This window comes from Pseudochaenichthys georgianus, chromosome 19, assembly GCF_902827115.2.
Source record: "Pseudochaenichthys georgianus chromosome 19, fPseGeo1.2, whole genome shotgun sequence".
Lineage (NCBI taxonomy): Eukaryota > Metazoa > Chordata > Actinopteri > Perciformes > Channichthyidae > Pseudochaenichthys > Pseudochaenichthys georgianus.
In genome coordinates this window covers 23,121,515-23,265,693 of record NC_047521.1, presented here as the reverse complement: position 1 = coordinate 23,265,693, position 144,179 = coordinate 23,121,515, and the positions used below count along the sequence as shown (strand labels likewise).

Here is a 144,179-nt window from a genome sequence, read left to right as displayed (position 1 = left end):
CCACCACCACCACCCCCACCAGGATGCGATGCCCCGGCCTCAGATGATGTGAGTGGATTGTTATTGGTGTGGCGCGCGGGCATCACAATGAACTTCCTGGTTCTATATCGAGCCCCCCCCCCCCCCCCCTCCTCCTCTCAGAACTGGATTGTGTTTAAATGTGTGTTTTTAATAGATCTTGTTTATATTCTGTGTATTTCGTGTGCGTTTTGGAATTAAATTCAACACAGCAAAATTCGACCAGGTTTCAAATATATATATTTTTTAGGTTTGTTATAATATCGCTGCAACTTCTGCTGCAGAACTCTCTGAAATGTGGACTAAGTGTGCAGTTTAAAATGGGAATCTGGATAAAGACTTTCAAAGAAATATATTGTGTGGATTGGTCTACTTTTTGGCGTTCATCTGTGTGGTCCAACATGTGCCCGAGAGGGGTCTGCAGACAATATTTCTAAAGACGAATATAGATGTGATTGTATCGATCAAACAGTGAAAAATAAATATAAATGTGTGGCATCAAGACTTAGAATAAACGCGTATACATACAGCGAGACTGGCTTGCTGTAATGAGCAGAGTTTTCAAAACCACCCACAGTTTGGCTCGTGCTATAATCCATAGCTGTGACATCAGCTGTTTTTCGTCCATTAACACTCCTTACGCAATGGACGAACACTTAACATACTGCTTGGGTTTCGTAACGTGTTGTCAAAACACCTGCTGATTGATTCCTTCAAGGAATAACAACAAATATGGGTTGGTTAGATCCTCCCCAGTGTCAACATTTTTGGTCATGTTTTATTATCATTGCATGACATTTGAAAGGCTTTCATCGGCGAAAATATAGTTCCCATCGTGGTGAACCAAAGGGGATGTGGGGTGCCACCTTTACGCACAGTGGTTCGCTGTTTAACTTTTACGCACGGACAAATGACCACACGTGGTTTCCAACTGTTGTTTCTGCATGTTTATGTCTTTGCAACAACAAAACAGTTTGATATTTCAACACATTTTAAATATATAGTCTATAAATTATATCTTAAACAAACATGTTTAACATCTAAAGTGCGTATATTTTAAAAACAAATGTCCTTATCACCTTGGATAAGAACACACGAGAAAATACGTGCAAACCAGTATTTTAACGATCTTTTCCTCCACCCTCGTCTGGAGTGATCTCAAGCAGAAAACGCGCTGTTAAATGGTGAAAGCTATTTCTCCAATAAACGGCGCCTGATTTACAGTCGTTTGCGCTGATTCGCCCATTATCGCACTTGCACTGTTTAAACACGGAGAGTTATCTGTTTATATCTCTGCAAACACGGCATGAATCCTGTCTGGTGCCCCTGATTGAATGAGGAGCAGAGTTGTGATTAATGAAGTTGGATAGTGGATAAAGAAACATCCAGTGACTTATTTTTGTCTTCACCATTGATCACTCTGCCCTGTTAGCTGTCTGGCAGACATTAGGTGCAATCTGATGTCACCCACGTAGGGATTACAACAATAACCAACCAATCATGCACGCTGTTGCAGGGAGATATCCTTTCCTTGTATTACTTAAACTGTGAATCTGTTAAAATACAGAATATTTGTATTACACGTGTAGCTCTGTGTGAAGTCATTTAAAGGGTCATGACATCCAATCTGTAACAGTGTTTCTTACATGTTTAACCTCAATCAATTATCTCGTGCCTTGTACCCAGCCCTTCCGGTTCACAAGGCACCAAAAACATGTTTCCAGTGGTCAAAGATTTCAATTCATTGCAAAGTCACACGTTATTTTATTGCGTTGCGTTAAATAACTTGGTATTCCTTCCTCTCCCAAGCAAGAGGTAAACAAGGACAACTCCATAAAGCAAAAATGTACTTTTTATATAGTCATCCAGCAAAAACGAATCAACATAAATGAAGATAGTTTTACTGTAAAGTATTGTCTTGTCCTCATAGAAAGGACAGTGAAACTTACAGAGAATTGTGTTAGCTTTAATATAAAAACACACTGTTTGTACAGCAAATCCAATCTAAGTACACCTTCAAAGCAACATGCCAGACAAAGCGTCACACACGCACACACACGCACACACACACACACACACACACACACACACACACACACACACACACACACACACACACACACACACACACACACACACACACACACACACGGTCCTGTCTTACCTTAGAGAGGTGCAGCCTTGTTCAGGAGCTCCAACACCAGCTGTGTGTTTCTCTGAAGAACAAAAGCCACATCAGAGCCGCGTGTTTTCTCTCCTTGGAGCTGCTTTTCTCACATAACGGCAAGCATTGTGTTACATTAACATCTCCTTCTTTATATACACATACACCCTCGTGCCCTTTTCCCCCATTCCTGATCATTACGTGCCTTGTTAAACAAGCGCGCGGGCCGGGGGAAGAAGAGGCAAGTGACGGGGCATCAGGGGAAATTATAGGCAATTTCACATCTCCAGATTAGAATAATGGCTTGTGGAGTTGGACAGGCAGTAAGACCTTTCAAACAGGCCAATTATCACGCAGGCGGATTGAAGGGAAAGCGAAAAGGCTCCTGGTTTAATAGACAAGGCTGCGGGATAGGTGAAGGGTAATGATGAGGGCGGGTGTGATTGTATCAATGCAGCGGTCGGCGGGGTGATCAGATACGAGGTGTCTGATTTTAATTCCAGGATAGCAATAAGAGGGGAAATAGCTGGTAATTAAATCCCAGTTGCTTTGGATCGGCCAATGGCAGAGCAGGTCTCAGGGGTGATTATTGTTATTAACTCGAGTGATCCGACATCTTGGGTAATTGTGAGCAGCTCCCTTGTTAGAGAGGGTGAATGCATGATTTGGTTTCATCTGAAGGAAGGCTTGACTTAGTTTGAGGCATGATGGGGGGGGGGGGGGGGTGCAGTTTGGCAAGCAGAACGGCATGTTTGTGTGTATTTCAACAACATACTGACCTGATTTTGATGTTGTTGGAAAGGTGTAGCATGGTGCAAGGAAGAACCCACTGAAGTTTGGAGTGGATCTGAATCATGGTTTGGATACACAGATCATTTTTCACTCATGGAAGTCTTGGTTGAGGTCTTGGCTTCAGAGCGCCCTTCTTTTTGTTTATTATCTCAGCCATGGAGGAACTGTTTTCAGTTGGGTTTGTTTGCCTGTTTGTCAAGAGGATTTCAGACAAAACACTGGCCTGTAGCATGATCCCAGGTGAAACATACAAAGTTGGAGTATATCTGAGTCATGGTTTTGATACATGGATCATTTATCACTCATGGAACTGATTTCAGATTTCTGTAGCTTTGGTCAAGGTGACTGAACCCTAACTTTATCAGGATGAGTATCCGCACAGTGCGGCCATGGCCTCAGGTCAGCAAAGGTTCACGAGTCCACAGCTGTCAAGGATGCCATTCTCCCGTCATTTCATCCCAGTTTACATGGAAATGGAGAGAGTGAGTGATCCTAATGCAGCCGAGGCAGGGCCCGGGCTCGGACTAAGTGTTGGACAGCTGCTGCGAGTCTTTGTGTGGACGCATTTCAGCCCCCGACCTCCATCTCAACCCATATCGCTGCACCCCCAGAGACAAGTGCCGACACCACTCTGTTGACCGTTGCAGGGGAGAAGGACGAAGGGCCCGGGCCCCGGCTCTATTTAGGGAGCTGTGATGTTGTGCCACGCAGGATCGCATTCAAGTTCAACAGTTCAGCACCACCTCGATGGCTACTTACACTTGTTAATGTTCAGAGATGACATATATGGACACGCCTGACAAGCCCACACACACAAGTGCAGCCTGTAGCGAACACACGTTTGTCTTCGGCACAAATGTTTCCCCTGACAACCTCGGCTCATGGGCCACACACGCTGAGGGGCCCCCGAGGGGAGGTCACATGTACTCTTGATGAGATTTCATTGATATTAAAAGGCAATAGTACTCATGGTGCCTTTGTCAAATCAGCACAGTGCACTGAGATGGTGAGTGATGCTGTAGACAACTGGTGTTGAGTTCAGGGGAACAAAGTAAAGCAGGGACATTAGGGAATGGGAATTCTTTTCTGGTAAATGTTGAAAGAATGTGTGTGAGGTTTGGTAGAAAATGTGTACAGTGCTTTTTACAATAAATATGTCACAGATGTCAAAGGGACGCAGATATGCAATTAAATAAGAATATAAAATTATGAAGTTTAGTCTTCGTCCAAATGTATTAATCTTAAAATAAATTATGTATAAATAAAATATTATTTTATATCAATTAATATGGATTGTAGAGTGTTATAACTCTGATAACTGAACATCCTTAAAACGTGTTTTGGCTTGGTATTTTATTTCGTTTTTCAGTCATATGCTCATATGAAATAATTATACAAATAAAACGGCACAAGGCAGACTCAAGATTACAAAATATGTGCCTAAATTAATTATGTATACATTTAAATATATATCTTAATCATATATGATTTATTTCATGATGTAAGTCTACAAAAAATATGCAAATTCATTTAATTTTGACAAATATATCCCGAACTTTATTGGACCAAGATTTGATAATCATTCGAGTAGTAGGACTTTATCCATAATGTTTATTCCTTAAAAAGTCAACCCACAAATATCCTATTTGGGGGAAATAAAACGCAAGTCACACTCTAAACGTTGATGGCTTTATATGTGGATCTAACTCCACATTTTAATTGCTCTTATTGCAGTGACACAGTAACACCTCCAGTCACGAGCACATACCTTTGTAGTTACTAAAAGCAGTAGAAAAGGTCGGCCTATAAACCGCGGGCACATTTTCTCTCGGTGCGTAATGGCGCCTTGGTGGTCCATGTGGATAAGATCGCCATAAGCGGTTTTCTCCATCATGTAACTGTTAGTGCCGCATATTTAATAATGCAGACTTTGTGCGGTTATTGTCTACCGTCATTACGGTTGTGAAAACACGGAAAGGGAGGTTGTGATTTGTTTTAAAGAGACTGTGACTGTCTCATTATAGTTGTCCTGTTTATTCAACACCTCTCACTTCATTAATATCAGTGTATTCCCAAGGTGTCTCGTGTAATCTAATTAGGCGGTTTATCACCCTGGAGCACCTTTTGTTTAACCCTCTTCTTTTCAATGTTATTGTTTTTTAAACACTTTAAATATTGTAAACAAAATACGTCATGACATGAACGACCCTTGGCCCTGACCCCAATTGTATTTAAAAAAGAAACCTTCACTTTTTATGACTCTGCTTTGCCAAATCCAACAACATGAGACCTACTGTCTGAGGTGAAGCACTCAGAAAATGAAAGAGGGTTGTGGTGTCGATATTTGGCAGCGTTTCTATCCATCCTGCTGTGTGCGTGAGTGTGAGCGAGATCCCCTTCGGCAACCGTCTTGCTTATCCCCCGCCTTTACCCCCCCCCCCCCCCCTCTCTCTCTCTCTCTCTCTCTCTCTCTCTCTCTCTCTGTGATCTGGCAGCAGAATAGCAATAAAACAGAGTGACTCCAACATGTCTGCTGGTGTGTCGCCTCCTACTGCAGCGCTTTGCACGCAGCTCTCATGCTGCAACAATTGCAGAATAAAATATATGTATACAACATATACAGTAATAATAATCGCTTTTTTTTTCATGCAAGTGTTTGGTTTTTAGCATTAATTCTGTAAAACAACTTAAATTAATTATCGTTAAATCAGGATAAATCTTAATTAACGGCATTTATACAACATATTTAAACACTGCCACTATAATCTCCTGCCTATAAAATTGAACAAACATGTTATTTGTTCATCTGCATTATAATTAAATAGTTATTATACACGTTGTAAAAGTTTGTAAGTGTTTTTGATAATAAGCAACATTCTGAATAAACCCTTATTTTATTGCAAGCATCTTTTAAACTAAGTAATTCAAAGTTATAGATATACATATTCTTAAATATTTAAAATATATAAAAAGGAGAAATTACTTCACATTTTCTTGGCTGTCTTTGCATTGTTTAGAATAACTCGACATTTGATTATCTGTCCTGAATCTTTAAATCATCTGTTTATAAAGGGGCTCGACACACACCGTGCAATTAACATCTTTATTCAATTGACAAGAAGGCAACACGTGGACTAATTACATGAGCATGAGAATGGAGGCACCACAGTGCAGTCGTTCCGTTTCAAACAAATATCGTCATAGTGGTTTCTGCATATAAACACATATTTACAACCTTCGACGTTTTGTACAAATCCATATAAATATGACCTGAGTTCTCTTTGTACGCGCTCTTTACAAACACACATGACTTGAACGCAGCATGGATCACCTGCACGGTTTTGACAATATTCGCTTTGTGGTTATGCTAATTATTTAAAAAAATGCATATTCATTTATAAAAGGAGTGAAAGAAAATACAACAGAAGCGATAAATAATTTAATAATTAAAAAAACCACGCCAGATGTCCGTTAAATATGCTGCCACAAGTGATCAGAAATCCCTTATGTGCTTTGTGAATGTAAACCCAGTTCTGAAACATTTTTGATCATCCAAAAACAGTTTCTCTTCAGGCCTGCTCCCGGTCCAGTTCGCTCTGCAGAGTCTTTAGGAGAGAGTGCGGAGATAAATGTGCTCCTGAGTCTTTGTTAGTAAACGGCCCCCACGCTTTGCTGCGGGACGGGGTGGTGCACGGTGCCCGGATGTTGTAGGTGGGATCCCTGCTGGTACCAGTGGTTGTTATAATCCTCCAGGTATGGCGGAGACGAGCTGTGCGTCGGCGGCTGGACCTGAGGTCTGCTGATCGGGGTGCTCTGGGGGGTGCTGTTGTCCCACACTGCGGGGGACTGAGGGGAGTTACAGGCCATTGAGTCGCTGGCGTCGGGACTGTGGTCCAGGGGAACCTCGCCGTTCTTGTACAGCTTCTTGAACTTGGATCTCCTGTTCTGGAACCAGATCTTGACCTGGGAAAGTAAGAGGGGGAACATTAATTATAATGCAGCTGAACATTTAAATGAAAAAGGGGTTTAAAATGCAGGTGTACGCGGGGTAAAATAGAACAATAATTTGGTCAGACGTTCGATCCCAGCCCCTTCAGTTAACATGTCAAAATGTCATTGGGTAAAATAACTAACCCCGATTTACTACCAGGCATTTAGTATACGGTATTGAAGTGTACAATGTTGTGTAAAATAAGTATAATCATAGGTTTTTAAAATATATGGGAGCCTACCATGCATTTAAATAATAGTTTTGCAAAGAAAATTCAGATTTGAAGAAGATTTGATTGTTTGTATCCATAAAGTATTAAGCTCTGTATTCTGTGCGTAATTACGCAGCGATGGATAATTAGAGAACAAATTGGCCATATTTGGGAAGCCCTAACTCGCATGTATAACGAGTATTGATGAATTAGAAAAATATCAGGTGTTTCTGCTTACCTGAGTCTGAGTGAGGCCGAGCTGTGCCGCCAGCTCCGCGCGCTCGGGCAGCGCGAGGTACTGCGCCTTCTGGAAGCGCCTCTGCAGAGCCGCGAGCTGGTAGCTGGAGTAGATCGTCCTCGGCTTGCGGATCTTTTTCGGTTTTCCATTCACCATGCGGACCTCGGGCTCTGGCTCTTCTTTTACTAGAAATTACAGAAGAATATGTTGATTAAATAAACCATCAAAACAGACATAAAGTGTAAAACTCTAAGCATAACAAAATAAAAGCAAAACCATAACGGCAAAAATGTTTACAAGATATTTTTTTGAAATATTGTGTCAAAATGATATATGTATGGCAATTTATAAGTGCCACAGAACAACAATCCAAACTTAAATCAGACAAGATAATTGTATTATGATAAATTTCAATTTGTCAAGCCAATACAACTGAAGGAGTGAATATAATTAGCTTTATTCAAACCATCATTGTTTTATTGCAGTGATGTTATTGGGTGGCTTATTCACAGGCACATATTAACATAAGCTTGACTAAACAAATGTTAGTTTTGTACCTGCAAAAGATAATAAATTAAGGATATGTGGCAAGTGAACATGTCATGGGCCGTGAGATGTAGAATTGATGGGGACATGAAAGGCAAAGAAAATGTTGACTTGAGGCAGAACTGCATTTTTAATATTTCTACTTTACTATACATATTTTTCAGAACTAAAGGGACATTTTTAATTGATAATAGATTTTTCAACACTGCATTTTTTTTCCCAGTGTTGTTTCAGAGGCCTTCAGGGCTCTTTAATGATGACACCACGCACTTTGGAGGCAGACACCATCTCATTAAAACAGATAAAGCATGTCTCAATATTTACCTGAGCAGGGAGGTGATGCCTGCAGGTGATCTCTGTTGTAATGTCCGAACTGTCTGTAGCTGTTTGTGTAGGGGTATTCAGATTTGGTCGCGTACGCTCCAGCAGCTCCCATTCCGTTCAGGTTAAACTGATGGTGGTAAGAGTTCATTTGCTGTCCGTACGCTTGGCTCTGATAGTATTCGTGGTGGCTGGGCGCCGTCTGTCCGCTGTAGTAGCCCATGTCCGTCACCGAAGACTCGGGGAGAGTAGGAGAGTCCTTGGAGCTCGGGTGGCAGCTCATAGATCCGGGTAGATCGGTCAAAATACTCGCAATCTTCTTCTCATACGTCTGTCCGGCGCTCATGTTGAAAGTAGCCCCTCCAGCCCCTTTCAAACGAAAGTCCACTCGGGGATTTGTGTGTGTGCGTAAAGCAAGAAAAAAACAACGCAATAAAGAATTGGCTTTAGAGAGCTGATAGTCCAGTGAAACCTTCCCTGCTGAAGTAACTTAGTTGTGGCATCGCTCCTCTGCTGTGACACAGAGTTATAGAGAGCTGAGCTGGAAGCTGCCTTCCCATTGGCCCCACTACACCCCCCCCCCCACCCCCCCTTTCTCTTCTCTTGTGCTCCAGGCGAATTCGTGGTAAAACCAAGCCTTCAGCCAAGAGCGCCCATGCACGCATACCTCTGAGTTTTTTTCTCCTCTTTACATTTGCATTTACCTGTTCACTAGTTGAGCATGTTAGGCCTTCAGGGACTGTCTGTGAGAAACGCAACATGTCCATTAGTTCTCACAATCATGCTACAGGCTGGCAACACATTAGCCTCTCTAAAGCCTTAATCCCGCAGCCAGACCGTCTCCTTAATGTTTTATGCAATGTTTTCTTAACAGTGCCGAGAGATCACACTTTATTCAGCCCATTGAAAATCTGCCAGCCAGACTCCCACAAACTCGTATTGTCATTCAAAGGAGTTGGCGGACAGTGAACTGTACGTGAAAGAGATGGGAGAGATAGGTAAAGGAGTCGCTCATCTCACGGAGCCCTCGGGTGAATTCCTCCGCACTGTCCGTGTTGTGTGTGAAAATGCAAATTCAGAAATACACTGTTAGAACATGACACTGCACCTCTGAACAGCACGCGATATTGAAGGTTAAATCGTTGCACTATTGAGTTTCATGTTGTTGATGTCTTAGGATTTGTTTAGCTTGGGAAAAAAAGGTTAAGCTTGTAATTAAAACAGTGTTTAACTTTTTTTCTCCTGCAGTGTATTTGCTATCAACTGAACACACGGTGCACAGCGCCCCCTGCTGTATGCTTTCACAAATATAACTTTTGTTCTGTCTGCAAAATCAGAAATCCTTTATTTGTCTCACAGCAGGGAAATGTACAAGGCAGATCAAAGGAAAACATATATTAAAAAAATTGGGTGGACTAACATTAGAGGCATAACCCGTTTAAATATAAAAACAAGTACACATCCATGTTAAAACATTAGCAACATTATAAAAGTAGGTGAACATATAAAGGTATTAAAACAAGAGTCAGTAACATCTAGAGAAATTATGTGTGTATTGCACATGACAGATAAATGCAGCTTCACACACATTGATCTACAATCTGTGTGTTGCTGGCTACTGCCTCCCCTCAATATTACGTTTTTAAATTACATTTATGAGAGTAATGATAATTAACTTAAATAGCACACTTTAAAATTAGTGCTGTCAAAATTATCGCGTTAATGGCGGTAATTAATTTTTGAATGAATTGCGTTAAAATATTTAACGCATTTAACGCATGTGCAGAATGGCCCGCCCCATACGTGCCACCAATGGCAGCGCCAGGGTATGGCTGGGGTAGGCTACACCCATACCAAGAAATGGCTTAGCCCCACCATGAAAAATGATGTTAAAGTAAGCAAAATAAAGTCTGCCAACTCGCGCGGAGTAAATTGCACAGACAGCAGTTAGTAAGATTGATTTCAGCAGCCACGGTTTTGAAAACTTTTGTCACGTAGTGATCGTCTTCTCAATAGAACATCTTTGATAACGGCGTGGTGTTGTTGCAGGAAGTCCCGACGCAGAATACTTTTGCTGTAGTTCAGGGCAGAGCCATATAATAGTAATAATATGGCTCTGGTACAGGGGTGCACATAACTGGTACACAGGTTATGTGCGTAATCTGAAATGCGCACCGTCACTTGTGTCACAAAGTGCATTTGCGTACCGACGTACTTGTGAAGCTTTTCCAGAAGGCGGTTAGATCACCGGACGACAGAGTCGGTCTCCGTGTGCACAGACAGGGCTGCTGTTAACGTCGGTCTGTACAAGGGAACTGTGCCAACACTACGCCAACCGGCTGCGGAGAGAGACTCCCCCCATCACTGGAGAACTGCGCTAAAACAGCTGATCACAACGTTCACACTCTGTGGTCACGAAGTACTCCACTAGCCCCCCCCCCCCCTGTCGACTTTCCTGAAGTACTCCCCCGTTGGTAGTGAATTAAGACCCCACGGTTTGATGATTGATAGGTGTGTGGGCTGTCTTTCATTTTGACATGCAGAAAAATGTTATAATAAACATAGATACTGTATGTTAAATGGATATATCCACCTTCTTTCATTTATCTTTCCATTCCCAACAATATACATAAATAAATGGCACATTTTGGACATAGTTCGAATGGTGATTAATCATGATTAATTAATTTTTAAGCTGTGATTAATCTGATTAAAAAATTGTAATCGTTTGACAGCCCTATTTAAAATATATCATCATGAATCATGCCTCTCTCCTGTAGCCCCTCATGTCTGATGAACTGCTGCCCTCTTTTGGTACGTTTCTGTAGTGCTGGCATGAAGAGATAAACTAAGGAACAGTTCTCCCAAACCAAATGGAAGAATGAATAACAAATGAGCCACTTGTCTTTAAAGGAACTATAGCCACCAGATGATTGGACAACCTATTATGCCAACATCTGTATTTATAGAACCAATAAAAGGAAAAGAAAAATATTTTTCTAAGGTTTTAACATATTACCTACATTAATATACATATTTGTTAATTACATTTCATTCGAGATGTTTTGTATTAAACTGTACTGTTGTCTGCATCTCTTGTATTGTTAGTATTCAGTATTATAAGCTTCCCCACATCTGTTGAGTCACGTGATATCTGAAGATGGTGTAGTTCCCTCTGTGGCCTTTAGAGGCCGCCAATTTACAAAGTTGTAAATATATCAACACATAACCTGGACTTTAGGCGAGTTAGCCCTTTCCTGACCTTTCTGTTTTATCAGATGAAAAATACATTTCATTTTAAAGTTTGAAAGGCTAATCCATAAAGACCAAGAGAACTTCTAGCATTTAAATGCTTTTTGAGCCATTTGTTGTGGAGTTGGCACTTGTAGATTCCTACAGGAATTAGTCTTACAATCAACCACACATTACGGCTCAAGTAAACCATTTATTAAATGTTACATGTTATTCCAACCAGCTTTTTAACATGTTCATCCATAAAAGTGTTTTTTTCTAAAACTATTTTTGACAAATGCCTGAAGCCCGAACAACATATGTAAGCATGTCTGTGTATGTCTCAAGTCGTTCTTTTTTTTGCAGGCACTGCAAAACAGCAATGGAAGAATGGTGAAGTGAGTTGATAAATAAATGAGCTAAAACAACACACACTCAAAAATGTAAACTTGTTTATTCACGTAATTGTAAACTGTTGTGAAAGATTGGAGTACTTCATCCACTTCTGTAAACATGTGTATTAGAACACAAACATGTAATATATCAAAGTACTTGTACATGTTAAAACTAAATCTAGAAAGTCACAAAATAAACCAAAGTAACTTCAGTCCAGTCCTAATGAGTAGAGTGCTTTTTTATTGAGAAATGGTCATGATGTTGTAGTATCATAAAACCTCCACTAGATGGCGCATATGTCTTAGATTTCATGTGGTGGTGTCACTATTAAAAGACAGAAGCACACACACCCTGCCAATATAGAACCAAATGTGTGATTCTGTTTAAAACATTTAGAAAAGTAAACTAAATGTGAAGTTATATAACTTGTAAGTAAGTCATTAAAATACTAACCCTATTTTAACAGGTCAACTGTATCCTATTACATTTAAAAAGTAAACTCCCCATCACTGGTAGTTTTTAATAATGTAATAGTCTCCCCTTATAGACTTCCCCTCTTTTGTCGACAGATCAACTCTAAAATAGGCTAAATATAAGACTAGGAATTATAGTTGCAGTTTTTGCCGTCAAGTTAAACCCCTTAAAAGCATGAAATTGCAGAGACTATTTCCCTACTCTGCTAACTTGCTGTTTGTATATGATCCGCAGATATCTTCCCGACACCAGACAGTGAAATAATCCTCAATTGCAACCTGTTAGCATTAACCTGTAAACTCAGTGTTTTATAGTCTAGTGTAGTTGCTCCTTTGCAATGTATAAATATGTGTACACAAATCATTTGTATCCGTCAGAGAGTAATGCCAATCTATCCTGCACAGTCAGATGAGCTTTACAGATCTCAGTGAGCCAACCAATCACACGCTCACAACACGGTAACATGAGACAGCTTCAGGGTTTTGTACTTTTCAAATCAGCAGAACTAAGTAGAACAGCTGGCTCGGGTCCAACACAGGACAAAAGACTCCGACCTTGCCCAGAGAAACCCAGGCAATTACCGGCTAACCAGGGTTTGGTCTGATCGCTGTTGAGGGAAAAATCTACCTTTTGTACTGTACATTACAAATGAAGCATTTCCCCCCTCCGAGAAGTAATTGTATTCCCATTTATTAACTTCTCAAATCTTCCTGAGAGTCATCAGTGTGATTAAGGGAGCCTCTTTAGTCCCAAAAGAGCAACAGTAATGGTAGTGACCCTCAGACAGTCGAGCAGTTTTCTCCGGACCTTGATAGGATGAACGTGGTTGTAGTTATCAAAAGGTTTTCATTTCAAGTACAAGACGTACCTCTCTCTGTAGTTGTCCTTGCAGCTCTTCTTTTGTTCTCACAATTTTGAGATGCCGACTTCAGCATTCCAGTTTGTATTGGTTTCCCCTCAGACTGCACGCAGTGTTATGAAGGCCTCGAGACAAATGTTGAATGCTTTGTTTTCTGAGGTATGGAAACCATGAAGGAGGTCAGAGCAAATATATCTGGCGATCCATTTTCTAACTCTGGTCTATATAGTTGTTAATCTCCTGCGATTTCAGAACAGGTGAATTAAAAGGTTTGGAAATAAATCATGATTCCCTAAACAGCAGATTAGAGCTGAATATAATTACATTTCTAGCTGGAAGAAGGTCATGTCAAAAAACGATCACATATTTGTATGTATCTTGGGGGATGGAATAGGAGGGGGGAGACACATACTCTGAAGCAGTTGTTGAGTTTAGAGCAAGTCCCGAAAAGGTCTGTAAAGTCCAGTAAGAAAGAGGGCGATTACCATATGCTAGTGCAGTGGTTCTCAAACTTTTTCTGTCAGGCCCCCCCTTAGGAGAAAAAAAAAAGTCGGACCCCCAACACAAATAGTCAGGCTCAGTGGCGGCGCCAGAGATTTCTTTTGGGGGTGCTGTGGGGTAGCTTGACGTTTCATAGAGGGTGCTCAAACATTTAGGGTTTCCCATTAATGTACCGGTCGCCACAGTGGAATTTTCTACTGCAACAATCCCCACGCACATATACACAGTGTTCCCGCGACTGTTACAATGAAGGCTCGATAATCAGCTCACGGCATATAGGTGTAAGCAGGGGTCAAGTGCTATTTTTATAGGTGGTGTATGGACCTCACATAGGGGGGTCCGGGGGCAAGCTCCCCCGGGACGATTTATTTTTAAATGTTGAAGTTAAAAGCATCAATCTGGTGCACTTTGTGAGCAACATAAGAGATCTAGGGATACATCTCTCAACACCCATTTGAAACAGAACTGTAAACAGATTTACTTTTTCTTTATGGATATTTAACAAATCACCTTTTTATTTTTTTAATTATGATTTAAAAAATAAATAATTTATAACCATTTTTCCTCCTGGTCTCTCGCACCCCCCTGGCATGCCACTGCCACTTTTGGCCAAATATAGTATTACAACAACAAACAATGACAAAAAAATTACCTTCACAAATGAAGAAGTTATAGGATCAGACCATATACAGCCACTACTTATTAGCACTGTAAGGACTTCTGTAGAAACAATGTGTGCTTTTAAACCCTACCACTCAATCCCAATCAGTGAAGTATTGTGCACAAAGTTCAACAATCATACACACCTACACTGCAGAGGATGTTTAGACTTTAATTATGAGTGGGATAGTACAAAAACAAAGTCTGCTCGTGCTTCCTACACCCCCGCAAACCATCAACGCAATTTAATTTCCCTTTGAAAAGTTGAAGGCGGCAGCGTGGAGCTCCTTGAGATAATGAAGCGCCGGCGGCTAGTTTGTGCTGATCGGATTGAGCGGTCGGGTCAGGACACTCATGAGTGGGAGAACTGGAAGTATATTAACTGCTGACTCTCTCCTTTCTTTCTCAGTCCTGATTAGAGATAATAAAAGAAACGGCCATGAGTCAAGGACGTTGAACCATCTGCGTATGAATGTCCAGACGGAGAAAATCACCTGATGCTTATCCTCTTTATGGGTAAACTCTTGTCAGTTTTTCCTCCAAATGTTTGCAGATATCTATTCAATACAAGACCTGCAGAATGCATTATCCTAACACTGACTTGACATGTACAAGTATAATAGCACAGTCAAACCCATCGGAAAACTACAGTAATTGGTTTCCAGTGAAACAGCTCAGCGCTCCCATCCCTCGAACTAAAAATACTCCACTCGATCTGGGATTTCTCTGGAACAAATGATCGTTACAGCCTCCCAGCGGTGATGTAACTTGGCTCGGCTACATTTAACCTGTGTGTGTGTGTGTGTGTGTGTGTGTGTGTGTGTGTGTGTGTGTGTGTGTGTGTGTGTGTGTGTGTGTGTGTGTGTGTGTGTGTGTGTGTGTGTGTGTGTGTGTGTGTGTGTGTGTGTGTGTGTGTGTGTGTGTGTGTGTGTGTGTGTGTGTGTGTGTGTGTGTGTGTGTGTGTGTGTGTGTGTGTGTGTGTGTGTGTGTGTGTGTGTGTGTGTGTGTGTGTGTGTGTGTGTGTGTGTGTGGTTCCCTAAAAGAGCCCAGGTATACGGCCTTCGTAATGTGTTCCCAAGGGTCCCCAGCTGCCAAAGGAGGCAAAAAGCTAATAGAAGACACATGTGTCCAGATGTTAAAGGTCATGCCCTTTCCTCGAACATACACACACACATGCACAAACACAAATCCAAAACACCTTCTGAAGCTAAATGCCTCCCTGCAGGGCTGCTTCCACCCACTCTGGCTCTCCTGTGAGCTGAACGCAGCACTGCTATTGGCCATCCGCTGCTTTAATGGAGCAGTAATGACTCTTGTGTCTCTGCAGTCACGCTCAGTTAGCGCACTTCCTTAAACTAGCAACCTGTTACTGTATCATTGTGCATTTGTGTCATGACAACATGATCATGATGTCCTATGTACCAGGGTCAAATGTTCCCCAGCTCAACACTGAGACCTTTTAAAGATATTATGTTCACATCAAAGTGTCCCAATTTGTGGAAATCACCCACCTAATCCATCGCCTAGCATACATTTGTTATACTTGAAACCTGTGTCCTAACATTTTAAGCAAACATTAAAAAAGCTTTATTGACTTTCCACGTATGAACGCAACGGCTAAATGGCATTTGAAACATACATTTGTTATGCAGTACAAATATTTAATTTGGTAAATATATATAAAAAAAATACCCTATAGGAATTACCGCCATGCACACTAACGAGCAGAGAAGTGTAGCTACAAGTGACGTATAAATGGTTGAAATCACTGTAAATGTTAATTGTTAAAATGCTAAAAATTATGGATGACAGTTGAAAAAGTTAGCTCAAAGTGAAAAAGCTAAGCGTATGCTAATGGTAAATCAATTGATACTTAAATCATCAAATCACATCAGAAATGGATATTTTTAAACTGTGTCCTAATTGAAGTTATTGTACGACCTCCCACTGTGGCCACAAACTCTAACAAGTGTTCAGTCTGTATGTTTGAAAGCAGGATGTAAACAAACCCCCCCCCCCCCCCCCCTGCAGGGAGACAACAGGCCTTTCCCCCGCTCCGCATTCCATGTCAATCAGCTTTTGCAACAGTGCACTGCGCTAATTGAGAGGTCCGGTCCAACACGGCCGTGAGCAGAGCCAGACACAGCGAGGGGAACAATGGCCGCCTAACAGCCCATAACTGGGAGTGTGTGTCTGCTCTTTTACAAACAAAGAAAGACAACAGCTGATGCATCCCTTGTTAAAAGTTCCCTTCTTGTATGTCCCTTTGAGTAAATCGGAGTTGTAAGACATATTTTCCTCCCTTGATCTGACTCTATTTCAGCTGCCATGCATGCTCCTCACTCGGATCTACTTTTTCCCCCTCAGCTGGCACAAACACCAGCCGCTGTGCACACAGGCATCCGCACAAGTGTCCCGTCCTGGCAACCCCTGCCTCATCCACAAGAATGCATCTATTCTCCGGCTCCACTTGGCCCAGAGTGGATGAGTGAGAGCAGCCTGTAGAAACAGCTGTGCAGGGTAGTGATCAAAAGGAGGGGGACTTGTTTGATTACGGCCTCTTTGTTCAACCTCCACTCAAACTTACGTATTCACTGAGGCCGCTCTCTGAGTGGGCTGCCGGCCAGGGGAATGCTCCAGGCTTATACACTTAATGGAGTGAGAATATATTTGTGTCTGTTTCAATGTTAAAGCCAGCTGCTGCAGGAACATTCCCAAACATCTTTTCCCAATGGCAATACAATTTGCAAATGTCTCACAAGACTCTAAGTCCCTGTTGTCCCACGGTTTATCTTGACCCTTCACCCTTTTGTGACAATCTCTTTTTCGCTGGTGCTTAGTGAATATGTAGCCTTGGTTACAGCTACTCTCTCCTTGAATCTTCTGGGATGGGATGCCCTCTCCCAGGATTCTCACAGGAAGCCGCTCCACCCTGATCCAAGCATGTTTGTTTTGGCTCAGACTGAAACGCATTGAGGACTAGATTAAACTGCTGCCTTCTATCTGCTGATTATCTCCTCTAAATCTGCAGGCAGGATGACACCCGTTTTCATCTCCCAGTGTTTCAAGCAAAGTTTAAGCTCCACTTTGCTTTCTTTTAAGGCTACGGCAATTTAGCCTCATTAAAATGTTGTCAGGAGGGTCATAGTTGAGAGAAGTGTTTGATACACTTTATCAAAGAGTAGGATTAAGTGTACACTATAGAAAGCTGACTGGAAAAAGCCTGTTCAAGATCGCTGTATGAAGAGGCTTTTTTGGTTGTATTTATTTTACCGTGCCACTTTTTCATACTTCATGTAAAAGATAAACTGCCACCGGAGGCACACATCTGAATGAGAAAGCAACCCCTTTGTGTAAACAAAACTTAAATTCCCAGAATTCAAACTCAAATACCTTTTACTGGAAATATTTTGTAACTTGGAAAATCACAGAAGAGTCTTGTGTAAGACATCCACCTAGTTATTTGGTGGGCTTGTTAACACAGCGTAGAAAGCCGTAATTTATCTAGGCATGCCTGAGCACGGCAGATTTTGGGAGTTCCCGTTCTGCCCCCTTTTCCTCCTCAGCTTACACAGAAAGACTCCACCATGCTTTCTCATCTGCACCTCTTAAACTTCTAGTCATAAAGCCCTTAAATCAAAGGTGGCAAAGTGAGTCAGTCAGGTTGTTAAGTCAGGTTGAAACAAAGTGCGTCTTCAGCCACTCTCATACATCTGACCATGAGTACGTTTCCTTTTAAATATGTGGCCCCTGGACGTGAAGGCCCCTCCCTCCAACCTCCTCTGCCTTGTCTACAGTTGTTGGTTCTGGATCTGTTGTCCTCGGGGAAGTGATGATGACATGAAGTGTAGTCCAGGAAACAAGGTAATTCCCCAGCCACTGCCCGGCCCTGAGCAGTCATTTCCAGCCAGGATTACTTGCACCCAAAGGGGTACTGCTGCAGTTCCTTTGAGGAGAACGTGGACAGATTGTAGAGTAGCTGTTTCAATAAAAAAAAAAACTCATATTGAGTCATATGAGAACAACAGTTCACCAGATGTTGAGATTTCATGAAGAGTATAGGAAAGCCAACAGAAATGTACACAGTTAGCTAAATGAATTAGTGGTTAACATACTTACTGCCTGAAACGCCTCCATTGGACTCCTTTGTTTACTTATGTAACATAGTGACATCACTTTGTAACACTTCTATTGGCTTGTACGAATGCATTGTACTTGAGAGGCTAAAGGGCGGGACATTTCTAAGCGGTTGACCAATCACAACAGAGCCGGCCAGCTAACCAATCAGAGCAGACTGGGCTCTGGTTTCAGACAGAGGGTGAAAAGAGGTGCTGCAGTATGAGAAAAATAAAGATCTTTTTGAATATTAAAGCACGGAGACATGTCACAGGAGAGGCAACAAAAAATAGACACGAGATAGATTTACAGTTGAAATAGCTAAAGTTAGCTTAAAGTAATGGATAAACAGCTAAAATAGTTACGGTAAATTAATGGAGTGATGGGGAAAGGTTAGTTGGAACAGTTAATAGATAAAAATAGTCAAATAGTAAAAAAAAAATCTAAGATTAAACATTATGCCAACATTTGACAGTATAGAAAGCCCCATGTATCATTGGGTCGTTTAAGTTTGAGTTGTCTTGATAAGGATGTTGAAATTGGATATAGAGGCAAACATTTCTCCTTAAATAGCCTAAAAGATAATTGGTGAAAAAGCTACTGAATAGTAGTTGTTGAAATATATTAAATTCAGTAAATACAGTTGGTATATTATTAAAAGGAGATATTGTTCAGTCATTTACAGAAAAACTGTTGATGCCATGAAAGCATGGATTGTGTATGCTTACGAGCATCTTAGCTGCCTTTGAGCACTTCTCCATCTTTACAGCGGTGGGCTCAGGTGCTGTATTCGAAGGCTGCCACCCACAGTGTTGCAGTGTGAGGGACAGCCCCCCCTCGACCGGCCCCTCTGTGTTTGCCTTACTGCCGAGTCCCTGCCAGCTAATGAATGGACATTTAATGATCTGAGAGGGCCATTCAATTGAGTGGAAAATGTGCAGGTCCGTGGAGTACAGCTCCACTTGTCGTAGGAAACAAAGGGCTCGGCTTTGCATTCACACAGCGAGTGGATTCACACGCTGGCTCGAGAGGAGGCTGAACACACACGCTGCATGCAAGACACAACAAGGAAGAAAGCTGCTACTTTTCAAAGGCATTTCATAAGTGTTTCTAATGTGATTTATTGTACAGCAAACAGATTACAAATTGACCGTCTCCTACTTTTCATCAGAAAACACAGGCTTTTTTAAATGTACAATTTCATTGCTTTATTAACCTTACAGCAGTTTCACCACAAATCCAAACCATCTGGGAACCTCACAACAAACAAAAGGACGTGGATCACAGGTTTGCCTTTTTTAAAAAACAACACACATGTCTTCGATATAAATCCATCCTTTTATGTTCATTTTCAAGACATGCCGAGTCATAAACAAAATGGCCCCATGTGGTTACAGATCCACAGCCGATCAAAAGGCGACAGGAAAAGAAATCCTCGTAGTATTTACAGGAGGTCTGAGGGATGAACAGCGACGTTTGCATGGGGTCAGTGTCTATACGCTGCGGAGACAGGAAGCAGGCTTTATAAGGAGCATTGTAAATCATAGCAACTCACTTTACCACAGGAGGGAGGACGAGAGATGTGGGAGTGAGCTCGCGTCGTGTTTGCTGGTCAGATTTACTGCAGTTACCCTCCAGATTGTGTCATTATTCAATGGTCTGTCCACCATATTACATTAGGGCCTGGTCCCAGCGCATGCATCAGATTTACTGCCCTATATATTCACCTATTATCCAGGGTGAAGAATAGCAAGGCTGTTAATAAGTGGATTAAGTTCAAGTAGATTGGAATATTATTATCCAGTTTGTCAAATGGGACTTTCAGGGACAATTGTAAGGCGATATTCTCCGTCCTTTCATGCTATTCCGTCTCTGGAGATAAGTGTGCCGTGTTAAAGTGCGTCCACGTGTGTTTTCTCTGCCGTCGAACCGTAAAGATAATGGAACACTTTTCTGAAAGAGGGGATTGTTTAGGTCCCAGAGACAGATAACTCCTCCTTTGGTAAACATAGCAGAGAAGTGATAGTGCAGACTTCACAGGCTCGTTGAGTATCACGTTCTGAGTTAATGTGTCCCATGGGAGGAGGGGTAAATCTGGACTAAGGTGAAATTCTCTCCTGACCTTTTGGAGCACATGCGACAGCGAGTAACTAGTGTGGTCTGAGGGGAAAGCCCACTCTTGTTATGATTGAGTTCTGTCTAAAGGTCATGCCGGTGTGATTCTCCAGAGAGATAGCTCACTCGCCCTCTCCCTGAAAGACCTTCTCTGTAAAGCCGATGAATAATAGACGTAAAGTTTAAGGCATTTCTGTGCAGCTTATTCCTTTTCCATCTTTCAGACTGAGAGCTCCAAGATTATCGGTCCTTTGGGCTCCGAGCCAGATCAAACCCAGCCTCCCCTCAAACATTTCTTTCTGTACCTATGACTCCTCCGCACAGAATTGTTCATTTTGAACAAAAGTGTCTCCAAGGGCAGTGATAGGAATGCTCTGCGCGGTGACTCCCTTTCTAATGATTAAACATGAATCAGAGTGCACCATTGTACAGCAAGTGTTTTTATTTTCACTTTTAATAAATCATCAACTTTATATCTCGCATTCCCACCTTCCCCCCCCCCCCCCGGTTGAGAACCACTGGTATAGAAGATGTATTACATATACTTTACTATCTGTATGGTAAACCACAGCCAGCAGCCAGTTGGCCTAGTTTAGCATAAAGAAACAAAGGGTAGCCTGGTTGTCTAGATGGTGGCGATAATTTAGCTGAAAGCAGTCTCAACAACAAAAGATAAGAATAAGTAGAACTTAAACCAAAAACCAGACCTTTGTCTCCATTTCCTATCCTCTATTTTGCAACATGGACTAAGTCTGAACTGGGTGCACAAAATGATCCAATCCTGTCTGTTCTCCAGTTATGTAGCCACTGCATCATGATGTTGGGTTACTTTTCTTAAGCAATGCTTTAAACTGTTAGTGTTTCTGTGCCCGCCAATCCCCATTGGGCCCTAGCACCGCAGCCAAAAGGACTATCCACATTGAAATGAATGGGAAGACTGGCGTTTTACCCGCAATGGCCAAGGAATAGTCCGGCACATAACGCCTCATAAAATCTATTATGTTAGTTTGTGAGGTTAACAGGTACTTATGTGTTTTCTTACCTTAGACAGAGCCAGGTTTCCAGTATTTATGCTAACCAAGGCAACGTCTACATGGGTCTCACACGTCCATCTAACTCTCGGCGAGAAAGCAAATAAGCTTATTCCCAATGTCAAACTATTTCTTTAACAGAAATAAAGACAGACTGGTGGGTTCATTGTTATGGTGGGACAACATGGGTTTGTGTGACAGCTGTTTTGTTTCCATAACACAGCGACTATGCCCCGCTGTCTCCCATCGCTCTGTCTGCCTGAAAGCTAAGCTGAAAAACAGGTGCCAGTGGACAGTGGGAGAGGGTTCGAGCCACGCCTCTCTCCTCAGGCTATACATTCCTACACTTAGCACGAACTGGAGAGCGGAGGAACAGCGAGACCATGTGTCGGTCACAAACCCCTGCTGCATTTCCTTCCTGCCACACATTCACCAAACATTCAAAGAACACGCACATGTGGATGATGACAAGCAGCCCCCGCACTCAAATGAACAAATGTGAACATAGTCACACATCAGTGAATGAAGATTTAACAGGGACCTGGAGAAGTCATAAAACACAATGTTCACACACAGACATTGGATCAAGAGGTATCATGTAACATCAGACCAGTTGTCCCATAATAGATATAATATATATATATCCCTTCTCATCAAGTTGAATTCCAAGATTTGTTTAAAACATGCGTTTGTAACTCATGAAATACAAGAACTTGATACAATGTGGTATTTTGAATAATGATTGAAATAACACATTTTTGTTTTAGCATGTATCACCCTTTCATACTAAAACTGAGTGTTAGATAAGCTGGCGTCAGTTATGGTGTGGACATTTGGTAGCAAAGATATGGTGTATACGAGTGTCCCTTCACTTTGGACAGTCTTGTATTTATACAATACTCAAAGCCTCTTCTTTCCGTAGAACCAGAGGCTGAGAACTGACTGATTATTCATGCAAAAGCTGGGTTTAAGAAACAAAATGACATATTATTAGATTTTGCTCATGTATCATTTATAGTTTCCTCTAAAATTAGATTTGATTTGTGCCAGAGTTACATTTACAGCATAAAAATGTGGATTTCTTTGTGTTTTGTCTCCTAAAGTTCACCTAATGTTCTGCATTTTAGTAGGAGCAGCCAGTTAATGAATGTTAACACTCGTATCAACAGTGGGACAGAAAGCTTACACTGTTATATTATTTGTGTAGCTGTGCACATGTGTGGCAAACATCAGCATAAATGTGTATTTGTTTCTTTTGTAAATGACTGGTTGAATGGACAGGGGCGAGATGATCATGTTCTGTTCCTGTGAAAGGTCATCTGAGTCCAGTTAAAGTCCTGGCTGGACTTTAAACAGAGCGCACTGTCTTCTCCTGCAGACGCTACAACATACTGGCTTCATAGCAACTCCCTTCTCCATGGCAACGGCCGTCTCTGTCGTCGCCGTGCAGCGAGGACTCAGGGTGAGAGCGTGTTGTGTTTCATATTCAACCAATGTCCTGCTCGGTGTGTTATGTTCGCCCGTAATGTGGATTAATATTCATGGGAATTCAACACGAAGTTGACATTTAGTTATTTTGAGACAATTCTTTGCATTTTTATGTTCAGAAGGCTGTTTCTGTAATTCTCTGTCTGGTCTCTGCAGTCTATTCCAAGCCTGTTTTTAGAGGGAACCTATGATGCTTTTGGGGGTTTTCCATTTCCTGCCGTGTGTTATAGGTTGTTGTGCATGTTACTGGTCTGAAAGGCTTAAACACACTCTCTCCACACTTGTTTACTTCCATGATATAGGCTAGTGACATAACTAAGTAACACTTGTGATTCTATTGGCTGGCGCTTAGTTGCACGTGAGTTCCACTGCAGCGGGTAGCCCCCGTTTAAGCGTCCTTAATCGTCCTCAAGCGGCCAGGCCAGTTTTTGGTGGCCTTTCCATATAGCGTAGCACCGGCTAGCGGGTACTTTTTCCCTCTTTTTCCAGCCCCATAAAATCGTGGTTCTATCAGGTCAAGGCTGAACTAGTGACGTCAACACTCTCGACTGCTGATTGGTCAGAGAGAATCGTCACAAGATCGCGTGCGAGATCATCCCTAGCGTCGCATATATATTTAGAAGCAAGCTACACCAGGTCCTAAACTGTAATGGAAATGCGCCACGGCCTCGGACGGCCAGCGAGGCAGGCCTGAGCGAGGACGCTTAGGAACGCTTAAACGGGACTACCCCGCTGCAGTGGAAATGTACCATAAGTTGACCGATCCCAACAGAGCCGGCCAGCTAACCAATCAGAGCAGACTCTTTTCTGGTTTCAGACAGAGGGTGAAAAGAGGTGCTGCAGCACAGGCAGTGTGAGGACAATAAAGAGCTTTCTGAACATTAAAGCATGGAGACATGTCCCAGTAGAGGACGAAAATACAAATATGAACCTGACAATGAGCACAATAAGGCCCCTTTAAGGACTTTACACAATGCCTATTGAGTCGATACAGAGATAAGACTAATGGGACCATTATGGAGCATACTGATGCATTTACAGTCCATTTCTTTTATCACACATTCACATCAGGAGCTCCACATAGCATCGCACTCCCCCCCCGTCCCATCAGCCCTCAGCGCCGATTCAAAGGACGCCTTGAGAGGACTCTGTGGAGCCATTCGGGGTATACGTCAAAAGCACAAAGCAGCAGTAAAGTTGAGCGGGAAGATGTTATAAGTATGTAAGCTTAACCTCCTCAATTAGGTGGACATTATGAGGCAGAAAAAAAAACATAGGAAGAGGGAATAAGTAGGGAATTCCTTTTTTCTGGGAGGGTTTGGAAGGGGGGGGGGAAACAGGAAACTAGCAGATAAATTGCAAATTACATTCCATGTGTGCTGTGTGGGTTCAGCCTGTCGAGCAGAGGACTCTGGGGGCAGCAGCAGCAGCAACTGCATTGGGTTCTTTGTCCTCACCGTTCACAGAGGCCGGTGTAGGCTTACATCTGGGTCTGGGGAATACAAATGTCAAGGCAGGACGTTTGTTCCCTCTACTGTAACACAGAAGGGACTGAACGTGAGCTGTTGTGTGAGAAAGGTATCAGCTTTCAGTAGATTTTGAGTTTTAAATTGTGGACAGTCTACCGCCAATAGGGACTAACAATTGGCTGCAGACCTTAAACAACAGTGTGGTTGTTTCCTGCCTGTAAAGAAGGGCGCAGTTTGTCAGTATCAGCTGTCGCTTCTCCAGAGTGACACTTTTCACATGTCAAAGGGGGCCCAGAGGGGTGACATATCAGGTGCTCTCCAGTCCCAAGGAATGTATCACAGAGAGTAAAACAACCAGAAGTCAGATTTCTTGTACGTTGTTGTTTGCTTTAAATTCCTCTCTGCTAATATCTCTCTCAGGATGTTTGCGGGGTGTCGAGTCAGAGTGGTGAAGCTGTGTCTGGACCGCATGGATCTGCTCTGCGTCAGCGTGTTCCAGGTGGATGACCTGATAAGGCAACCACAGGATGTTGACACTGTATACACTGGCATGTTGTGCGCTCACCTTTGGGCTGGGAAAGGTGTGTTACCTGCTAGATGAAATGCAGAACAACTCCACAAAGTTTAAGCCTGGATTAAGTCTAAACTCATGTTTAACTGTAAAGGCCAGGGATTCTAAAAGTCACAGACGCTGATGTGACCACCATAGATATTGAGATTACAATCTGTAGAATACACTTCAACCTGTATGTGTGTTTCCTCTTTTGCTATCTACATACTTCTTGCTTCCTGGTATCAAAGAAGAAGTTGCATGCGTCTTAGAAGTGGGTTAGTTTTAGGGGGACACTGAAGCGCTGAAGGGTTTTAATGTATGTGTTCCCTTTATAAGATAAGATACTTTATTGATCCCAATTTGGGAAATAGTTTTTGTTGCAGCAGCAGACGGTTGATATTGAATCTTTGATCATTGAACATGTACAGTATACTTCTTGTTTTCTGTTAGCCAAAGGGAAGTTGCATGTGGTTTAGAAGTGACATTATATTGTCAGGGTGACACATCATTGGAAATGTCAATATAAATGCATATGTGAAAGACGACATGTCTCCCTTTCTCTTTGCATCGATGATATTAAATCTTTGATCATTGAACTTATCTATCGATCCAGATTGATGTAGTGTTACGCACAAAGGACATTCATGTGAACACCTAAACGGAATGTATTTAGAGTAAGGTTGTACACTTACTTACATCTTTTATCGAAATTGCAATATTCAAATCGCAAAAAGCTTATTTGTTAAAGGCTAAATATGTGTTAGAATTCAATTCAAAATGTTAGAAATAATGAGAATTAACATTAAAAAATGAGCAACCCCTCCAATATCATGAGGGGTATTCAGTCATATAATTGCAATTCGTTTTTTAAACCAATGTGTGCAGCCCACACCTCTTAACTCAGTCCGTGCTTCTTGTTGCACACGGGACGTTTTTTGCACTGGAATGTGTGCAGCGAACTTCATTCCCCGTGGAGCATTATTTCACCCGGTAACAGGGGAGAGATTACCTCTGGGTGAGAGAAACTCATGCAGCGAGAGGAGCTGCAGAGTGGGAGCTCGGCTCATCAATTAGAGGAGGTCAGCGGTGCCAGATGTAAGCCCGGAGTCAGCCAATAAAGCAGCCACGATGAAGGATCGCACATTGCTGTGAAGACACAAGCAAACAGGGAGGAGAGGGAGCTACAGCTGGTCTCTCAACACCAGGGGGTTCCTGAGAGAGTCGGACCAAAACAGGGGTGGGGGGGGGGGGGGAAGTCATGCTGGAGGAGAGGATGCTTTAAAGAACTCTGGCCTGTTCTGTGAACTCTCTAAGGGGATTAACGATTTAATGAATTGCTCATTGGAAGCCATGCGTCCGGGCGATAGGCAGTGGAGCGAGGCAGGGGGTGGCCGTCACAAGAGGGCTCATGTGAGGCCGTCTATTAGGGGGTTCTGACAGGAGGCCTGACTTTTATAACATAGTCCCTCCTTCACATTATATCCTGCACTAAGCACTCAATGGCTAACATGATTTATGTGTGTTTTCAAGTTTCAAATCAAATCAAGTTTTATTTATATAGCACATTTTTTTAAAACGATTTTTGGTCGAGCCAAAGTGCTGTACAGTAAGGACACTTTACAGCAAATATAACGGCACAGTTTGTGCAGAATATCAGTATGAGAAAACGACACCCTCTGTCCTTAGACCCTCACATCGTACAAGGAAAAACTTCCGGAGAGAACCCACAGTTTAAAGGGAACATGGGAGAAACCTCAGGGAGAGCAACAGAGGAGGGATCCCTCTCCCAGGACGGACAGACGTGCAATAGATGCCGTGTGTAGGAGATAATACATTTTACAGGTACCTACGTAACAGATTGTGCTATTTTTTGCAGGTGATAAGTTCAAAAGGTCAACTGACTTTATTTTTAGAAATGGGGATGACTTGAATACTTATGTTCATGTTCAACTAGTGGCTGTCTTTTCTGACTATAGGCTTCAATTGCTCTTTCTTCTTAAAAAGTGCGGACAAAGTAAAACAGACAATATGTTTATTTTCCTTTTTGAGAGCATTTTCTCTTACTTACAAGAAAATCTCCAATGTGCATTTTGAACTAATCCCCAGTCTTTTCTGGGGGGGGGGCACAATAATAAGCACATGCCATTGTTGAGTAGAATGTTATTCAATGAAGAAAGTTTAGTTGAATTCTAATGCATGTACCCTAATCGTTTTTGTTTTATAATGAAGGTATTGATGGAGGTATTAATGCAGCGATTGACTGTTTGTAAAAGGCAAGAATGAAACCCTAAGTTACATATTGCACAGACATTTTCAATAAGTTGTGAAAAGTCTCCAATGGCTGTTTTGTTTTAAAACGTGCTGTTGTATGAAGTTTACAAGCACAACAGGTGGAAAGCAAAAGATGTGTGTGAAAGAGAAACTGAGACAGGATGCGGGTGGGGAAGATGAGAGACAGATTTCCCCCTGCTAACCACACTGTGTGAATGAAGGGAGTGCACTTGTTTCTTCTGGGTGTGGAGGGCAGAGAAGAAGGAAGGGAGAGCAGGGGAGGGCAGCAGAGAGGCAGAGGGAGGCAGACACCGACACCTCAGCACTCACACAGAGGAGGGGGGGGCAGCAGCAGCCGGCTCTCGATGGGCAGGTCTCTGTGTGAAGCAGTCTACCTGTTGCAGCTCATTGCGGGAGACGTGTCGGACTCACGCTGATCGTGGATCTGCGGGGAACCCAGTGCACTTACGCGGCATGAAAAGCGCCACCATGTCCCCCACACTGTTCCTCTGCGCGGTGTTGGCTGTGTACCAAGGGACAAGAACCTGCAGTGGATTTAACATAGATGAGCGGTTTCCCGTGATCAAAGAGGGGAAAACCAAAGGCAGCTTTTTTGGATTCTCAGTCGCTCTGCACGAACAGCAGGGAGTCCCCAACAAGTACCTGTAAGTAATCCGCTGTGCATGTCTAACAACACTTCTTTCTCCTTTTTAAGGTTATAATACGCAGGCTACGCACCTGCTTTAGACCAGGTGGCGTAAGGAAAAAGAGCCATTTTATTCACTGCCTCAGAGAAGCTCATTGCGCCTACTTACTGCGCAAAACCCCCCGATGAAGGTTTGGAGTATATTGCGGTATAATACCTGTGACCCGACACACTTCTTGTACAATCATATACTTCCCTTTTTACTAGACAATAAAGTAGTTCCTCTCGAGCAAACCACCTGTTGAAAAGCAGCGATGCGTTTTTTTATTTATTTGTATCTGCATAGTGAATTGACGATATATAATATTATCTTTCTTAAAGTATAAGATTCATATGACTGTTCAGTTTGACTGTGCGGAAGTTTGGCTACTACCTTGTTCAGTACAAAATGTGTGTGAAACAGGAAATCTGAGGTGTACAAATATAGGCTCAATGTAAGTGTATTTTATTAACACACACATTCTCTATTTAATATGCTTTTCTGGCTGTCAATATAAAACCTTGAAACATACAATTATTGTAAGGTTCATTCTCCAACTTTGACTCAAATATGTTAGAAAAAGCATAATTGAATAATATAGAAATGTCATGATTCCTGTGATTTGAGAGGAACTTGCATTGTAGTTTCATGTAAAACTCTAAAACACAAACCCACAACTCTTCTGGGGCTTGCCTTTTCTGTGGAGTTCAAGACAGAATCTGAAGTGTATTTTAAGGTCACAGCATGTGGGAAATGAGGTTAATTGTTTTTTTAAAGCAGTTTCAGAGGGTTCAGGGTTCTTTGGTGTATGCATTTTGGAAAGCACAGAAAGCCTTTCCATAGCCCGCTCTACTTTCTTTCCACCTATCCTGAGGCTACATACAGCAGAGAAACAAGTTGGTTTGTGTTGCACAATAAAGGTGTTCATTGGCCTGTAACACGTATGGGTGCTTATCACCGAGACATGAACGCTCATGAGGAGCTCACAGTATTGGGGGGGATTTACATGAAAGAACATGCTTTTTGTTTTAGGAAGAGCTGATGTTCGAGGAAAAGAATGTGTGTTCCTGTGTGTAGCTTCCCTGATGAAGGCTCCTCAAACTGTATCATTGTTTAGTGTAGGATTTCCCTCTGCTAATTACAGTGCCCCCCCTTCCGCATCCATGATCACACGGCGTGTCCATAACTCGCTGTTATCTGTGTCCTCGTTCTGCTTTGAAGGCTAATGCAGGAAGAAAATAGCGTCTACGACCCACTTCCTGTGTGTTGTCACCAGGGAAGGGAGTCTGAATGTGAGGTTTATCGGCCTGAATCTCCGCAGAAATGTCCCCCAGTTTATAGAATGGATACTAGTGTCTAGCTGATATTTGATCAATGTGCCATCTTGGCCCCCTTTCCCCAGTGGGGTGGTCTCGCTATCCACAGACTGCAACCCAAGAAGGGGACCACATGGTTGGTAAAGAGGCTGGAGGCCTTTGGGGACAAGGAGACTGTTAAAAGTCTCATCAGTCCACTGCTAGCTAAGAGGTTAATTCATGCTCAGTTGATTGTAGCTTTTAATTTAGGAATTACAGATTATTGCCAGGAGTAAATTCTGAACACATGCCTTTAGATGTTTGATGTCTCTTTGTGGTAAATATGAATCTTCGGTCACTCAACAACTGGAAACAACAGGAACAGCTAGTTAGCGCCTCTTTCCAACGCAAACATCCTCACCAAAACAAACTACTGCAAGCAACATATCCACTCCATCCACGGCCCATATTTAGATTTGACATAACGAGGCGACCTCTCATTGACATCCATGCAGGAGGCCACGGTGTTGTATCCCGAAACCAAAATCCCATATTGACAACACAACTACGTTAGTACGTAAATGCACGTAACTATGTTAGTATGTTACACTTAGTTATACTGATCTTTTGCTAAACCTAGCCCAGTTTTCTTAATCTCAGAAATAATAAGACAGTTTCCCTTCAGGTAGAACTATGCTAGCTGTTTTGAGCTAAGCTACCCCAGACAGCTGTTGGGCGGTCGCTTAATATTTAGCATTTAGACATGAGACTGGTATCAATCATATTTTCTATTAGTCTCTGCAAGAAATTAAATATGTGTAAATCCCAAAAGGTTGAAAAAGTACTTACATTTCAGGAATAGTAAAGCAAAAAATAACACTTAGCTGCTAGATGTGCTTGTCTGGTGTGTTGTGGTGCCTTAAGTTAACAGTGCAGTTTATTTCTGAAGTGAGACAGGAACATATTACAAAGAAAATGTGACAACCCCATTCTTGATGTGACTGTAACCTGTGATTCAGATGGAGTGTCAACCTTCCTGCAACTTAAATGTCACTTTCACTTTTGAATTTCTCAAGAAAGATGGTTGAAGTATATTCATGTTTGACCATGTTACTGCGTCTCCTTTTCAAACAGACTATCTGTGGAGCCACCACTGTGAATAAAGACTTCCAGACGTAGTTGTGTACTCTGTGATTCTGTAAAGACACAACACAACTTGCTGATGGTGAGTCCCATGTTTGACTTGGGCTGGTGTTACAGTGCTGTCTGTTGTCTGGCTTTATTGTGGCCCTAGATCTGTCTCACCGCACCCCAGCGCTGTTTGTTAGATGTTTCCTCATTATCGCAGCTAGAGTGACTATTTGAAAAATGCAGGAACTCTGCGTATAAACCAGTCGTAACTTGTACAAAGTGGCCGTTCTTTGCGCATGCATGAGTCAAACAGAGTCCCCTACTGGGGTTTTTCTACTCCCACTGCTGCAATAAAGGGAGTGCAATAACGTTGTTCTTAACTTCTTAAGATGGGGCTATTATCTAATTAGTCTGAATCTAGCGGTGCATTTTGTCGCAGCTGAAGCAATTAAAAAAACATTTTTGAATTCAGAGGGGACCAATTTGTCGGCCAACATTGCTTTTTCTTGGGGAATGGCTCCACCTGAATTATCTCAAAGCTACCTGAGGCCAATTTGTACGGGGCATTCACTTCCCCACTCCCCCTTCTCTTTGAAACATCCATTAAGGTCTCTGAGAGATTTTCCTGAGAGGGCTGTTTTTGTTCTCCCTGGTAGCAGGGAGGAGGGACCGGGCAGTCAGCTGGCCACCTATTGGCTCTTCCAGTCCCCTGACCCCATGGTATGCTAGGAATGTATTACCCTGCTCTGCACAGTCACAACCTGCCAGGTTTTCAGGTTGAGACAAGACAGGAGTGAGTATGGGGACTATTTGGGAACACACACACAAATCACTCCGTTTCTCCCTCTTCCGACAAAGATCCCTTAATTGTATGGGTGGGAACCTCGGTGAAGAATTTAATTCCTCTGACTGATGAATGTTTAATCAGAGTTGAAGTGCTTTTGCTTTTTCAGCTCATCCCTGTCTGACTGCAGTGGCCCCAGGCTATGAAAGTCAGCCTTTTAATTTGACGGGGCTTTTCCCTGCGAGGTACAGATTAAACAGGGAGTGCTCAAAGACACACAGTATGACTTTTGGTTTGAACATGCACAAAAACATACAAATCACTTCAGCTTTGTTGATAAAACGCCTGATTTCTCGATCACATTTCTGTTTTGCAAAGTTGATTTGATGCAAAAAGTAGTATTAAAAAAGCAAAGAAGCTGCATAAGCATCCTCTATTATAATTGTGTAGGGCTGCACATAAGGATACATTTTTATTATTAATTAACCTGCGCTTATTTTCTAGATTAATCATTCTACAAAATGTAAAAAATGTCTGTCCCAGTTTCTAAACGTCTTTACATTTCTTGTTTAGTCAGTCCTAAACCCAAACATATCGTTTATAAGTTATTTTTGCATGAAAATGTACTTTTTCTAATCAATTGTTTATCAACATTTTTATCTGAGCTCATGTTCACTTGATTTCCAATGGCAACCTGTTGTGTTTGAGCAAGTACAGTATATCATATATGGAGAAACACACTAAGTGTAGTACTCGGAGGGTATCTTTTTGCACAGAGTATCACTTACACTGAAGGCCCAATGTGTTAAAGACATGCTGTAGCAAAGAGTGTAAATGGTGCAGGTGAGTATATCTGATTTGGCCGTGATCCAACATTCCCCCTCGTAGTAAAGCGTGGTCTTTGTTTGAAACATTTCCAAATAACAGTCCTGTGTTGTCCGTTAGACCCCGATACATGCATTACATTATCGGCACTACGACGTTGTCCCTGTGAAAAAGGGGTTATAGCATCTGAAATAATCTGTGCTATTACATAGAGACACGTAATTAAAAAATGTTTCCTTAAATGTACGGTTGCTATCTTGAGTTTGTAATTAACATGGTACTGCTTTCACTATATCCATGCGAGCTAAATAAACTGCTGTTACATTAACACAAAAACCATTTAACATCCTTTCAAACAGTAAATATTTTATCAGACTACTGGTATACATGAACAACTGCAGTAAATATACAAAGAATAGACACTGAACATGTATTGTGTGTGTCAGATGTGATCCATGGTGTTTGATCTGATCCGGATGGTTCCTAATTCCTTTTCTTTATGGCGGCAATTTTTGAGCGGGAACACCATGGGAGTTACAAAGTTGACTAAATCATCCAAAACTCAATGAAAGTGGTGATCAGCAATTTTATATGTTCAAATGTCTACTGTGAAGGATGTCATGAAGCCTTAATGCAATCGAATCTAAAACAAAAAGTTATGATTGATGAAAGTAGTAAATCGGTCAAATTTGACCCGAAGACAACAGGAGGGTTAATTAGTAAAAAACATTTATTGAAGACTTGTCATATTTTCAGCTACAGTGATACACTGTAGTAGTTTGCTAGAAAAAAGTGAGGAACCCTTCGGGATAAGACCTTCTTAAAAGTTGTTCCATGGCTTATTAAACATCAATAAATCTATAAGTTACCACTTGTTAGGCCAATATGAAGATTGTCTCATTTTAAAGTCGTACCTTATGATAAAAACCGAGAGAACCTGAAATGTAGAGTGTTGTGTGGAAGTTAAACGTGTTTGAAGTGCTTTCTAATTAGAGCCACTGCTGTACCAGACCTCTCCAAAGTTAAGTGCAAGTGTGTCCATAGTGACCGGCCCTAATCTTGTCGGTATTTATTGCCTGTATCCAATCAGTTGGTAATGGCGTGGGCTGCATTATGTTTAGCAGCAGAATGAATGACGGCTTCTAATAACATGTTGAAATGGATCCCAGCGGGACTTCGGGCCTCCCGCTAATCTTCACAGAGCAGATTCTCTATGGTGGTGCTTTCATTAGAAATACCTGCAGTGAAGACTGTTTCTATCTGAACTGAACTGTAAGAGAACCCCCTGCTCCGCCCCTGCTCCCCCCCTGCTCCGCCCCTGCTCCGCCCCTGCTCCCCCCCTGCTTGTACAAATGCCCTCAAACAGCATGAAGAAGAAGCTGGCCCTCCACACCCCGGGCTAATGGGGGCGACCTGCAGCTAGAACAACTATATGTTTCAAACCTTTCCCTCTTTGGTGACATGCTCCACCTTTGAAGGGAAGGGATCCTGAAGTATAGGTTTACACTTGGTTTGTGTGGAAGTTAGTGAATGGGGTAACTCGATATCTGTCCTTAACAATAAGGCTGCAACTAATGATTATTTTATTATCGATTGATCTCTCATATTTGTTCTCGATTAATCCTTTGGTTCATAAAATGTCCAATCAGTCCCCTCTAGACAAACAGTGATACATTTCCTGCTGCAAATATAACAATTGTGTTTTAAGTATAAAAGTAGCCGAACAGACCGGCCATTACAGGACCATTTCTATCATTTAATTATGAGATATAAATAAGCATGTTTTCCAGTAGTGATATTTAATCCTTCATTCCATTTTGCTTGGAAGGACTCTAAGGAAATCCTAAAGGCTCCAAGAAACACAAATAAGAAAAGTTACAATACAGCCATTTTGCATTTAGAGCTGCAACAAAGGATTATTTGTCTGATTATTATCTAGATTTATTGCTAAATCATTTAGTGTATAAAATGTCACAAAATAGTTTGCCATGCCAGTTTCTTAAAGTGCAAAGTGGTGTCTTTAAATACCCAAACAATGTTCAATTTAGTATAATATAAAACAAAGGAGAGCAGGATATCTCCATGTTTAATGAAAACAGCATTTTCTACAATTATTGCATTAAAAAAATACTTTTAACGATTAATCATTTATCAACAAATATGGGGATTATTTTTCTGTTTACTAAGGGTTGCCGTCCCACTTAACCATACTACATGTATGAAAACACATATTATAAAAGGCTTTCTATAATAAAGTGTATAAGACATTTAAAACATGTGATTAAACACATGATTAATAAAGGCAGTATGTGCTGCGTGTTGTGGATGCTTTTCAAGCCTCAGCAGGTGAGAGCAGATGTTTCATGCACACACCTGCACTGCGCTTGTTTAAGATGAGTAATATCTGAGTGAAGACTTGACTCCTTTCAGGCACGCTAACCGTGTTTCTGTCTGCCCCATTACAGCTGTGACGTAGTCCACCTTTAAACCCCCCACTATCCCCTCCCCCTTTACATACAGCTGGGGTCAAAATGTTAATGGGAATGTTGTCACTGATCGTCTCTGGTGAATACGGCTATGGCTGCATGATGTGCGGTCACTCAGAAACATGTGTCCAGGCTCAGTCCAGCTGTGTATCCATGTTTCCATGCATGTATTTCTCAGATGTGTGTTAATCGTGTGTATCATTGTTGTGTTGTCAGTAGGGACTCCAGACTGTGGGTGGGCACAGTTAGCAGACCAACCTACTACAGACATAAACCAAAATAACATTGTGCTCGTCAGACAGGGTTTTACTCGTCGCTAATGAAAAGTGAGTTAGTTTATTACCAGGGGATGACCTGCCATGTTTAATTTGTCACACTGGCTCTAAATGAGTTTGCTCTCGTGTTACTGTTCGACCAATGGCAGATGGTGGTCTTCAAACAGGATGTGTGTCCAGCTGAGATTAGACTCCTGTGTTTGTGTTGTGAGGACTACAGATGCATTTATTCAACAGTATTCAATTGTTCTACTGCTCGTTTGATTAATGCATTACACTGTTGTTCATATTATTTCCCCTTGTGACTCAATTCATATATCACATTGAAACCAGGTTTTCACTTCCTCTCTTTCTAATTCAAATGCATATTTTGCTTTTTTGTATAAAACATCCAACCTACGGGTGAGATGTGAGTATCAGAGATTGACAGAGATAGAAAGGGCTAACGCTTTGAATCCGGTGACATTGAGCTCAGAGAAGCATGAAAAGCAAACACGTTCAGGCTTTCGGAAACAAAAAGCAGAAGGGGATGAATCAGTATTCTGACTAGGTGACGCAGGTTCGGTGGAGTTACAGTTTAACACAACTGCCGGTGTGCTCATGGTTTACTAGGTGTGCCAACGGTTATTCATCACTGACTTTACTTCTACATGTTTGGTTAATCATTTACAACCATTGGCGGCTGTACTGAAAGATTGGTCTTAATATAAGACACTGTTAAAACAAGAATAGAAAACCTTTTTATGGTCAAATCTGGTTGTTGGGATTGAATAAATACTGTAGATATATTTTACTTGTACGGTTAAAGGATATATGTTTGGTTTGTAGAGTACCATATTCAACCATATATACACGTTTTTACCATATAACAAATGCTCTTCTGCCACATACTGTAATGGACAAGAAAATACATTCCCTATTTGACTGTATTTCAAAATGATAGATCATTTTGTGATATTGTTTATAAGCGTTCAGTATTTGGGGTTGTTGTTCGGGTCGGGTGATAGATCCATGTCAATGTTAACTATGTATTTTATTTATATGTATCATGTAGTCATTCACACATTTCTGGTGTCCAAGCTTGTCTTTCTGAGCATGCTATAGTTTTAAAAAGAATCTGTAAAACTAGTTAACAAACGTTGTGATTAACACATAGACTTTATCAATATTAGAACATCTTAAAGGAAAAACTGAAGAAAAGTGAAAGTCCTGAGACCCACCGGTGTGCTGCCACTTTTCATTTAGCAGCAGGTTGAGAGGACACACACACACACACACACACACACACACACACACACACACACACACACACACACACACACACACACACACACACACACACACACACACACACACACACACACACACACACACACTCAATATGTTGACACGGTGTGCTTCCTGTGAGTAGTCTGATAGCAATGTTCGTGCTCACTCTAACCGATTGCCCTGTGAGATTGTTTCCGGAAAGTACAAAGAACGGGGTTCATCTTAGTGCTATTGTAACAGAGTGAAACCAATCAAACACACACACACACACACACACACACGCACGCACACACACACACACACACACACACACACACACACACACACACACACACACACACACACACACACACACACACACACACACACACACACACACACACACACACACACACACTCACATGTACCACCCAGTAATTGTGGCCCACACTGTAACACACCATGTCTATCATATCAACCCTCCTCTCGTCTTTCACTGAAGTCATTGCATCACAACAAGAGTACAGTATAAAGAATATCTCCGCCCCGGTCTGCTCCTGCTTAATTCAATCTGCAAATTGAGTCGCTCCATTCAGTATTATCTCCATTTATTGCTCAGTGGCTCTAAGTGGCAATGTTTTTTGGTGGAATCGATATGAGTTGCGTGTACTGCAGTATCTTTATATCCTGAGAAATACTCAGGGTGCAGTAGGTGAGTGTGTTTGTGTATCTGTTAAATGGATTTAGGATTAAGGGAGTGGATTAATGGCTTTTTGTGCGCCTGTTCTTTGGTTGTACTTGTTTCGCAATCCGGTGACCTCGCCGTGTGCCACAGTGCAGCACGGGGAGTGTAAAAGCAATTCAGCTGTGCGCTGAGAGTGGGTGTTATTCGTGCTTTATCGGACCAGGTCCACCGCGCGTTAGGCCCACAGAAGTAGACCTGTTTGCTCATATTTTGGTTGTTTGTTTGTTGAACACTTTCATTCTAAAGCAAGTTGACATATCCAATTTTTACCAGACCCAAACAGAATTGCAATTTTCAGCAATGTTGCATTTCTTACCATGCCAGTAAAAGCCAATAAACTAAAGCTAACATTAATGTTGGCTGTCCTCCTTTTAGGCACTTAAAGGTGGGGTAGGTAAGTTTGAGAAACCGGCTCGAGATACACTTTTTGTTATATTCCATGGAATGCTCTTAACATCCCGATAGCAATGAATATCTTAAGTGCTTTGACAAAAAATCCATTAAAAGAAATGTCATCTGTGGAAGCCGTAGTACTGTAAAAAGCACGACCAATCATCTGAGCCACCCGGCTAAAGTAACTGGATGGCCTACCTGCCTGTCAGCCTTCCATCTGTGCACAAACTTATCTCGTGCCCTCATTGGTCATGTGCGCGTTGTGTGTGTTGGAGGAGGGGCTCTGTGAGGAAGTGGCAGATTTTTTCCGGCTGTTTATTTTCAAATTCTAGCGCACTCGAGCCGGTTTCTCCAAAATGACCTACCCCACCTTTAATCTGTTATTTGTGTTGACTTTCCCAACAGCTTTTGTCAACCCCACAGCTTGCACAAAGCTTTCCCTTTCAGAATATTTACTTTCTGTACATCCATTTGAAGGGTGCAGGTATATGTTTCATATTTAACATGAGTATCGTGAACATGCTGAAGTTCTACATGTTACCTGAACTAAATCCTACTAATCATGTTGCAAAAACAACAAACCAACTTTGGTTGTCTTTTGCACGAACAGATTTAGCTAAGTCGGCTTGATTAATGGAAGTGTTGACCTCCATATCGGGACTTATATTACTCTGTTCTCCTCACATCTCTGAACCTCCTCAGCTTTGTTAATCCTCCCACTGTATCCCCATGCAACAACACCTTGTTACCAGGGGCAACATCTGCGTGTGTCAGCTTGTTTCCAAAAGGCTTGATTTTAAATTCACCTTATACCAACTCAGATGAATTCATCCGTACAGTATTGTACAACAAGTAATAATACTCATTTTGACTTCTTACTTAATGTATGATCTATATATTTATCACTAGTTCTTAAAAGAGTTGCATATCTTTTTTTTTCTTTACCACGAGTGCTGCACCCTGTGACAAACTGGTTGCCCTAAGCCTTATCTGGAGGGGTGATCCATCACCTTTGTAAGGCTGACATACTCAAACACACTCGCCACAGCTATAATGCGTCTATGTGTCACACACTTTCTCCCATGTTTAAATATTTATACCGCTTGACTTGTAAAGGCAAGGGCCAGCGAGGTGAAAAGCAGCGTGCCAGTTTGAGACGTATATCATACGTTTCATCACACTCGTGTTCAGACTGGACCCATGAAGATGAATATCCTCAGATGAGACGTTTTTTTTTCTCTTCAAGCACATTGTCTATTCTTGTTGGATAGAAAATGTCATCCGAAATGGTTTAGTCATCTTTCTTGGTTCCTTGGTTTCAGCGCTGTTGATGTTATTCTGAGTCAGGTGGGGGGTTAGCTTTACACAGGCTTACTTTTAATTAACTAGAGAGCTACATGTGTTGCGTTGAGGGTCTTATGGACATATGTGTGTTTACCAAACTGACAAGGCCTTGTAGTTTTCTCCTCTTCTCTCCTGTGAGACAAAGAGCGATCAACCTTTTTGCCCCCCCCCTTCCATCACTCCCTAGGTTTTTCAACACCTCCTCCCCCAAAGTGTTTTTGCTGCTGTCAGGAGCTGTGGTGGGCAGCATTGATTAAGAGATAAGACGACCTCTGTTTGTTTAACTAAGCACCGTGCACTGATATGAATATCCAGTAGTTCATCTAACTCCCTTTTTCTGGGATTTGTTTTACCTCCAGATGTCAAGAATGCCGCTCTCACCTTGGCTGGGTGTGTTCGCCCACAGTAAATGTTTGGTTTAGCCAGCCCATCACTTGTGAGGCAGAGGGGGCGGATTTCAACATGTCCTCAGAGCTGGAATGCATCTGCAGGTTACCCCCCCCCCCCCCTCTCTGGGCCTTTGACAGCCTGTTTATGAGGAGGTGATGAGCAGGGAGGGAGGAGGGAGGAGAGCATGCAGGATGTGAGGTGCGTCGTCATGGCCGAGGCTTTGTTACACAAGTTTTAGAGATGTATACATGTGATTTCAGACAACCTCCGAATCCCCTTGCATTTAGTGACGAATGTAAAGTCATCACATTAAAAACTAGCTTTTTCAGTTGACATTTGGAAAGATGTATTTGCCACCTATAGAAAATGTTACACTTGTTCAAGTTTTTTTGGTTTTAATCAACAAAGGCACTGGAGGGTGGATCTTAGTTACCTTAAACTGACCCTAGCTAGCTGTTTCCAGTTATCATGCTAAATGTAAGCTAAGCTAACTTAATGTAGTTTCATATTTTCTCCACAGATATGAGAATGGTCAATCTGCGTGACACTTTAGCATGTTATGTTTGATTCCACTTCCTCCTCCCATTGAACGGTGTGAGTCCCTTTATGCAAGGAGATTAACTTTGCATAAAGTGACAAATGTAAGGTCATCACATTGAAAACTAGCTTTTTTGTTGACCTTTGAAACACGTTTTTTTCTCATACTAATTATATAAATGAAATGTTAAACTTGTTCAGTGTTTGTTTTTATTCAACAAAAGGAGCTGTATCTAAGTTACCTTGTTTAAACAGAGCAAAACTAGCCGGTCATTGTGCTAAGCTAAGCTAAGAATTGGCTGGCTGTAGTTTTATTTTAACAGCACAGATATGAGATCGATAACTCTGAGGGACACTTTAGAAGCTCCTTAAAAAAACAAAAGCTGTGTCTTCATGTACGTCAAACCTGCGGTGTCAATCAGCAGAGTTGAATTTCCACAACAAACACAGCTGACCCACGCGGCTCTGAGACAAGAGACAGTGAGACAACAGCCATGTTTATAATCTTAAAAGGTATTTTCCCCGATGCCAGCCAAGGTTACCCACGCTTCCTTAAAGAATTTGTGATTAGCGCTGTACTCTGTGCCCTCAATTTCTGTGTGCAAAGTTCAGACTTACTGGCCTCTAAGTGTTTTATAACAGTGTTGTCTACCCTCTTGGTTTTCCACTTTGCACTTTCTAAATGTTTTGGTTTTCACACAAGGACGGCTGACCCTTGTGTGTGTTTTGAGACACTGTGCCGTTAACAGCTGAAAACATTTCAAGTGGCCATGACTCCTGATTCAGACAGGCTTGTCATGTATGCAGAAAACACACACTTCTTGCTCATATGTCTGCACACACATACTGTAGATTACAGAAGGGGCCTCCACACTCACAGGGGGCTTTGTGACCCTGGTTCTCCTCATATCACTCATTTTCTCTCACTACTACAGACCTCTGTGGAATCGCAGATGCTGTCCACATTACTGAATGATTACCTGAACCTCCTCCTCCTCCCTCTCTACTGGAAGCTGCCGGCCTCAGAGGCCATGTTGATTCTGATTGTCATCACTGTGGCAAGATAATTGATTCATCGCTGATAATGCCCATCTGGTAGCAGAAGGAAGGGATAATTGAACTTTCTGATACAAATAATGGCAATGTCTGTGTTTCATTTCATGCATCAGTGAGAAATATTTAGTGTAGAGTATTGTGGTCACTTTCTTTTAGTTCTGGCCAATTTTCTTGTAATGAGATTTCATTAGAACGGCATAACTCTTTAACTAAGATTATAAAGGTTGGCATCGCCTGCTTATGTGGAATATATATTATATTTACAATTTAATATTGCTATTGCTGGCTGCTACTTCAATTATTTAGACTGTAACCACAGCGAAATACAATACTGTGCAATATATACTTTTCTACAATGCAATATTATTACTGGCTGCTACTTCACTTCATTATATCTTAAAGGTGGGGTAGGTAAGTTTCAGAAACCGGCTCGAGATCGCTAGAATTTGAAAATACACAACCGGAGAAAATCTGCCACTTCCTTACAGAGCCCCTCCTCCAACACACACGAACGCACACATGACCAATGAGGGCACGAGATCGTGCCCCGATGGGAGGCTGACAGGCCTACCCCACCTTTAACTTTGATAATGCTGCTACTTATTTAAATGTTTTACTTCTGACGTGTACATATTTGATTTATATTTTATTAATGTGTGCTTGCCTCCTTATTTAAAGAAGTCTATTTATTAAAAATGTTGCATTTGATCTGAAATATCCCATTCGCTGTTAGATTTCTGGTTGTGATTCTGATCTCCAAGATAGTAAAATGTGGAAGTACCAGATCTATAAGGGGGTAATTTGATATTAGTTAAGCGGAAACAAACTCACATGACTGATTTCCAAACGTTCTGAGTGGTGTCATGCTCAGGTGACACATCAGAGAGTGAATAACTGTGTCTGAGCTCTGGAGAGGTTCTCGTGATTAGATTGCAAGTCTGAATTTAAACCAAGGATAGGGTAATGAAGGGTTTAGTTGCAGATAGAAGCAAGGTTTTTCATGATTGGGATAATGGTGAATATCCTTACAAGTGACTTTAAAACAGAACCTCATCCTTCCGGCATGTTTTAACTGGCTGTAACAATGAAGAGCTGACTCATAAGAGACATTTTCGAATGACCTTACAGTAAAGGTCCACACAATATATGTATTTATTCTTGCTTATCAGTGGGGTTAGCTGCCCTTCAGTTGAAATGACTAACAGCTTGACTCACCTCTTTCCTCTGAAACCATCACTGGCAGCAGCATGTCAGCCTTAAACCAAGGATAGGGTAATAAAGGGTTTTGTTGCGGATAGAAGCAAGGTTTTACATGATTGGGATAATGGTGAATATCCTTACAAGTGACTTTAAAAAGCGTTCTAGCTTGCAATCATGGAGGAGAAGTACATAATAGAGCCTTGTTTTGATAACACAGGAATTATAACGTAAGAAAAAACCCACTTATGCAATATTGTTATTTGTATTCAGGATTTATGAGGACATTATATAAGATTGTTTGATTTTTACAAAAAAAGCTCTACAGAAAGACGAGTCGTATCTCTGATGAAATAAAAAACAATATTTGTTAAAGTGATTCCAGTATTTGTTAAAGTGATTCCAGTATTATCTTTTATCTCAAATTTAATGTTTTTAAGTATAGCTTTTTCGATTATTAAGAAATGATCGTCAATCACAATGATTTTGGCCGGGATAATGATGACATGAAATCTTCATATGGTCCACATTCAGAAAGTTTGAATGAAGACACACTTTGACTCTATTGTCTCCCACATTGTACAGCTGGCCATATGTCACAAGGACACACACACACACACACACACACACACACACACACACACACACACACACACACACACACACACACACACACACACACACACACACAGTAAACAAGATTGTCGGCACCTTCCTCCCACAAAGTGGAGCTAATAAATCCCTCGCTGACAGTAAACAGAGTGTCCCAGCGCAGAGCCGTGTAGACGAGTCAATCCCTCGTCTTCAAAGATCTGTGTGTGTTAGAAGGTGCTGATGTAGGGAGGATCGGTGGACAAAAACATCAGGTCCATCACCAAGAAGCTACTTTGTGTGTGTGCGTGTGTGCGTGTGTGCGTGTGTGTGTGTGTGTGTGTGTGTGTGTGTGTGTGTGTGTGTGTGTGTGTGTGTGTGTGTGTGTGTGTGTGTGTGTGTGTGTGTTGCCCAGACTCGTCACAGGTCATGCTCTGACTGCTCCACTCCTTCCACTATTAATCTACAAGTCACGTGAACTGGCTCTCGCTTTGTGTGTGTGTGTGTGTGTGTGTGTGTGTGTGTGTGTGTGTGTGTGTGTGTGTGTGTGTGTGTGTGTGTGTGTGTGTGTGTGTGTGTGTGTGTGTGTGTGTGTGTGTGTGTGTGTGTGTGTGTGTGTGTGTGTGTGTGTGTGTGTGTGTGTGTGTGTGTGTGTGTGTGTGTGTGTGTGTGTGTGTGTGTGTGTGTGTGTGTGTGTGTGTGTGTGTGTGTGTGTGTGAAAAGTTCCTAACCTTCTGTAACTAAAAGCCCACTTCTGATTGTTTAACAATGTCTGTTGACTTTATTCTGAAAAAACATGAGAAATTATCAAAGCACCAGGGGAAAAAACTAACTCGGCTGTTTTGTGTCTGCGTACACACTCAACACTGTCTGCCATTATGAATTATAATTCAATGTTTTCGGGGTCATATGTCCTCATTACACACTTAGGGTATTTTACTGGCACAGGGCTGTATCAGACATCCCTTTGTGTTAAAAAAACAAACATTCAACCAAAACATTGTTGGCTAATATCACAGATTCTATGCCCAATTAGTTGATGTTAACAAATGTGCTGCTCTTGTTAATGTCACCCAAAAATTATTGGATGGATGGATTATCGGACGAATTAATATATCTAAATTAAAGCAAGTGCAATTCTATAAGCATCTCCTCATGCCATTTATAATTTTGTCTGTAAAAAAACTATCATTTGTAACCTTGCACCAAAGTAACGTTTGCTATCTAATGGGAAAACACTTTTGTCTCTTTGTGATGTGTAGTAATGATATTCAAATATAAGTTGTCATTAAAATTATCCCTTTTTATTTATGCAAATTATTGAGTCCATTTATATATCAAAAACTAGCTTTCAAAATGACAAATCCTCTTAATTTACTCAAGTGTTTTGTTAGTATTTCCAGTGGCACAATGATTGAGAATAGATGTACTTCATCTTAGAACCTGTTCTTATTCCCTGTGTTGAGACCATACAGTCTATGGTTGAGACCAAGTATCTGTGAAATCATCCAGATTGTATTGTGTTGTCGAACAATATGGCAAAGCTGTGTTATTATCCAATAATCTTTATATCTCTTCCTGTCTTTGTTCTCGTTTTCTCTGTGTCTGTCTCCAGGCTTCTTACAGGAGCTCCAAAAGAGAAATCTAATAATTTAAAAGATGTCAACGAAACAGGTGCCGTCTACTCGTGTCCCATCACAACAGACGCCACAGACTGCTCCAGAATGGACCTGGTCAGCACAAGTAAGCATGAGAGGGGATTCTTCATCTCGACATTTAACTGGGGAGTGCAGTGTTAACAGAGATCCAGTTAGTGAGGGGGCCTGAGTCATACAGTGAAGGTAGTCGACTGCAGTCTGCACCTTATCAGACTCCAGCATGAGTCTACAGCCATGCATTGTGAGGCTGTACGGGTAATGATAACTGTGTTCGTTATTCTCGCGTCCATCAGAGAAGCTTTAAAAAGAAGACTAAATGGAGTCTCTGAGAAGTTTCAAATGGGTACTTTAATTAATAAAAAGGCGCGGTTATGTTACAAGCAGAAGATTGTTCAGTCAGAAAAACAGCTGTGTTCTGGCTCTCGTGAGCGAAGGGAAGAGAGCGAGCTCCACCTCTCCAGCTGGTATATCTCCTCTGCTGGCTCCTCCCTGTGTGCCGGTTGCCGCTGCTGGGGGCCGGCCCTCCACGTCTCCAATGTTCGTTGTTGCACATAACAGAGGATTCAGACATTGTACATTAAATATATAACTAAACACGCCTTTTCTCCTCCTTATCTCTTTCATGACTTTTCATTTAATACATTTTAAATGCTGTAATCAATACTCCAAAAATACAGGAAATACTTCACGGCTGGTTTCATTTCCGGTAGTTCCGGATGTTGTCTCATGCTACCCACGTCTGTAAACAAACGTATTCAAATAAACTGTACCTTCATTTAATATTCATCAATAATAATATGTCGACGTCTATAGTTGTAGTGTTGAAATCAGTAGGTTTCGGTGTGCAACACTCCGTATCATATCGCTACCAAAATCACCTCTATAGTAAATGGTATATTAGCCACATGCTAAATGCTAACCGGAGATGAAGGATTTTCAGAATAAAAACTTAACAACTGGTTGTGCACAACAACTTCTGGTTTTTCAGTATAAAACGGCATTTAAACTGACGGTATGTTTATGGTACTTTATGCCATCAAAACATTGATTTTAATTTCTAACAGTAATTATATATGTTCCCCTTTATTTAATAACAACAGAGCTTGCGTAGACCTATATCATTCACCATTATTTGCTGCACCTCCACCATGAGCTCCAGGCTATGAAACTCTGAAAGCGCATCTTTTCTTAATTGAAGGTTATTAACTTATAGACTTACCGCTCCACTACCTGGAGGTGAATAGGCCCGCCGGAGGCTACGAGTAAGAACCATAATAAAGAGATTCCTCATCACTTCTGATGTCGAGCGTGGCGTTGCTGCAGTCACAGCACATTTGTGTGGTTAATATTTGTCGGGGCATGATGCAGACTGCAGGTAGCTTCCCTTATTGGGTTGGTTTAGTTGACTGTATATTAGATTAGATGTACGTCATTGATGCAACAAAGGATTGTTTTGTCACAGCAGCAGAACATACATCCTGGTTTGTGAGTAAATATGACACTGGATTAACATTAGAAATCTTTTTAATAATCTGGATGTTTTATGCTTTATTTTCATTGTTTCTTTTTAAACAGTTTTAATCTAATTGCCACTTGTCCTCCGTAAACAGCAGATCCATCAGAGAGGGTGGAGGGCATGTGGCTGGGGGTGACGGTGGCCAGTCAGAGAGACCAGTTGAAGGGACGCGTGCTGGTGAGATGACACCCATTTTTGTTTCTGTTAGTCAGTGTCACAGGTGGTGTCTTTCATATATGGTAATATTTACTGTAGCTCTGAGTGGTAACACGCTAAAATAAAAATAATCTCTGTATCTCAGTGCCACAGTCTGCATGTAGCAATATGTACTGTGTCATAAAACAACCTGATGACACACACACACACACACACACGCACGCACGCACGCACGCGCGCGCGCACACACACACACACCCATGACAGAATGACACATATAGGTGGAAAAGCCACATAGAATTCTAATGTAGGATGTTTGCCTTTGATGATTGATAGAGGAAATTAGCTCATTTTGTAGGAGAAATACAATTGTGTTTACTTTTTCCACATCTATTAATATTGGTAAATAAACCATTAACCCTTTTCCAGATCGACATTTTTTTATTATAGTTTACCTCACAGTCCGCCTGTGCCTATTTCTATCAAATGCAATATTTTCTCATTTTAAACAAATTCCTAATTGAGTTTTTACAAAATGTGATCGAAGAAAAAATATATATGTATATTAAGAATATTCTATATAAACATTGTGCTGACATTTTATGTATTTCTCTGAAGAAAAGAAACATTTGTCATACAGCAACGGCAAAAACACTGCAGGACACATTACTTGCATTTAAACAGAAATTATTTATTTATTTGTTATCATTTTTATTTTATTTTTGTATGTGCAATACAACTGAACTAAGATGTAGGTTTTTGAATTAGTCTAGCTGTGATTCAGCCTCATTATTAGATACACTATCAGATGTGATACATTGTAAATCAGAGCAGTCCCTCACATCCCAGAATACTCACACTTCTCTGGTGTCCAGGCGTGCGGGCATCGCTATGTGAAGATCATCAAAGGCGGAGCAGAGGACCAGTTGAAGATGATAGGAAAGTGCTACGTCCGGAGCAACGACCTGACCTATAACACCAACGATGAATGGCAGACCAACACTTATCAGGTCTGCAACCCCAACAACGATATGGAGGTGGAGGGCTTGTGCAACATGGGCATCTCAGGGGGCTTCACCGAAAATGATGTCTTCATCGGATCTCCAGGCAGCTACGAATGGCAAGGTGGGCACTGAAGAGTTAACGTCAAAAAGAGGGTGTTTTGTTACTTATCACTGAAATAATGGGCTGGTTTCACAGACAAGGATTAAAGCCTGTGTGCTAGATTCTTGATGTAGTCTAGCCCTGGGATTATTCTCTGTCTGTGCAGCCCATTGTGCATGAGGCAGACATAACATTGTTTTCTAATTCTGCTTTGTTATAAAGGGAATGTTCATGTAACGACAACGTGGTGGATTCCTGAACCAGACAATTTCTGGGACACCAATACCAAAAACTTTGGTAACATCAAAAGACGACACAGTTATATAGGTAAATATCTCTCTATTCTCTAAACGTTCTCTCCATGCTTCTAAGGGCCTTTAACCCCTCCCATACTCAGATGACGGTTTGATCTCCAATGCTTGTTTCCGCAGGTTACTCCGTTCTTGAGGAGAAGAAGCTGCTGAGCCAGGGCGAATACACGGTGGTGACAGGGTCTCCCAGGGATGAGTCCAAGGGCTCTGTGATGTTCGGGGTAATTAGAGACAGCGACATCAAGCCGGGCCTCATCATCCTCGGAGAACAAGTGGGCTCGTACTTTGGGAGCAGCATAGCTGTCACCGACCTCAACAATGACAAGTGCGTCTCTGCACACCGCACTGAACATTTCAAATCTACACTTTCTTTAGATTCTTCTTTCTTGTATGGAGTTCAGTCAAGGCTGGGATCAAAATACATGTTTTTCTATTCATGAGGTCCTTGGTTTTAGAACATTTAAAAAAATTAAAATCAAAACCATGTCCTACATAAAGACTAGATCTAGTATAACGTTTCCTTTACATTTAAGACACAATCACTACAGGGAACTAACTGGAAGCCTTTTAGTTTAGAAACCTTTCAACCTAATACGATATTTTAATCATGAGCTGCTAATAATCTTAATTCACAGACTAAGAATAAGAAAAGTGTTATGTTTGCGTGTGAATGGATCGTCTGTAACTCTATCTTGTGCTTTTGAGCTGCCTCACGCTCCGGTGCTCTGTAGCTATGATCTGCCTTGTGATGCAGAGAAGGCATGACACTGATGTATGTATGAGATGAGAGAATCAAACCTGTCCTCTCAGCCGCGGAGATAAGGTGTTCGTAATGACATCATGGTGAAATCATGTGTCCCCCTCAATGCATAGCGAGATTTCAACAAATATCCGAGATCCAAGGAATATAGTTCTTCTTTCTAGGCATTTGCATTTTAAAGGTCCCCTATTATACTGTTTTTCATCAATATATTATAGGTCTCATGTCAAACATGTCTTTGAAGGGTTTGTCTGAAATACCAAACAGATAATTGTAGCATCCCATAATCCCCTCTGTTTCAGCCCTGTTTCCAAAGTGCTGATTCTCTGTCTGTTACTTTAGATGACAATAAGGAGCCCCTCCCCTCTGAGAGAGATTTGGTTAATATGGAGTCAGATTTGGGTCAATATTCTAGCGCGTAAAACAAGCTACTCACGAGCGGAAAATGTGCTTTTACACTCGCGTTAAAATGACCCTCGCGCGCAGATTAAACCCCCGCGAGCGGCTATGCGAGACAGCCCTCTTGCTCGCTCGCGGAGTCTGTCTACGTGCGCGTGAAAAATGTCTGACACTTTGGGGCGGAGCCACTGGACTTTGATTGACAGCTGCCAGGAAGCCGGAGTAGCCAGGTTTGATAAATGCCTGAACTACCAAGAGCCGAGGAGTGACAGCTGCATGATCAGTTGGACGAGATTGAATGGTAAAGTTGTCCATAAAAAACTATTATATTCGTAAAGTGTAATCTGCAGGCGAGGGTCATTTCATGCGCGTGTAAAAGCACATTTTCCGCTCGTGAGTAGCTTGTTTTGCGCGCTAGAATATTGACCCAAATCTGACTCCATAGTTAAAAAGAACACAATGGTGCTCGAGGAGGAGATTCAGGTGATAAGGTGGGGGGGGGGGGGTTACCTTGGTTGGTGATTGGCTAATGGTTACACAAGCCAAAACATCGTTATGACATCATAAAGTGGCCACAATCTGATCAGCTCATTTTCAGACAGGTTTTTATAGAAATGGATCAAAAAGAGAGCCAATCTTTTCCCCTGAAACGTTCAGAATCTCTTTCCACAGAGGGGACACATGTTGATGTAGAAGAGACATGAAGAAGAGGGGACACATGTTGATGGAGAAGAGACATGAAGAAGTGGATTTTGCATAATAGGCGACATTTAAAGTATATTCTTTTGACATCTTCTTTGCTTTTTACAGCTGGAATGATCTGATTGTGGGCGCACCGTTTTACTTTGACCGCATGAAGGATCAGGGAGGAGCAGTGTATATCTTCATGAATGAGAATGGATTGTTCCAAAAGAAAGCCAGCATGGTGCTGAAGGGTCCGGCTTCCTCTGCTTTCGGCTTTGCAGTGGCTGCCATTGGCGACATCAACCAAGACGGATTCCAAGGTATGACCCTGAACGCAACATTTGTTTTTACACTGACAGGATTGTGTAAATTAAAGCGAATACCTAATTCAAAAGTTGAAAACATGGCTAAGTACTTGCACCCAGATTCATTGATAAAAAAAACTACAGAATGATAGAAGTTAAATTCCGTTTTATGATGTGTTTTTATTATTTTGTTGTTGGTTGTGCATTTACAGTTCTCCTTGAAAAGTACAGTAAAAAGGAAGCAGTCAGTTTCTCATGTACGAATTATTTTGCGCTGTTGCTTTGATATTCTCTCAGCAGGGAAAAGTGATAATGCGTTGTGTTGTACTTTTGACTACTGCAATGAATAACACATTTGAAGTAGTGCAATGCTTCCACCTAGAGGCCCAATGTATTTGAGCAGACTGCTTTTGCATGTTTTCCCCCCCAATATGTCATCTCTTCTTTGTTTCTGTGTGCAGACTTTGCAGTGGGAGCTCCATTCCACGAAACAGGAAAGGTCTACATTTGGATGGGAAGTAAAAAGGGAATCTCAGAGGAGCCCAGTCAGGTAAATGTCAGATTTTGTCATGGATGCACTTCAGGCATTACAAAAAAGGCCCAGATTCATTGTGTTGACCTCACGTGTGTCATTGTCGCCCTCTGTAGGTCATTGAGGGTAAGTCAGTGGGGTCTGGAGGATTTAACACCTTTGGCTACTCCATCAACGGAGGTATCGACATGGATGGAAACAGCTATCCTGATATTTTAGTTGGCTCTCTGGACGACAAAGTGGCCCTGCTCAGGTAGAAATAAGTTATTATTGTTGAGTGAAAACTTGAAAAAAGCCTTAAACCTGCATGAAAAGACACTTTGGCAGAGCAAAGATATTACATTTCTCTTTCTGTTACTGTAATTTGGGCACTGTTTGATTCTCAATATCATATTTGTCTTCAGGGCTCGACCAGTCATCCACCTAACCAAGAATTTCACGGTGGAGCCATATCTTGTGGACCCAAATCAGTGTCTTGGAAGTACACCATGGTAGGATTTTTTCTCAGAATGTATAATTCTGAAACGGGATTATTTGATTTCAATGTATTAATTTGTGCTTTTTTATGTTACAGCATCACAGCGACACTGTGTTTGTCTTTCACTCTAAGCAATGGAAACAAAGACTTCAAGAAAGAAACCAGTAAGCAGTCTTTACTGAAATCGTGTAATTTGTCAATGATAAATCAGTGACGTGCTTTGACATTTTGAGATTCTCTTGTTCTAACCTAAAAAACAACAACTCTGTGTAATATAAATAGTAACCAACTCTGGAGAATCGAGCTTGCTTAAGGCTTTTCCTAAACTGCTGTAATAACTGTATAATGTACTGTGTGTTTCTTTGTAAAGCGGTGAATTACACAGTGGACGCTGATATAGAGAGGAGAAGCTCTCGTGTTCGCTTTGCAGCCAATAATCATGACAAATACTCCGGCACCCTCAGTCTGCCATCTTCCAAAAAGAAGTGTCTGACTCTGAAACTGAACGTAGTGGTAAAGCCTCAATTATCATATGTTATTTACTGCTATGGGGGTTAGGGTTAGCTGTTACCCATGCACATATATTGACCAATATAAATGCTTGGATGATTCTACAGTCACCTGTGAGGGACAAACTGGAGCCGGTGATCTTCTCCCTCAGCTTGGCCCTACAAGAACAAAAACCTAAAACCAGACGTGCCCTGCAGAACCTAGACTCATACCCAATAATCAGCCAGGAGCAGAAACTCACTCAAAGATCTGAGGTACAGAGAAGCCAACAATTGACATAGGTCAAATTGTAAATAACTATTGTAATGGTATGGCATGATATAATATTGTTTGTTGTTTTTCCTGCAGATTCATTTCCAGAAGGAGTGTGGTTCTGACAACAAATGCAGCAGTAACCTGCAGCTGACGGCCCAGTTTGGGGACAAAGAAAGAATACCTTTTCCCAGGTAAAATGAAATTCCCAGTGATGAAGCCTTGTTTTTCTTGACAAATGTCACTTCTTTTTGTTTAATGGGACATTTGGGGATATGTGTTTATTTACTTTCTTGCCACGACTGACTTAGATTAGAAGATTGAGACCGTTATTATGATTTAGGCTAGGCCTAAAGTTAGCATTAGCAGGCGATTAGCTTAGCTTAATTTCAAGGCAGAACAGAAGGATTTAACATGTTATACATAATTTATCCATACAATTACGTTTAGACAAAGACAGAATAGCTTCCTTTTACCTTTGTTTACAGTCTTTATGCTAAGCTACACTCCCATCCCCTTCATATTAAGCATTTAGACTTGTATTGAGCTTCCCATCTAATTCTCGGCAAGACAGAATACGTACCCTAAACGGTTCTATTAATGTTTATATGTAGTGTCTTTATTTCTCTTTATACACAGTCTTTGATGTGAAACAATCACAAATGTTTCTCTCAGTCTTTAGCATAACACAGGGTTGCCAACTTTGGGTACCTGGCTGGAGTGAGATTTTGATATCATGGGTTTAATTTCACATATGCGCACTAAATGACTGCTATCGTGTCAGTAGCGGGACCTTAGCATATATATAGGATATACAATATATACAAATACACAATATTGGACACAGACTATAAAGGGCACAAAGTTACATTCACTAATGAAAGTCAAATACATGTTTGTTTCCACTGTTTTATTGTGTGCATAGGCCAATTAATTGACTTATCGTACGATAAATAAAAATGAACTCGATAAATTGCCATTTACATGAGGATGTGACTAGCAGTTTGAAAATGTACTTGAATTATTATTATATATTATCATTATGTCAGTGGTCTAAAATGGTCATACAACGGTGCCGACAATATTATCGTTTATCGCAATAATTTCCGGGAAAATGTATCCAACAAAATTCATTTTAATTAATTATAGAGACCTATAGACTACATGCAACACACACACACACACACACACACACACACACACACACACACACACACACACACACACACACACACACACACACACACACACACACACACACACACACACACACACACACACACACACAAATACATCTACAGACTTACTCCAAACTGCCAAATATATTAATTAACACACTCTCACTCTCATATACTCGTTGACTGTATTTTGGCCTAGTAGAACAATAAGCAGCAGACTTTAACTTCTTTATCATTTCCACTGGATCTTAGATCTGCGCATGCGCAATACGGGTCGGGGATTGACCAACCGGCTCCCACTGCTCTGCTGTCTGTTAACGTTGTCAAAGGTCACATGTCATGCTTTTCCGGTTATTACCCGTCCCCTTGTGTGTTATGAAGGTTTTTATGCATGTAAACGGTCTGCAGAGTCAAAACCCTCAAAGTACTCCCTGTAGCGAGTACAACTCTAACACAGAGAAGAACTCTCCAAAACGCCTCGTTGGTGAAACGTCATCATCCATTTGATTTTTCCGGGTACGAGATTACGTAAACACGTACCCGGAACGAAATGGACCAATCCGTGGAGCCGTTACGTTACGTCCGCAGAACCGTTAGGTTAAGCCCCCACTGATTGGTTCAAATTGACCAATCCACGGACTTCCTCTCACACACACGCACACGCACGCACGCACGCACGCACACACACACAACACACACACACACACACACACACACACACACACACACACACAGTGTAGGCAGCTCTGCTGATTTCTCCTCCCTGGCTATAGGCTGATAACAGACGGTTGGGATCGCGGCGAAATCCTCTCTGCAGACCCATTCTCACAGCGTTTATCAACCTCTTTCTTTCTCAATATCAAGCCACACTTATTGTTTTTACTTCGCCTGTGACTTTGTGTGTGCTCAGGGTGAGTTTGGCTGTGTTTCGCTGTGTATCGCTAAACAAGGAAACGACACCTCCACGGAGCTTAGCGCGATTCACAACGTCCCGACCAATCAGAGCACACTGTGCTCACAGGGAGGGTGGGGGCTGGAGCTATTGGAGCTACAACGAGCCGTTAAAGGCAGAGAGTGAAATTCAGTGAATACACGTACTTTAGATGCTGTTTGAGAAACCAATGTGAGTTTGGAAAATTGCACAATATACAGTAAATCTATTCTAGTAGACCTCAACAATGGAATTATGATCAGTGGAAATGGCCATGACATGGGACCTTTAAGAGTGGTGGGGGCGGATCGACAGATTGAGCAGCTGTCAACTCAACATTGTAAATAACCAACCAAAAACGATCGCCGGTTCATCTTGTTTTTGGCGGGAGAATAGTTTGTGCAGCGTGAGAGCGTGAGATTGAGAGGGAAAGCGTGGGTCACACGCCAGATGCGTGAGAGTTGGCAACCCTGCATAACACTGTGGATTAGCTGTCACTGCTACTTGCTAACAGTCACAAGCAGAATGTGGTTAAAAATAGGAATGTATATGTATTAAAAAATACATATAAAAATCATTGTTAAAAAACAAGTGAAGACATAATTCATGTTGTTTATGTATCTCTGTCCAGGGATGGCAAATTCCAGAAGCTTCAGTTCAACAGCCATATGAAGACGATAATTCTGATGGTGAATGTGACCAACATTCATACTAAGGTGAAGCCAGGTGAAGACGCCCACCAAGCCATGCTCAACATCTCCATCCCTGACGCACTGAGTTACGCCGGCGTCAGGTCGGAGGTACGTCTACTGGAGGGCAGCAGACGACTGAGAAATGCCAATTTATAAGTCATTTAAACATGCCATGTGGTACATTACAATGTTACAGGCCTTTCTTTGTGTATGTTCCCCTATCTTATGCTACTCTTTTGTTCACTTTCTCAATATGTTTATTCAGGATCACGATGTGGAATGCCGTTTGGACAAGACAGTGATGTGTGAGCTGGGGAATCCACTTAAAGGCAATGAAAATGTATGTTTTGAAAATAATTTGATCTTATCAGTATTGATTAGTTTCCCGTGCTAAGCAGAGTTTGAAGCCTCTCGTTGTGTTTCTTCCATTATCAGGTGACACTTGCCATCATCTTTGAGACCTCAGGATTCAATTTGTACACACAAGAGATTATGTCTGAGCTGCTTCTGTCCACGTAAGTTTTCAAGAATGATGCACGATTATATTTGCTTAATCCATATTTTAGTATTATCTTTTTTTTGGTGCCAAATTCAAAGTTTTGCGCTTTTGGCGCAAGAGGCTTTAGCATAGGGACACTACAAATATTGCACGTGCACACAATGTTGTAATAAGGTTTGTTTTGATCTTAGTCTTAGTGAGCAGAATGACCTGACCCCTGTGCCTGTGGCCCTGCTGATCGAACACACCATTCTCCCCTCCTTTTCCATGTGAGTCGCATTACTTAACATGACATACAGTAAAGAGCACAGAAATTCCATGCACCCTGAAGTAGTAATTGTCCCATTACATTTTTTTCCACATCATTTTTTTCTTGGGTTTAATTATTTGTACCTCTCCATTGTCCAGAGCAAACCCTCTGGTGCAAACACAATTCAGTGGGACGGTGATGGGCGAGTCCGCCATGGCCAACACGAGTGACGTTGGCAGTCTGGTGGAGTTCACCTTCAATGTGAGTCACCTCCACCACTGAGACCATGTTAGACCTCCAGGACGTTATATTGCATCTATAATATGACTGCTTCCCACATTTCCCTCATCTCCACCCTGTCTTTGAAGCCAAAATGTTCATCCTTCAGAAGTTTAATATTGTGTGGGTTACGTAAGCCGTGGTTTGGGGTGTAAGCATGACCAGGGGTGGATACTATTTAGGGGTTGCAAAGTCACTGTAAAGCTCTGACTGTTATTTCATGCCATTTGTTTGATTTCTTCTGAAGTTACCTTTCTGTTGTTGCTGCTGCCACCAGGTGAACATGAATGGACAGCTTCTGGGAGACATGGGGACCCTGGCTGTGGAGTTTGAATGGCCCTTTGAGGTAGCCAACGGCAAGTGGCTCCTGTACCTGACCAAGATTGTGGTAAAAGGGGAATCGGAGGAGGAATGTAACCCTGTTGGAGAAGTGGTCAACCTGCTAAATCTAACTGTAAGGATCCTATCTTTTTGATTTTTAAAAGCCACAACATGCTCCTTTTCCCCAAGAACCATATGATTTGTTTATGACCGAAAATATGGACTAGCAATGAACCACATGAAAACAACCTTGGTTCATATTAAACCTTCGATACATGTCATGATTTTCCAGTGGCGAACCGTGTCTATCACAACTGGATCTTCTGTAGACACACACACCCCCCGCCGCCACGAGATCTGATTGGTTGCTTTCTTTTCTAACACAAAACCACTGAAATGCGTAGTGCATGGTCCGAGAAGGACAAACAAATCAACGTAACACTGTAATATTACAGATCAACAACACAGATACCATTCTCATTTATTCATTTTATATACATTTTATTTCTATGATTAAATCGATGTTTTGTTTGTTTTATCTGAGTGTTGCAGGGTATTCTCTAAATACCTTGAAGGCCCTGACGGTTCGCCACTGTGATTTTCTCATTTTATCTTTTCTATTTCGTCAACAGTACATATAAATAGCAAATTATTAGCTTTAGTAACAAGTGCGCAAGAACCAAAAACAAAACTGTATAAATCCATGCTATCAGCACTTTTAGCTAAATGCTAATGCCAGCTTAGATTAATGGCATAGCCTTTTGATATTTAGTATATCTGCATTGTCCTTTCTAAAATAAAATTTAGCAAGTTAGCATGCTAAACTCATTAGCTAAATGGAACAAAACACTAAGGTAAAAATGCTTGAGTTACTCAAGTATACTTTTTGTTGATATTACTGCTCAGATATCTTTGGTTATTGTAATAGTTAGAATTCTTATGAGATGGCTGATATTGAGTAAGTCTAAGTGTACTTTAACTTTCTTCCTATTGTGCTAAGAAGAGGCTTGTTACATGAGCTCTAAATGCTCCTGAGTTCAGTGTGAAGTAAAGCAGCTTGCCCTCTATGAATAAATGTCAGTGAGGGGTGTGAAAATGGACCAAACCACGGATGTTCAGAAATACATTTTGTTTAAAAAGAACACAACGTCTGTGTCGCCACTTAGGCTACAGCCCTCACCGAGCTACAAATAGAAAGTCATAACGCGTTCTGCCTGGATATAGATCGTAGAAATGACAGTGCTATTCTGAGAAGACTTTGGTAATGTCTTTATCAAAACCAGTAATTACCACCACAAGTACTCTGATGTCATGTCTCTGTCTCATCTGCTTCCTTCTTTAATGTTTCCTTCTCCCTCTGTCGTCCTCCAGTTGGCAGGAAGCAGACAAAAGCGTATTAAACGACAGATCGTGGTGGATGATGTTAATGCGGCAAGGCCATATATTATTGAGCCTCAGGCAGCGATCACGATACTCTCTCCTCGCAAAGAGACCTTCCTGTTGGTAAGAAATGGGTCTTATATGGAGTATATGTGCCATTCAACATAATAAAGGGCTCCTATGCATCATAGACACATTTTTAAATCCTTATTAAGATCGTGTACATACAGTATACTGTAGCTGTAGTTGCAATAGTGTGCCATAAAACATATCATAGTGTAGCATAAACCAGTGATACCAGTGTGACGTAATGTTTTTGTTTATAGTACAGTATGTAAAAAAATCCTAAAAAAGTGATTGTGAAATGTTGAAACAAAAAAATAATGGTAAAAATGTCATAACATTTTAAAAATAAAAGTTGCAGAAAATGTTGATGAATTAAGTGATTAAAAAAATCATATTATAATATGTTAATGAAAAAAAGTCATGTATGTTAAAAAAGTCATGTATGTTAAAAAAGTCATAGTCCAGTTAGGCATGTAAAAAAACCTCATAGTACTGTATGTCATGAATTCTTCTTATAAGTAATGTTAGTTTTGGTATAGTATGTAGTTACATAAAATATGTCATTGTTTGTTGTAGGAATGCTCGAAGGGGACGGCACGCTGCGTAACGTTTTCCTGTCCGCTGCGCAACATGACCAACTCAGCCAAGATTTATGTCCAGTCCCGGTTGTGGAACAGCACAATGCTAGAGGTTAGCACTGCAGCTAGTACACACATTATTAATAATGTAATACAATTGTGAAAGACTTCCTTTTTCGTTATATTTACACACCGAGTGTTTGTTGTGTTTCTCACGCAGGACTTTTCTCACGCTCTGAGAATTATAGTCAGAGGTCAAGCCACTCTGAAGCTCATTACAGATAAACCAACCATCAGGATGGACAGACAGCCCACCATGGTGCGTAATGTTAATGAAGATGATGCTGATGATGATGATGATGATGATTTTACTTAAATCGTTCCACCTTTCTTGTAGTTCACAGTAGAAATCCAGCCTCTGGAGGGGGTGGAGGTGCCCTATGAGCTCCCGCTGTGGATCATCATCTCTGCGGCTGTAGCAGGAATTCTACTACTGGGAATAATCATCCTTATACTCTGGAAGGTGAGACTACCGATCATTACTGAAGGGATTACACTGTTTAACATGATGTACATGCCCTAAATCTCAACACGTTTTTTCCCTTTTTGATAGCTGTTGACCCATTCATCTGATTTAAAGCCTCCATATCGTGCCTTTAGTCTAACATTTCATTTACCCCCCCCATGCACCATCTTCTTCCTCCTCCTCTTCCTCCTCCACCCTCAGTGTGGCTTCTTCCAGAGGGCCAGCAGGAGGGAGATGTATGAGGCCAAAGCCCAGAAGGCTGAGATGAAGATCCAGCCCTCTGAGACAGAGAAGCTGACCGAGGACTACTGAGGCCCCCCCATGGGTCCCCCAACAGCACACACCAGTGGGGCTTTTGGGTAACGACAACCCTACAAATGGATTTTCTCTGGATACTATTAATGAAGCTTGGGTTGTGATTCAACTCTCTTACCACTTAACTTTCTCTTTAACCTTTTGTCTGCTTTTTGTATGTACCTAACATCGCTTCTACTTCCCTTTCAGGCTATTAATGCGCTGCCGTTCACTTTAAAACAAGTTTGTCTTCCATACTTCATCTGTCTTCCCGTTCTTTCTAAGCGTGGGTTTATCTGTTGCTTAACTTGCTTTTCCTCCGACGAACCCTTCTCCACCTAACATTTTCAAAGCTCTTCTGCTTTCTATATGCTTTTAAATGTCACCTTCCCTCTTTTCTTCTCTCTTTTTCCCTTCAGCTTGGATTCTTCAAGCGAGCCATCTACTACCGGATAATGCCAAAGCACCAAGCGGTGAGAATTCGCAAGGCAGAACGGTATCAGTTCAATCTGGGATTTCAGTTTGAGGAGCCGCAGAAAAAGTATTGGATCACCAACTGGACAGAGATGCAGCATTACTACCACTGAGGCCTTTACTTTGGGCCCTGAAACTCTCCCAGTTATACAGGTTTGACACGGGCCAATCAAAGAACATTTAGCCCGTTCAAGCCACATTCATGGACCAATCGTGGATGGTGCATTCCATTTTTTTTTTTTACTTTTGGTAGATTTCATCAACTTTCTCAGTGCAATATACTGGACAGTTTGTTTCAGACATTGTAATTTGTTAAGTATTTGTTATGAATGCAGCGCTGGAATCGGTGTTGCATTCAAGAGTAAATTGTAAATTGATTACGGTGTTTGCACGTATGTTTCCATTGTTCTTCTTTCTGAGTCGTCCAAGCAAAGAGGCTTATCATTCATCATGTTTATTTCCAACATCGCCATCAGAGTCTATTGATGTTCTCTGTGATAGTGGATATTGTTCCTGCTCTGTCCACAGGTCAGCAGTTGTAGGCTATGTGAGGGTTTTAAACCTACATCAGTCATTAAAGGAGAACTGCACTTAGAATATATTGACCCTTCTGCTACGAGTGTCTTTATGTGAATGTCCTCGTCAGTGTATTTACAGTCATGTGGAAATGATCCCCAATAAGTGTCCTTATGCCACGTAGAAATAGTATTTCCCTGATCAATTCTGAGAGGTACGGAGAAACAATTGGCACTCCTTTGTGAATTATACATTTTACAGCCCGTGTTTTAATTAAATTCCACGTCAAGATTCATACAAGCACTCCTGCAACAAGTGGAAAAGCAATAGCTTCATGTCTGTATGTAGAGTTAGCCAACATGTGTTGATGAGATGATTGGAGCACACTTGATTATTATTTATTACACTGTCTTGTGTTATTACAGTAAAGAACCTATCTTTAAAAAATATCACAAACAGGGAGTCATGACACTGGATTCAATAATATGTCTGGAGACTGTAAGCGTGGAAAGCTACATTTTAAATTGTACATAGTGACAGGTGACAGTGAATTGACTATTTGAATGAATGCTCATGTCTTTGGCCTTTGTTGTTTAATGTCCCTACGCTTTGTATTTTTGTATGAGACAGTAAGTTGACACTTGGATTGTTTCCAAGCCACTGTGGCCCCCATTGAGGTCAACCTGCAGCACTGAAAACGGACGGGATCCGGAAAACATAGTGAACATAGTGTTGCGTTACCTGAGAGTCACAGGCTGCGGCCGTTACAGAGGCTGCATTCACTCTGAGAGTAAAGACAGACGGCTGAAACCGATGCACGAACTCTGCTCTCTGTCGTGGTGTTGTTTTTTTACTGTGCAGTTTCAATGTAATTAAATTGTTTTTAACAACCTTTGTAGTTGGATTGCTACCATCATTGTGTTTTCCATTAGATCTTGTTCAAACAAAGAACGCCAAAGACATATTAAATGTCTCTATTGTAAAAATGCAGAACATTCCACAAAAGTTAAAGAAACAATCAATGACTTCAATGAGAACATCGAAACGTCAAAAATATAGTATGTTGGAAAAAATGCATAGAATAGTAGAAACAGGTCATAGTATAGGAAAAAGTCGTATGTCAAAAATGTAGTAATTTGAATGCACATCTCTTTTGTACTCAGCCATTTTAATGTAATAATATTATCAACCTATGCAGTTGCATTGCTACTGTCATAAACTGTTTTATCTTGAAGCAACACATACTGTACACAGTATACATATTTAATGTCTTTATTGTAGAAATGCAAAGGATTCAACAAAAGAAAAAAACAATCAATATTCCACAAATGCAATCAATGACTTTACACACATTCATTTAAATCATTTCTTCTCTAAACATTCAAATATTGCAAATAAATTACAAAAATGTAATGTTGTTTTGCATAGGCAAAAGATAATTTCACTCCAAGTGTGTACAACAAATATACAAGACTAGATAAGAAGGCAGACTAAAAGGAAAAATCAATTTCAATCAAGTGTACTGTACGGTACACACAAACACTGATGTTCACATTGAGTTGGTACTGTGCTAGCAACAGATAGCCACCACTGATGATTAGTCCTTTTGCTTTAGCTCCATTGTGGATAAGGACTTTTCAGATCCCTTTTTTGACTTCCTGTACTTGTAGCCCAATAGGATGGTGGCGACCAACAGGACCACGCTGAGCACCATCAGGACCCACTGGCCGGCCACAGCAGAGGCACCGTCCACACTCAGACCCAGGAAGCCCACTTTATTATCCGCAACCTTAACTTCGCTTGCTGGACACACACACAAAGGACAAATACATCTCAATGAAAGGAAGGTTTATAACTAATTCACAAGAAAAGAGTGATAAAGAGCCAATGTATAGTATGTCGGAAAATTATGGAAATTAGTAGGCTCTATCAGAAATAAATAAATATTGAAAACGTCATAGTATATGATGTAAAAATGATCAAAGTATAGTATGTTGAAAAAGTAATAGTACTTTTTTTTTTTTTTAAAGTCTATATGACTGTCGAAAATATTGTGAAAGTCATAATATAGCATTGTATGCAGGCATGTATGTTGAAAATATAAAAAGCTAATGGTATTGTTTGTCAAAAAAGTCATAGTATAGTGTGTTGAAAGAAACATTTAAAAAATAAAGCTAATGGTATTGTTTGTCAAAAAAGTCATAGTAGGCCTATAGTGTGTTGAAAGAAACATTTAAAAAAAAACTTGTAGTATTGAAATTACACCAGATAATCCTCTTCCTCCCTATAGATGGCGCTCATCAAACATGCCTTAAAAGGTAGGGTAGGTAAGAATGGAGAAACCAGCTCGACTACGCTAGAATTTGAAAGTACACAACTGGAAAAGATCTGCCCCTGACTTCAGACTTCCTTACAGAGCCCCTCCCCCAACACACGACCGCGCACATGACCAATGAGGGCACGAGATAAGTTTGTGCACAGATGGAAGGATGACAGGCAGGTAGGCTATCCAGTTATTTTAGCCGGGCCGGCTCAGATGATTGGTCGTGCTTTTTACAGCGCCACGGCTTCCACAGATGACATTTTTTTTAATGTATTTATTATCAAAGCATTTCATGTATTCATTGCTATCGGGGTGTTAAGAGCATTCCATGGAATATAACAAAAAGTGTTTTTGAAGTGAATGACCTACCCCACCTTTAATCTGTAGACTCCTGAGGCCATTACATATCTTTTGTTTATTCAACATATTTTGATGCTTTGTTTCGATCACACTGTTGTTGAAACTGACATAAAAAAATAAGTTTAACGAGGTTAAAAACTAACATCTGTCTCCAAAGTACTGTGCATCACGATGAAAAAAGTCATGTTTATTTACACCCCTTTATACACAGAGTGAGGAAACAATCTTTATTATATTCTTTCCACAACAATTAATTATTCATCTGAATTCAGTATATCTCTCCTTTGATCTGCAGCTCTTTTCTTTTTTCCCATTATCTTTTCCTTGCGCTCTCTTGTTGATTAGAATCTCATCAATCTAATCTGTACACATCTTTTCAGCACGACCTCATCAGAAAAACAAGAGGAGCAGAATATTGATTTCACTGCAAGCCACAGACAAGGAGAAAAACAAAACTATTGCCTCTGTGTGAAAACATTATGCCTTTGGAAGGATTTCAAAAATCATTTGGCTTGGTGATTGGAAAACATCTTTAACACAGAGCAGTTGCCTACATAATTGTGCTTTTATCCACGTTTCTGTGGAAGTGTCAAATCATGTGGATGGATGGACGTCTTGGACTTACCTTTTGGTTTCCAGTCGTACTCGGGCCACCCGCGAATATCTTGGTTCTTGTTGTTCTCTGCGTCCAGCCATTTAATGAGCGGTTCGAAATACTCCATGAGAGGCTGGGCACTCATTTTTGGCTGGCCGGTGATCATGCTCATCGCCTCGGGCCAGGGCTTGCTGAAGCCCAACTTCATCACATTACTGCAGGGACAACACAGAGAGGGTCAGAGAGGAAGATCAGTGGCAGGACTGTGTTCTAGAGATAATTAAAACACTTTGCATGGAGCATGTTTTCACCAGCTGCCTGCACTGACAAATACTTGATGGAACTAAATAAACACAATATTCATTTTAAAGGTCCCCTATTATACTGTTTTTCATCAATATATTATAGTTCTCAGTTATATACAAATCATGTCTCTGAAATGTTTGGCTCCAAACACCAAACAGATCATTGCAGCATTACCCATAATCCCCTCTGTTTCAGCCCTGTTTCAAAAGGGCTGATTCTCTGTCTGTTACTTTAGATGAAAATAAGGAGCCCCTCCCCACGCCCCCCTGAGAGAGATTTGGTTAGAAAGAACACAATGGTGCTCTAGAAGGAGATTCAGGTGATAAGGTGGGGGGGGGGGGGGGGGGGTTACCTTGGTTGCTGATTGGCTAATGGTTACACAAGCCAACAAATCGTTATAAATAATAATAATACATTTGATTTCTATAGCGCTTTTCTTGAACCCAAAGACGCTTTACATTTGGGAGGGAGGGTAGACAAACAAAAAAAGAAAACAAAGAAACAAAAGAAAACAGAAAAGCAGTCAGGAGGAAGTTGGTTGAGAGGGGGGGGCGGGGCTTATGGATACAGAGTTGAAGAGGTGGGTTTTGAGGCGGGACTGGAACAGGGTGAGGGACTCAGACTCACGCAGGTCTTGGGGGAGGGAGTTCCAGAGCTTCGGGGCTGCCACAGAGAAGGCTCTATCCCCGAAGCTCCAGAGTTTGGCCTTGGGGATGGAAAGCAAACCGGCTGAGGTGGATCTGAGGGACCGGGGTGGTTGGTAGAGGATGAGGAGGTCAGTGAGGTAGGGGGGGGGGGGCAGATGGTGGAGGGCTTTGAAAGTGAGGACCAGGAGTTTGTAGTGGATGCAGTGTGAAACGGGGAGCCAGTGGAGTTCTTTGAGGACCGGGGTGATGTGATGCCATGACTTGGTGTGGGGGAGGAGTCTGGTGGCTGCGTTCTGGACACGCTGGAGTCCACTGAGGGATGTAGTGCTGATGCCGTAGAGGAGTGAGTTGCAATAGTCAAGGCAGGAGGAGAGGAAGGCGTGAATGAGTCGCTCAGCTGCAGGGCGGGTGAGAGAGGGACGGAGTTTGGCAATATTGCGGAGGTGGAAAAATGAGGTTTTTACAACATGACGGATGAGGGGCTCGAGGGAGAGGATGGGGTCAAATATAACGCCACGGTTGCGTGCCTGGGTGGAGGGGGAACAGGGGTGCCATCAATGCTGACTGTCAGGTTGGGGGTTTGCTGAGGGTGGATTTGGAGCCGATGAGGAGGAGTTCAGTTGTATTGCTGTTGAGTTTGAGGAAGTTGTGTTACATCCAGGATTTTATTGCAGTCACACAGGATTCGATGTGGGTGAGGGGGGGGGGGGGGGTTGTGGTGGGGTTGTTATGACATCATAAAGTGGCCAAAATCTGATCAGCTCATTTTCAGACAGGTTTTTTATTGAAATGGACCAGGACAAAAAGAGAGCGAATCTTCTGTCCTGAAACTTTCAGAGTCTCTTTACACAGAGGGGACACGTGTTGATGTAGAAGAGACATGAAGAAGAGGGGACACATGTTGATGTAGAAGAGACATGAAGAAGAGGGGACACATGTTGATGTAGAAGAGACATGAAGAAGAGGATTTTGCATAATCGGTGACCTTTAAGTAATTTCTTGTATTTATGTTCATATTTGAAATCCATTCTCTAATGAGGAAGAATCTGAGATTTGACTTCACTTCTAATGACAGTGAATGCTCCATAGGTTATGTAAAGGTCTTCTGAAACATTAGTGGTTGCATATCATTCTCTACCCAAGGTGTTTATAGATGGGTTCACTTGAGTGTAGGTGTGTGTAGGCGTCTTACCCCATAAGCGTCCCAGCTTCTTTAGACTTGTAGATATCGCAGGTATGAAGAGGCCCGGTATGCTTGGCGGCTTCACACAGAGCCTTGTGGAACTGGAACTGGATGACGAAGCTAACGAAGTACCTGATAAAAGATCATTATGTCATTAGTTTTGCTTTAAATTCAAGAAGAAAGAAAACATCAATCACGTCAATTCTGCCTGAGGGTGATTCATTTTCTTTGTAGCCAGTCAAGGAGCCTGCGTTTATCTTATCTTTACAAAGTTCACTGGAGCTGTTCCATCTGTTCGTGCTCAGTTATCATGCTTGTTCTGCAGAATCGGGAACATTTACCTCACGTATGGCACGTTAGCAGGGATGTGGAACTTTGCCCCCGGGTCAAAGTCATCCTCAGTACGGGTTACAGGTGGACATAGTCCCTGGTATTTCATTCTGCGAAGCAATAAAGAAAAATCGAGTTGTTATATAAGTAAACCATTTACAAATGTATTAATTTATTACAGTCAATCTGCTCCTCACTGATAACTTTTTTTTAATTAATAATTGATTAGAAATTCTAGATGATGAGTATTGCACTTTGTTTTGTCAGGAACTTCACCTGAGGTTCCACCACTCTTTGTTGTATTCACTCGATGGGATGCGCCCGTCAAATACCTTCCATCTCCATTGATCCATCAGATAACCAAAAGGCAGGAAGGCGATTTTGTCAAGCGCCATGCTCATCAGGAAGTTGATATCACTCTCTACAGGAAGGGACAGAAACACAAGATAATCAGCATCGTTACAAGATCACAAGTTTCCACAGAACTGCACGGTACTAACGGTCAATCACCATAGTTGCTCTCTGCTTTGTCCAGGAGGCCGATGCTCTGCAGATGTTTGGGCGTGGACACGGACAGGGCGAGCACGTCGCCGATGGCCTCGTGGAAGCCGGGGTTGGCTCCATCGCGGAAGGACACAGACTGGTCTTTGTACTGCAGGAAGTACTGGACGTGACCCATCTCATGGTGAACCGTGATCAGGTCGTCCATGGTCACAACAGTGCACTGTTTGATTCTGGAGACACAAACAAGGTCTAATTACAGAAAGAACTACCTATTGATGTGTTTTTTCTTGCAATAACACATCAAAACAGTATTATTCTGACACCTTTAGCCTACGTTTATTTGATTTTTCCACTCTTGCATGACAAAGCAGAAACCTCTGGTGCTGAAAGGTGAAGCCAACTCGAGAGTCAATAATTGTAGTTCCTTAAATTGCCACTAGAGGCTTGTTCCAAAAGCACGTGAATCCCCATAGCCCCCAATGGCAAAATGGCAAACTTAACAGCAAAATAAACATGTCTAGAACAAAATATAATTTTTGTATTTATAGATTATTTACTCATTGATGACAACCCGTTAAAATTCATGTTATGTTGAGGATGAGACTCAACCCAGTAGTAGATTTGTCAGGACTATTTGTATTATGGACTTTCTACGACCTATAAGCGGGAAATGTAATTCTATATTGTCCCTTCATCTATATGAATATACCGAATATAGCTTTTGTGGCAAGAGATTACAAAGTATTGAGAGTTTTTGATTAAATAGTAGTATTATACCGTATTTACACTACATGAGGAACTACAGGCAAGGTTATCAGTTTCTTATACTAAAATAAATCACAAGTTGCTGCTTATTCAACTTTCATATTACATTACATTTTGTGTTTTACATCCACACTTATTTTCTTCTGATGAGTATGAATGTTAGGCAAGACCATCATGATGTCAGAGAGTACTGATGAACTTACCAGTTAAATAAAACAAGAAAAACTGACCTGAAGTCTTTTTTGTTGTAGAAGTCCCATGCAGAGGCGTGACACACCACCTCGCGTCCGTCAGACGGCTTCTCCAACATAGATTTGTTCCAGAACTCTTCAGGCATTTTGATCAGACCCAGAGAGGTGAAGAAATTGTCTGATTCCTCAAACATTCTCTTGGCGTCCCAGCCCTGAGCGAGAAAAAAAGAACATCAGTAAAGATGTGAGTGTGAATGTATATAAGCAGTTTTTCCCGGAAATGAGGTATTTCACATTTGGACAAAGCGACATCTACGTTTTAGAATATGTGTGACTGCACAAAGTCCAAACAGATGCCCGTTCAAAAAAAGTATAGGAGGTAACGTACCATTGAAAATATGAACACAGAATATATTCATGTTTTTTGTACACTTTATGTCAGTTATGGATGTCTGCTGTTTTTATCCTCCACTATCCAAATCTCATTTATTGTTGCGTGTGTGTGAGTGTGTTTTCTTTGATTGTCCTTATATATTTATGTGTGAAAGAAAGCTGTGATCATTATGGCTCTTGTGTTCATTCACCTGGGCCACCATGGCAGGAGTGGCATCGACCTGACTGGCATCTGGGTAGGGCATGACCAAATCCATGATGCCAGACCACGTCTGCGCCCACATGTTGCCTGAAAGGACAGAAGATGGCATTCGTATATATTTTTTTCTTCTAATTTATGGGGCAAGTCATTCTCCGACGGTGTTAAACCGAGTGGGCTTTGTGGCTTTGAGTCAGTCCAATCGCTAACTCTGAGGAACTGTCACACACAATCTCACACCCGATGCCTCTGAAAGCAAATTAAATCCTGTCTAAATCCAAATGCATCTACCAGCCAAAGACAGATTATCAATGGGGTATGCTTCCACACAAAAGGAGCATTTGGGCTAGAGTGTTAGAATCCTTTAAATTCCAAAGTGACATTTCTGAAAGCAGCCCCCAAACATTGTTCTTAATCACAGTGCAGCTTTATGAAAAGGAGTGCCAAAGCATCCCTGCTTACCCAGCAGATGAGCAGGGATGGGTCCCTTCAGGTTAATGCGCTCAGAGCCATACTTTTTAAACAGAGACCTGCGGACGTAGGCGTGCACGTTCTGATAGAGCGGCTCCAGCTCCTTCCACAGAGCCTCCAGGTCCTCCTCAAAGGTGGGGGTCTCGTACAGGGAGCGCCAGAAAGCCCCATTGTCAGAGTGGCCTACAGACAGCACCAGGGATACAAGCATTCATCAGTGACGTGTATTTAATAAGAGTATAATAATAATAATGTAATACAATACTTTTATGCAAACGTTTTAAGCCAATATCCCTGAAACCGACTATTTAAGGTATTTAGACGTAGCCTCTTTTTTTTTTTAACAAAACACAGAATGATATCCTTATTGTTCACAAGATGTATTTATGTTTTTCTTTTGTTATTCGGTCATTAAATCTGCCAAACTGTATGGGATAATATAATTTCACTAATATTAAAAAGAGAAGAAAAACCATGTAAGTGGCCAGGTTAGTAACCAAATAAAAAACTGGCAAAAAAGAATACAGAGCATAAAATGACAAGATTATACCACTTTCATGTCTTTCATTAATTAATTAATTTCATGTCTTTCATTAATTTGCATGATGCTAGCTCTGAAAAGTTCAATTGTCACACTATTCAAAATACCAAGGTGGATGTAGAATTACTCGTTGAGGTCATACCATTGAGTTTGGCAGCTGTGTTGGCCAGTTCCACATATCTCTTGTAATCCTCGCGAAGCACTTTGCCGGAAACATCTCTCCATCCCTTCCAGGCAAACAAAAGCTCGTCATAATCCCTGGACTCTGCCATGATCTTCTGGAGATCTGAAGGGAACCATATCATTGTACTCCTGGTATCAAATACCAATATTTGTTCCCTTTATGATTGACATGTTTTTCACACACTCACCTGGATCCAGCGGGTGGCATGTACCATCATCTTTGCAAACCTTAGCCACACTGTACTTGGTCTCCATGTTGGATATAAGAGTGTTGTACTGAAAAGGTAAAGGAACCCACCATTAGATCGATTGTTCTTAAAAATAAACATTGTAATTATCAGGTCAGAGCCTTGGCTTTTAATAAGATATTGAATTGTTTTGCACAGAATTAGGTGGAGCTATAAATGAAAGGTTACTGAACGTACCTCTGGACCTATGAATATGTGCACAGCCCTAACTACAGGACCTTGTGCGCTAAGGTTTAATGGTTTTACTTTGCGAGCTGCTGATTGGGATATCAGTTCAGTATCATGGAGCTAATGCGAAGCCCTGATGGGGTAAACCCCATTACAGTGTAAATAATAAGCAAAGTCTAATGCTAAGGGGCATTACTTTTTAGTGTCGTCCAGAACGCTCTACTTCCCTTTTTCATGTTGTGCTATTGCAGCATGTTTCTGAATTTAGTTTTTTAGCAATATTTGGGTGTGTTGTCAAATTGAACAACTGGTGTCTTTCTTTATTCTCTCACAAAATGGCCATTTGCATTTGTTTTACCAGCAAAGCATTAAGTTGTTTTATATTTGATGCAAACATCAGGGATTTAGCGTAAGGGAAGCTTAGTACTTTAAACCTGTGCTGCATGTTAATGGTCTGGGACACAGTTCATTTTAACTTCCTCTAAGATCTAACTTTGTGTACTCTTGGTTAGCACCATTACCGCTTTTAGCCACCTAGTGTTTTGTTAGCTAGAACTAATGTATGCCTATCACTGTGAGTAAGCGTAACAGACACATTTCTCTCTATTAGGCGTCCATGTTCATTGTGTTACTGAGTTTTCTGCATCCCTGTTGCATGTACAGTGACAATTGTTTATGGAAAGCACATTTTTGTTCCCAATTCAACTAAACCATGAAACAATTTCTATAGAGCAGTTATATATAATCATCCAACTAAACCCAGTTCCCTTCACACCTCCTCCAGTTCTGGCTTGGACAGAGCGGCCCTCTCAATGTCGCTGAGTTTCTTGACGATGCGTTTGACCGAGCCGTCTGTGAAGTCGGTGGTGTCGTACTGACGGGCCTTCTCTCCGTACTGCAGGGTGTGGACCGACATCTCCAGGCTCTTCTTCAGCTGAGGGATAATGAATGAATACTCTTTATTTGTCTGTTCTTACATATGTAGCAGTGGAAGCAGGCTAATTGCATGGATGAAATGCACAGATGATACATGCATGAATAACATTGGTTGGTTAGAGCAGTACTTCTCAAACCTTTTTCAGTAATGTTCCCCCTTTGAAACATTTTCTCAGCCAAGTACCCCCTGACCGACGACGAAAAAGTTTGATAGAAAAAGCCTATATATATATATATATAATTACAATATAGTAATGTTCCATCAGTGTGTAATTTATTAACTCCGGATAACTAAGGATATTTTCATCTTTATGCCGTGAGAAAAAAAATGTAAACTGATTTTTAAGTAATATATGTTTAACAAACCAAACCAATGAACAAAATTATATATTATGCAAAAAATATAAAATACAATACACAAATATTATAATAAAATCCACTGTGGTGCCTGATGTGCAACTATACCATCGTACCCCATGCATATACAAGAAAACAGCATTAAATTAGCAGTCTCTAATGTAGTGACCACAATGCATGAAAGGGTTTTTTTTTTAAAAACGTTGTAACTGAGAAAAAAGTGCAATTATAAACAAACCATGTAATAACACTGCAATTACACTATTTAGGAGTTTTAGGTCCGATGCCTCCAGTGCTTTGGCTGATGTTGTGGAGACTTTTCTCATCATCTCTTGCGAGGATCTGTACTCAGCAAGTTTTCTCTTGAAACATTCTGGTGGCTTACCAACAGTGGCGGCGCTAGAGGGTGGCTACTTGGGCTCAAGCCCCGGATGTTTTCTGAAAAGCCCCGGATGTTTCACTTAACCTCTTAAGCCCGAAGGTCCCCCCAGTGGACCCCTCCCACCGTTTTTTTACGAGACTATGTCTCAGGGCTTCTTAACATTTATGAAACTATTAATGTTTCATACCCTTTTAAAGGTAAGAAACTCCGCTAACTGACAATAAGAACAATTGTTGTTCTAAAAAAAACACAAGAGTAATACCAAGCCTTTGAATTAGCATTGAGCGAAAAAATGCTAACTAATGCTAACGCTTTTTTACACAGAACTCACCGTAGAAATGCCCTTATTACTATCTTAACTGCACAAACAAGATATACGATTTAAAGCTGAGACTCCACAGATTCCACACATGTAATGTCACCACTGTACGACCTCGAATTCCTGGAGCTATCAGCCAGAAAAGAGAAAGTAAACAACATCCGGTTTCAAAAATATTACAATAATTACGTCTTACCTTTTTTGATTTGTGATCAAAAGTTATGTTCAACGGAATAAAAACGCCGCTCAAGGTTAATCCAATGTCTTTGTGTCACGTAGACATTTTTACTGATAATCCATCATCATATTTATGGCAATATACTGGGTATAAAGTTTTGCCGTCCAGGCTTGTACTTTCAGATATGTTTTGTTTGCTTCTCTATTACGTCCGCAATGGTAATGTTTACGTGGATTTGGGAACTGCCCATCGATTCTATTGGATGTAATGGTTAGGAAAAAGATGTAAATCACCCAAATCGACCAATGGGTTCCAGAGATATGGTCCTGCGTAAAGTATAAAGAATGCCAGCCAGTTTAAATAGATTACGCAGCAGACTTTACTTATTGTTTACTACGTAAGGAAGCAGGAATTGCAGGACCCAGAGCGCATGGAGCACAGAGCGGACAGCAGATAACGGAATTGCAGTTTTATTGCTTATAGATTATCAGAACATTTCAAAGGGGACACAGCCACATTGGATATTAACCTATGGATTAACTACATCATCGTTTTTATCGTTTTAATGCCATTGAAGACCAGTTTAGACCAGACAAAGAGGAAGGTGAGCCATGTTAGCCTAGCGCATTAGCGCTAGCGCCACTTGTTTTGATGTACGTTTTTGTTGATAATGTCGCAAGTTTGTATCTTTCAGTGTTGAGGTGGGCACCGTTGGATTCTGTGTCTTTACGATCATAAACAATGTGTTGGATGTGCAGCTAGGATAAGTAATAAGGGAGCTTGGAGTGATTTTCGGTGCAGTAATAGGTTAGCATTTTTCGCTCGGGGCTAATTCAGAGGCTCAGAGGATAACAGAGTAGGCCTATGTTTTTATTTTTTATTTTTTTCACAACTGTTGTATTTGGATGGAATGAATACCTATAGTGATAATTCAAAGTAATAAAATGATTTTTACAGTGAAAAAGTTCAAATGGAACTGATGGTTCCCAAATTACCCAGAGGTGAGTCCGCTTGGACTTTATTTTTCTAAACCTCTCTAAAAAGGTCAAATTTCACTTGTTTTGCATCAATCTTGATACAAGGTACTTATTATATGTTATAGTTTGGATTCCTAAAGCTTTTAGTCTACTAGCCCATCATTCAAGGGTGGTTTTCACTATAAGTAATGGGTTTTTTTAGGCGGACATTGGAATGTACATGTTTTTACTGTGTTCCATCTGAATTTACTTTAAAATAAAAACATCTATATTGATTCTGTCACTTCTACATCCAACTCACAGATGTAACCTTGCTTTGAGAGAAAGGATTATGAATTTACCCCTTTTAGAAGTGAAGATATAGTCTTTGTTGTGGCATTTTCGAGCCTGAAACCTGAAAAACAGGCTCAGGGCTTAAGAGGTTAATGTTTTGTTTTTTTATTGAAAACGGGGCACAAGCTGCAGCAGCAGCAGTATCCGCAGCTGACAACAATGTCATCACCAGCAGTGAAGAAATTAATGATGTTTCAGGTTTGTGAATCTAATGGTGATATCTGCACTCTGGCTGACTGAGTAAGAAGTGAAAAAGAGCGATGTAACGTTAATGTTATAGCGAGTAAACATGGAGTAACCACACTAAGTATACCCTTATATGTTAGTATGTATACAGAACATGACTAAAAATTATCCTAAGATGTAACGTTAACCCTTCATACCTCAGTCTACTTTTAAGACACTAAAATAACGTATTACAATTTTTATTTTGTTTTCACGCGTGGAATTATACCGGCTCTCGTTTCAGTACACATAACAACGGAACCATAGCAATGGAACTGACAGGCAACGGAACTGACAGGCTACCCTCTGAATCCGATTGGCTGTGACTGCATCCACTCAGAGTGTCCGATTCAGAAACGTGACTCTTACACTCTTTACGTCACAAACAAAGATGGTGGATGAGAATAGATCTATAAAACGATAAGCAATGCGCCCGAATCATCCTTTAAAACTCTACGCACATTAGTTTCACCGAAATAAGTAAACGACTGTATTTGAGTGAGTTAAGGCATTAGTTTGCTTCATTAAAGGGTGTTAATTAATAAGTGTTCTCCAGTGCCTTTTGTCCGCTTTCAGGTATTATTAAGGTAGGGTTAATGTTGCTCTCAAAGTGCACCAGATTGATGCTTTTAACTTCAATATTTAAAAAAAAAAAAAGATCTTCCCGGGGGAGCATGCCCCCGGACCCCCCTAGAGGAGGCGATGACCCCCCTAAAAGATGTTCGGTCCACCCTCTACTTGTAAAAAATAGCACTTTACCCATGCACCCCCCCCCCCCCCCCCAACAACTCCTGGGCTAACCCTCGGATCTCCTACAAACCTAAATCCGCCACTGCTTACCAACATGACAGGTGTTCGGTGCCGAGATGTCTCTGGAGGTGCGCTGGTTTCATCGAGCTGTTGGCTAGTTTCTCCCCACAGAAAAAACACAATGCCTGGGGCGTGTTGCCATTTGTTGACGTGAATCCCATCAAAGCATACGCATCCTGATATTGACAGCATTTTGTTGGCTCAATTTTGGCTCTCTTTTTTTCTCCGTTGTCCACGTTCCCTGCTGTAGTGCTGCTACATTTAAACCACGATTCCATTTCAATGTCTATTTGTTATAATATAATATTGCAACTAGCTTTCCGCTCAGTGTGGTTCCGGGCTAGAGCCTGATTTAGCTCTGGTTCTACCGCAGTGCAGCCGGCTCTCAGTACCGAAACCCGGTTCTTAGATGGCCCCACTCGGCTGCCCGTCAAGAACCAATACGCTTAAGTCGGAGGGGGGCGAGATTAACCTGAGCAAACAGTTCATGGCGAGTACGGCATTAAAAGTTGTAACAAGCAGTAGCGCTGAGCAAAGTGACTAGAACACGACCACACACACTTGTAAAAACTGAGAAGAACCAGTTAAGCACCAGAAAAGCACAAGAACGGATCTTGAACCCTTGGTGGTTCCTAGAAATATTTAATATAACATTTTATCCATCCATCCATCCATCTTCTCCCGCTTATCCGTGGTCGGGTCGCGGGGGTAGCAGTTCCAGCAGAGAGCCCCAAACTTTCTTTTCCCTGGCGACATCAACCAGCTCTGACTGGGGGATCCCAAGGCGCTCCCAGGCCAGCGAAGAGATATAATCCCTCCACCTGGTCCTAGGTCTACCCCTTGGTCTCTTCCCAGCTGGACGTGCCTGGAACACCTCCCGAGGGAGGCGCCCAGGTGGCATCCTAACTAGGTGCCCGAACCACCTCAACTGGCTTATTTCGACGCGAAGGAGGAGCGGCTCAACTCCGAGTCTCTCCCTGATGACCGAACTTCTCACCTTATCTCTAAGGGAGACACCAGCCACCCGGTGGAGGAAACCCATCTCGGCCGCTTGTATCCGCGATCTCGTTCTTTCGGTCATGACCCATCCTTCATGACCATAGGTGAGGGTAGGAACGAAAATGGCGCGGTAGACAGAGAGCTTTGCCTTCTGGCTCAGCTCCCTTTTCGTCACAACGGTGCGGTAAAGCGACTGCAGTACCGCTCCCGCTGCTCCGATTCTCCGGCCCATGTCACGCTCCATTGTTCCCTCACTCGAGAACAAGACCCCGAGATACTTGAACTCCTTCACTTGGGGTAAGGACTCATTCCCTACTTGGAGTGGACAGTCCATCGGTTTCCTGCTGAGAACCATGGCCTCAGATTTGGAGCTGCTGATCCTCATCCCAGCCGCTTCACACTCGGTTGCGAACCGATCCAGTGAGTGCTGAAGGTCGCAGACCGATGAAGCCATTAGAACCACATCATCTGCAAAAAGCAGTGGTGCAATCCTTAGTCCACCGAACTGCAGACCCCCTCCCCCACAACTACGCCTCGAAATCCGATCCATGTATATTACAAACAGGATTGGTGACAAAGCGCAGCCCTGGCGGAGGCCAACCCTCACTGGAAATGGGTCCGACTTACTGCCGAGGACCCGGCAACATTTTATTTTCAATTTAATTTATTGTACTATGATTATTTTTGTAATCATGCATGGTATTTTTTTAATGATTATCTCATAATACCCCATTTGAGAATCACTGGATTAGAGAATGACTAACTCAGTCCATTACTGATTCATTGACACATTTTCGATTAAGAAATACTTCTTTGATGATGCTTTTATTGATTCATGCACAAAATTAACAAAACATGCAATGGGTTTTCACATTTGATTGATGGTAGATGATGCTTGAACAATGCTAAGGTGATTTCAGTGGAGACGGCCTGTCAGAGGGTCTCACCATCTCCTGCTTATTGGCTTCATTGATGTCAGTGTTGTACTTCCAAGAGGCCTCGGTGTAGGCGTTCCACACAACCTCAGCTGTCCTGTTGTACTCTTCTAGAAAATCCTTTGCATTCAGCTCATCCGTGTTCTTGTCTGGTCAAAATAATGCAAATCAAATCCAAATAGTTTCACTTTTAGCTAAACAATAGCGTGTGGAGAGGGAGTATATGTTTGTTTTTGTAGGCGTCATGCGTTTCCGCTTCCAGTAGATAATAAAAATGTTATATATATATGTAATAATGTTTGTGTGCATGCAGGAGAGTATTGTGTAATAGACTGAGGGATTTTACAGTTTACACTTTTAAACCATCCTGCAGACAACACTTTCCTAGTTAAATCTTATAGCCAAAAAATATAATTTCCTAACTTTTTTACTTGATTCATCGAGATAAGTACTTATACTTTATTAAACAATATAATGTTAATGTGTTTTATCGCCTGTTGTTTGTTGACCGTTCATTTTGAGCGACGCTCTTACCAATATCTTCAGGGTAGCCCTCTGGGATGGGAGGAACCCAGTTAAAGTCCGGCCATCCCAATGTCTCATTCACATTTTGCTCCTCCAGCCACTTAGTAATGGGGTCAAAGTACTCCATCAGTGCGTTGGCATCCAGCCTGTTGGTACCAATGGCCTCCTGGAGCACCTCAGGCCAGGGTTTGGAAGATCCAGCCTGGAGAATTGTCCTGGAGAAGGTAGAATACAGCTGTAAAACACCTTCACTGTTTGCTTCAATCCAGTATTCATGATCTGGGTAATAAACAAAGGAGCCCCCGACAAGTCACATACTTTAAAACTGCCCCAGCTTCTGCAGAGCGGTAGATGTCACATGTGTGCAAGGGACCCGTGTGGCCAGCTTTAACACACAGTGCTTTTTGAAGCTGGAACTGCAGGATGAAGCTGATAAAATACCTGCAGGGAAAACAATTACTCCGTTATCTCTTTAGTGATATGCATTTACACTACTGCTTTTCAAAATGTTCCAGATATTTAGTTCAAAAAAGACAAATCAAGAGATGTAACTTAAGGAGAGTATTTACTAGAGTGCAAAACTACAAATGTCTTACATTTTAAGGATGCTGTAAGTGTGTGTTTTAGCAAAAACTACACAAGATGATGTTTGCCTGTTATACTAAGTGTGTGTTTGGCTACATGTGTCACATTGTTTATGAAACCAGCTAGGGCTTATTTCCTGAAGCTTCCTGCTATTGTGTGGTTATTGTATCGTGTAAGACTCAAGGGCCAGTAATTGAGTCCAGATGACTGCAAACAATAGCTTAATTCCCACATCACCAGCCATGCTTACATGTTCATTATTATACTTCCCTAATGTCTTCATATGTATGTGGAGGCATGTACACAAACATAAACCCATGATTGAGAGTAAAGCAAATCAGACAGCAAGGAAATGCATGTAAAACATATGTTCATTGGCTTATTGTGTTCTGTGTGTAAACTATTACATCGGAAAAAAAGCTACCTGATGTACGGCGTGTTTCCAGGGATGTGGTATTTTGCCCCGGCATCAAAATGCTCCTCTGTGCGTTTGGTGGGTGGGCAGATGCCTTGATATTTCGTCCTTCAAAATGAAATAAGAGATGGATTAAAAACACACTGGCATAGGTTACATAAGACATGAGTTCTGGAAAATATATTGAACCTAATGAGGATAGCATTTTTCCTTATTCTTTAACTTTTATTTATCCATTAATTGACAGCTAGGCATGTGTGCTCTTTTTCCAGCAGCAGCTACTAAAGTGTGAATGCAAGCTAGTGAAACCAGCTCTACTGTTACTACCAGGGCCGCCCCTGGCCAACTTGGGGCCCCAAGCGACATTGTGAGATGAGGCCCCCCCCAACCGACAGGAGTGAAAACTTTTTTTTTGGAAACAAAGTAGGCTACTTTGCAAATATAATTCCTGTTTATTATTATTATCAACACAGTTACTTTTTTATACAGTAGGTAAATGGTAAATGTGCATGTATGTCATTCAGTATGCGTTTACAGGTGAATACGTCTGCATTTCCTGCCAAATACTTGCTTCAAAAAGATTAAAATATAATTAATGCAAATAAACTACTTCTACTAATAATAATAATAATAATAATCATAATCAATTCAATAATATAAATACTATATTATTTTATTATAATTTAGTTGTAATATAGTCAAGACAAAACATGCTTATGACATGCTCAAAAACTATAGGTTACTTACGTAACCCCAGTCCTCAGAGTAACATGAAGTGTCTCACTATGGGATGCGCCTCATCGCGGAGCAAACAGAAGCATCAATCTCATTACGCCAATCCTGATTGGCTGGTGATCTTTACGTCAGCGTCAGGGAATCCACCCCCTATAAGTAGCTTGCGCCACGACGCATGCGTCATTCAAAATAGGCACCTCTTCTCGCTTCACCATAGCAAGGAGGGCCGTCTGGAGAGACATCTCACTTCATGTTACTCTGAGGACTGGGGTTACGTAAGTAACCTATAGTTCTCATTCATAACACTCCGTTCGATATCTCACTATGGGAAATTGTAGCTCCCGTATTGCCAGACGAGCTTATCTCGAAAATCACCAAACCGACCAGAACTTTAACAGGTAGAGCTCTGACTCAACCAGGTGCCCAGCACTGCTTGAGTCAAAACTGGGAGTAGAACGTCCAGACTGTTAAAAGGCGGACAAAAGTGAGCGCCGAGGACCAGCTCGCCGCTTGCACCAATATCTTGGATGGGAGACATCCTGGACAGAGCCCATGATGCAGCCAGACCCTGAGTCAAGATAACTCGCGAACCCGAGGGTGCCTGCGAGCTCTGACTCGTATGGGCCCCACAGCAATTGCTTCCACAAACAGTGGGAGAGCCGTTGCTTAGTAACAGGCTTGCCCTTGTAAGGGATAGCCCAGGACACAGGGGGCTTGGTCATTATGACGAAGCACCCCCGATTATGGTACCACTAGAGCCAAGCGCTCTGGGTGTGGGTGAAAGATCGACCCCCCCCGCTTGGGACAGTATGTCCCTGCGTATTGGGAGCTGCCATGGCTGCCGCACAGCAGTTGATATATCTCCGCTAGCCAGTACATAGCTGGCCAGTGTGGAGCTATCAGAATAAGTGTGTGGCGTTGCTCTCTCACTCTGGCCAAAGTTGGAGGTATCAGAGCCAGGGGTGGAAACGCGTACAGAAGGCCCGGGGGCCAATCGTGCGCGAGTGCATTAGATCTTAGACAGTAGATCTGCCCCGAGGTTCATCACTGCGCACAGCAGCTGAGGCCCTCTGGGCGGGGCCCCCTGCGCAAGGCGGGGCCCCCTGCGCAAGGCGGGGCCCCCTGCGCAAGGCGGGGCCCCATGCAGCCTGCGTGATTGGCCTGTAGGGAGGGGCGGCCCTGGTTACTACCAACAACCCTGACTTAATATTTTGTGGCTGGGTTTTGCTGAGTCTCAGCAGGTGGAAAGTGGCATTGGCTCGACAAAAGGGATTGGCAACAGCCAGTCTGATAAACTCACTTAACTCTCATATTTGTAACATTTTCCACTAGCCTACAGTATATTCTACAGTGGCGTGAGGGTTCCTGAAATTCAGGTTTGGCTTTTAGTTTTGATGTGCCACCTCAAGATGTTCAGCGGACCCATCAAGCCAGCATATAACACATTTCTGGGAGCTCAAATGTCAAAGTACTATGAACAACTTACTGAATTCATGTTAGAAGCTTTTGTTTTTCCATAATATATGGAATTACAATTCAAAACTATATGTTGGATTCGGTAGATTTTAGTGATGAATCTAGTAAAAATGTATCATCCAATCCATCCAGCTTAATAGAGAGTTTTAACTTATTGTTTAACTGTCCGATCTGCAACTGACTGACTATTTCGTTCCCTCTCACAGTTGTCAAAATGTATTTTATTGGCTGTTTCAGTGAAGAAGTTATTCAAACACGCTGTACATTACCTGCTCAAAACTTAACAGACTAGCTCGTAAACACAGAGCATTTAGCAGCTACAGATATCAGATGGATGTAACTGATGAAGTGGACATGAATGATAATGCTAATAATGTCCCCAAGTGGCCAAAATAGTGAGTTATTACAGGTTTAAGTCATTTTCTAAAACAACAGACCATTGCATAGTTAGCATCAACACTGTATCACTGGGAAACAGTTACTAGCTGTAGCTTCATTACTGTATGCCTAAAGACATGAGTTGTTTAAAAAAAAAAGTAATTAATCATCACACATCCCGGAAAACAAACTATTGTCTTAATGTGAAGTATCTTGTAAGTATATGAACCTACCTGAGGTGCCACCAGTCAGCGTTGTACCGCTCTGGAGGTGTGTTTCCACTGAACACCCCCCATCTCCACTGGTCGATGAGGTAGCCAAAGGGAAGGAAGGCTATCTTCTCCAGAGCCATCTTCAACAGGTAGTTGGTGTCCGTTTCTGGAGAAACACAGTGCATAAATACTATTATTTTAAGCATTTGATGATGAATTAGATATTTAAAAATTCTTCTAATTAAATGTTTGCAATGCATCCACATCTCTTCTTTGGGAGGGTATTTAAGTGGCTTGGCTTAGTCTCTACCTGTGTCAGAGGTCGTAGTATTCAGTAGTCCAATGGTGTGCAGATGTTTGGGTGTGGAAACGGAAAGAGACAAAACGTCGCCAATAGCCTCGTGAAACCCGGGGTTGGCTCCGCGACGGTAGCCCACAGGCAGGTGCTTGTACTGCAGGTAATACTGGACGTGTCCCATCTCATGGTGAACAGTAAAGAGCTGCTCCATTGTTACTGTGGTGCACTGCTTGATCCTAAAGACGATACAATTACATTATATTATCACGTTTTATAAACAAGACGAGCTATGGAGTTGGCAATGAATGAAGTGCAACTATTAACTGAACTCACTAAATCATTCTCATATAACGTTGACGTTACCTGAAGTCTTTGCGGTTGGAAAAGTCCCAGGCAGACGCATGGCACACTACCTCTCGACCCTCAGGCTTCACCAGCATGGATTCTTTCCAGAACTCCTCGGGCATCTCGGTTAAATTCAGAGACGTGAAGAACTCCTCGGCCACACCAAACATGTGCGTGGCGTTATAGCCCTGTGGAGGGGACACAATTAATGGTTCAGCTCAATGCAATCTGATAAAACTAGAGTGATATAACCGCAGAGAAAAAGTTGGATTCATGATCTCATTTGAAGATGACTGTCCAACAGAATCCCGGTTGCACACAGTCTATTATTTAGAAGCCAAATCATTCATGGTTATGAGCAGGAGCTGTAAAATCATATTTTTTATTTTTTGTAATTGTAAAAGTTATTTCTTTTTGATTCATCTTTTATTTACAAGTAAAATGTACGCTAGAGGGGGTAGGACCAGCAAAGTAGTTTTAAGCTTCTTCTTGCCCCTGTTGAACATGACAGACTATTTGAGAATTTCTTTTCTTTTTTCTTTGTGTTATACCTTGAACGTTTCTTTTTGTTATAATTATTATTATTATAAGGAAAAATTATTATTGTTGTATGTTTTGTTTCTGACATGTTCAATAAATTGACTAAAATATAAATAAATAAAAAGAAAAAGAATGTCTTAATGTGTGCATATGTATAAATGTGTCTGTTGATTGTGTGTATATATAGGATATACATATTTTTATATACATATTGTATTTTTGTATTCGGGATTGTGGGAAACGGCATTTTGATCTCTCTGACAGACAGAGAGATCACACAAACTGAAAGGTTGACGATAAAGTTGACTTTGACTTTTCCCCATACTTACTTGTCGCTCCATTTCTTCAGTCACATCCAAGTTGGGCTTGTCAGGAAATGGGATCATCATACCATAAATATTGTTCCAGGTCTGGCCCCACATATTTCCTGAGAGAGCAAGAAAACACTCTCAAGCAACAATTCTGACTTGTTATGGGATACTCCGTCAGGGACACTGTAGGAAATCGCTCGTTCACAGTAATGTGATAAGCACACAACATGACCTGCAGTGGTGAGTCTGCACCGCGATACTGTATTGTTCCTGGCATGTGTGATTACATCTTTGATGCTTTTCCAAGCTTTGATTAACTAATCACCATTTACATTAGGGATGTATTGGAGCGGTGACAACATATGTGTCACTACTCCAACACCCTTTGTGTACAATATAATTACCAAGGTTGTGGATTTGTTTTAACTGAGTTTTTTAACAAACTACCAAAAGATTAAATATAAGACTTGATAAAGGAATTTGTAATTGGATTTAGATTACATAAAATGCAATTGAACCGATTCCAAATCGTATTATAGGCCTATTTTATATGATAAATCTGACTTGAAGATACTTTCTTGAATTTCCATTTTGTTGTAATTGCTGGGTGCATTTGAATACAAATTCCCAAAGATCTCAGCTTGTGATTTTCCCAGGGAATGTTGCCAGACACCTATTTTATACAGTGGCGAGCCGTGACTTTTATACCTAGGCCCTCTGACCCCCCTTCCCTCGAAAAAAAGAAGAGTTATTACGTCACAGCGTATACTTCAGCGGAATATCAAAACAGCGGCCCGGGGTGCAAAGCGCATCAATGACAGCGACCCTCTACCACACAAAACAACACCATGTATATAAACACCTATCATGACAGGGCACCCACAGCCAAGTAACAATTACAAATGAATGAAGTCGGCACGGCGGCCTTCATTGAAAATGACTTAGGCCCACCTTTGATGATAAATCACTGAAACACAAAGTCCATCCTCCTGTCCTTTTGGATGAAGCACTTGCGGGTCATGCAGCTGATCCTTTGCCACTCCAGTTTATCATTGTAACTCAATCTTGAAAATGACTCTGTTTAATAATTTGTTGCAAACGATGTCATCACTATCATGCCATCATGAACGAATTTATGCTAATCATAAATCTATCGATTAGATTTATGATTCAAAATTAATAAAAGTAGGGTAGACATGTGGATATTATCCGGCTGAACAAAACGTGCATTTATCTAACAGGTTCGTTTTCCACAGACCTTATTTCAAGCTATCTTCCAAAATCCTATGGAGAAAACCCATTGCTTTCTGTCGAGGTAATCCGAGCGCAGGTTACTTCCGGGTTTTAGGACGCGTCACTGCACCACTTGCAGAGACCTCACAGCGGGCGGAACTAGTCATAAAGTCCGCGAAAATAAAGCCCGCCCATTTAGAGGGAAGATATGATTGGTCAATTGTACTGTTATTTGACATTACTCTCTCTTTGAGTTACTATAGTTGGCCCTCTGTGAATGTAGAGAGGGACCAACAAGCTCTCCCGTCTTCACAGTAACTCGCAGAGACGGCATTTAACCCTTCACATTCTAACAGAAACTGAACAGGCAGATTCGAAGGATTTATTTATTTGGAACTGTTATTTTAAATACAATTAAATCGAGTTATGTTGGTAAAACTAATGAAAAAGTAGGGTAAAAATAATATATATAATAATATTTTTTTTTTTAAATGTTTTTTTTAGAATATCTTAGGCCCTCACAGAGGGCCTAGAGGGCCCTGACGGCTCGCCACTGATAATACTGCAAATGCAGAACTATCATCATTGAAACATAAAATGATATTAGGATACAAAAAAAGCCAGAAAACATTTTGGTTAGGGTTGTTATCCTCTGCCTATGGACAAATGAATCCATGGTTACATGCAAGGCATACTCTTCACTTAATATTAAAATACATTTTCCAGGAAAGGGTTGAATAAAAGGCATGGGTAAATTAAAGAGCCTTTTCTGCACTCCCAAAAGAGGAAAGTCTCCTACTCCTTCATTATACTGTCGTTTTGACAGTCTGTATGTCATGTATCACACATTAACGGCTCTTGTTAAAGTGTAAATAGCAACATAAAAAAAGTTAATTCCTACCCATCAGGTGGGCAGGGATGGGTCCTTTCAGGTTGATGTACTTTGGACCGTACTGGTTGTAGAGCTGGCGGCGCACAAAGGCATGCAGATTCTTGTAGAGCGGTTCAATCGTCCTGTAGAGTTTCTCTATATCCTGCTCAAAGGTCTCATACAAGCCTTTATACTCGTACCCAGAGCGCCAGTCAGCTCCAGTGTCAGCAAACCCTAAACAGGACACATTGTTATAGTTCTCTCTTTCTCACTCTTTATCTTTCCCTTCCCTTCTTTATCTTTCCCTTCCCGTTCAGTTATTATGCTCCAAATATCTGGAACGAACTCCCAGAAACCTGCAGGTCTGCTGCAACTCTTACTACTTTTAAATCCAGGCTGAAGACTTTTCTTTTTGTTGCTGCTTTTAATTGAACTATTCACATCTTAGACTGCACTGTAACGTTTATCCATGTATTTTATCTTTTAATGTTTATTTTATTAGCTTTTCTTTTTAATGACAGATTTTAAATGCCATTTTCTTAATGTCTTTCATTTTTTGTAAAGCACTTTGAATTGCCTTGTGTTGAAAAGTGCTATATAAATAAACTTAACTTGCCTTGCCTTGCCTTGCCTTGCCTTGTCAGTCATTGATGACCCTTAACTCTCCTTGGGCTGCTTTCATGTCATTCTAATTAAATGAATTAGTCATTTTGTACCGTTATGAGCTTCAATGTTAAAGGTAAAGGGGGAATTCTTACCATCCGCTTGAGAGGCTTTGTTGCTGAGCTCCACAAACTTGGGGTAATATTCCCTGAGAGGAACACCTGATACATTGTGCCAGGCCTCCCACACGTACAGCAGCCTCTTGTAGCTCCTGGAGGTTGCCATGATATTTGTGAGTTCTGCGAAATAAAAAAGTATTGCACCACATTAGTCATGAAAAAAAGGATGGACTATAACTGGAGGCTGGCCTAATCTGGAATGCAGACAAAAACGTATAACCTCAAAAGCAAGAAGTGAACGTTTTTCTAAAAACAATGAAGATGTATTGTGTTTTAGTTGACTTCATGCTCTCAACAGGAAAAGGCCAGAAGAGACGCATATTCAAGAGATTAGCTTTGAGTAATGACAACTCCATGATATTCTGAGCGTCATGTAAAACAACACACATGCCAGAAATAGGAAATGAGGATGGAACAAGTTGAAGACCAAAGAAGATGCTTCAAATGGTGGAAAAAGTCATGTTGACAGTCTGGTTGTTATTATAAAGACTAAAAGAATGTATCACGGACCCTGAATAACCCTGCTCCACCTTAAAATGTGTCAAAGACTACGAAACCAGTAATCATTTTCAGACTGTGCCTCAGACGAGGCCTTAGACACCTGCACATAATTAACTTTTGTACTTTCATGATTTGATTTTAAGTAGAAATAACTGTTTTTGTCATTTTGTGTGCGCCGGCAAGGATTTCTCACAATGACTTTTGGCAGTTGTTGCTGACACACAGAGCCATTGTTCAGCGTTAAAAGCCGCCGACATGATGTTTCTATAGCTTTTTACTTAACACTTATGAGCACACATACATAACACTTCCTTTGGACCTCACCGAAGTAATTTTGCCCATCCTGTTACTTTTCCAAGAGCAGATCATATCTAAACCACTTAGAACCTGTTTTTTTTTTTCAAGACTTCCCCTTCCTCATTGTTGTGTGTTTCATACTTTTAAAAATTGCTCTGATCCTGTTTTCATGAAAAAGACCAAGGCATCTGTATCATATAATTCATGCATTTTAAGTCCCAAACTGAGTCGACATTACCTCTGCCAAGGAGTTTGTGTTCTTGTTTTTTTGTCAGAAGGATTACAGAAAAACTACTCGTCTGATTTTCTTGATACTTGGTGGAAGGGTGAAGCATGTGCAAAGAAAGATCTCATCGTATTTTGAAGTGGATCTGATTCATTTGGCTGCTGCACAAATCATTTTTCACTTCTGTTCCCATTGCGTGGCCTTGGAGGTTCTGCGCTCTCCAGTGGCCTTTCCAGCTCTGTATTGACTCACCAGGTTCCAGGCTCCAGCTTATGTTCGGCTCTGGATGCACCTTGGCCGTTGAGTAAATCTTGTCCATAGTGCTGAGAATTATGTTATACTGGAGACAAAAAAAAGAGATTAGAAGTAAAAAAAAGGTCAGTTTCACATCAATGTTCCCATTAGAAAACAGCTACACACCTCCTCTCTCTCAGCTAGGGGCAGGTTGGCCACTCCCAGGATCATAATCTTCTCCATCAGTACTTTCTCTTCGTTAGAGAGAGTGAGGAGAACCGCTGGAGTGAAGACCTGTTTCGCCTTTAACCCCCATGCTGAGGAGAAGGCCTGCTCTTCCAGGGATGCATTCACCTACAAAAAAAAAAAAAAAGTTTTTAAAAGTAACCATATATTCGTTACTTATAAAAAAACAATCTAAAAGTGAAAGGCCTGCCAGGAAGGGCAAAAGAGTATGTACAGTAGCATAAGACAATTAGCATCTTCATGTCTTAAAGGTCCCCTATTATACTGTTTTCATCAATATATTATAGGTTTCAGATATATACAAAACATGTTTCTGAAGTGTTTGGCTCCAAACAGATCATTGCAGCATTACCCATAATCCCCTCTGTTTCAGCCCTGTTTCAAAAGTACTGATTCTCTGTCTGTTACTTTAGATGAAAATAAGGAGCCCCTCCCCACGCCCCTCTGAGAGAGATTTGGTTAGAAAGAACGCAATGGTGCTCTAGGAGGAGATTCAGGTGATACGGTGGGGGGGGGGGGGGGTTACCTTGGTTGGTGATTGGCTAATGGTTACACAAGCCAAAAAATCGTTATGACATCATAAAGTGGCCAAAATCGGATCGGCTCATTTTCCGACGTTTTAATAGAAATGGATCAGGACAAAAAGAGAGAGAGAATCTTTTTCCCTGACACTTTCAGAGTCTCTTTACACAGAGGGGACACATGTTGATGTAGAAGAGACATGAACAAGTGGATTTTGCATATTAGGTGACATTTAAAACGAGTATTCAGAAATGTTTTCCCTTTGTCGTCAGTTTTTTTGTTGCAATATTGATGTGACAGGAGTAGAACATGGGCATAATTGAGAGTGCATTGGGACACAGTGGACACCTTTGAGTGGTGTGGAAAGAACCACCTGAGCTCAGTATTGCCAAGATAAAGACAAGGAAATGATGGTTGCCATGCAATTTGGTGAAGACATAAATGGTCTTTTACCGCTTTCTCCCCAAATTATAGTCTAGACTCTTAGATCCTCACCGCTATTATAGCAAACCAGCCTGCATATCCACCAGTTTTGAGCTGAATCATCGTGATGAAGAATGTGCCATTTACAGAGGGCTGTTCATTGGAAGTAGTTGCAAGATGGCAGATTGCACGATTACCTGCAAGCTCTTATTATAATATTTAACAATATTAGTTGTTATCCAAAAGACAATCATAAACCAACTGTTATTGTTAAGATGTAACAAAATTATGTGAAGACTATCCTCTCATCTAATACCTTCTGTTTGGTTTTCTTAAAAATGACCAACAGACGCTTGCGTGCCTTTTTCTCCCTTGTTATAACTGCTTTAACTGCTTTAACTGCAACACGTCTCCATCTGTAACTTGATGTGTTTCCTGACATCTTCCCTCTTGGATCAATAAAGTGTTTTATCTGTCTATTGAGGGCAAGGACAGAACAGTGAAACAATCATAGCTCAAGGATAATATTTGAGAAATGACTTTATGTTCATATGACCTCGTTGGATGTCTGGAGCTTTTCTTTACGGCACTCTTAAAGGTCATGGACGGAGGTGTTTCTATGTGTAATGACAGCGCTGGGACAATAGATGGATTCAAGGCTGCTGTGCATGGATTTGTCACATTGATTTGCTCCAATTTAAAATGAACTACTGCTGTATTGTTACAGCACTTTCTGTCCAATTGGCAGCACCTTTGCCATTTGATTGCCTCTTTTTTTTTACTGTGTTTGAACCCTGTTAAAGTTGAGAAATCACACTGCATATTGGGTTGGCTCAGTTAGGTAACTTGTGGCGCGTTTCCACTGCAGCGGGTAGCTCCTTTAAGCGTGCCGAGCCGTGCGGGGCCCGTTTTTGGTTGCGTTTCCACTTGGCCTAGTTTTAGACCGGGGCTACTTTTTCACCTTTTTTCTGGCCCGACTAAATCGTGGTTCTAGGGCCAGGAACAACCAGGCTGAGTCGGGCTGAGTATGCTAAACTAGAGAGAGAATCGCTGGCAAGGGGGCTACAACTACAACAAGATGAACATATTTGACCGTGATTTAATTGTAATACACGTTTCAAAATGATGCCGAAGTAACAACATACTGATACCGGTTAGTACAAACCATGAATTAATGCTTTGACAAGTCTGCAGACAGACGGCAGGCGAAAAACCCTTTTAAAATGCGTGCTTTCTAAATGGAGCTAAACTAACGTTATATATGCTCCGACCGTCCACACTCACAACAACGGCTTATACAGACATAAATAAACCAGCGACTGTATTCACCATGACACAGACAGTATGTGGTTTGTACTTGTTTAACTTTTGTCTAGTTTCTGAACAGATATGAAGAGCTGTGAGCTCTGAGTGCTAAGAGCTAACGGCTGTGTTGTTTTTTGAAGATGACGTCACGGCTCCGCCTACACTGCGTTACTATAGTAACTACCCCAGTTCCTAAACTGTAATGGAAGCGCAGCATTAAAGTGAGCCGGGCCTAATAAGGCCTAACCAAACCGAGCGAGGCCTGCAGTGGAAACGCGCCATTGGTAAACATGTTCATACAGATCTACTTCATATAGTAAACAAATCTAGTAAACAAATCTCTTCACTCAGGTATCTTTCCACAGGCCCTGAAAACTGCAGTCATTAAACCGCTCTTAAAAAAGAATAATCTAGATGCTTCAGTAATGCACAATTACAGGCCCATATCAAACCTCCCATTTCTAGGTAAGATCATTGAAAAAGTGGTTTTTCAACAGTTGAGTAATTTCTGGCATTTAAATAGTTGTTTCGATGTGTTCCACTCAGGCTTTCGTCCAAACCACAGCACTGAGACTGCTCTTGTAAAGGTCTTTAATGACATCCACTTAAACACAGACAGTGGCAGAACTTCAGTGTTAGTATTATTAGATCTCAGTGCTGCGTTTGACACTGTTGACCACAACATATTACTAGACCGACTGGAAAACTGGGTGGGACTTTCGGAAACAGTTCTAAATTGGTTTGAATCCTACCTAAAGGACAGAAACAACTTTGTTTCTATAGGTACATACACATCTGAGTTGACACATATGACATGTGGGGTTCCTCAAGGCTCCATCTTGGGGCCTCTTCTCTTTAACATCTACATGCTACCACTGGCTCAGATAATTAAAAACAACAAAATAAGTTACCATATATAGCTATGCAGATGACACACAAATCTACGTAACAATTTCACAAGGAGACTATGCTCCAATTCAGCAAAGTCAGAACGTATAAAAGTGAGCGCTGAGCTTCTGTCTGCAATGTTCAAACCAACAGATAAAGCCAGAAATCTAGGTGTAGTCATGGACTCTGCCCTGAGTTTCAACAGTCACATTAAAACAGTTACTAAATCAGCCTACTATCACCTAAAGAATATATCTAGGATTAAAAGACTAATGTCACAGCAGGATTTGGAAAAACTTGTCCATGCTTTTATCTTCAGTAGACTCAACTACTGCAATAGTGTCTTCACAGGTCTCACTAAAAAATCTATTAGGAAGCTGCAGCTGATTCAGAACGCCGCTGCTCGAGTCCTCACTAACACTAAGAAAGTGGATCACATCACTCCAGTTCTGAAGTCTTCACACTGGCTTCCTGTGTGTCAAAGAATAGATTTCAAAATACTGCTGGTTTCGGCCCAAATTACATTTCTGACCTCCTGCTAAATTGTGAACCATCCAGATCTCTCAGGTCTTCAGGGACTGGTCAGCTTTCTGTCCCCAGAGTCAGAACTAAACATGGTAAAGCAGCGTTCAGTTATTATGCTCCAAATATCTGGAACAAACTCCCAGAAACCTGCAGGTCCGCTGCAACTCTGACTACTTTTAAATCCAGGCTGAAGACTTTTCTTTTTGTCGCTGCTTTTAATTGAACTATTCATATCTTATACTGCACTGTAACTTTTATCCATGTATTTTTTCTTAATGTCTTTCATTTTTTGTTTTTCTTTTAATGTTTCTTTTATTATCTTTTACTGTTTTTAAATGCCTTTATCTGAATGTCTTTCATTTTTGTAAAGCACCTTGAATTGCCTGGTGCTGAAAGGTGCTATATAAATAAACTTGCCTTGCCTTGCCTTGCCTTGCCTTACTGAGGTTACCACATGTAACTAGTCGAACAGTGGCTTCATTCCAGCGATGTTTTCATGTTTTCATCCCAGATAATCATTCTCAAACAAAGAAGCACAATAAAGATACCGACATGCCGATTCTCTTTTCTTCAAGGTCTTGTTGTTATACAAGCTGCAAGGAATATTGTAATTTGTAAAGAGGTTACATTGCCTTTTAAATTATTATACGTTTATACGGATTTACCCTTTGAACACATAACCTGTACAAAGTATAACTGGACTTAAAAAGCAACACCAAGGGTTTATATCCACAATAAAAAGCACATGCAGATTTGCATGCATGCTTTGTGTGCTCAGAGTCCAATGTACATTTTGCAATTTAATATGCCACTTTATTACAATAATCACAGTGTTAAGCAATATATTTAGAGTTCAGTTGGAACATTATTTGCTGTCAGGGTGAATCGCCCTGCTCTCCCTGGCTGCCAGTTTAGATGCAGCTCAGGGCTCTGATCCACTTTGATCCCATCTTTGATCTGCCCATGCTCGTACATTACATCTAAAATCCCACTCATCTTCCACCTTACTACATTCTGGAGAGCAGAACAAATTCTGCAGTGTAACCCTGTTGACTCTGGTGAGGTGGGGGCTCCACATCCACACCTATTCAATGTGTGAGGAGACCAAAGCCTGGACAGTGTACTGAAATCCTGTTGTGACAGCTGTCCAAGCACACGTATAGGCTTTGGCCAATTTGCTTTTGCAAGTTTTTCTGACAGAATAAGCTTGTTTTGTTCGCACATAGCCATGAATATGGATGTATTGACTCTTGTGCCTGAAGGCAAATAAACAGTCTTTCACACTGTATAGTTTTATTGCAGTCTGCTGCCTGGCTGTACACTTCTCCTGCTTTATTGCCAGTATCCTCTCCCCCTCGTCTACAATGTTTATGCAAATGTTTCACAGGTGTATGCTGAGATGAAAACCATAAAGTGTTTCAAATATTTCATATCTTGTCTCCACACATTTCTGTTTAGATAAGGCTGCCAATGTGGACAATTTGGATAATAAAGACAATTGGTGTGTGTAAAACTGCATCCTGTGAATCCATCTGAAGACATTTTATCAAGTAGAAAATATCATAAAACACACAGTTAAACAAATGAAAAGCCAACCAAATGCCATGCAAGGCCCCCTAGAAATGTTTTCGAAACTTGGAGACGCTCGCACCGCAGGCATCCAGATTTGTTTTGTATTTCAGAAAAACACAAGCTGAGTTGGCTGCGTTGGGAGGAAACTGAGCATGTCAATTTGGAGAGAAATGAATAAGGGGTGATCTCCAAATCAAGCAGGGCTCAGCTCCACAGAAACCTTTGACCACGCATTAATTTACAGTGACGTGGTGCCAACGCTGGCGAGAACTGATTTCAATGGGCCAATTTCATATTTCATAGCAGCATGAGAGAAAGGTTGCCCTCCAAGCTCTGAGGCTCCAGGAGCTGACTCACCTGAAGCTCTGAGTTGTGGTCTGTGATGTTGGTGTTGTAGTTCCAGCTGGCGGAGACGCTCATGAAGAACACCTCCTCGGCGGTGCCGTTGTAATCGTTGAGGAATTTCAGGGCATCGTCCATGGTGTTCTGATACACCCCTGGCAGCCAGCTCCCTGGCAGAGCCTCACAGAGTCCACACACTGGCAGCAGCAGCAGCACTGACCACAGCAACCTGTCCATTCCAGTGGCCATGGTGAGCCTCCACCCAAGACCAAAATGGAGAAAGACTTTAAAAGAGTTGGAAGGAGCTAAAAATACACTTTCTCCCAAGAAGTGAGAGTACACCTTCCCCCAGGAGCTGCTGTCTCATCCGCTCCCTGGTCTGGCTGCTGGTGAAATGCACAGAAGCCAATGAGAGCTTCTTTTTAAATGTCAGTTTAACCCTGCCCACACTGCCTTCCCTCTTTCCACTTGCCCACTTACTTACTACTATCTTTCCTCCGTCCCTCCTCCTCCTGCTTTCCGTTCAGCAGACGGAATTCAAATGGATGCCGGTATCTTTGATCAAATCGAAGTTTGCATAACTGTACTAGATGTGAGATGATATGACACACCAATGCAGCCTGCCTGTGGAGTGGCGGATCCTCACTAACCAGCACTGAGCGTCTGGGAGGGATTCCTACACTTTGCTCTCTGTTCCCTCCTTCAGCTTAGTGACAACCGAGGGAGGGGGGTTATAAAAGGCAGGGGAAATAAAAGAGAGAGGATTGGGGAATGAAACAAGAGGGGGATGAACGGGTTAAAGGCTGAGATTTGGAAAAGCTGTAAGAGATTAGCACAAAGAATGACAGAGGAACAAAATGGTGAAAGGGGCTCACCTTGAGTTGTGTCTTTATGCAGCACATCTTCTTTGTCCCTGATCAGAGGAAATAAAACATACAGCACATCATTACAAATGGAAACATGTTTTATGTGATATGGATTCCCACACAAAATCCTGCAACAACCCCAATAAGAGACAGCTGATGGGTCTTTTTTAAGAACAAGGAGGTTCACAGCTGTCAGGCAGTGGAGGGATCTCAAGCTGTCTCCATTCTTCTCTATAGTCAAATCTTTATTGTATAGATAGTACCACTATACTGTAGCATTTAAAAAGCCATATTCCACAGGCTGTCGCACAGCAACAGTCAGTGCAAGTAATACATTTCATATCAGTCAATGGCAGAATTACACTCTATTTCGTCATCATTTAAGTTGCGCTGACGGCCTTTTTCTTATCATACATAGTGTTACTGTTTTTGTTACCATTTAAATAATGAATACTATTTATTACTTTTATTTTAAATCAAATGCACCTGTTTTAGATAATATATTTATTTTGATGTGTTGATTTGCAGGTTGGTTGTTATTTGTATTGTTAATGTATTTTATTATATTAACTAGCTATTTATCAAATTAAAATACTGTTATGTACACTATACAATATCTCTAGTTTTGTAGATACCAGAATACATGACACAATGAATCTCTGTAATATATTTATGTATGTATGTATTTAAACAATGTATGCTGGTCACCTGGAATCCTGGTAAGCTTCCAGCAGGGTATATTTAATACTATTAATAAACATAAACTGGTGATAGATGGATGCTGTTTTTTTTAGCTGGCCAGGATGGCTGGTTCAGCTGGTTCACCAGCTGAACCAACCATCCTGGCCGGCCCCTGGTCAATTTAGCTGGTCAGGTTGGTTGACCAGCCAGACTAACTAAGTTGTTCGAAGCTGTTTTTTTCAGCAGGGTAGACGCCGCGGCAGACAGGGAGAATGAAAAAACATGGATACAAATCAAAGACAACGAAAAGAAAAAGGTGGGGCTGAGAAGGCAAGAGAGAAAAAGGTGAAGTCACTCGCAGGTGAAGCATATAAATGTCGCAAATTGACAGACCTTTTTGGCAGCAGCGCTGCTACAAGCACTATCATCAGCAGTTTAGAACAAGTGCAAGATGATGAAGAGAATGATGAGGGCGCGAGTTCAGATATACAGCCAGCCTCCTGCGTTCATGATGAGGGACAGAGAGTTGAGCTGGTGGAAGAACCCGTTGACATTTTCATGTGGCCGGACAGGGTCAGTTTCCAGGGCTGAATTCTAGTCCCAGTCCACCCCTGTTGCTGCTGCTGCTGATGTACAGACATCTTTGCAAGCTTGTGCAAAATATGCACACCCTAAAACAGAGCCCTTAAATACAGGAAGTGGCTAATTAGTAAATGTAAGACATATAATTAGAGGGAGTGGGCGATTGAGACCTTACATTTAGAGATATTTGTCCTATCTTTAGATTCAATTAGTTTTTTGGTGCTTTTGTTTTGGTTAGTATATAAAACGAGTATTCTGGGATTATTTGTCTTGCTTTGTTTTAAAGAAGCCGTTATATATATTCCCCTTTGTGTTCCAGTTAATTGGTCAGATTTAGTCTTCTTTTGTGAGGTTAATCTGTTCAGTTTTAGAGTTAGCAGAGCCTCTGTAATGGGCCTTCCACATCTTTGCTAATTTTGTTATATTTACATTTTTAAAAGCCTATTGGTTACTCCTCATACATAAGTGTACACTAATAATACAAAGTTATTATGGCTGTGTGTACCTTGTGTGCACCTCCTAGTGGTTAAAGCACGTTATTGAATTATTGTTTTTATGTGTTATATTTGATTAAAAAAATATTAAGAGTATATACTTTCATAGGGGGAAAGTATAAATATAGAAATATAGAATATAAAAAATCAAGAAGATACTATAAGTGATCTCTACAATAAAACAGTTTAGTGTAGGATGTACAAAGATATTAATAGGAGGAGGTGCAAAACAGAAAAACGAATTAACCTTTATTTAAACATTAAATAACAGATTAAGGTCTTCTTTTAAATAAGAAAAACACTTTGGGGGTATCTATCTACAGATAAATATTAAGCCTGACAAAGTACTTAACGTCTAATATATTGCTTTCCTGCAATGTTAACTATGTTGAAGCACTTATTTTAACTGATATTATATCAATCAATCAATCAATCAATCAATGTTTATTTATATAGCCCAATATCACAAATGTTACATTTGTCTCAGTGGTCTTCACAGTGTGTACAGAATATCAGTATGACAATACGACACCCTCTGTCCTTAGACCCTCACATCGTACAAGGAAAAACTTCCAAAGAAAACCCAGTTTAAAGGGAAAAATGGGAGAAACCTCAGGGAGAGCAACAGAGGAGGGATCCCTCTCCCAGGACGGACAGACGTGCAATAGATGCCGTGTGTAAATTGAAAAGATAATACATTTGCAACATAGGTAGTCCAAATGTTTGGAAATGCATGTGTGTATAATAGGAAGATGAATCCACGAGGATATCCATCCAGGACCTATGATCCAGGACCACAGCCACGACTCAAGATCCAGCGCTCGCGATCCAGGACACAGGACCGCAGGATCATCCATGACTCCGGATCCCAGCGTATATAGACACCAAAAAGAAAGACATTTGGGGAAGCTGGGTTAATCGGAACATGAGTGTACACGGGTATAGACAGAGAGAAGGAAGAAGTAAGATGTCCCCCGACAAACTAAGCCTATATCAGCAAAACTAGGGGCTGAATCTAATCAGCCCTAACTATAAGCTTTATCAAAAAGGAAGGTCTTAAGCGCACTCTTAAAAACGGATAGGGTGTCTGCCGCCCGAACACAAACTGGAAGCTGATTCCACAAATGTGGAGCTTGATAAGAAAAGGCTCTGGCTCCCATTGTACTTTTAAAGATTCTAGGAACAACCAACAACCCTGCATTCTTGGAACGCAATGCCCTAGTAGGACAGTAGGGTATAATGAGTTCTTTAAGGTAAGATGGCGCCTGCCCATTAAGGGCTTTGTAGGCGAGAAGAAGAATTTTAAATTCTATCCTGTGTTCTATAGGGAGCCAGTGTAAGGCAGCCAGAACAGGAGTAATGTAGTCCCTTTTCCTAACTCTGGTTAGTACACGAGCCGCAGCATTTTGAATCAGCTGAAGCGACTTGATTGACTTCTTGGTACTCCCTGATAATAAAGAGTTACAATAATCCAGCCTAGAAGTAACAAATGCATGGACTAGTTTCTCTGCATCGTTTTGAGGCAAGATATGCCTGATTTTTGCAATGTTACGTAGATGGAAGTAGGCGGTCCTTGAAATTGATTTTATGTGGGCGTTAAAGGATAAATCCTGATCAAATATAACACCAAGATTCCTTACAGTCTCACTGGAGGCCAAATTAATGCCATCCATAGTTAGTATGTCTTTAGATAATTTGTTTCGTAGATTCTTCGGGCCAAGTACAATAACTTCAGTTTTGGTCGTGTTTAACATCAAAAAGTTTAAGGTCATCCACGTTTTTAAGTCCTTAAGGCAGTCTTGAATTGTATTTAGATGATTAATTTCATCAGGCTTGATTGATAAATATAGTTGAGTATCATCCGCATAACAATGAAAGTTTACAGAATGATTCCTTATAATATTGCCTAACGGAAGCATATATAATGTGAACAAAAGAGGTCCGAGCACTGAGCCCTGTGGCACTCCATGGCTAACTTTGGTTTGCGTGGAAGATTCATCGTTAACACGTACAAACTGAGAGCGTTCAGATAGATAGGACCTAAACCAGCCTAAAGCAGTTCCCTGTATGCCAACTAAGTGCTCTAGTCTTTGCAATAGGATATCATGGTCGATAGTATCAAATGCAGCACTAAGATCGAGCAAAACAAGAATAGAGACAAGTCCCTTGTCTGAGGCTATTAGAATATCATTTGTGACTTTAACCAGAGCTGTCTCTGTGCTATGATGTGTTCTAAAGCCAGACTGAAAATCTTCAAATAAATCATTGTTTTTTAAGTAATCACACAACTGTTTTGCGACCGCTTTCTCAAGAATTTTTGAGAGGAACGGAAGATTAGAAATAGGTCTATAGTTGGCTAAAACCTCTGGATCGAGGTTGTGCTTTTTAAGAAGCGGTTTTATCACTGCTACTTTGAATGATTGTGGAACATAGCCTGATAATAAAGACATATTCATAATATTTAATAAAGAAGTGCTAATTAATGGAAAAACTTCCTTCAACAGCTTAGTTGGAATTGGGTCTAACATGCACGTTGATGGTTTAGAAGAGAGAATCATTGAATGTAATTGTTCAAGGTTAATGGCTGAAAAGCATTCTAGTTTACTATCTAGTGTAATATTAGAACTTACGATTCCGGGAGCTGTTGATAACACTATACTGGTCGAAGGCAAGAGGTCATTAATTTTGTTTCTAAGAGTAACAATTTTATCGTTAAAAAAGCACATAAAATCATTACTACTGAGTGCTAAGGGAATAGAAGGCTCAATCGAGCTGTGGCTCTCTGTCAGCCTGGCTACAGTGCTGAAAAGAAATCTTGCATTATTCTTATTCTCATCTATTAATGAAGAGTAGTAGGCTGCTCTCGCTTTACGCAGTGCTTTCTTATATTCATTGAGAGTAATATGCCAAATTAAACGAGATTCTTCAAGTTTAGTGGAACGCCATATCCTTTCAAGTTGTCTAGACTTTTGCTTTATTTTGCGGGTTTCGGCATTATGCCATGGAGCTAATCTATGTTGTTTTATTTTCTTCTTTTTCAAAGGAGCAACAGAGTCTAATTTTATTCGCAGCGCATCTATAGCACTATCAACAACATGATCAATTTGGGGTGGTGTACATTTTGTATACGTTTCCTCCCCTACATGCAGACATGCTATCGAGTTAAGTATTGGTTGAATCTCTTCCTTAAATGTGGCTATAGCACTAACAGATAGGTTTCTGCTGCAAGAGCTTTTGACTAATGCTTTGTAGTCTCGTAACAGTACTTCAAAAGTTACTAAGAAATGGTCGGATAAAGCAGGATTATGCGGTTCGACTAATAGTTGCTCAATTTCAATACCATAAGTCAGAACAAGGTCGAGAGTGTGATTATAACAGTGGGTTGGTTTATTTACACTCTGACAGAAACCAACAGAATCTAATATAGAGTTAAATGCAACAGTAAGGCTATTTTTATCATCGTCAACATGAATATTAAAGTCACCTACGATAATTACTTTGTCTGTTTTAAGAACCAAAGTTGATAAAAACTCAGAGAATTCTGATAAGAATTCTGAATAAGGACCTGGTGCACGATACACTGTAACAAATAAGATTGGCTGCAAAGTTTTCCAGGTCGGATGCGTAAGACTAAAAACGAGGCTTTCAAAGGAGGTATAATTTAATTTTGGTTTAGTATTGATAAGTAAACTTGAGTCAAAGATTGCTGCAACTCCACCTCCTCGGCCCGTGCCTCGAGCAATATGAGTGTTGACATGGCTGGGTGGAGTGGCCTCATTTATGCTGACATATTCTTCATGTCTCAACCAAGTTTCAGTGAGACAGCATATATCAATATTATAATCTGATATTAAATCATTTACCAATATTGCTTTAGATGCTAGAGATCTTATGTTTAAGAGACCACATTTAATCTTCCTGTTTTGTTGCACTGTAGTAGTTGTTACATTTACTTTTATTAGGTTATTATGTATGACACCTCTATTAGGTTTTACCTTAAATTGTCCTTGGGCAGACACACACACCGCTAATATTGGGTATTTTATTGGGTTCGGGATTCCTATGGGTGACTGCCTAGGAGAGAGCGCAGAGAAGCGTGTAAGACTGCGACTCTGCCTCCTGGTCTCAACTCCAGTTTGTCATGGATTACGTCCACAAAGCCCTGAAATGTTTGCCGAAATGAGATCTGCACCTTTCAAAGTAGGGTGAATGCCGTCTCTCTTAATCAGACCAGGTTTTCCCCAGAAGGCTGTCCAATTATTTACGAAGCCCACATTGTTTGCTGGGCACCACCAAGACAACCAGCGCTGAAATGATGACATGCGGCTATACATGTCATCATTGATCAGATTGGGGAGGGGACCAGAGAAGATTACGGTGTCCGACATTGTTTTAGCATAACTACACACCGACTCCACATTAAGTTTGGTGCATTCTGATTGGCGTAAACGAACATCATTACCACCGACGTGAATAACAATCCTACTGTATTTACGTTTATCTTTAGCCAGCAGTTTAAGATGCGCCTCAACGTCGCCCGCTCTGGCCCCCGGAATGCATGTGACTGTGGAGGCTTCGGTCTCTAAATTCACGTGTCTCATAATAGAGCTACCAATAACCAGAGTTGGCTTCTCAGCGGGTGTCTCGCTGAGTGGGGAATATCTGTTAGATACGTGAACGGGTTGGTGGGGACCTGCGGGTTTCGCGTTATGCCCCTTCTGAACAGTCACCCAGCCTCCCTGCTGCTCGGGAGTTGCCGGGGGACGGCTAAGAGGAGCTACATTTTGCCGGTCCGCACATGCTAACATGGGCTTTACTTTAGCTGAGTTACTTTCTAAGATGCGGAGCCGGGCTTCTATGGCTATGATTCCCGCCTCCAACCTAACAACTATACTACATTTAACACATGTATCCTTACCAGTAAGGGAGGCCGGGAAGTAACCAAACATGAGACAGGAAGAGCAGGAAATAGCACCAGAAGGTGGGGAAAGAGCCATGGCTAGCTATAAAGTAGCTACCGTTAGCAAACCCGAAAAGAGTGTAGGCAACTGTGGAGTTACAGTCGCTAAGAGAAGGAGAGTTGTGAGTGCTTAAGCTGTAGTAACGTGTGATTACAACGTCAGGCAGTCGCCGTGATCAAGAGTTTTAAAACGATCGATTAAGTTTAAGTTAATAAGCTATCAGCAACAGAACAGGCACACGGGATACCCGGAGATGACAACAACAACCGGAAGTTACAACGTGCAACGTGCTCACCGCAATAGGTGAATGACTTTACAACAGCTAAAAGATTTCTTCTTAAGAGTTTGGTTTACTTTTTTCTCGAGATTGTACGAAGTGTTTATGGATTGTATTTAGATGTGTTAACAATAAGCACATGTGATTATTTTTGACCGTTTCATTCATAGTTTAAACTCATATCTGATTTATAGCGATCATCACATCAGAGTGGCTTTTACCTTGGCATTCACATTGCTACAATAAATGAATATTATGGTATTAAAATAATATTTAATGGTGTAATACATGCTGATAAGGATTGACAGATAAAGATGTTATTTAAAATATGCTGACATTTTAACTTTTGAACTAAATAAACTCTGATCACTTGGTGTAACTTAAGGTTGTTATGATTCCTTGCAACACACTGAAGATTTAAAGTAAGTGAATCAACACTTAACATATTGACTGTGATGTCTTTATGTAAAACACTGATTGAAAGTCAATTGTTTGCAGGTCAAGGCAGAGAGAGTGATTATCAACTCACAATAAGACAGCGATTGCATGTTCATGAGTAGTTCAGGGTCACGAGTTCAGCCTGGGATTAAAATCACACCGCACTGTCCTGCATCTGAGCTCAGATCTGCATCGCTCGGGATAAGAGGAGTCATCATAGATATCTGTCTGACAGTGATAGTGAAGTACATTTACTCATATACTTACATGAAATGTTAAGATACTTGTAGTTATTTTTTATTTGATGCTACTTTATACTTGTACTCCACTCAATTTTAGTAGTCAATAGCGTAATTTTTACTCCTCTAAGATTATTGTACAGTATATGTTTACTAGATTCAGATTATTATTTAATGCAAAATATGAATTAACTTATCAAAAAACATTGACTATTAGATAAAGGTTAAAGAAAGTAATGAAAAAAACTCCACATTAAACTCCACGTCAACCAGATGACTCAATCCAGAAATTGAATATACAGTATAAGACAATGAAATAGGCCATATGGATAACGGGTACTTTTGGTACACTAATTACATTTTTATGCCAATACTTTCGTACTTTTACTTAATCAATACTTTGAATGCAGGTTTTTTTAGTTGTGACAGAGTATGTTTTACAATTTTTGATTGCTACATTTACTTAAGTAAAGTATCTTAATGCGTCAATGCTGTCTGTCACGTAGCAGATATCTTAAAACTGATAGCAGATATCTCACAAATATCACCAATGTTCTTGCAAATAAACAAGTGCTGATGGCTTTGGAAACATGAGACTCATATCCAACATGTGAGCGAGCGGATGTGGGCTGAGAGCTGAGAGCTGATACAGAGTTCATCACCGCTGGATTGATAAGGGGGAGATGGAGCACTGTGATGAAGTGATAGAGCAATGACTGTGTAAACTTGTGGCTAACGACGCCTGGTCATCATAGGGTCAAGTTGGAGACAAGCGAAAATAAAAACATCTGCTGAGAAAATAAATACATATCACAGGTTTTTTTTTTATCAGTGGTGGAATGAAATAAAAATGCATTTGCTCAAATACTTAAGTACAGTCTTAAGGTACTTGAATATTAAAAGTACTTCTTACTTCTATTAACTTTCACTTTGTACTCCACTTCATTTATCTGACAGCTAGTAACATTACAGATTCAGGTTATTAGCTGATAATATAACTCAACTAATAATTAAGCATTGACACATTTAACAGCTGAGATGAATACATTCATGCTTGAATAATATATTTTTTTTAAATCCAGTTAGTTACTATGAATGATTCTGCAATAACAACTACTTTTGTTGGTGCTTAAAGATGTTGATGCAAATACTTTGTAGTTTTACCTAAGTAACATTTTGAATGTAGGACTTTTACTTCACACTTGAGTATGGCTTCTTTTACTTACAGTAACTGAAAGACCTGAGTACTGCTTCCACCTCTCTGGTTTTCTATTGTATAACAAAGCCAGTGGCTTAAAAAAAAAGTTTGCGTAAAGGGAAGCAGCAGGTGCCTGGAGACTAATTGGAATGGAGCTAACAATGAATGTGTGTGTGTGTGTGTGTGTGTGTGTGTGTGTGTGTGTGTGTGTGTGTGTGTGTGTGTGTGTGTGTGTGTGTGTGTGTGTGTGTGTGTGTGTGTGTGTGTGTGTGTGTGTGTGTGTGTGTGTGTGTGTGTGTGTGTTTGTGCGTGCGTGCGTGCGTGCGTGCGTGCGTGCGTATGTAGTTTTCCTGAAGTCTCGGGCACTATAATTGAATTTGGCTTTCCTTTGATGGAACTCTGTGAAGTGTGGAGAGGCTTTGATAGATCCCGAACATCCAATCTCCACAGACAGGCATATGTTGCACACTATTGGACATATATGCTGTCGTGCTGTGTGTGTGTGTGTGTGTGTGTGTGTGTGTGTGTGTGTGTGTGTGTGTGTGTGTGTGTGTGTGTGTGTGTGTGTGTGTGTGTGTGTGTGTGTGTGTGTGTGTGTGTGTGTGTGTGTGTGTGTGTGTGTGTGTGTGTGTGTGTGTGTGTGTGTGTGTGTGTGTGTGTGTGTGTGTGTGTGTGTGTGTGTGTGTGTGTGTGTGTGTGTGTGTGTGTGTGTGTGTGTGTGTGTGTACTGCGGGGTGTAACTCACTAACTTGCAATTTCCGAACCTACATACAGTTCAGATGAATCTGTATTCAAATTGCATGATCTCTGGTCCTTTTCCTGTTAGGGAAACTGTGGACTCGATGCCCTGACAGGCTGGAATTTGTGCAACCTGCACACAAACTCATCATGATAACAAAAATTGTGAAATGCAATGTAAAATTACCGAAAAAATACCAGCTCACGAAATCACAACCGCTCAAACCAACTACAAACTACTACCGCGGGTTGGGCAGAGAAGGAGTCCGAGAAACTTGCTCCCCCATGTGACGTAATATGACGCGTTTGACGTATGACGTTAAAAAAAGCAGTTTTAGTAGCAGAGCTCAAAACGGCTCCTTTCCCTCTGAATTCTTGCCCTTATGTCTCGTAAAACATATCAAATCCTGCATTAACTTTTTTAATTGTAATTTTCAGGCAAGGTTAAGCATAAATCAATTTTTTTTTTAAACCCTGCAAGTTGCTCTTTAATATATCAAACATTATTATATGGCTTCACAGTGTGTACTGTACAGCATATGACACCCTCTGTCCTTACACTCTTGCAGCTGACAGAGGAGACCTTGGGAAGGAAAAACAGATGTGTCCAGGAGGATGTGAAAAATCTTTCAGGTGTTGCCAAAAATAAAAAAGTAGGCCTCGTCAGGCAGGACCGTATTAAACATTTGAAAGCCCCTGCACACCACTGTCAGTGTGCACAGGTGTGTTTTCACTTGTCATGTGTGTGACATTCACAATGCTTCTGTTCTGTTCCAGCATCCCAGGCAGTAAATCAATACAAGGACCCTAAAACCAAAGCAGCTAATTGGAATCCAGCCATCATTCATTTGATCATGACCTGTGAAAAAGAATATATCTTTCACACGTCAACTAGACGATACCTTTTTAGAGGGTAGAGTTGTGTTTGTCAACTGGCAATCCAGGCATGAGTATAAATAAGAGCATGAAACAGCAGTGAGCTGTTCATGCTTTCTTTACTGATGCGCGGTGGATTTAGATTTCAATACAGCTAATCTGCTGCCAAAAGATGAATCTCTTCAGACGGTCCAGGATAAACATAAATAATTAGTTTACTCATGAAGACAAATGTGACCTCTCTAATACTGTGATTGGTGGATTGAAAAGTGCATCATCAGTGTTAGTGTGGAAAAAATGAATGAACGAGGTAATTGAGGGTTACAAAACCTTAGCATTTGAGGCAGTGGATGAAGATGACATAATGTCTGAGGTCAGGGAGAGGGCAGGAAGGTAAGTATAGGGTGTTCTTGCTCTGCTGCAGTAGGTGTTTCTACAGTGTATCACACATCCAGGCGATTTCTGTTGTCTGGGTGTGTAGTGTAGCTTTTTTCCGGCTGCGATAAATCATGCAACATTAAAAAAAAACAAGCGACAGCAGCTATTTGTCAAAGCCAGCGACTGTGCATGTTTTTCCCTGCACAAAACTACGCACCGATACAGAATATGTGTCAAGATTCACAGAATGTATGGTTAATCCCAGTAGTTTGGCTAAAGCAAGTGTTATCCTTTTTGTGATTGGTTAATCTCAATTTGCAACCAATCTTGTTTTCTTCAAACATTAACAAATGACTAATTATGTGTAGATATTAAGTTAGGCTATGACATAACATAGTATCCCATCATCTCTTATCAGACGACAACGATCCTGATGAGTCTATAATACAAGGTACACACTGATAACAGCACATGCGTCTGCAGACTATCTTTAACACTATCAATCATTATCAAACATTTGGATTATACTTTCAAAGGAGGACGAAGATAGCTATCAGATCCTTTAAAGAACATTAGCTAATGATTTTCAGGGTGTTTAACTTCATGCGATTAGTGGGATCCGCTTTCCTTGGGGACTCTTAGTATGCCGCTAACATGCTCACAGTAAAAATGCTAACATTTTTAGCATTGTTAATGTTAAACATCTTGATTAAGAGTGTTAGCATATTCATATTTGCTTACTAGCAGCAGCACAAATGTTGACCTGATGATGGAGCTAGATGAGTTAAGGGATCACAAAATCATATAGGGGAAATGTCGATTACAAATGTCATGGCAATGCTTCAAATGGTTGTTGAGATAGAATTATAACCGCAAATCAACATCCAGCTGGTGCAAAAAGTTCAATCCATTAATTCGATGTTTATGATATCTAGCTAGATGAGTTCGTGTTAGATAAAACGTCAGACGATCATGAAAGTCATGAGGAAACCTTCTCTTGGCATCCTGAACATCTGGATCAAAATTCATGGCAATCAATCGAATTGTTGTCAAGAAATTGCAAGAAAAACAAATAAATCAACTTCATGGCGCCACTAAATGAAAGCCAGAGGATCAAAACACTAGGAACAATCCTCTTATAACAAATGTATGACACTTTATAGCAGGCATTTAATAGTAGTGGAGATATTTCAGACATATCAACTGACAACAAGAACACAATTGAGTTGGGGGTGTTTTTAAGTGGTCTAAGCTGTATCATCCATGCACTGCAAACAGCTTGTTCCTGTCATCCCTTTACTTCCAGCCTTCTAACGTAAAATGTGCATAAAAGGCCCTAAAATAGGAACCAGAGCTGAGGTCAGAGTAGCAGTCTGTGCAGCATAATTTAAACAGTAAAGTATCCCTTTGACAGACATCTTCTTTGGTCACCTGATAGTCAAGTATGAATACTGGCATGGATCCAAATAAAATGTTATCGTGGTGTGTCACATGGCTCATTGAGCGGAAAGTGTCTTGATGAACTGGCACATGGCGGAACATGTGCTCTTATCATCTGCATTGTTTTGGAGCAGACCGTGAGCCATGTTAGCATGAATACTGTCACTACAAAGAGACGTAAAACAGCTGCAAAGAGACAAAAAACACTATTAAAATGGGGCAGAAACTACAAAGAGGCACAAACTGACTAAAAGGAAATTCAAAATGAGTACAAAATACACAATATTAATATAGTGTAGGTCAGGACCATACCTATAGGCCTATAAGGCATATTTATACTTTTTATTTTTCAAAATACCAAACAGATCATGCATTTTAGCCATTCCTCATTTCGCTCAATTTAACACTGTCTTTTCATGGGCTGATTCTGTGAGAACAGCACCATCTACAGGCCTGGCATATGTACTACAGCGTCTCCAGCGCTTTCGAACGGCAATGTCCGTGGCTGTCTCCTCCTGATTGGTGGAGTTGGCCCAATAGCCGTAGCGCCACTTCTGTGACGTCATAGAAGTGTTCAAATTTCGATCAGTCTGTATCAGATCCGTTGCAGCCCCTTTTTAAGAGATTTGGGTATGGAGGAAAATAGAGAGGGTTGTGTTTTCTGACACTTGGTGAGTTCCCTGGAACACCGGGGACACATATTCATAGTTCTGCGTACCGGTACACCGAACCAGTACTGGACTTCAAGTGGTTAAAACCGGAACGTCGGGAACCGGTACTTGGACTCGCAAAAAAACTAGCACGTTTACGTATATTCTCCTTTTTGTTCTAAACCATCTAAAACCTCCCTTGAGGCAGGAGAGACTGAAAAGAGTCAAGGGAAGCTTATAAAAGTTAACAGCATTTAATTACACAAAAGATGCGGTGGTATACAAATTAAATTGCAAAAGGAGGTGCTCTCCTCATCTCCCGTCAGCCCAGGTTGGTGTCTGTGGTTATTTAAACATTTCCTGATAAACGTTATTCAGCGTCAATAAATGAGTGCTAATCCCAGTGTGCTCAGCAGAGGCGGCGCTAGGGGGTGGCTACTTGGGCTCAAGCCCCGGATGTTTTCTGAAAAGCCCCGGATGTTTCACTTAAAAAAAAAAAATTTTAAAAAAAATTAAAAAATTTTTTTAAATGTCTCGGGAGTAATGTGCAGTACCGGAGTCCACCAGAGAGGCAACCGCTGCGGGACATTAGCCTGCGTAGCCTTCCCTGCCCTGAAGAAGAAGTGATCCTTCCTAGTGCCTGACGAGTTTTAAGCTAATAGCCTATAAAGTTATGGATATGAGAAAGTTATTTTCATCGAAGCAGGCGCCACAAGCTGCAGCAGCAGCAGCAGTATCAGCAGCTGACAACAATGTCATCACCAGCAGTGAAGAAATGGATGTTTCAGGTTTGTGAATCTAATGGTGATATCTGCGCTCTGGCTGACTCAGTAAGAAGTGAAAAAGAGTGATGTACTGTAACGTTAATCTTATAGCTAGTAAACATGGAGTAACCAAGGCAAGGCAAGTTTATTTATATAGCACCTTTCAACACAAGGCAATTCAAGGTGCTTTACAAAAATGAAAGACATTCAGACAAAGGCATTTAAAAACAGTAAAAGATAATAAAAGAAACATTAAAAGAAAAAATACATGAATACAAAGTTACAGTGCAGTTTAAGATATGAATAGTTCACACAGAAGTTCCACTTTACTGATGAACACAACAGCTCAGTTTAAATTAAAAGCAGCGACAAAAAGATAAACCACACTAAGTCAATACCCTTATATGTTAGTATGTATTCAGAACATGACTAAAAGTGATCCTAAGATGTAAAGTTAACCCTTCATACCTCAGTCTACTTTTAAGACACTAAAATAACGTATTCCAATTTTTATTTTGTTTTCGCGCGTGGAATTATACTGGCTCTCGTTTCAGTACACATACCAACGGAACCATAGCAACGGAACTGACAGGCAACTGTTATGGAAATCTAGGACCCAACACTGTGGAGAGTACAAGTCAAAGTGATCAAAACAAATAAATGGTGAATCAAACAGAGCTGTCTTTCTAGTTATTTATTTGAAGCTTCAAATAACTGACAGGCAACACTCTGAATCCGATTGGCTGTGACTGCATCCAGTGCCTGATTCAGAAACGTGACTCTTACACTCTTTACGTCACAAACAAAGATGGTGGATGAGAATAGATCTATAAAACAATAAGCAATGCGCAGTGGATCGGAAGAGGACGGTGTGTCGCCGTTGTTCGATAGCGGTGCGGTATGCTAATGGCAACACACGCCAAACATGCTAAATCACATCAGAAGGCATCACCCAGATTTTCCAATCACCGGAGCCCCAAAAGACAACAGCAGTTCAACAGCTGATCCCCGCTGCTTTTAAGAAGCCAATAGACATGAGAGCCGAGAAACCAAAATAAATAACGGAAGCTTTTGGTATATTCTTTCAACGACTTTGCACTCTGGAAACACTTTCTTATTATTTATGATGTAATATTTTCAAGACATTCTTTTTAGTTTTACAGCTTGATGAAACCTTTTTGTTTGACATCAGCCATTATAGATACTATGGCCATCTGAGTGTGTGTGGTACTGTTTGTAGTTTGTTTTTAACTGTTTAATGTATTAAACAGTTAAAAACAAACTACAAACAGTAGTTTGAATAATTAACTGTAGTTAATTATTCAAAATGTCAGAGTTCAGAGTTCCTTATTTTTAAACTGAAACTTGCACTACTGTTCAAAAGTAAATAACAACACACCTGGAATTATGCATTTGGGACTTTTTTTTGCTTTTTCTTGTTGTAACGAACCGTGACCCCCAAACCGAGGTACTAACCGAACCGTGACTTCTGTGAACCGTTACACCCCTAGTCCCCGGTGTTCCAGGGAACTCACCAAGTGTCAGAAAACACAACCCTCTCTCTTTTCCTCCATACTCAAATCTCTAAAAACGGGGCTGCAATGAATCTGATACAGACTGATCTTATAATAATATAATAATAATCCTTATATTTATTATAGCGCTTTCTCAATGACTCTTAAAGCGCTTTACAAATACACATTACACATACAGATCATACATGTAATGGTCATCTACTGTGGACAATACCCACAGGAGCACATTCGGGTGAAGTGTCTTGCCCAAGGACACACCGGCCTGCCTGATCTTGAATTATTTTCTACGTCACAGAAGTGGTGCTCCGCTTATTGGTCAATTCTCCACCTATCAGGGGAATGTGGGGTTGGGCCACGGCCGGCCATTGCGCTGGAGACGATGTAGTACATATGCCAGGCCTGTAAGTGGCGCTATAGTCTGCCACAAAAGCAGCGAAGAAGACTTCCCGCGCATGGTTGCCCTTCTGTTTATACTCTGCTCTGGCTCTTTTTCTCCCTCCCCGAGGCAAGCGTTTGCTCCCGCTGCTGTAATTCAATGCAATCCCTCCCTCACTGTAATTCTCTCCGGTTAGTCCACCAGCAGATGACAAACACCCTCCTCTCCGGCTCTTCCAAGGAACGAGGGGACCGTGTGGCAGAGTTTCAGTTAGATTTTTATTTCGCCGGTCAACATGTCCGTTAAAGTTTAAATCTTCCAGACAAAATTAGAAAATTGCCGGTCAAAGGTCTTCTTTGTTATTTATTGAGCTTTAAAACAAATGAATAACGACTCTATATAATAATAATATAAGAATAAAACACGGAGGACGGAGATCTATTTTTCTCCCCCTCTTCTCCCCGCTGCAGCCCAGCAGCTGATCTCAAAGCACGCTCCCCTCTCCTGCAGGGGGGCGTGGTGCAGCTCACAGAATCAGCCCCTGCAAAAACAGCGCTGGAAAGAGCAAATAGAGCTAAATGAGGCATGGCTAAAATGCAGGATCTGTTTGGTATTTTGAAAGAAAAACGATTTATATACTTTATATAGGTATGGCCCTACAATATATTGTTCAAATATAGCATGACATGTCCCCTTTAAGGTATTATTAAGGTAGGGTTAATGTTGCTCTCAAAGTGCACCAGATTGATGCTTTTAACTTCAATATTTAAAAAAAAAAATCTTCCCGGGGGAGCATGCCCCCGGACCCCCCTAGAGGAGGTGACGACCCCCCTAAAGGATGTTTGGTCCACCCCCCACTTGTAAAAAAAAAATAGCACTTTACCCATGCACCCCCCCCCCCCCCCAACAACTCCTGGGCTAAGCCCCGGATCTCCTACAATCCTAAATCCGCCTCTGGTGCTCAGTGTACAACATCACATGTCATTTCACCTTCGATTCACGGTTTGAAAACGTAGCATTTCGCCACATGCTAATGATAACCGGAAGTGAAGAATTTTCAGAATAAAAGTATTAAATTAGTGTGAACTTCCGTTTTTTCAGAATAAAACTGATTTAAATTAAATAGTGTATTTAATTCAAATTACGCCATATCAACATTGATTTTAATTTCTAACAGTATGTATGTACATCACTATGTATGTAGTATGTATGTACTGTATAATGTACACACAGAGTTGTAGAAAATACATGGTGTACAGACAGTACACTCTGACTGTACAGTCACTCCAGTGTATACTGTATAGTAGGTGTGTAACAGTGTAATGCGTATAGTCTACTCTACACTCTACCTTTCAGTAACGTTTTAGGGATTTAGGCTCAGTCAGCTCAGGGACTGTTTGGTTACTTTAGTTTGGTAAATGAAATAAATGTTTGAACTTTGTAGTAGTTCACTTTAGTTGCTGTAAGTCATTTGTAGACTAAGTGGCAAAATGTGTTTTTTTTACATTTGTACTTTGTAGAGAAATGTAGACACAAGTTAGATGGGAGCACAATAAACCTGACGAGTTTGAATTTGAGTTGATTATGAGTTTATTTTCAATTGATAATTAGCTCACAATAAGTTCACTTTAGTTACTCACACAACTTGACACAAGCCATGGGTTCAGGTCCGGACTTATAAGTCCGGACCTGAACCTGAACCTCTGGACTTGAGTCCGGATCTGAACCTGAATGTGAGTCCAGGTACGCAGCACTACATATTCGTGTATAAAAGACGTACAAAAGTGCATTTTTCATGATAGGTCACCTTTAACTATAAAGAAACTACAAAGAGACACAAAACAACTAGAAGGACATTCATTATGACTATGACACAAAAAAGAAATACAATGAATTGAAATGACCATAAAATACACAAAGACACTTAAGGTGGCCAGTACGAGGCAGCAAGCAAACTCCAAAGAGACGAAAAACAACCACGAAGAAACACCAAACAACCATAAAACACCTACAGCTACACATACAGGCTCAAGAGACACAAAATAACCACATATATATTAAAAACAGCAAGATTTCAAAAACGAATACTTCTGTATATTACATTACATTACATTGCATTTAGCTGATGCTTTTATCCAAAGTGACTTACAATAAGTGCGTTCGACCAGGAAGACACAACCTTGAAGAAAACAGAATCATAAAGTACATCAGGTTTCATAGAGCCAAGTATTTCAAGTGTTACTCAACTGGCTATAGATAAGCCAGTCCTTTATTAGTATATAAGTGCTCTGTTAGCAGTTCTTTGTTAGTAATTCTATCGCTCGAGGTGGAGTCGAAAGAGATGAGTTTTCAGTCTGCGCCGGAAGGTGTGTAAGCTTTCTGCTGTCCTGATGTCAATGGGGAGCTCATTCCACCATTTTGGAGCCAGGATTGCAAATCTTGCTCCTATGTAGTAGAGGTGGTGTGGCCCACTGTCCCATAGTCCTCTGCTGCATGTAAACAAACAGGAACCTCTTTATAAACTGAACTCTGGCCACAGGGAGCTTTTTCACAAACACAATGAAGGATGTTTTGGAATTCAAGTTGTTACAGGATGTCTAAAACAATGCTGTGTCTCAGAGCTTTGTGTAATCATGAAACGACATTAGTGTGAAACTTCATCCGGAGCAGATGAGGCTGAGATATTAATCTGATGCTGAAGTTTATACAACTGAGCTTCTCAGTTCATATACTGTCTCTGACATTATTTATCTTTTATAATCATCATACAACAGGCTCATGTCCAGGCATTCACATAAGCACCTTTCTCTGTACTGCAGTGCCCTCTAGTGGAGTTTAAAGATAACACAGGTGGCTCAGCTGTGATACACACCTGGCATCAAATATACTGTATTATGATTTTCTTTTTCTTGAGGAACAAATATAACTACAACATACATTATGTGTCCCTTAGAGACCAGTGGTGGAAAGAAACTAAGTAGGCTACATTTACTCAAGTATTGTAGTATAGTTGTAGTTTTTTGACATATTTTAACATTTCCATTTATAGCTTTTATTTTTTTTACATTCACAGTTACTTGTTAATTTGTACATAATACAATCACATGATATGCTGATGTGATAAAATGCAGTACTGTATTACTTCTCTACTTAGTATTAAATGTATCTAAATTATAATAAATAATGTAAGTTTTGGGGACACATAATGTACGTTGTAGTTATACTTGTTCCTCTAAAAAAATACATCATAATACAGTATATTTGATACCAGAGGCCTGAACTACGAAGCAGGATTTTCGCTTAGCCGGCTAACTTCAGGGAAAACTCCGGCTTTCCGGTCCTACGATGCTGATTCTCTTTTTAGCGGGCTAGATCTCCATGGTAACTTATGCTGTGCGGCTAACCTGCTCCGGAGCAGGTTAGGTTGCAGGCTAAGAGATCAACTCAGTGAAAGCACCGCCTGCTGACCAATCAGAGCTCAGTGTGCGGAGTTTAAAGCGATCAAGTCATATTACAGGAGAAAGGAAATACGGAAAAACTGCCGTTGCCGGAAATACGGCCGGCAAAAATCATCAACTGTGTGAACGTGAAAATGAATAGAATATCACCTCTCATCTTCAGAGCAATCTGACTATTATAACATTAGCGTTAAGAAAGCTTACTTAAATATCTGCCACAACATAAGTACACTGAGTCCAGACGTCGATGTGTCCCATTATCATTCATATGACATCATATCACATCATATAGGCCTATCATATATCTCCTTATCTGAGTCAGCTTCTTGAGCCGTATCTGGCCGTGCTGATTAGACAGCATGATTATTGCACAGGTGTGCCTTAGGCTGGCCACAATAAAAGGCCACTCTGAAACGTGCAGTTATGCTTTATTGGGGGGGTCTGGGGGGGTCCGAAAACCAGTCAGTATCTGGTGTGACCACCATTTGCCTCACGCAGTGCAACACATCTCCTTCGCATTGAGTTGATCAGGTTGTTGATTGTGGCCTGTGGAATGTTGGTCCACTCCTCTTCAATGGCTGTGCGAAGTTGCTGGATATTGGCAGGAACTGGAACACGCTGTCGTATACGCCGATCCAGAGCATCCCAAACATGCTCAATGGGTGACATGTCTGGTGAGTATGCTGGCCATGCAAGAACTGGGATGTTTTCAGCCTCCAGGAATTGTGTACAGATCCTTGCAACATGGGGCCGTGCATTATCATGCTGCAACATGAGGTGATGGTCGTGGATGAATGGGCCTCAGGATCTCGTCACGGTATCTCTGTGCATTCACAATGCCATCAATAAAATGCACCTGTGTTCGTCGTCCATAACATACGCCTGCCCATACCATAACCCCACCACCACCATGGGCCACTCGATTCACAACATTGACATCAGAAAACCGCTCACCCACTCGACGCCACACACGCTGTCTGCCATCTGCCCTGAACAGTGAAAACCGGGATTCATCCGTGAAGAGAACACCTCTCCAACGTGCCAGACGCCATCGAATGTGAGCATTTGCCCACTCAAGTCGGTTACGACGACAAACCGGAGTCAGGTCGAGACCCCGATGAGGACGACGAGCATGCAGATGAGCTTACCTGAGACGGTTTCTGACAGTTTGTGCAGAAATTCTTTGGTTATGCAAACCGATTGTTGCAGCAGCTGTCCGAGTGGCTGGTCTCAGACGATCTTGGAGGTCAACATGCTGGATGTGGAGGTCTTGGGCTGGTGTGGTTACACGTGGTCTGCGGTTGTGAGGCCGGTTGGATGTACTGCTAAATTCTCTGAAACGCCTTTGGAGACGGCTTATGGTAGAGAAATTAACATTCAATTCACGGGCAACAGCTCTGGTGGACATTCCTGCTGTCAGCATGCCAATTGCACGCTCCCTCAAAACTTGCGACATCTGTGGCATTGTGCTGTGTGATAAAACTGAAAATGTTAGTGGCCTTTTATCGTGGCCAGCCTAAGGCACACCTGTGCAATAATCATGCTGTCTAATCAGCATCTTGATATGCCACACTGTGAGGTGGGATGGATTATCTCGGCAAAGGAGAAGTGCTCACTATCACAGATATTTTCAGATTTGTGAACAATATTTGAGAGAAATGGTTATTTTGTGTATAAAGAAAATGTTTTAGATCTTTGAGTTCATCTCATGAAAAATGGGAGCAAAAACAAAAGTGTTGCATTTATATTTTTGTTCAGTGTAGTATTCTGTGTGTACCTTGTGTGCACCGCCTAGTGGTTAAAGCACGTTATTGAATTATCTTTGTTGAATAATGTTATTTGATGAAAAAATATTAAGAGTACATACTTTCATAGGGGAAAGTAGACGGTCAATGATAGAAATATAGAATATAAAAAATCAAGAAGATATTGTAAGTGATCTCTACAATAAAACAGTTTAGTGCAGGATGTACAAAGATATTAATAGGAGGATGTGCAAAACAGACTAATTAAACTAATTAACCTTTATTAACACATTAAAGAATACTTTAGGTTAAGGTCTTCTATTAAATAAGAAAAAAACGTTGGGGGTATCTACAGATAAATATTAAGCCAGACAAAGTACTTAACGTCTAATATATTGCTTTCCTGCAATGTTAATATGTTGAATCACTTATTTTAACTGATATTATACACATTAATTATACTCTTATGTATGTAGATAGTATAAGAAATGGAGGTATACACACATATTGATAGATGTCTTGTAATGCACTGTTGAGGAACCTGAGACCCAAGTTGTTCATTCATTGCATAACTACACCGTAGTTGTGTATATGATATGTCAATAAACCTTAGAAAATCTTGAAATCTTGAAAGGGATGTGCAAAATAGCCATTATCAATCAATCAATCAATCATCAATCAATCAATGTTTATTTATATAGCCCAATATCACAAATGTTACATTTGTCTCAGTGGTCTTCACAGTGTGTACAGAACATCAGCATGACAATACGACACCCTCTGTCCTCAGACCCTCTGTCCTTAGACCCTCTGTCCTTAGACCCTCACATCGTACAAGGAAAAACTTCCAGAGAAAACCCACAGTTTAAAGGGAAAAATGGGAGAAACCTCAGGGAGAGCAACAGAGGAGGGATCCCTCTCCCAGGACGGACAGACGTGCAATAGATGCCGTGTGTAAATTGAAAAGATAATACATTTGCAACATAGGTAGTCCAAATGTTTGGAAATGCATGTGTGTATAATAGGAAGATGAATCCACGAGGATATCCATCCAGGACCGATGATCCAGGACCACATCCACGACTCAAGATCCAGCGCTCGCGATCCAGGGCACAGGACCGCAGGATCATCCATGACTCCGGATCCCGGGGTATATAGACACCAAAAAGAAAGACATTTGGGGAAGCTGGGTTAATCGGAACATGAGAGTACACAGGTATAGACAGAGAGAAGGAAGAAGTAAGATGTCCCCCGACAAACTAAGCCTATATCAGCAAAACTAGGGGCTGAATCTAATCAGCCCTAACTATAAGCTTTATCAAAAAGGAAGGTCTTAAGCGCACTCTTAAAAACGGATAGGGTGTCTGCCGCCCGAACACAAACTGGAAGCTGATTCCACAAATGTGGAGCTTGATAAGAAAAGGCTCTGGCTCCCATTGTACTTTTAGAGACTCTAGGAACAACCAACAACCCTGCATTCTTGGAACGCAATGCCCTAGTAGGACAGTAGGGTATAATGAGTTCTTTAAGGTAAGATGGCGCCTGCCCATTAAGGGCTTTATCGGCGAGAAGAAGAATTTTAAATTCTATCCTGTGTTCTATCGGGAGCCAGTGTAAGGCAGCCAGAACAGGAGCAATAGCCGCGTTCACACTGCGGTACTTTTCCCACAAAGGTTCATGCGAACTTAGTTCATGATCGCGTTCACACCAAAAAGAGCCGATACTAAAAGTAGTTCATGCGAACCTTTTTACCCCCTTCGAGCGGCTCTTTTTTGAGAAAAGAGCTATATTTCTGATTGGCTGGGCGAATTGCAAACCACGCCCCGTAAAACTTCCAAAAAGTTTTGTGAAGCCGCCATTTTATTATCCTCGCATTAGCATTATTAGCATTAGCTCAGCGCAGAAACGCAGAGAGACTAACTTATGGCAACACAAAATAAAACATGGGAGCGGTGGAGATGAGGAGGTGTCGGCGTTCTGGCGATTTACTCGGAAGGCTTCAGTAGCAACTGCTGGGAGTCCCAGCAGCTTCTACTGAAGCCTTCCCCAACTCCGGGGACTTCCGGACGGGGACTTTGGGCGGCAGTATACGCCGTGAAGTGGTTTGCGGCCTGCCAGTAAATCCAAAGCAGAAGAAGAAGAAGTGACGTCAGCGGCTTCATTTGCCTAATCCACCCCCAGGGACTTTTTCTGGTGTGAACGCGATCTGTACTTAGTTCATGCGAACTAAAGAGTTTGCATGAACTAAGTTCGCATTAACCTTTGTGGGAAAAGTACCGCAGTGTGAACGCGGCTAATGTGGTCCCTTTACCTAACTCTGGTTAGTACACGAGCTGCAGCATTTTGAATCAGCTGAAGCGACTTGACTGACTTCTTGGTACACCCTGATAATAAGGAGTTACAATAATCCAGCCTTGAAGTAACAAATGCATGGACTAGTTTCTCTGCATCGTTTTGAGGCAAGATATGCCTGATTTTTGCAATGTTACGTAGATGGAAGTAGGCGGTCCTTGAAATTGATTTTATGTGGGCGTTAAAGGATAAATCCTGATCAAATAGAACACCAAGATTCCTTACAGTCTCACTGGAGGCTTATACAGTCTTCAATTAACTGTTAGTAGAGAATAACGAGTAATTAATATACTTTATAGAGATCTGCAGATAAATGTTTGGTCTTCTCAAGCAGCAACTATCAAATATCTCTCCTGATTGTTGGCACTTGACAATCACCTTTCCCTGAATTTTACTCAGGTGTAACTAAAGTCTGATTTAAGGGTTGTTTATATTTCACATCATTAATCAGAATCTGCAAAGTAACTACAGATGTAGCGCTTCATTCCAGGCGCCTACCCGTGTGGGTCCGTGATCGGCACGGGGTGGGCCCCTGCTGAAAAGGAACACCCCCCTGCAGGACTTGAAACGCCCCCTTGATAAATAAATATAATTATAATGAAACCAGCTGCAATGGATCATGGATCCACCAGGGGGAGCTGTGAAAAGCTGCCACACTGGAACTCATGTGAAATAAACAGCTGATCTACATATATAGCAACACACTCACTCCCTAAGGGTCCAGGAGCGACGTTTGGTCAGTGTCCGTGGCGTCCAGTTATGACGCTCCTAGGCTCCTTCAGCGTCATAAAGGGACGCAAATAGCTTTCAACTGATTGCAATGTATTCCCATCTGCGGCGGGATTTGACGCTCATGGAAGCACGGCATTCGTTTGTGTCGGCTGCCCTTAAAGGCAATGTGAGCGTCCATTCCCATTGGATAACGGAGAATTGTACACCCGGAAGTAAGTATTCCTCTTACTGTCGATTGATTTTACAGTGATATGTGCACTACTCATCGACTAAAAAACACCAGATTATCCTTGTTAATTACACAACATTGATTGGTTTAAATTGTGTGCAATGCTTTTGTATTTTTCCCCTTCGATTCGGAGAAACAAATATTTTTTCTGAGTAAAGGATGGCAGAAGATACTACACTACCCAGATTCCCCAGCTATCGTTTGGACCACACCATGTGCTCTGTTTGACAAACACCGTGATAGTCCTCAAGCTCTGTGATTGGAGAGTGTGCTCCGAGGGTTACGCCGATTCTCGAACAGCACTTGAAATGGGATGGAACCACAGCAGACTGTCCAAAACTGGATTTGAACGGGTCCACCGCGTCCCCCCATCGAGCCATCGATCAGCTTAAGATAAGATGTACTTTATTGATCCCAAGTTGGAACATTTGCATTACATCAGCATGTGTAACAGTTGTAAATATGCAGTTGTGTTTATTTGTAAATCATTTAGTATAATCACACAAATTCTGTGTTTTATATTGAACAATTCTGTGTTCTTTATTTATTGATTGTTCAATACCTGACAAGGCCGGAGATGAAATATCTACATACATCTTATAAGAGTATAATACATTATGTATAATATCAGTTAAAATAAGTGCTTCAACATAGTTAACATTGCTGGAGGTATGCACAAATATTGATAGATGTCTTGTAATGCACTATTGAGGAACCTGCGACCCAAGTTTTTCATTCAATGCAGAACTACACCATAGTTGTGTAGGCCTATATGATATGTCAATAAACCTTAGAAAATCTTGAAATCTTGAAAGGGATGTGCAAAATAGTCATTATATACAGTCTTTAATTAACTATTAGTAGAGAATAACGAGTAATGAATATACTTTATAGGGATCCTATTAATATCTAATAATAAAATAATGAAATTCAATAACATGCTTTAACCACTAGGTGTCCCTTTATATCAGCTGTGCACCTTTATGGTGTAAATACAGCCTATCTACCAATTGGATCAAATATAAAAGTCAGCCGAATTAGTGTTGATACTGCAAGGAGACGTATTGTGTGAAAAGAAATGTAAGATGTTGTTTAATGGCTGATATATTTATGATTCACGTCACGTTTTCAGTTCCTCATGTTTGTCTAGAAGTCTTCTCATCAGGGCTCTAGAAATACAGAACTACCGCAGATATGTAATATTTAATGCAGCCGAACCGTGTATTACAATGCCGGTATGAGATGACTTTCAAAGAGAAAAGCAAGCACACTCGGAATAAAGTATTATTTTTTTTTTTTTAAATGTTTTCGGTCTGTTTCCGGTATTTGTTAATGACGATGTGCTGTGAAATGTGAGACTGGAATTGCACAGGGGAAAAATAACGTAGGCTATCTTTAAATGCGGATTTTGTTAAACTAATATGTTTGCGCTGTGGACCAACACTATACTTTGACGGGGAAGGGGGTAGCAATAAAGATAACACCATTAAACAGTTACACAACATAACAGAAATAATATCGATAGCAGCGTCCCTAGCAACCACCTTGGTAACAATGAAAACGTCGCGATTTCCTGAAGTAATCTTCGTAATAACTAGCAAACTAAAGATCATGTACATCCACTGCACACATCATCTGAAATAACAACTCATATTTCTCACATCAAATGACATCAAAACGCATTTTAATGGCCAAACTAACTTTAAAATAGACATTTTTCACCGAGAATAAAACGAAGTTCGGCCATGTTTTCTTTTTCTGCAGGGAGATATTTGAAGATCACGTGACATAGTGATGTCACAGCCATTGGAATGAATGGTGAACAAAAACGGGGTTTATCAAACAGAGCACATGGTGTAGTCCAAACGATAGCTGGGGATTCTGGGTAGTGTAGTGTCTTCTGCCATCCTTTACTCAGCAAAAATATTTGTTTCTCCGAATCGATCGGTCGAATAATCGATTATTATTCGCCAGGGCTGCCGAATAATCGATTTTGATCATGGTCCGTTTCTGGCAACCCTAGCGTGCACGTTCTGATAGAGCGGCTCCAGCTCCTTCCACAGAGCCTCCAGGTCCTCCTCAAAGGTGGGGGTCTCGTACAGGGAGCGCCAGAAAGCCCCATTGTCAGAGTGGCCTACAGACAGCACCAGGGATACAAGCATTCATCAGTGACGTGTATTTAATAAGAGTATAATAATAATAATAATGTAATACAATACTTTTATGCAAACGTTTTAAGCCAATATCCCTGAAACCGACTATTTAAGGTATTTAGACGTAGCCTCTTTTTTTTTTTTACAAAACACAGAATGATATCCTTATTGTTCACAACATGTATTTATGTTTTTTCTTTTGTTATTCGGTCATTAAATCTGCCAAACTGTATGGGATAATATAATTTCACTAATATTAAAAAGAGAAGAAAAACCATGTAAGTGGCCAGGTTAGTAACCGAAAAGAAAACTGGCAAAAAAGAATACAGAGCATAAAATGACAAGATTATACCACTTTCATGTCTTTCATTAATTAATTTCATGTCTTTCATTAATTTGCATGATGCTAGCTCTGAAAAATTCAATTGTCACACTTCAAAATACCAAGGTGGATGTAGAATTACTCGTTGAGGTCATACCATTGAGTTTGGCAGCTGTGTTGGCCAGTTCTACATATCTCTTGTCATCCTCGCGAAGCACTTTGCCGGAAACATCTCTCCATCCCTTCCAGGCAAACAACAGCTCGTCATAATCCCTGGACTCTGCCATGATCTTCTGGAGATCTGAAGGGAACCATATCATTGTACTCCTTGTATCAAATACCAATATTTGTTCCCTTTATGATTGACATGTTTTTCACACACTCACCTGGATCCAGCGGGTGGCATGTACCATCATCTTTGCAAACCTTAGCCACACTGTACTTGGTCTCCATGTTGGATATAAGAGTGTTGTACTGAAAAGGTAAAGGAACCCACCATTAGTTCGATTGTTCTTAAAAACAAACATTGTAATTATCAGGTCAGAGCCTTGGCTTTTAATAAGATATTGAATTGTTTTGCACAGAATTAGGTGGAGCTATAAATGAAAGGTTACTGAACGTACCTCTGGACCTATGAATATGTGCACAGCCCTAACTACAGGACCTTGTGCGCTAAGGTTTAATGGTTTTACTTTGCTAGCTGCTGATTGGGATATCAGTTCAGTATCATGGAGCTAATGCGAAGCCCTGATGGGGTAAACCCCATTACAGTGTAAATAATAAGCAAAGTCTAATGCTAAGGGGCATCACTTTTTAGTGTCGTCCAGAACGCTCTACTTCCCTTTTTCATGTTGTGCTATTGCAGCATGTTTCTGAATTTAGTTTTTTAGCAATATTTGGGTGTGTTGTCAAATTGAACAACTGGTGTCTTTCTTTATTCTCTCACAAAATGGCAATTTGCATTTGTTTTACCTGCAAAGCATTAAGTTGTTTTATATGTGATGCAAACATCAGGGATTTAATGTAAGGGAAGCTTAGTACTTTAAACCTGTGCTGCATGTTAATGGTCTGGGACACAGTTCATTTTAACTTCCTCTAAGATCTAACTTTGTGTACTCTTGGTTAGCACCATTACTGATTTTAGCTACCTAGTGTTTTGTTATCTAGAACTAATGTATGCCTATCACTGTGAGTAAGCGTAACAGACACATTTCTCTCTATTAGGTGTCCATGTTCATTGTGTTACTGAGTTTTCTGCATCCCTGTTGCATGTACAGTGACAATTGTTTATGGAAAGCACATTTTTGTTCCCAATTCAACTAAACCATGAAACAATTTCTATAGAGCAGTTATATATAATCGTCCAACTAAACCCAGTTCCCTTCACACCTCCTCCAGTTCTGGCTTGGACAGAGCGGCCCTCTCAATGTCGCTGAGTTTCTTGACGATGCGTTTGACCGAGCCGTCCGTGAAGTCGGTGGTGTCGTACTTTCTCTCCGTACTGCAGGGTGTGGGCAGACATCTCCAAGCTCTTCTTCAGCTGAAGAGGGATAATGAATGAATACTCTTTATTTGTCTGTTCTTACATATGTAGCAGTGGAAGCAGGCTATTTGCATGGATGAAATGCACAGATGATACATGCATGAATAACATTGGTTGGTTAGAGCAGTGCTTCTCAAACCTTTTTCAGTAATGTACCCCCTTTGAAACATTTTCTCAGCCAAGTACCCCCTGACCGACGACGAAAAAGTTTGATAGAAAAAGCCTATATATATATATATATAATTACAATATAGTAATGTTCCATCAGTGTGTGATTTATTAACTCCTTCATGCATGAATTACAACAAACTAAGGATATTTTCATCTTTATGCCATGAGAAAAAAAATTTAAACTGATTTTTAAGTAATATATGTTTAACAAACCAATGAACAAAATTATATATTATGCAAAAAATATAAAATACAATACACAAATATTATAATAAAATCCACTGTGGTGCCTGATGTGCAACTATAGCCTACCATCCGAAACCCCATGCATATACAAGAAAACAGCATTAAATTAGCAGTCTCTAATGTAGTGACCACAATGCATGAAAGGGTTTTTTTTTTAAAAACGTTGTAACTGGTGGCTTACCAACAGTGGCGGCGCAAGGGGAAGGCTACTTGGGCTCAAGCCCCGGATGTTTTCTGAAAAGCCCCGGATGTTTCACTTAATGTTTTTTTTTTTTGTTGAAAACGTCTCGGGAGTAATGTGCAGTACCGGAGTCCACCAGAGAGGCAGCCGCTGCGGGACAGTAGCCTGCGTACTGCGTAGCCTTCCCTGCCCTGAAGAAGAAGTGATCCTTCCTAGTGCCTGACGAGTTTTAAGCTAATAGCCTATAAAGTTATGGATATTAGAAAGCTTTCATCGAAGCAGGCGCCACAAGCTGCAGCAGCAGCAGTATCAGCAGCTGACAACGATGTCATCATACCAGCAGTGAAGAAATGAATGATGTTTCAGGTTTGTGAATCTAATGGTGATATCTGCACTCTGGCTGACTGAGTAAGAAGTGAAAAAGAGCGATGTAACGTTAATGTTATAGCGAGTAACCACACTAAGTATACCCTTATATGTTAGTATGTATACAGAACATGACTAAAAATTATTCTAAGATGTAACGTTAACCCTTCATACCTCAGTCTACCTTTAAGACACTAAAATAACGTATTACAATTTTTATTTTGTTTTCGCGCGTGGAATTATACCGGCTCTCGTTTCAGTACACATAACGGAACCATAGCAACGGAACTGACAGGCTACCCTCTGAATCCGATTGGCTGTGACTGCATCCACTCAGAGTGTCCGATTCAGAAACGTGACTCTTACACTCTTTACGTCACAAACAAAGATGGTGGATGAGAATAGATCTATAAAACGATAAGCAATGCGCCCGAATCATCCTTTAAAACTCTACGCACATTAGTTTCACCGAAATAAGTAAACGACTGTATTTGAGTGAGTTAAGGCATTAGTTTGCTTCATCAAAGGGTGTTAATGAATAAGTGTTCTCCAGTGACTTTTGTCCGGTTTAAGGTATTATTAAGGTAGGGTTAATGTTGCTCTCAAAGTGCACAAGTTTGATGCTTTTAACTTCAATATTTAAAAAAAAAAAAAAAAAAACTCCCCCCCAACAACTCCTGGGCTAACCCTCGGATCTCCTACAATCCTAAATCCGCCACTGCTTACCAACATGACATAGGTGTTTGGTGCCGAGATGTCTCTGGAGGTGCACTGGTTTCATCGAGCCGTTGGCTAGTTTCTCCCCACAGAAAAAACACAATGCCTGGGGCGTGTTGCCATTTGTTGACGTGAATCCCATCAAAGCATACGCATCCTGATATTGACAGCATTTTGTTGGCTCAATTTTGGCTCTCTTTTTTTCTCCGTTGTCCACGTTCCCTGCTGTAGTGCTGCTACATTTAAACCACGATTCCATTTCAATGTCTATTTGTTATAATATAATATTGCAACTAGCTTTCCGCTCAGCGTGGTTCCAGGTTAGAGCCTGATTTAGCTCTGGTTCTACCGCAGTGCAGCCGGCTCTCAGTACCGAAACCCGGTTCTTAGATGGCCCCACTCGGCTGCCCGGCAAGAACCAATACGCTTAAATCGGAGGGGGGCGAGATTAACCTGAGCAAACAGTTCATGGCGAGTACGGCATTAAAAGTTGTAACAAGCAGTAGCGCTGAGCAAAGTGACTAGAACACGACCACACACACTTGTAAAAACTGAGAAGAACCAGTTAAGCACCAGAAAAGCACAAGAACGGATCTTGAACCCTTGGTGGTTCTAGAAATATTTAATATAACATTTTATTTTCAATTTAATTTATTGTACTATGATTATTTTTGTAATCATGCATGGTATTTTTTTAATGATCATCTCATAATACCCCATTTGAGAATCACTGGATTAGAGAATGACTAACTCAGTCCATTACTGATTCATTGACACATTTTCGATTAAGCAATACTTCTTTGATGATGCTTTTATTGATTCATGCACAAAATTAACAAAACATGCAATGGGTTTTCACATTTGAATGATGGTAGATGATGCTTGAACAATGCTAAGGTGATTTCAGTGGAGACGGCCTGTCAGAGGGTCTCACCATCTCCTGCTTATTGGCTTCATTGATGTCAGTGTTGTACTTCCAGGAGGCCTCGGTGTAGGCGTTCCACACAACCTCAGCTGTCCTGTTATACTCTTCTAGAAAATCCTTTTGCATTCAGCTCATCCGTTGTTCTTGTCTGGTCAAAATAATGCAAATCAAATCCAAATAGTTTATAGAGTATACGTTTGTTTTTGTAGGCGTAATGTGTTTCCGCTTCCAGTAGATAATACAACTTTAATGTTTGTGTGCATGCAAGAGAGCATTGTGTAATAGACTGAGGGATTTTACAGTTTACACTTTTAAACCATCCTGCAGACAACACTTTCCTAGTTAAATCTTATAGCCAAAAAATACAATTTCCTAACTTTTTTACTTGATTCATCGAGATAAGTACTTATACTTTATTAAACAATATAATGTTAATGTGTTTTATCGTCTGTTGTTTGTTGACCGTTCATTTTGAGCGACGCTCTTACCAATATCTTCAGGGTAGCCCTCTGGGATGGGAGGAACCCAGTTAAAGTCCGGCCATCCCAATGTCTCATTCACATTTTGCTCCTCCAGCCACTTAGTAATGGGGTCAAAGTACTCCATCAGTGCGTTGGCATCCAGCCTGTTGGTACCAATGGCCGCCTGGAGCACCTCAGGCCAGGGTTTGGAAGAGCCAGCCTGGAGAATTGTCCTGGAGAAGGTAGAATACAGCTGTAAAACACCTTCACTGTTTGCTTCAATCCAGTATTCATGATCTGGGTAATAAACAAAGGAGCCCCCGACAAGTCACATACTTTAAAACTGCCCCAGCTTCTGCAGAGCGGTAGATGTCACATGTGTGCAAGGGACCCGTGTGGCCAGCTTTAACACACAGTGCTTTGTGAAGCTGGAACTGCAGGATGAAGCTGATAAAATACCTGCAGGGAAAACAATTACTCCGTTATCTCTTTAGTGATATGCATTTACACTACTGCTTTTCAAAATGTTCCAAATATTTATTTCAAAAAAGACAAATCAAGAGATGTAACTTAAGGAGAGTATTTACTAGAGTGCAAAACTACAAATGTCTTACATTTTAAGGAAGCTGTAAGTGTGTGTTTTAGCAACAACTACACAAGATGATGTTTGCCTGTTATACTAAGTGTGTGTTTGGCTACATGTGTCACATTGTTTAAGAAACCAGCTAGGGCTTATTTCCTGAAGCTTCCTGCTATTGTGTGGTTATTGTATCGTGTAAGACTCAAGGGCCAGTAATTGAGTCCAGATGACTGCAAACAATAGCTTAATTCCCACATCACCAGCCATGCTTACATGTTCATTATTATACTTCCCTAATGTCTTCATATGTATGTGGAGGCATGTACACAAACATACACCCATGATTGAGAGTAAAGCAAATCAGACAGCAAGGAAATGCATGTAAAAAATATGTTCATTGGCTTATTGTGTTCTGTGTGTAAACTATTACATCGAAAAAAAAGCTACCTGATGTACGGCGTGTTTCCAGGGATGTGGAATTTTGCCCCGGCATCAAAATGCTCCTCTGTGCGTTTGGTGGGTGGGCAGATGCCTTGATATTTCGTCCTTCAAAGTAAAATAAGAGATGGATTAAAAACACACTGGCATAAGTTACATAAGACATGAGTTCTGGAAAATATATTGAACCTAATGAGGATAGCATTTTTCCTTATTCTTTAACTTTTATTTATCCATTAATTGACAGCTAGGCATGTGTGCTCTTTTTCCAGCAGCAGCTACTAAAGTGTGAATGCAAGCTAGTGAAACCAGCTCTACTGTTACTGCCAGGGCCGCCCCTGGCCAACTTGGGGCCCCAAGCGACATTGTGAGATGAGGCCCCCCCCCAACCGACAGGAGTGAAAACATTTTTTTTGGAAACAAAGTAGGCTACTTTGCAAATATAATTCCTGTTTATTATTATTATCATCAACACAGTTACTTTTTTATACAGTAGGTAAATGGTAAATGTGCATGCATGTCGTTCAGTATGCGTTTACAGGTGAATACGTCTGCATTTCCTGCCAAATACTAGCCTCAAAAAGATTAAAATATAATTAATGCAAATAAACTACTTCTACTAATAATCATAATCAATTAAATAATATAAATACTATATTATTTTATTATAATTTAGTTGTAATATAGTCAAGACAAAACATGCTTATGACATGCTCAAAAACTGATATTTCTTAAATCTGTATTCTAGTTCCCTCTGTCAGCAATGTATCAACAACTACACACGCATTTCTATCAGTATTTCTCTGTATTGTGGTTGACATGATGATGACTGTTAGGAGTTAAGGGGAGAGGCTGAGCATCACCATGACATGTGCAAATTGACATAAAAATGAATCCGGGGAAAAAATGCTCCATGTTTTTTAAGCTGTAAACTTTAACTGTTATGTGAGCCAAGTAGACAGTGCATCACTCTTCCTCCTGTACATTAGCAGATCAAAGGCATAACATACTTCAATGAATGTTAAATAAAGAATGCTGGAAATAACTGCATCTCCATTAGCCTATATGCTATGCAGAGACTGTCTTCTTCATGTCGTGAATTGCAGCTGATGTTTTAATATGGCAATTGGCAATTTGACTTATACAACATTTGCAAGTTGTACATTTGACTCATACAATAACCCTCCTTCGAGTGATGCTCTAGTTTCTTCATGTTTTGTTTTTTTCCCCTCTTGCTTGCGCCGGACTGAAACTGTCTTTTCACCGACATCTCTTCACCTGCACTAGTGGCCCTATCAAAGCCGTGATTGGTCAGATGTCGATTCATTGCAACGGTGTCGGGTTACAGACGTGCTCCCCTTGTCACCTCTCACTCTCGTGGGGGGGGGGGGGGGCTGAGAACTGCGCACAGCAGCTGAGGCCCTCTGGGCAAGGCGGGGCCCCATGCAGCCTGCGTGATTGGCCTGTAGGGAGGGGCGGCCCTGGTTACTACCAACAATCCTGACTTAATATTTTGTGGCTGGGTTTTGCTGAGTCTCAGCAGGTGGAAAGTGGCATTGGCTCGACAAAAGGGATTGGCAACAGCCAGTCTGATAAACTCACTTAACTCTCAAATTTTTAACATTTTCCACTAGCCTACAGTATATTCTACAGTGGCGTGAGGGTTCCTGAAATTCAGGTTTGGCTTTTAGTTTTGATGTGCCACCTCAAGATTTTCAGCGGACCCATCAGGCCAGCATATAACACATTTCTGGGAGCTCAAATGTCAAAGTACTATGAACAACTTACTGAATTCATGTTAGAAGCTTTTGTTTTTCCATAATATATGGAATTACAATTCAAAACTATATGTTGGATTCGGTAGATTTTAGTGATGAATCTAGTAAAAATGTATCATCCAATCCATCCAGCTTAATAGAGAGTTTTAACTTATTGTTTAACTGTCCGATCTGCAACTGACTGACTGTTTCGTTCCCTCTCACAGTTGTCAAAATGTATTTTATTGGCTGTTTCAGTGAAGTTATTAAAACACGCTGTACATTACCTGCTCAAAACTTAACAGACTAGCTCGTAAACACAGAGCATTTAGCAGCTACAGATATCAGATGGATGTAACTGATGAAGTGGACATGAATGATAATGCTAATAATGTCCCCAAGTGGCCAAAATAGTGAGTTATTACAGGTTTAAGTCATTTTCTAAAACAACAGACCATTGCATAGTTAGCATCAACACTGTAGCACTGGGAAACAGTTACTAGCTGTAGCTTCATTACTGTATGCCTAAAGACATGAGTTGTTTTAAAAAAGTAATTAATCATCACACATCCCGGAAAACAAACTAATGTCTAAATGTGAAGTATCTTGTAAGTGTATGAACCTACCTGAGGTGCCACCAGTCAGCGTTGTACCGCTCTGGAGGTGTGTTTCCACTGAACACCCCCCATCTCCACTGGTCGATGAGGTAGCCAAAGGGAAGGAAGGCTATCTTCTCCAGAGCCATCTTCAACAGGTAGTTGGTGTCCGTTTCTGGAGAAACACAGTGCAGAAATACTATTATTTTAAGCATTTGATGATGAATTAGATATTTAAAGATTCTTCTAATTAAATGTTTGCAATTCATCCACATCTCTTCTTTGGGAGGGTATTTAAGTGGCTTGGCTTAGTCTCTACCTGTGTCAGAGGTCGTAGTATTCAGTAGTCCAATGGTGTGCAGATGTTTGGGTGTGGAAACGGAAAGAAACAAAACGTCGCCAATAGCCTCGTGAAACCCGGGGTTGGCTCCGCGACGGTAGCCCACAGGCAGGTCCTTGTACTGCAGGTAATACTGGATGTGTCCCATCTCATGTATAACAGTAAAGAGCTCATCCATTGTTACTGTGGTGCACTGCTTGATCCTAAAGACGATAACATTACATTATATTATCACGTTTTATAAACAAGACGAGCTATGGAGTTGGCAATGAATGAAGTGCAACTATTAACTGAACTCACTAAATCATTCTCATATAACTGCATTCGTTGACGTTACCTGAAGTCTTTGCGGTTGTAAAAGTCCCAGGCAGACGCATGGCACACCACCTCTCGACCCTCAGGCTTCACCAGCATGGATTCTTTCCAGAACTCCTTGGGCATCTCGTCTAAATTCAGAGACGTGAAGAACTCCTCGGCCACACCAAACATGTGCGTGGCGTTATAGCCCTGTGGAGGGGACACAATTAATGGTTCAGCTCAATGCAATCTGATAAAACTAGAGTGATATAACCGCAGAGAAAAAGTTGGATTCATGATCTCATTTGAAGATGACTGTCCAACAGAATCCCGGTTGCACACAGTCTATTATTTAGAAGCCAAATCATTCATGGTTATGAGCAGGAGCTGTAAAATCATATTTTTTATTTTTTGTAATTGTAAAAGTTATTTCTTTTTGATTCATCTTTTATTTACAAGTAAAATGTACGCTAGAGGGGGTAGGAACAGAAAAGTAGTTTTAAGCTTCTTCTTGCCCCTGTTGAACATGACAGACTATTTGAGAATTTCTTTTCTTTTTTCTTTTTGTTCTACCTTGAACGTTTCTTTTTGTTATAATAATTATTATTATAAGAAACAATTATTATTGTTGTATGTTTTGTTTCTGACATGTTCAATAAATTGACTAAAATATAAATAAATAAAAATAAAAATAATGTCTTAATGTGTGCATATGTATAAATGTGTCTGTTGATTGTGTGTATATATAGGATATACATATTGTATTTTTGTATTCGGGATTGTGGGAAACGGCATTTTGATCTCTCTGACAGACAGAGAGATCACACAAACTGAAAGATTGACGATAAAGTTGACTTTGACTTTTCCCCATACTTACTTGTCGCTCCATTTCTTCAGTCACATCCACGTTGGGCTTGTCAGGAAATGGGATCATCATACCATAAATATTGTTCCAGGTCTGGCCCCACATATTTCCTGAGAGAGCAAGAAAACACTCTCAAGCAACAATTCTGACTTGTTATGGGATACTCCGTCAGGGACACTGTAGGAAATCGCTCGTTCACAGTAATGTGATAAGCACACAACATGACCTGCAGTGGTGAGTCTGCACTGCGATACTGTATTGTTCCTGGCATGTGTGATTACATCTTTGATGCTTTGATTAACTAATCACCATTTACATTAGGGAGTTATTGGAGCGGTGACAACATATGTGTCACTACTCCAACACCCTTTGTGTACAATATAATTACCAAGGTTGACAAACTGCACCTTAGACAGCATTCCCTCTCGCCTTCTCAGAGATGTTTTTGATTCAGTTGGAGCAAGTATTTTATTAGTCATAAACACCTCTCTTAGCTCAGGTTGCGTCCCAGCTGCCTTCAAACATGCTGTGGTCAAGCCACTGCTAAAAGAGAAAAATCTCGACCCCTCAATTCCCGTAAATTTTAGGCCCATCTCTCAGCTACCTTTTTTATCCAAAGCCCTGGAGCGAGTAGTCTACGCCCAGCTGCAGTCTTTTTTAATCTCACATGGAATCCATGAAAAGTTTCAGTCTGGCTTAAAACCAATGCACAGCACTGAAACAGCCCTTTTAAGAGTTTTTAACGATCTGCTCCTAGCTGCCGACTCAGGTAGCCCAGCTGTCCTGGTGCTATTAGACCTAACAGCTGCCTTCGACACAGTGGACCATAGCATCCCGTTGTCACGGCTTGAACAGTCCGCTGGCATCACAGGCTCTGCCCTTGCATGGTTCAGGTCCTACCTGACAGACCGCAGTCTTTCAGTGCAGCTAGGTGCCTTCTCCTCTGCAAAGGCCCCTCTTACTTGTGGGGTTCCCCAAGGCTCTATCCTGGGCCCCATCCTCTTTTTATTGTATATACTGCCCCTAGGTTCAATCCTCAGAAAACGTAACATTCCCTTCCACTGCTACGCTGACGATGTTCAGATTGATCTGCCTCTCAAAGGAAATGACAAACACTCAATACAGCAGTTGATGGATTGCCTGACAGAAATGAAGTCCTGGCTGAGCAGAAATGTTCTTAACCTCAACGAGAGCAAGACTGAGGTCATCTTTTTTGGACCCCAACCTCCAGCCTCTTCTGTTGACATTCTGGGTCCTCTTAAAACAAACATCCTCCCCTCGGTCATGAATCTTGGAGTGACTTTTACTAACACTTTTAAATTCGACAAGCAGGTCAGCAGCGTAGTGAAATCCTGCTTTTTTAAATTAAGAGTATTGGCCAAAACCAAGTCTTTTTTATCTTTCAAAGACCTGGAGAGAGTTATCAACGCCTTTGTGACCTCGAGACTCGATTATTGCAATGCTCTATACGTGGGTATGGACCAGGCCTCAATTAAACGCCTGCAGCTAGTGCAGAACGCAGCGGCACGTCTCCTCACTGGCCACAAAAAGCGTCACCACATCACCCCAATTCTGGCCTCATTGCACTGGCTTCCAATTCGGTTCCGAATTGATTTTAAAATCCTTTTATTTGTTTTTAAAGCACTAAATGGGCTGGCTCACTTCTTCACCCTGGCCTTCTAATCATAGCAGAGCATGACTCATGACACTTCCCTGTGTTTGATTTTTTTATTTGCTGTTGTAATTTATTGTCTTCTGTTTACATCGGTAGTAATGTGTTATTTATTTTCTGCATGTGCAGCACTTTGGCTCGACCGAAAATCGTTTTTAAATGTGCTATAGAAATAAAATTTGATTTGATTTGATGGTTGTGGATTTGTTTTAACTGAGTTTTTAACAAACTACCAAAAGATTAAATATAAGACTTGATAAAGGAATTTGTAATTGGATTTAGATTACATAAAATGCAATTGAACAGATTCCAAATCGTATTATAGGCCTATTTTATATGATAAATCTGCCTTGAAGATACTTTCTTGAATTTCCATTTTGTTGTAATTGCTGGTGTGCATTTGAATACAAATTCCCAAAGATCTCAGCTTGTGATTTTCCCAGGGAATGTTGCCAGACACCTATCATCATTGAAACATAAAATGATGGCCAAATTACCCAAGGATACAAAAAAAGCCAGAAAACATTTTGGTTAGGGTTGTTATCCTCTGCCTATGGACAAATGAATCCATGGTTACATGCAAGTCATACTCTTCACTTAATATTAAAATACATTTTCCAGGAAAGGGTTGAATAAAAGGCATGGGTAAATTAAAGAGCCTTTTCTGCACTCCCAAAAGAGGAACGTCTCCTACTCCTTCATTAAGCATACTGTCGTTTTGACAGTCTGTATGTCATGTATCACACATTAACGGCTCTTGTTAAAGTGTACATAGCAACATAAAAACGTGAATTCCTACCCATCAGGTGGGCAGGGATGGGTCCTTTCAGGTTGATGTACTTTGGACCGTACTGGTTGTAGAGCTGGCGGCGCACAAAGGCATGCAGATTCTTGTAGAGCGGTTCAATCGTCCTGTAGAGTTTCTCTATATCCTGCTCAAAGGTCTCATACAAGCCTTTATACTCGTACCCAGAGCGCCAGTCAGCTCCAGTGTCAGCAAACCCTAAACAGGACACATTGTTATAGTTCTCTCTTTCTCACTCTTTATCTTTCCCTTCCCTTATCAGTCATTAATGACCCTTAACTCTCCTTGGGCTGCTTTCATGTCATTCTAATTAAATGAATTAGTCATTTTGTACCGTTATGAGCTTCAATGTTAAAGGTAAAGGGGGAATTCTTACCATCCGCTTGAGAGGCTTTGTTGCTGAGCTCCACAAACTTGGGGTAATATTCCCTGAGAGGAACACCTGATGCATTGTGCCAGGCCTCCCACACGTACAGCAGCCTCTTGTAGCTCCTGGAGGTTGCCATGATATTTGTGAGTTCTGCGAAATAAAAAAGTATTGCACCACATTAGTCATGAAAAAAAGGATGGACTATAATGGGAGGCTGGCCTAATCTGGAATGCAGACAAAAACGTATAACCTCAAAAGCAAGAAGTGAACGTTTTTCCAAAAACAATGAAGATGTATTGTGTTTTAGTTGACTTCATGCTCTCTCTCAACAGGAAAAGGCCAGAAGAGATGCATATTCAAGAGATTAGCTTTGAGTAATGACAACTCCATGATATTATGAGCATCATGTAAAACAACACACATGCCAGAAATAGGAAATGAGGATGGAACAAGTTGAAGACCAAAGAAGATGCTTCAAATGGTGGAAAAAGTCATGTTGACAGTCTGGTTGTTATTATAAAGACTAAAAGGATGTACCACGGACCCTGAATAACCCTGCTCCACCTTAAAATGTGTCAAAGACTACGAAACCAGTAATCATTTTCAGACTGTGCCTCGTCTACCTGCACATAATTAACTTTTGTACTTTCATGATTTGATTTGAAGTAGAAATAACAGGTGTTGTCATTTTGTGTGCGCCGGCAAGGATTTCTCACAATAGCCGCGTTCACACTGCGGTACTTTTCCCACAAAGGTTCATGCGAACTTAGTTCATGATCGCGTTCACACCAAAAAGAGCCGGTACTAAAAGTAGTTCATGCGAACCTTTTTACCCCCTCGAAAGTCCCTGCTAGAGAGCAGGGACTTTTCTCAAAAAAGAGCCGCTCGAAAGTCCCTGCTAGAGAGCAGGGACTTTCGAGCGGCTCTTTTTTGAGAAAAGAGCTATATTCCTGATTGGCCGGGCGAATTGCAAACCACGCCCCGTAAAACTCCCAAAAAGATTTGTGAAGCCGCCATTTTATTATCCTCGCATTAGCATTATTAGCATTAGCATTAGCCCAGCGCAGAAACGCAGAGAGACTAACTTATGGCAACACACAATAAAACATGGGAGCGGTGGAGATGAGGAGGTGTCGGCGTTCTGGCAATTTACTCGGAAGGCTTCAGTAGAAGCTGCTGGGAGTCCTAACAGCTTCTACTGAAGCCAGTCCCCAACTCCGGGGACTTCCGGCCGGGGACTTTGGGCGGCAGTATACGCCGTGAAGTGGTTTGCGGCCTGCCAGTAAACCCAAAGCAGAAGAAGAAGAAGTGACATCAGCGGCTTCATTTGCCTAATCCACCCCCAGGGACTTTTTCTGGTGTGAACGCGATCTGTACTTAGTTCATGCGAACTAAAGAGTTCGCATGAACTAAGTTTGTGGGAAAAGTACCGCAGTGTGAACGCGGCTAATGACTTTTGGCAGTTGTTGCTGACACACAGAGCCATTGTTCAGCGTTAAAAGCCGCCGACATGATGTTTCTATAGCTTTTTACTCAACACTTATGAGCACACATACTTAACACTTCCTTTGGAGACCTCTCCGAAGTCATTTTTTTAACATGTTTTTTTTTTCAAGACTTCCCCTTCCTCATTGTTGTGTGTTTCATACTTTTAAAAATTGCTCTGATCCTGTTTTCATGAAAAAGACCAAGGCATCTGCATCATATAATTCATGCATTTTAAGTCCCAAACTGAGTCGACATTACCTCTGCCAAGGAGTTTATGTTCTTGTTTTGTCGGTTGTTCTTTTGTCAGAAGGATTACAGAAAAACTACTCATCTGATTTTCTTGATACTTGGTGGAAGGGTGAAGCATGTGCAAAGAAAGAGCTCATCGTATTTTGAAGTGGATCTGATTCATTTGGCTGCTGCACAAATTATTTTTCACTTCTGTTCCCATTGCGTGGCCTTGGAGGTTCTGCGCTCTCCAGTGGCCTTTCCAGATCTATATTTACTCACCAGGATCCAGGCTCCAGCTTATGTTCGGCTCTGGATGCACCTTGGTCGTTGAGTAAATCTTGCTCATAGTGCTGAGAATTATGTTATACTAGAGACAAAAAAAAGAGATTAGAAGTCAAAAAAAGGTCAGTTTCACATCAATGTTCCCATTAGAAAACAGCTACACACCTCCTCTCTCTCAGCCAGGGGCAGGTTGGCCACTCCCAGGATCATAATCTTCTCCATCAGTACTTTGTCTTCGTTAGGGAGAGTGAGGAGAACCGCTGGAGTGAAGACCTGTTTCGCCTTTAACCCCCATGCTGAGGAGAAGGCCTGCTCTTCCAGGGATGCATTCACCTACAGAAGAAAAGAAAAAAGTAGTAACCATATATTCGTTACTTATAAAAAAACAATCTAAAAGTGAAAGGCCTGCCAGGAAGGGCAAAAGAGTATGTAGCGTAAGACAATTAGCATCTTCATGTCTTAAAGGTCCCCTATTATACTGTTTTCATCAATATATTATAGGTCTCATATATATACAAAATATGTTTCTGAAGTGTTTGGCTCCAAACAGATCATTGCAGCATTACCCATAATCCCCTCTGTTTCAGCCCTGTTTCAAAAGTGCTGATTCTCTGTCTGTTACTTTAGATGAAAATAAGGAGCCCCTCCCCACGCCTCTCTGAGAGAGATTTGGTTAGAAAGAACACAATGGTGCTCTCGGAGGAGATTCAGGTGATAAGGGGGGGGGTTACCTTGGTTGGTGATTGGCTAATGGTTACACAAGCCAAAAAATCGTTATGACATCATAAAGTGGCCAAAATCGGATCGGCTCATTTTCAGACAGGTTTTTATATAAATGATCAGGACAAAAAAGTGAGAGAATCTTTTTCCCTGAAATGTTCAAAGTCTCTTTACACAGAGGGGACACATGTTGATGTAGAATAGACATGAACAAGTGGATTTTGCATATTAGGTGACATTTAAAACGAGTATTCAGAAATGTTTTCCCTTTGTAGTCAGTTTTTTTGTTGCAATATTGATGTGACAGGAGTAGAACATGGGCAGAATTGAGAGTGCATTGGGACACAGTGGACACCTTTGAGTGGTGTGGAAAGAACCACCTGAGCTCAGTATTGCCAAGATAAAGACAAGGAAATGATGGTTGCCATGCAATTTGGTGAAGACATAAATGGTCTTTTACCGCTTTCTCCCCAAATTATAGTCTAGACTCTTAGATCCTCACCGCTATTATAGCAAACAAGCCTGCATATCCACCAGTTTTGAGCTGAATCATCGTGATGAAGAATGTGCCATTTACAGAGGGCTGTTCATTGGAAGTAGTTGCAAGATGGCAGATTGCACGATTACCTGCAAGCTCTTATTATAATATTTAACAATATTAGTTGTTATCCAAAAGACAATCATAAACCAACTGTTATTGTTAAGATGTATCAGAAAATTATGTGAAGACTATCCTCTCATCTAATACCTTCTGTTTGGTTTTCTTAAAAATGACCAACAGACGCTTGCGTGCCTTTTTCTCCCTTGTTAACTGCTTTAACTGCAACACGTCTCCATCTGTAACTTGATGTGTTTCTTGACATCTTCCCTCTTGGATCAATAAAGTGTTTTATCTGTCTATTGAGGGCAAGGACAGAACAGTGAAACAATCATAGCTCAAGGATAATATTTGAGAAATGACTTTATGTTCATGTACACTCTTATATGACCTTGTTGGATGTCAGGAGCTTTTCTTTACGGCACTCTTAAAGGTCATGGACGGAGGTGTTTCTATGTGTAATGGGACAATAGATGGATTCAAGGCTGCTGTGCATGGATTTGTCACATTGATTTGCTCCAATTTAAAATGAACTACTGCTGTATTGTTACAGCACTTTCTGTCCAATTTTTTTTTTTTTTTTTTTATTTATTCTACTAAAATCATACAAAAACAAAAACGTATAATTCATACACACAAATGAACAAAATTAGTAGAAGCGGGAGGGCTGAAGCATAGCTTATGGGGAGTAGCCCTCCCGTGCATCATCATTAGCATCAATATAGTAATGGCACATATTTCGTCAAAAACGTATAGAAATTAAGGAGTACAAAAAAATAAAGAAAACTAACGAAAACTGGAAAAAAAAATAAAATAACAGTTAGGGCAAGAAAAAAGTAAATGCATATATAAGCAACACTGGGAATATCAAATACTTGTTAGCTGGAGTAATCTGCAAATATAATTGTTTTTACTTTAGTTTTGAATTTTTGATGACTAGTAATACTTGAAAGGTCTGAGTGAAGTCCATTCCACGTTCTAACTCCGATTATGGATAAGCTGTGTGATTTGATGGTTGTTCTACAGGGCTTGCTATACAACCAGTTAGAATGCCTGGTTGGGTATTTCCTAACTGTGGTTTGGAACTGCTTTTGAATGTTAGTAGGCATTTTGTTATGGTAAATGTTGTGCATAATCAGTACTGTTTTAAGTTTTACTATATCAACAAATTTGAATAGATTGAGTTTTTTGAATATGGGAGTTGTGTGTTCATATTTACCAACACCACAGACTATTCGTAATACTTTTTTTTGGGATGTTATTATTTTTTGTAGATTTGTTGCGTACGTGTTTCCCCATATTTCGGAGCAGTAATAAAGGTAAGGGAGAAATAGACTGTTATAAAGAGTTCTGAGTATTTTTTCCTAGAGAATGTTCTTAGTACGATACAAAATACCTATTATTTTTGACAGTTTAGTTTGTACATAATTTATATGATGCTTCCAGTTGAGTTTTTCATCAACAATGAGTCCTAAAAATTTACATGCACCAACTTTCTCTATCTCAGTATTGCAAATCCGTATAATACAGTCATTTCTACTCTCAGACTTTGTATTGAATAACATGTAATTTGTTTTGGCCACATTAAGGGATAATTTATTAACTGCAAACCAGTTACATAGTATTTCCAATTCTGCATTAACAATTTTAACAAGATCACCAAGATTATGATGGGAGCAGAGAATGGTGGTATCATCGGCAAACAAAATGAATTTTAACATGTCTGAGGTGTTGATAATGTCATTAATATGGCAGCACCTTTGCCATTTGATTGCCTCTTTTTTTTTTTTACTGTGTTTGAACCCTGTTAAAGTTGAGAAATCACACTGCATATTGGGCTGGCTCAGTTAGGTAACTTGTGGCGCGTTTCCACTGCAGCGGGTAGCTCCTTTAAGCGTGCCGAGCCGTGCGGGGCCCGTTTTTGGTTGCGTTTCCACTTGGCCTAGTTTTAGACCGGGGCTACTTTTTCACCTTTTTTCTGGCCCGACTAAATCGTGGTTCTAGGGCCAGGAACAACCAGGCTGAGTCGGGCTGAGTATGCTAAACTAGAGAGAGAATCGCTGGCAAGGGGGCTACAACTACAACAAGATGAACATATTTGACCGTGATTTAATTGTAATACACGTTTCAAAATGATGCCGAAGTAACAACATACTGATACCGGTTAGTAAAAACCATGAATTAATGATTTGACAAGTCTGCAGACAGACGGCAGGCGAAAAACCCTTTTAAAATGCGTGCTTTCTAAATGGAGCTTGGCTAAGCTAACGTTATATATGCTCCGACCGTCCACACTCACAACAACGGCCTATACAGACATACATAAACCAGCGACTGTATTCGCCATGACACAGGCAGTCTGTGGTTTGTAGTTGTTTAACTTTTGTCTAGTTTCTGAACAGATATGAGGAGCTGTGAGCTCTGAGTGCTAAGAGCTAACGGCTGTGTTGTTTTTTTGGGGCGCTCATTGAAGATGACGTCACAGCTCCGCCTACACTGCGTTACTATAGTAACTACCCCAGTTCCTAAACTGTAATGGAAGCGCAGCATTAAAGTGAGCCGGGCCTAATAAGGCCTAACCAAACCGAGCGAGGCCGAGCGAGACCTGCAGTGGAAACGCGCTATTGGTAAACATGTTCATACTGTTGAGGTTACCACATCCTGATGAAACTGGTCGAACAGTGGCTTCATTCCAGCGATGTTTTCATGGAAGTGTTTCTTATCTGTGTCTTTCTCACAGCCCTCACTAAAACAACATGCTGCAGAGGGAACACTGGAGACAGTGAGCTGAAGCATTAACTCCGACCCTTGTGCTCTCAATCTACGTCTTTTTCTCAATCGTTTTTTCCAGCCCCCCCCCCCCAAATGCAGACACTCACTATGATTTGCGCATGCACGGTTGTGGCATGACCACCAACACAGAAAGATATGGACACAAGATGTGTGCAACTGTATTTAGTTACCTATCCATTTGAACATGATTTAAGTGGGGGGGGGGGACCCTCACCTCCTCTAGGGGGGTCCGGGGCATGCACCCCTGGGAAGACTTTTTTTTTTTTAAATATTGATGTTACAAGCATCAACCTGGTGCACTTTGCGAGCAACATTAGGAGATATGGATACATCTCTCAACACCCAGATGAAACAGAACTGTAAGCAGATTTTCTTTTTCTTTATGGATATTTTACAAATCACTCCCCTTTCAAACTGTATTCTTGTTTATTAATAACAACTTTTTTGTACCGTCAGTATTTTATACCTGTTTTTCACCTATTCTCTTATTTTTTTATAACTATAATCATATAAAGGTGTTTCTTTACCTCACTGAGCTGAGGTTATCAGAGCCTCTCAGTCTTTCACGAGAGCTCTCTAAAGCTCTCCCCCCGCGGCCGCTTACAATGTAAATTCCAATGTTAATAAAAGCACCGAAAAGCACACAGAAGCTGTGTACGTTTTTTGGGAGTTTGATTTATTTTAAATGAATACAAATACAAAATTAAAACCTATAATTGCACACTAAAACCATTATTTCAAAAAAAGAACAATTTCACATAAACCTCTGGTTTTTACTGGGGCTGGGGCAGTTCAACTTGATTTTTGGGGGGGGAGTGTGCCAGAGTTTATGGGCACTGTACGCAATATATGCGTAGTTCTGTTAGTATAAGATAATAAGATGTACTTTGTTGATCCAAAATCGGGAAATTGTGTTTAAATTTAAAAAAAATTGTTTAAATGAAAACAATTTTATTTATTTTTTCTAACTTTTTTTTTTTTTTTTCTGCGCCCCCTATGGGTTGACGCCCTTAGCATTCGCCTATACTGCCTATGCCGAGGGCCGGCTCTGCCTACACCCATCCATCATCCCAGATAATCATTCTCAAACAAAGAAGCACAATAAAGATACCGACATGCCGATTCTCTTTTCTTCAAGGTCTTGTTGTTATACAAGCTGCAAGGAATATTGTAATTTGTAAAGAGGTTACATTGCCTTTTAAATTGTTATACGTTTATACGGATTTACCCTTTGAACACATAACCTGTACAAAGTATAACTGGACTTAAAAAGCAACACCAAGGGTTTATATCCACAATAAAAAGCACATGCTCATTGATTTAGCTTTTAAAAGCTAAGTGAGTATCTCGTTAAATATAGAGGTAGAAATTGTTGAATTAGTAGAAGAAAAAAAACGTTCCCAAAGGATTTGTACTGTTATATATAAGGTAGTTCTCCAACTTCTCATTCGAATCACACAGAAAAGCTGGCAGTGAAGCGAGCCTCAGGTCTGATTGTGACACTTGAAGGCAGCTGATGGTATTTCATTCTGGGGTTCAAAGGACATGAGCCATTGATATCCACTCATCAGTTTATATTCAGCTTGATTAGAAGCATGTGAACCGATCCTCACTCTGCTTGATCTTCCACATGTCTAACATGAGCCAAATCACCCTCACCTCGAAGCCTGGGAGGCAGATTTGCATGCATGCTTTGTGTGCTCAGAGCCCAATGTACATTTTGCAATTTAATATGCCACTTTATTACAATAATCACAGTGTTAAGCAATATATTTAAAGTGCAGTTGGAACATTATTTGCTGTCAGGGTGAATCGCCCTGCTCTCCCTGGCTGCCAGTTTAGATGCAGCTCAGGGCTCTGATCCACTTTGATCCCATCTTTGATCTGCCCATGCTCGTACATTACATCTAAAATCCCACTCATCTTCCACCTTACTACATTCTGGAGAGCAGAACAAATTCTGCAGTGTAACCCTGTTGACTCTGGTGAGGTGGGGGCTCCACATCCACACCTATTCAATGTGTGAGGAGACCAAAGCCTGGACAGTGTACTGAAATCCTGTTGTGACAGCTGTCCAAGCACACGTATAGGCTTTGGCCAATTTGCTTTTGCAAGTTTTTATGACAGAATAAGCTTGTATTGTTCGCACATAGCCATGAATATGGATGTATTGACTCTTGTGCCTGAAGGCAAATAAACAGTCTTTCACACTGTACAGTTTTATTGCAGTCTGCTGCCTGGCTGTACACTTCTCCTGCTTTATTGCCAGTATCCTCTCCCCGTCGTCTACGTTTATGCAAATGTTTCACAGGTGTATGCTGAGATGAAAACCATAAAGTGTTTCAAATGTTTCATATCTTGTCTCCACACATTTCTGTTTAGATAAGGCTGCCAATGTGGACAATTTGGATAATAAAGACAATTGGTGTGTGTAAAACTGCATCCTGTGAATCCATCTGAAGACATTTTATCAAGTAGAAAATATCATAAAACACACAGTTAAACAAATGAAAATCCAACCAAATGCCATGCAAGGCCCCCGAAATGTTTTCGAAACTTGGAGACGCTCGCACCGCAGGCATCCAGATTTGTTTTGTATTTCAGAAAAACACAAGCTGAGTTGGCTGCGTTGGGAGGAAACTGAGCATGTCAATTTGGGGAGAAATGAATAAGGGGTGATCTCCAAATCAAGCAGGGCTCAGCTCCACAGAAACCTTTGACCACGCATTCATTTACAGTGACGTGGTGCCAACGCTGGCGAGAACTGATTTCAATAGGCCAATTTCATATTTCATAGCAGCATGAGAGAAAGGTTGCCCTGCAAGCCTTAATGCACGGGCTGACCTGGGCTGAAGCCCAGGGGCCTACGGAGATCAGGGGCCTATCATGAGCCAATAAAAAAGTTTTTAAAAAAAATGTAATTTAAAAAAAAAAAGTGTTTGAAGCTTGTAAAGGGAAAATGACGGCTCTCACTCGCCACTCACTCCTCCTCCCTCCGGCTGACATTATGAAGGTAGGCGTTTAGTAATCATAGATAACACGGCAGGGTCCGTTACAGTTTGTTTTCATCTGGTTTCAAATAAACAAAGTCTTGGCTTTCAGAATATTAAAATTGTTTCGGCAAATTCAGATAAATACAACTTTGAAGCTTCGGCATAATTACAAGCGGCGAACGGAGTAACTTGACGTCACAGCAGGTATAACAACAGCCGGTGTTTCTACTGAGTGTTTTCCCCGGGAAACAAACACAATACACACAAACGCAAAAATACACAAACACACACACGTATACACACACACTCGTGAGCTTCCCCCAGACCAGTAATCCAAACGAAAATATCTTCCCTCCGTAGTATTTTGATCCTTTGCTCCGCTAATCAATCAGATCGATGGATTCCAGAGATGACTCCGTAACAGTCAGTGGGCACCACTTAACAGCCAATCAGAATGAGAATATGGTTCACATGTGACTTATTCAAATTGCGAGTGATTGAGTGACAGATGAAGGTTGTTTAGGAGAAAAAGTTTGAGAAGAAAAAGTTTGAGAGTGGCGCTCGGGAAAGGAAATTGTTGAGGGAAAAGGAGTTTCGAGACAGCTATTACAAAAAATGCCGAAGCTTACAGGTTATTTTAAACCTGTAGGCCGGGATGAGGAGGAAGGACAGATGAGTTCTGTACCGAGCGGCAGCGGTGCCGGCCGCGGGGCCTCGGAGCCAAGTAGGCCGTCTGGTTCTGATAGCGATGGAGTAGCGGGAGAGGAAAAAGAGACAGGAGGGACATTATCTGTTGGAGGAGATGAGAGGACGACGAGGACTTGCTACGTGGAGGGGAGCCAACGGCAACCGGACAAATACATGAGGGAGGCCCGATACGTCACTCATCTGGAGGAGAGGACCAGGCGCGCGTAGAGCAGAGTGGAGAAGTGCGATCACAGAGCCTGCCGAGGCTAGAAATGACTTTGATTTGTTGTTTAAATAGGGGGCCTACAAAAACCATCAGCCCCAGGGCCTGATGGCAGGTTAAGGCGGGCCTGCCTGCAAGCTCTGAGGCTCCAGGAGCTGACTCACCTGAAGCTCTGAGTTGTGGTCTGTGATGTTGGTGTTGTAGTTCCAGCTGGCGGAGACGCTCATGAAGATCACCTCCTCGGCGGTGCCGTTGTAATCGTCGAGAAATTTCAGGGCATCGCCCATGGTGTCCTGATACACCCCTGGCAGCCAGCTCTCTGGCAGAGCCTCACAGAGCCCACACACTGGCAGCAGCAGCAGCACTGACCACATCAACCTGTCCATGCCAGTGGCCATGGTGAGCCTCCACCCAAGACCAAAATGGAGAAAAACTTTAAAAGAGTTGGAAGGAGCTAAAAATACACGTTCTCCCAAGAAGTGAAAGTACACCTTCCCCCAGGAGCTGCTGTCTCATCCGCTCCCTCGTCTGGCTGCTGGTGAAATGCACAGAAGAAAATGAGAGCGTCTTTTTAAGTGTCAGTTTAGCCCTGCCCACACTGCCTTCCCTCTTTCCACTTGCCCACTTACTACTATCTTTCCTCCGTCCCTCCTCCTCCTGCTTTCCGTTCAGCAGAAGGAATTCAAATGGATGCCGGTATCTTTGATCAAATCGAAGTTTGCATAACATAACATTTAAATAATTAATTATATTTATTACTTTTATTTTAAATCAAATGCACCTGTTTTAGATAATATATTTATTTTGATGTGTTGATTTGCAGGTTGGTTGTTATTTGTATTGTTAATGTATGTTATTATATTAACTAGCTATTTATCAAATTAAAATACTGTTATGAACACTATACAATGTCTCTATTTTTGTAGATACCAGAATACATGACACAATGAATCTTTGTAATATATTTATGTTCTCTAGTTTAAATAATTATACCAGTATTTAAACAATGTATGCTGGTCACCTGGAATCCTGGTAAGCTTCCAGCAGGGTATATTTAATACTATTAATAAACATAAACTGGTGATAGATGGATGCTGTTTTTTTTAGCTGGCCAGGATGGCTGGTTCAGCTGGTTTAGCTGGCACCAGCTGAACCAGCTGAACCAGCTGAACCAGCTGAACCAGCCATCCTGGCCGGCCCCTGGTCAACTTAGCTGGTCAGGCTGGTTGACCAGCCAGACCAGCTAAATTGGTCGAAGCTGTTTTTTTCAGCAGGGTAGACGCCGCGGCAGACAGGGAGAATGAAAAAACATGGATACAAATCAAAGACAACGAAAAGAAAAAGGTGGGGCTGAGAAGGCAAGAGAAAAAAAGGTGAAGTCACTCGCAGGTGAAGCATATAAATGTCGCAAATTGACAGACCTTTTTGGCAGCAGCGCTGCTACAAGCACTATCATCAGCAGCTTAGAACAAGTGCAAGATGATGAAGAGAATGATGAGGGCGCGAGTTCAGATATACAGCCAGCCTCCTGCATTCATGATGAGGGACAGAGAGTTGAGCTGCTGGAAGAACCGGCTCAACTGGCACATACAAGTGCAGGGCAAGAGCAAGAAGTGGGTGACAATTATCCCTTGAACTGCATTAATGCAGCCTAATAAACAGCTGATTTCTAATAACCAATAACAAATAGTATAGGCTGTTTGTGTGTTTACTGTTTTACGGTGTCCCATATGTTTAAGACATCTGAGGAGTGTCCTCCCTCTTTAGGTGAGAATTATCCCTTGAACTGCATAAATGCAGCCTAATAAACAGCTGATTTCTAATAACTAATAGTACTGTATTTTTTGTTCTGATGCCCCCCGTTGACATTTCATGTGGCTGGAGTCCGGACTGGGTCAGTTTTCAGGGCTGAATTCTAGTCCCAGTCCGCCCCTGTTGCTAGCTGCTGCTGCAGATCCAGGGGTGGTTCTAGGGGGAAAGGGGGGGCCAGTGCCCCCCTAACACTGACTTTGGACCACCCTGTGGCCCCCCTGAAAAAGGTTTATGATTAAACGATTTTTTTGGCTGACGGAATAGGCATAACTAACGCTATTTGTCTTTCTAGTCGGACCCATTAGAGCGTAACAACTGTAACTATAAGTATCTGAAATAAATATGTGTAGTGAAACAAATACCAATAACCGTATTGCATTGTTTTCTTATGCACAATTACTTCATACTGTCTTTGTCTTTTTCGTCCCGCATTTATTGTGCCCCCCTCAGAAAATAACTGGCCCCGGCCTGGCCCCCTCAGTCAAATTGGTCTAGAACCGCCACTGTGCAGATGTACAGACATCGTTGCGAGCTTGTGCAAAATATGCACACCCTAAAACAGAGCCTTTAAATACAGGAAGTGGCTAATTAGTAAATGTAAGACACATAATTAGAGGGAGTGGGCGATTGAGACCTTACATTTAGAGATATTTTTCCTATCTTTAGATTCGATTCGTTTTTTGGTGCTTTTGTTTTGGTTAGTATTCCGGGATTATTTGTCCTGCTTTGTTTTAAAGAAATCGTTATATATATTCCCCTTTGTGTTCCAGTTAATTGGTCAGATTTAGTCTTCTTTTGTGAGGTTAATCTGTTCAGTTTTAGAGTTAGCAGAGCCTCAGCATTTAAAAAGCCATATTCCACAGGCTGTCGCACAGCAACAGTCAGTGCAAGTACAGTTGATATCAGTCAATGGCAGAATTACACTCTATTACTTGCTATAACTAACAAGTAAACAAAGAATACTCAGAGTTGCTCTTAATCTCCAATTGAGCTGTTACACAATCTCATCTGCCTGGGGGAGCTGTTCGGACAAGTGAAATTGGCCAATACAGAATTATTTTAAATGAATCATAAATGTAATGTCCATGGTGGATCACTTAGAACATTACACAGTGTTTTATAAAACAGGAAAAGGTGTATTTGAACCATTTGAAATTGATTATGAAATCACATCCCTTTTTGCATTTACCTTTATTAATTACCTCTTTAGTTATTTTACTGTTAGATACCAGAATACATGACACAATGAATCTCTGTAATATATTTATGTTCTCTAGTTTAAATAATCATACTAGTATTTAAACAATGTATGCTGGTCACCTGGAATCCTGGTAAGCTTCCAGCAGGGTATATTTAATACTATTATTAAACATAAACTGGTGATAGATGGATGCTGTTTTTTTAGCTGGCCAGGATGGCTGGTTTAGTTGGTTCAGCTGGTTCAGCTGGTTCAGCTGGTGCACGAGCTAAACCAGCTGAACCAGCCATCCTGGCCAGCTAAAGTGTCCAAAACCCCTCTAAACCAGCTGACCAACTTAGCTGGTCAGGATGGTTGACCAGCCTGACCAACCATCCTAAACTGAACAAATATTTGTTTCTCCGAATCGAAGGGAAAAATTACAAAAGCATTGTACACAATTTAAACCAATCAATGTTGTGTAATCAACAAGGATAATCTGGTGTTTTTAAGTTGATGAGTAATGCAGATATCACTGTAAAATCAATCGACAGTACAGAGAATGCTTACTTCCGGGTGTAAAATCCTCCGTTATCCAATGGGAATGGACGCTCACATTGCTCTCCGTAATACAATAAA

At 41.0% G+C, this 144,179-nt stretch overlaps 4 protein-coding genes and 1 pseudogene across 7 annotated transcripts in view; 2 read left to right on the top strand and 3 right to left on the bottom strand.

Moving 5' to 3' along the window:
* The window catches only part of dlx4b (distal-less homeobox 4b), a 4,182-nt gene extending 3,848 nt beyond the window's left edge, over positions 1 to 334 (top strand). For both annotated transcript variants that reach the window (XM_034106806.1, XM_034106805.1), the window contains exon 3: positions 1 to 334. This exon is cut by the window's left edge and continues 212 nt beyond it. In XM_034106806.1, the coding sequence (XP_033962697.1) occupies positions 1 to 52 (52 nt within the window). In that variant the 3' untranslated portion in view covers positions 53 to 334.
* A 5,774-nt stretch (positions 335 to 6,108) lies between these two features.
* On the bottom strand, positions 6,109 to 8,755 carry dlx3b (distal-less homeobox 3b). Its single transcript, XM_034106801.1, has 3 exons — positions 8,285 to 8,755; positions 7,415 to 7,599; positions 6,109 to 6,937 (listed from the first exon to the last, which is right to left on the bottom strand). The coding sequence occupies exons 1-3, from the start codon at positions 8,625 to 8,627 to the stop codon at positions 6,623 to 6,625; spliced, it is 843 nt and encodes a 280-aa protein (XP_033962692.1). The 5' UTR covers positions 8,628 to 8,755; the 3' UTR covers positions 6,109 to 6,622.
* Positions 8,756 to 27,723: 18,968 nt separating this feature from the next.
* Positions 27,724 to 58,596, top strand: itga3b (integrin, alpha 3b). The gene is made up of 26 exons (XM_034106764.2): positions 27,724 to 28,110; positions 44,044 to 44,171; positions 45,697 to 45,779; positions 46,634 to 46,883; positions 47,085 to 47,189; positions 47,294 to 47,498; positions 49,143 to 49,336; positions 49,783 to 49,871; positions 49,970 to 50,106; positions 50,258 to 50,344; positions 50,428 to 50,495; positions 50,702 to 50,844; positions 50,949 to 51,095; positions 51,190 to 51,287; positions 53,834 to 54,002; positions 54,160 to 54,234; positions 54,330 to 54,409; positions 54,585 to 54,662; positions 54,802 to 54,904; positions 55,200 to 55,376; positions 56,615 to 56,746; positions 57,266 to 57,379; positions 57,488 to 57,586; positions 57,665 to 57,790; positions 57,995 to 58,152; positions 58,507 to 58,596. The coding sequence occupies exons 1-25, from the start codon at positions 27,920 to 27,922 to the stop codon at positions 58,103 to 58,105; spliced, it is 3,189 nt and encodes a 1,062-aa protein (XP_033962655.1). The 5' UTR covers positions 27,724 to 27,919; the 3' UTR covers positions 58,106 to 58,152; positions 58,507 to 58,596.
* Positions 58,597 to 60,333: 1,737 nt separating this feature from the next.
* Positions 60,334 to 91,392, bottom strand: ace (angiotensin I converting enzyme (peptidyl-dipeptidase A) 1). Of its 3 annotated transcripts, none has more exons than XM_034106762.2 (26): positions 91,203 to 91,392; positions 90,738 to 90,978; positions 85,086 to 85,253; positions 84,918 to 85,005; positions 83,618 to 83,761; positions 82,890 to 83,093; positions 80,774 to 80,871; positions 79,923 to 80,092; positions 79,572 to 79,795; positions 79,283 to 79,427; positions 76,470 to 76,568; positions 75,779 to 75,901; positions 75,470 to 75,675; positions 74,948 to 75,084; positions 69,260 to 69,418; positions 68,257 to 68,344; positions 68,028 to 68,171; positions 67,336 to 67,527; positions 66,866 to 66,963; positions 66,321 to 66,493; positions 65,332 to 65,555; positions 65,098 to 65,242; positions 64,833 to 64,931; positions 64,501 to 64,623; positions 62,386 to 62,570; positions 60,334 to 60,880 (listed from the first exon to the last, which is right to left on the bottom strand). In XM_034106762.2, exons 2-26 carry the CDS (start codon positions 90,969 to 90,971, stop codon positions 60,675 to 60,677), a joined length of 3,876 nt encoding a protein of 1,291 aa, XP_033962653.1. In that variant the 5' UTR covers positions 90,972 to 90,978; positions 91,203 to 91,392; the 3' UTR covers positions 60,334 to 60,674. The 3 variants fall into 3 exon arrangements, with proteins under 3 accessions (XP_033962653.1, XP_033962654.1, XP_033962651.1); XM_034106763.2 differs by having other exon boundaries at positions 91,207 to 91,392; XM_034106760.2 differs by having other exon boundaries at positions 90,738 to 91,392.
* Positions 91,393 to 116,606: 25,214 nt separating this feature from the next.
* Positions 116,607 to 141,086, bottom strand: LOC117464404 (angiotensin-converting enzyme-like; annotated as a pseudogene).
* Positions 141,087 to 144,179: the final 3,093 nt, after the last annotated feature.

What these genes read in the sequence shown, in the direction of transcription:
- dlx3b (XM_034106801.1), bottom strand. Translation starts at nt 8,627, where the DNA reads ATGAGCGCCGGACAGACGTATGAGAAGAAGATTGCGAGTATTTTGACC. An exon ending in GGCATCACCTCCCTGCTCAG is followed by an intron (nt 7,600 to 8,284) that starts GTAAATATTGAG and finishes TGTAATTTCTAG; the next exon opens with TAAAAGAAGAGCCAGAGCCC. An exon ending in TCGGCCTCACTCAGACTCAG is followed by an intron (nt 6,938 to 7,414) that starts GTAAGCAGAAAC and finishes TTACTTTCCCAG; the next exon opens with GTCAAGATCTGGTTCCAGAA.
- itga3b (XM_034106764.2), top strand. Translation starts at nt 27,920, where the DNA reads ATGAAAAGCGCCACCATGTCCCCCACACTGTTCCTCTGCGCGGTGTTG. An exon ending in ACCGACCTCAACAATGACAA is followed by an intron (nt 47,499 to 49,142) that starts GTGCGTCTCTGC and finishes TGCTTTTTACAG; the next exon opens with CTGGAATGATCTGATTGTGG. An exon ending in TGTCTTGGAAGTACACCATG is followed by an intron (nt 50,345 to 50,427) that starts GTAGGATTTTTT and finishes TTTATGTTACAG; the next exon opens with CATCACAGCGACACTGTGTT.
- ace (XM_034106760.2), bottom strand. Translation starts at nt 90,971, where the DNA reads ATGGCCACTGGAATGGACAGGTTGCTGTGGTCAGTGCTGCTGCTGCTG. An exon ending in GAAGCTGGGGCAGTTTTAAA is followed by an intron (nt 75,676 to 75,778) that starts GTATGTGACTTG and finishes TACCTTCTCCAG; the next exon opens with GACAATTCTCCAGGCTGGAT. An exon ending in GTACGACTGGAAACCAAAAG is followed by an intron (nt 60,881 to 62,385) that starts GTAAGTCCAAGA and finishes GTGTGTGTCCAG; the next exon opens with CAAGCGAAGTTAAGGTTGCG.